The 144,179-nt window shown below is 36.5% G+C and overlaps 1 protein-coding gene across 2 annotated transcripts; it reads left to right on the top strand.

Moving 5' to 3' along the window:
* Positions 1 to 35,754: 35,754 nt before the first annotated feature.
* CEP120 (centrosomal protein 120) lies at positions 35,755 to 114,914 on the top strand. Of its 2 annotated transcripts, XM_079917146.1 has the most exons (21): positions 35,755 to 35,970; positions 36,220 to 36,297; positions 39,984 to 40,140; positions 42,024 to 42,138; positions 45,250 to 45,391; positions 55,297 to 55,445; positions 63,046 to 63,243; positions 64,926 to 65,153; positions 66,124 to 66,340; positions 67,789 to 67,966; positions 71,054 to 71,203; positions 71,996 to 72,178; positions 73,992 to 74,088; positions 74,193 to 74,345; positions 74,892 to 74,981; positions 78,874 to 78,966; positions 80,023 to 80,184; positions 83,709 to 83,831; positions 91,042 to 91,140; positions 108,807 to 108,952; positions 112,778 to 114,914. In XM_079917146.1, the coding sequence occupies exons 2-21, from the start codon at positions 36,249 to 36,251 to the stop codon at positions 113,010 to 113,012; spliced, it is 2,964 nt and encodes a 987-aa protein (XP_079773272.1). In that variant the 5' UTR covers positions 35,755 to 35,970; positions 36,220 to 36,248; the 3' UTR covers positions 113,013 to 114,914. The 2 variants fall into 2 exon arrangements, with proteins under 2 accessions (XP_079773272.1, XP_079773273.1); XM_079917147.1 differs by having other exon boundaries at positions 35,947 to 36,297.
* The last annotated feature ends 29,265 nt before the right edge of the window (positions 114,915 to 144,179 follow it).

The raw sequence follows: 144,179 nt of genomic DNA, 5'->3' as shown, positions 1-144,179 counted from the left end.
TGAAGGAAGTGACCTATACTATGAGACCTAAAGAACACATAAGAGGTAGACAGGCAAAGATAGAGGAGGAGTGAGATGGAGAACGTGATTCAAACAGAAGGCTTATCACGTGCAAATCTGAAAAGAGAGGGAGCACGGCAATCTGGAAAGCGGAAAGCAATTTCATCTATACTGAGTGTAGATTTTGAGGTTTTGTGGGGTTTTTTTTTGCGGTACGCGGGCCTCTCCGGACAGGCGACGGACGCGCAGGCCCAGCGGCCATGGCTCACGGGCCCAGCCGCTCCGCGGCACGTGGGATCCTCCTGGACCGGGGCACGAACCCACATCCCCTAGCATCGGCAGGCGGACTCCCAACCCCTGCGCCACCAGGGAAGCCCTTGAGGTATTTTAGAGGTATGAAGTGGTGATAGGTAAGCCTGGAGAGATAAACAGAGATCTAATTAATCATAGAGGTCTAAGGCCCATGGACAGGCAGGAGAGTTTAAGCAGGGGAATGGCATGATCAAGTCTGGAGCAATTGCAGTGATCCAGCACAGGGTGATGACGAGCTTGAGAAGTAGTTGTAGTTGTATCAGAGGATGTGTAAATGGAGTTGTTGAAGGGGATGGAAAGTTGGTGGAGGCAGAATTGACAATATTTAGCATTGATTTTTCTCAAATTACAAATTCCTAGAGGAATTTCTGATTATTGTTTGACCCCACATTAGGTAGCACAGAGTAAATACTCAATAAATATTTGCATAATAAATGAATGAATGAAACAAATTCAACCAAATTTATTTTCCTTTTCAACCTAACTTGGGAGAGGAGTTTTCACCTCTGTTTATTATATCGAATTTTTTTCTCCCACATATTTGTCTCTGCTTATTACATTTTATTTGACTCCTACAGGTCTGGAAAACAGGCTTTTCCCACCATTTTTAACGTTGGTGCTCCCTGGAGTGTTTGTTTTCATCAAACTGTCCTAACTGTGAAAGAGAAGTTATTTTCTCAAATTCTTATTATGACAATTTGCAAAAATATAGAAAAGTTGAAAGAATATTGCAATAAGTAACCAAATACCCACCACCTTGTTAATTATTTGCACTATTTCCCGTATTTATATATGTTTATATCATTTTGAAGTTACAGACATCACACCTCACCCTGAAGTATTTCAGCTGCAACTTCTAAGAATAAGGATAGTTTCATGTAAAACTGTGATAGCATTATTGCCCCTAAGAAAATTAATATTAATTCCCTAATATAGTCATTTTCAAATTTCTCCAATTATCCCCAAATGTCTTTTATATATATTTTTCAAATCAGGATCCAATCAAGTTTCACAGATGTCATTGATTGTTAGGTCACTGAAAATGAGAGCTTTTTCAGTGAAGAATAAAAGTGATAGAATTATTTAGCCTGGAACAAAAGTGCTGAGGATGACTTAATATTCAAAAGAAAGTACTAGGCAAACAGGTTTGTTTCCTAATTGGAAATGCTTTCTTTTTCTTTGGCCAGTGAGTTCAGTTGGCAGTGCATTGTATTTATGAGTCCTAGGTCAAGGGTTCACTCTCTATGTGGGTCTCCTCCCACTCCATGGGGAATAATCTCTGTCCATGTGATCATACATTGTACTCCATGCTCTAGGTAATCACATGGTAAAAGATTGGACTTTTGTCACCAGCAGGAACTGAATGAGTGTAAATAAATGGTTAGGTGAAAGTCTCTTATTCCTTTAGAGGGAAAAAAACCCTCAATAAATAATAAATTATTCATTTGGTGGGGCATCTTCATATACAAAATAGTCTGTTTGATTTAAGGTGATTACATCATAGCGTGATTTGCACAGTGCTTCCAGTTGAGCTTGTGTCTGGGGACAAATGATAAGCTGAAAGAAATGCCGAACAAAGTTGGGCATTTGTCTCTTCCACTGCACCTGCCAAATCATCAAAGCATTGATAATATTAACAGCAAGTAAGTGAGCCTACTTTTAAGGGCTAAGTTTTTGTCCTCCTTTAATTTCCCTTTCCCTCCCCTCCCACTTCTCTCTCTTTAATGGAAATACCAATAGGAATTTAACAGTGGTGGACAGCCTAGTGGCACCTTAACGAAGTTTGCAGGTCTGGTCCAGCATCTCTCTTCTAACTGCACAAGATTGAAAAATCATTATAATCTGCATCCTTTGCCTATATTCCGATGCAGTATGCTATTCTAGAGTGATGACTGTCTCTTCCAAAACTGTGAAACTTCCAGTTGTTTGTTAGCTCTGTCGTTCTGAAGAGGCTAAGTGAATGTTGGTTTATATGCTCTAGTTTGTAGCAATAAAAAGGCTACTTGAATCTTTCAGTACTCCCTGTGAGCTGGATTAGAAAGGATAGATGACCAAAAGAGGAACATTTGCATTCTCTGAACGACTGGGGTAGCTCCTTTATGAGCTTTATCCTTTCTTTTAAAATTTATAAATAATATATACTTTACTACATTATAAAATCTAGTTTTATGTTAAAACAAGCATCCTTATCTTTCTATGCAGATTACTTTTTAAACGTAAATGTTTGTAAGGTGATATCAGTGATAATGATGATAGCACAGTCATAGTGGTTTTGAAAAGTTTGTGCATGAACAATGGTCCTTTGCAGCTGTACATATCAATATTTCAGGCTTCCACTGCTACCTGTAGAGCCTGGTCTTCATGGCAAGCAGCTGTGTCTACTCTTAATATCTTTCCTTAGCCTTTGCTTCGTGGAAGCTGCCTAGTCTTCAATTGCTCCACGGCAGACTAACCCAACCTCTTGTCTTATAGTACAGTTGAATAGCACCAAAAGGCTGCTAGAATGCATATTTTAGACAATCTCTGTGTAAGGCATTCTTTCAACATTCCAAGGTCACTAGAGTCAAATAAAACTGTACATTCTTGAAATGCACAGGTAAATAGGGTTCCAGAACCAAGTTATTAGAAATGCTTCAAGAAATTGGCATTTTCTATTAAAGTTGATTCAGAGATAAAACTCACAAAACTGGAAACACCGCCAGATGGGAAATCACCTGGAGGTTAGATATACTTCAAGATACATTAGCAACTGCAATCACAAATTGTATGTCAGTATGTTCATAGTAGAAAGGATTAATGGTGGAACCAGGGATTCCTAATCACGAGTGTGTGGCAGATTAGTGGGAAATGAAGAGTGGGGCTTACAGGCAGCCTTTAGATTTTTGTGTACAACCTGTAGCCAACTGTACTTCTGCTAAGCTTATAGAAACAGTGGGTATATATACTTGTGCATATAAACATTATCCATCAGGAAAACCCTGCAGAAAAATATAGATTGCCACTCTCCACTACCATGAAAAACTTCATATTTTCCCCAGAGCTTTATGCCTATTAATTTCCTTCTCTATCTGCCACTCTGAATCTCAAAGAAAATGCCTTGTAGGTAACATTAAATCAGTTGATTGCTTCAACTGATATAACATTGAGCTGAGAACATTGTTAACAGTTGATATTATGGAGAAATTTAGTACTCCTGATGGAAAGTTGTTTAAGGAAGTAGACAGATAGTGGCACTATCCTACCAGCAGCAAATAGTTCAGGCTTTTATGGTACTCACATAGTGGCATGCTGAAAATCACAAAAGCATATGGAAAACTTTACTTTGCTTAGAAAATATATTTACTGGAAATAGTACAGGAATGTACAATTGCCCAAAAGCGAGCACTGAAAGGAGTCGCTCTCCACTGGTTGCTCAAAGAAGGTGTCAGGATTTCACTAGCATCTTTGCATAACCAAGTATGCAGAATCAGAGTCCTGGGTTGAAGCTGGGATAAGATTCGAGCCCACCCAAGCATGTCTGAGAAGCTGCTGGGCAGGACTTTCCTGAGCCAATTTTCAGGAGAATTACTCATGGAAGAGTAGAGAGGGAGTAACAAGGCCAAGGGGTTTTTGTCCTCAGATATCACTGTTCCCCAACCCAGGGCTTCAAGTGTGGAGCTTATGGGAAAATGGAAGGGAGAAGGGCATGAGAGACAGAAGTCAATTTCCTGAGGCACACAAAGGGTAAAACCTGACATCAGGAGATAAGAGGAGATATATTCCTTTCCCTTACAGGTGGAACAGACTTTGGCTTTGGTGCAGTGGGAATCTGAAAGCATCTAGAGATGGCACCTTTGGTGTGGTGGGACAGTAGCCTTGCTACAGGGCCAGAAGCAGGGGAGTCAAAAGATGCCCTTGGGTGGCTTAGGCCAAAGCAGAAGAATATGAGATTTTTGTGGACTCGCGAGAACCGTAATTGGAAAATCCTAGAAGTCAATTGGTGAAACTTTAAATAGAGGCTGAATTCCTGCAATAATAGGCAGAGGAATGAACCAGTGTTCGCCCACGAATATTAGCTCATGTGTAATAATGACCATAGATAGCATTTCTTTTCAGCAGCCTACATGTCCAAAATCATCAATCTATTATTACCGCCATTTTTTTAACATGAGAAAACTGAGGCACAAAGAAATAATTTGCCTAAGATCACACAGTGAATTAATGGTAGCACCCCAAATCAGACCCACCTAAGCAGTCTGACTCCAGAACCCACACTTTACCCCTGTATTACACTGTCTTGTCATAGGTCATCCCACGGGTTTAACAACAATCAGCTTACATATGTGATGTTCTATTTTATTTTAGGAACATCATCTATCCCTTGTAAATCTAAGTAAAAATTAGAGGCTGCTTATATTACTATAAATGAGTTAATATTGAAAGATTTCTAAGTATAGTTTGATTTGAAAGATAAATGGCTCTTTAACTTAGGGGTGGCTAATCAGTATATAAAAACACTGGAATTGTTTATTTCTTAATTTGAGCCCTCTAGCTAAATACTCATGAATAACTATCAAATAAGTGAAGCAAAATTAAAAATATAAAGAGGTCAGTTGAGGTAACTTGATGTATGGAATGGACATGAAGGGAGAAAAAACAAGTTCCATGTTGATTCCTTTGGCCACACTTTTTACCTTAATCACTTGAATTTCCTATGTGAGAGTTTCTGGTAGATGACAAGAAAGGAAAGAACTTCAAAAACCTCCAGAAATGTCAATTTATAGCACAGGAACTCAGTACTCTGTAATGGCCTATATGAGAAAAGAATCTAAAAAAGAGTGGATATATGTGTATGTATAACTGATTCACTTTGCTGTACACCTGAAACTAACACAACATTGTAAATCAACTATACTCCAATAAAATTTTTTTAAAAAATCAGAAACATGCAAACACTATTTCATAGTAGTAAGCTAGTTAAGGAATGATGGTGAGAAAGTAGAATAATACCAAACTCTGGGAAATAGGAAGGGCAGCCTTCCTCTCATTTAATTATTCTACCTTCGGAAAGTAGATGCGTTACAACTTGACGATGGTATCTGCATCTGATGAGAGAAATTTCTGCTTGATCATTAAAAGTGCTACAGATGTTTTTTGGATGTAGTATTTTATTTTCTTTAAGTTCTCATTTTGAGAATTTAGAATAGGGGTTTAAGGTTTTTTTTATTCAGTCTTATCTGGGCCACTTCTGTGTGTATGTGTGTGGTAAGAACACTTAACATGAGATCCATTCTCTTAACAAATTTTGAAGTGCACAATACCATATTGTTAACCATAAGGACTATGTTGTACAGCCGATCTCTAGAATTTATTTATCTAGTATAAATGAAACTTTATACCCATTGAATAATGGCTCATTTCCCCAACCCTCCAGCCTCTAGCAACCACTATTATAGTTTCTGCTTCCATGAGTTTGACTGCTTTAGATAACTCATGTAAGTGGAATCAGGCAGTATTTGTCCTTCTGTGACTGCCTTATATTTCACTTAATTTCCTCCAGGTTCGTCCACATTGTCACAAATGGCAGGATTCCCTCCTTTTTTCTAAAGGCCAAATCATATTCCATTGTACGTATAGATCACATTTTCTTTATCCATTTATCTGTCAAAAAAACGTATGCTACCGGCATAAATCAGACATATAGACCAACGGAACAGATAAGAGAGCCCAGAAATAAACCCACATATATATGGTCAACTGATCCTTGACAAGGGTGCCAAGAACACACAATGGGCTACATTCTGTTTAAGTTTTATTCTAGGCTTAAGAAACAGACGCAAAAGTGAATTTACTTTTCTTTCTGGCTTCCCATGATAGACAAAAAGGAAGGGATTCAGGGCCCCAAAACATTGCCCAGGTCTAAAAGCTGACTTAAGCTTGAGCACCAGCTCACAGGACCTTAGACAAGGGGGGAGATCAGAAGGGGGATAAATCCCAAAGACTCGAGTGTATTGATTGGTTACCATATGTGAGGTGCCAAACTTCTGAGTCTTGGTGTCTCACCTATAAAATGATAATAGCATTATATATTCTACTTACTATATTGTATTATTATTATATATTCTACTTACAGAGTTTTTTGATAATTAAATAAGATGACGTGTATGTGAATTCTTAGAAAACTATGAAGGTCTTGTTTTTAGTAAGCAGTTATTGAAATGTATGATTTTATATTTACTTGCTATCAGTTTTCACTAATAGTCTTGATTATCTTAATATAATAGGGTTCTATATTAGTAGCAAAATCAGGGATATTACAATGTATTTTAGAAAGTAAAGGTCTTACAACACAACACTCTGCACTCTTATTCAAGCCAAATGACTTTTTCTTCATATATTTTTATTCTTTCCTATTCTTTTCTTTTCATGACTTGAGTTCAGGGAGTATTGAATTTATCTTTATTCTGAAGTTCATGTCACTCAGTAAAATATGTGATGCAGATGAATGAAGATGCAACCAATCAGTGATTCATTAATAGTCACCAAGGTGAACATGTGAAGGAAATATGATAGAATTTTCATCAAGTGAAAAGTGTAGATTCTTAAATAAGTTTTGAGAAGATGAAGTTTTGGATTATTTGTTAAATTACTAAATTAAATGTCCTCGACTCTGGCTTAATGTATTTAGGGATACAAAAATTCTTTTAGGCTACCAGGGTGCCTTTTAGTTAAACTAAAACTCTCATTTGCTAATGGTACCCTAATGACCTTTAAGCATTAATGAAAACTGACCGATTTATGCCTGAGGCTAACTCATTCATCAAGTGAAGCCCTGCCCAGAGAACAGAGCATAAAGAGAAACAGGGTTAGGCGGCTGCAGGGGCAAGTGGGCACCTGCCCAGTGCCCCAGGAGGCAGGATATTGAAAAACACATCCGAGAGGGAAGAGATGTGGGCCCCAATCCTGACTCTGCCACCAGCTGGCTGTGTGAGCTTGGCAGATCAAGGCCTGTTCCTTCATCTTGAAATGAGCAGTGGCTCTCAACTGAGAAAAGCATACAGGTAGCATAGATGGCACACCTGAATCTTCTGAACATATTCTAAGATGTTATCATAATGGTAGAAAGTACAAAACTTTTCAGAGAAAATTTTGTATTTTGGGCTTTGGTTTTTGCTTTTGTTTTTCCTTTTATGATGGGACCCTACAGCTTGTAGATTTATACCACATAGAGTGTTGAGAACCAATGGAACCAGCTAATTCCAGATGCATCTTCCAAACCACAGGTCTGTGATTCTAGTCAGTTGCTGGATGAGTGTGTGGAAGGAGACAAAGCTGGCCAAGAGCCAGAGTTGGTTCTGTTATCAAGCCAAAGCCTGCCCTTCCAAATAATGAACTTTTGAAGAGGCCAAAACTGGTTTTGTTCTTTCAGTGAGCAGCCTGCTTATAATGAAAGGAAAGCAGACTCCAAGTTAAGAGTGTTCCACTGCCTACAAATCTAATATCCACATCAAATGAATCTGCCATAGACAATTATCATTGCAAAATTAGAAATGATTGTCCCTTAGAGTTTAACCATTTATGACAGGGAACATCTTCAAGGTTACCCACTGTATTATAAAGACAACCACTCTCTTATTCTGTGTAAAATGCTAAATGCTTTTTTTAAAAATCAAACGAGATAAAATGATCATTTTCTACATCTCATTGAGAAAAAGAGAAATAGACAGTATGTTCCAATTAGCATAAACAGACAATAGAGATTTTCTTTTCTACTGCAGTCTCAGATCTCTGATAGGAGACATTATGTCTGGCACAAATTATCAAGGAAGGATTAGAAGTATTTTGTAGCATGACATAAACAAAAGCTCTGAAAGCAGAAGGGAGAAGAAAACTGTAACCACCATAGTAATAATGAAATAACGTAACAGTTTGGTAACCTTTCAAAATACCCAAGATTCGGGAGTGACTCTAAACTAGTGAGTTGTTTTGCAGGATAAAATCAGAATCTGAACATTTTCTAACAATTCTAAAGGTGGAAAGAACAGAAACCATATAATCATTATGAAAACTTACAGTGATGGAAATAATTAGAAATATCAAGGGGGAAAAGAGTCAGTATTTGAAAGGATATGGCATTTTATGTATATATATATATAGCGCCATTTTTCATTCTTTATTATAACAAATTTGCCTTTATCTCAAAGTAGACTAGGCTGGCTAATAACTTTTATCTCTAATTTATATGAAGAGGATTCTGGAAGGACAGGATTTCTAGAAGTAAACCATTAGCCTATTCGTTAATGTTTTCAGAACTGAGAAGTTTTGCAATATATACTTGTTGGGAGACAACTCTTTGGAGTCTTTCATATTTCTGCACATATTGTAAGTGAGGCACCGATTGCTCTTTGTTCTGGACAATCTCAAGGATGTTTATAAAATGAACACACTTGCAAAATGGAGAAAGTGTTGCCCTTTGGAGCAAAGGGCAGGTTTACTTACAGCCTTGAAAGATAGGGACAGTATCAGCCTCCAGAGCAATGGACAGGCATGCTTAATATTTTGTATAGCAAAGATAACATTGCCCTCCAGAGCAAAGCACAGGCATAATCACTGCCCATTATAAAAGATTCTGGCTCCCTAGGCTCAGGGTTCCTTTACTTCAACACACCAACTGTGGGTTACTGCCGTCCCCTGGCCCTCTTCCTGTTGTCCTATGGAGACAGGGGTAAGGGAACCAGCACAAAAATGCTGACACTTTAGCTACTGCTACTGTACTTCATCTCTCATCTGGGGATCTTGTGTTTTCTGCCAGCATCCATGATACTGCTGGCAGGCTAACTTGTGAGCTAGCAGGTAGAGTAAAAAATCTCAGAACCTTCACAGTTCTTGACAATACTTATATTGGTAATTACTTTGGAAACATAGTGGTCTCTTCTCTGGAGTTTCGGTAAGTAGTGAAAAAACTTCATGTATTTCAAATTATTTTTCAGGATGTGTACTATAGAGATATGGATGTGTGTATAGAATCTGACTGACCAATTCATAAGCCCTTAAGGGTACTAGTACTTGCTGATCCAGAAATTCTATATTGTCTGGGTCCTTAGAGTTGATACAGCTCAGAGGACTAACAAAACTTATATGAGACTGAGATATAGTCCATAGTGGTGATTTATTTATATTTAAAAAAAGAACATTTCAAAGCAGATCAGAAGTTTGCCAGAAAAGAAAGGTAAATGCATCTCTCTCCCATATGCAAGTCAGTTGTAATAATCTAAGGGTTAATTAAGTGTTCTCAGTGGTTAGTGTCATCAAGTCTGATACATGCATGGCCACTTTAGGTTGTTGATTATTCATACCAGTTAGTCACATTGTTCTCTCTTCTGGATAGTACCAAATAACTACAAATTTTACCTTGAAGGATTTCCTTTTCCAGAGTCTATATAGACCACTCCTTCTCTGTGAATAGCTTTTTTCTTTCTACGGATTACAATTCAACCGATTAGATTTCACCTCTGTGTCACAATCACTTTTTAGTAATTTAATCTCATTGAAGGTATGACCTTTGTACCTTGGCCAGACTTCGTGGTTTCCACATCATCTCTGTCACACATTTACAGATAAAAAAAGGACTAGTTTTGTGAGCTGTATTTACATGGCAAAGATAAGATGTTCTGGTGGCACTTATATGAGGAAACGATGATGCTTACTAAGCAGCCTGTGTTATATTGAAATCTCTCTTACTTTTGCTCTTCATACCAGAGAGAGAGAGAAACACATGAGTTCTAAAGATACAATGTCTACTTGGGAACTACATGACAAACCATAAACAATTAAATTGATATTATTCAAAATTGAAAATGACATAGAATATGTGATTATATTAACAAAAAGAGTTTTGTGGCTATTAGAGTTTAATTCATAAAAGTAGATGTGTGAGCTTTATAGATTTTCATTGACATGATCATGCTTCTAAGGATAAAAATGACCATGCATTAGGGATTGGTCTTTGTATTAGTTCAGGTCCTCTCAGAAGAAGATGCCACAGTAGGATTAGACATGCAAAAAATTTACACGGGAAATGCTTATGGAGGATAAAGGAGAGGAAGTAGGAGTAGGCAGGGAGAGCCATCAGACCACAGTGTAGGTCTAACACCTGTGAAAGGTGAGGGGAAAGCAAAGAGGTTTGGAAAGAAGTCTCAGACTGTAGGGACCTAAGCAAGCTTTGCATTCCAAAGGGAGTCCTTGAACAAAATTTGCCTTGTAAATGTGCCCTTCTGCTGGCAGCAGTAGGCTTGCACTAGCAAGTTCTCTGTGCTGAGTCACTGGCTGGGAGCAGCCCAGGGGAAGTGTGTCCCCAAACCCTGAGGTGAATCCACAGGGCTGGGCTGTCCATCAACTATGCACCCTGTAGCAGGAGATCTGAGTGATGCACTTTCATAGGTATTGGGGTTTTCCAGTGATTTCAAAAACATAAAAGCATAATTATGAAAATACTATATACTCTGTTCAAACTACATAGTTATCAAGACATAGTGGTGTCATACTTCAGATCTTCCAAATCATCTTTCTCATACTTGGAAATTGTTGAAATGACTACAATAAATGGCAACTAAGATATTTTTAAAGGAATTTAGTACTAAGATTTTTGAAAATATGGTTTGAGACCAGAATGTTCTAATGTATCATGTGATGATTAATATAATAGCTTGTATGTATGCACCCAATGTAATTCTTTCATGATTGAAGAATTGAAGGACTTCTGGTTGCTTCCAAGTTTTGGTGATTACGAAAAAAGCTACTATAAATATTCATATGACAATTTTTAACTCATTTGGGCAAATACCATTCAGTTTAAGTTTTTAACTCATTTGGATAAATACCATGGAGTGTGGTTGCTGAGTCATACAGTAAGAGTATGTTTAGTTTTGTACGAAACTACCAAACTGTCTTTCAAAGTGGCTGTACCACATTAATGACTTTTTTATAAGAGAGATTATTGTGTGGTCTCTTTAAAAAGCAAAATAATACCTTTGTGAAATCTTACCAACTTCCCTATTAGCGATGCAAATCTGATTTTCTCTTCAGGTAGTAGAAGGCAACAATAAAGCAGGGAGGACAGGTAGAGGTGTTCTCTGCTCAAGACATCCCCAAACCTTTCTAGCACAAAACAAAGCTTTAATCATAAGTGGGAATTTCTGAAGGGAACTTAGTGTTTATGTCTGTTTTCATCTTAACCTCAGCTATTAATTAACATCCTACTGGCAAGTAAACTTTGAGACTGTGGCCTGAGGCAAATCTTGTATTTCCAAAACTTTGTGAACAGTATTGTTGGTAGTTTCTAAATACATATTCACAGAAAATAACAGCAGAGTGCTGTTATTGTAGGATGCTGCATTGTAGGAAAGGTATTAATTTTCTTCTCCTAGATTTTCAATGAGGGTGGATTTTAAATCCTTTTCCATCCTCTTAAAAAAAAATCTCTACAAAGAGAAACAGATGGAGGCAGGGTCAAAATGGTGGTGTGTAAAGATGCAGAGTTAGCGTCTCCCTGCAACTAGGGTGCCTGCTGGCCACTGGTGGGGGACTCTGACACCCAAGGAGATGGGAGGAACCCCAAAGTGAACTGGCAGCTTGCGGGATCTTGGTTCACGATCCTGGGCTCGGGCTGAAGCTCCTGTGGTGGGAGCTCTGAGTACAAACCACTGGACTAACAGAGAACCTCAGACCCCAGGGAATATCCATCAGAGTGAGGTCTCACGGAGTTCCTCATCTCAGCACAAAGACCCAGCTCTACCAATAGCCTACAAACCCCAGTGTTGGAAGCCTCAGGCCAAACAACCAGTAAGACAGGAACACAATCCCACTCGTTAAAAAAAAAAAAAAAGAGAGAGACGGCAAAAAATATGTCACAGATGAAGGAACAAGGTAAAAACTTACAAGACCAAATAAATGAAGAGGAAGTAGGCAATCTACCTGAACAAGAATTCAGAGTAATAATAGTAAAGATGATCCAGAATCTCAGAAATAGAATGGAGGCACAGACTGGGAAAATACAAGAAATGTTTAACAAAGATCTAGAAGAACAAACAAACAGAGATGAACAACACAATAACTGAAATGGAAAATACACTACAAGGAATCAATAACAGAATAACTGAGGCAGAAGAACGAATAAGCGAGCTAGAAGACAAAATGGTGGAAATAACTGCCAAGGAACAGAATAAAGAGAAAAGAATTGAAGACAATCTCAGAGACTTCTGGGACAATACTAAACGCACCAACATTCGAATCATAGGGGTCCCAGAAGAAGAAGAGAAAAAGAAAGGGTCTGAGAAAATATATGAAGAGATTATAGTTGAAAACATCCCTAACATGGGAAAGGAAATATTCACCCAAGTCCAGGAAGCACAGAGTCCCATACAGGGTAAACCCTAGGAAAAACACAACAAGACACATATTAATCAAACTAACAAAAATTAAATTTAAAGAAAAAGTATTAAAAGCAGCAAGGAAAAACAAAAAATAACATACAAAGGAATCCCCATGAGGTTATCAGCTGATTTTCAACAGAAACTCTGCAGGCCAGAAAGGAGTGGCAGGATATACTTAAAGTGATGAAAGAGAAAAACCTACAACCAAGATTACTCTACCCAGAAGGGATCTCATTCAGATTCAATGAAGTCAAAAGCTTTTCAGACAAGCAAAAGCTAACAGAATTCAGTGCCACTAAACCAGCTTTACAACAAATGCTAAAGAAACTTCTCTAAGTGGGAAACACAAGAGAAGAAAAAGACCCACAAAAACAAACCCAAAACAATTAAGAAAATGGTAATAGGAACATATATATCAATAATAACCTTGAATGTAAATGGGTTAAATGCCCCAACTGAAAGACACAGACTGACTGAATGGATACAAAAACAAGACCCATATATATGCTGTCTACAAGAGACCCACTTCAGACCTAGGGACACATACAGACTGAAAGTGAAGGGATGGAAAAAGATATTCCATGCAAATGGAAATGCAAAGAAAGCTGGAGTAGCAATACTTGTATCAGATAAAATACTTTAAAATAAAGACTGTTACAAGAGATAAGGAGGGACACTACACAACGATCAAAAGATCAATCCAAGAGGAAGATATAACAATTATAAATGTTTATGCACCCAGCATAGGAGCAACTCAATACATAAGGCAAATGCTAACAACTGTGAAAGGAGAAATCGACAGTAACACAATAAGAGTAGGGGACTTTGGCACCCCACTTACACCAATGGATAGATCATCCAAACAGAAAATAAATAAGGAAACACAAGCTTTAAATGACACCATAGATCAGATAGACCTAATTGATATTTATAGAACATTCCACCCAAAAGTGGCAGAATACACTTTCTTCTCAAGTGCACATGGAACATCCTCCAGGATAGATCACATCTTGGGTCACAAATCAAGCCTCGGAAAATTTAAGAAAATTGAAATTGTATCAAGCATCTTTTCCAACCACAACATTATGAGACTGGAAATAAATTACAGGAAAAAAAATGTAAAAAACACAAATACATGGAGGCTAAACAGTGTGCTACCAAATAACCAAGAGATCACTGATGAAATCAAAGAAGAAATCAAAAAATACATAGAAACAAATGACAATGAAAACATGACAACCCAAAACCTATGGGACGCAGCAAAAGCGGTTCTAAGAGTGAAGTTTATAGCAATACAATCCCACCTCAAGAAACAAGAAAAATCTCAAATAAACAATCTAACCCTATACTTAAAACAACTAGAGAAAGAAGAACAAGAAAACCCAAAGTCTGTAGAAGGAAAGAAATCATAAATAAATAAATGAGCAGAAATAAATGAAATAGAAACAAAGAAAACAATAGCAAAGATGAATAAAACTAAAAGCTGCTTCCTTGAGAAGATAAACAAAATGGATAAACCCTTAGCCAGACTCATTAAGAAAAAAAGGGAGAAGACTCAAATCTATAAAATTAGAAATGAAAAAAGGGAAATCACAACTGACACTGCAGAAATACAAAGGATTATAAGAGACTACTACAAGCAACTATATGCCAATAAAATGGACAACCATAAAGAAATGGACAAATTCTTGGAAAGGTACAATTTTCCAAGACTGAACCAGGAAGAATTAGAAAATATAAACAGTCCTATCACAAGTAATGAAATTGAAACCATAATTAAAAGTGTTCCAACAAACAAAAGTCCAGGACCAGATGGCTTCACAGGTGAATTCTATCAAACATTTAGAGAAGGGCTAACCCCAAATCTTGTCAAACTCTTCCAAAAAATTTCAGAGGGAGAAACACTCTCAAATTCATTCTATGAAGGCACCATCACCCTGATACAAAAACCAGAAAAAGATATCACAAAAAAAGAAAATTATAGACCAATATCACTGATGAACATAGATGCAAATATCCTCAACAAAATACTAGCAAACAGAATCCAACAGCACATGAAAAGGATCATACACCATGATCAAGTGGGATTTATCCCAGGGATGAAAGAATTCTTCAATATACGCAAATCAATCAATGTGATACACCATATTAACAAACTGAAGATAAAAACCATATGATCATCTCAATAGGTGCAGAAAATGTTTTTGACAAAATTCAACACCCATTTATGATAAAAACTCTCCAGAAAATGGGCATAGAGAGAACCTACCTCAACATAATAAAGGTCATATATGACAAACCCACAGCAAGCATCATACTCAATGGCAAAAAACTGAAAGCATATCTACTAAGATCAGGAACAAGACGAGGATGTCCACTCTCGCCACTCTTGTTCAACATAGTTTTGGAAGTCCTAGCCACAGCAGTCAGAGAAGAAAAAGAAAGAAAAGGAATATGAATTGGAAAGGAAGAAGTAAGGCTGTCACTATTTGCCGAAGACATGATACTATACATAGAAAATCCTAAAGATGCCACCAGAAAACTACTAGAGCTAATCAATGAATTTGTTAAGGTTGCAGGATACAAAATTAATGCACAGAAATCTCTGACATTCCTATACACCACAATGAAAAATCAAAAAGACAAATTAAGGAAACACTCCCATTTACCATTGCAACAAAAAGAATAAAATACCTAGGAATAAACCTGCCTAAGGAGGCGAAAGACTCAGAAAACTATAAAACACTGATGAAAGAAATCAAAGATGACATAAACAGATGGAGAAATATACCATGTTCTTGGATTGGAAGAATCAATATTGTGAAAATGACGATACTATCCAAAGCAATCTACAGATTCAGTGCAATCCCTATCAAACTACCATGAAGCTCAATATCAAAAAAACAAACAACCCAGTTAAAAAATGGGCAGAAGACCTAAATAGACATATTTCACCAAGGAAGACATACAGTTGGCCAAAAGGCACATGAAAGGATGCTCCACATCACTAATTATTAGAGAAATAAAAATCGAAACTACAATGAGGTATCACCTCACGCCGGTCAGAATGGTCATTATCAAAAAATCTAGAAACAATAAATGCTGGAAAGGGTGTGGTGAAAAGGGAACCCTCCCACACTGTTGGTGGAAATGTAAATTGATACAGCCACTATGGAGAACAGTATGGAGGTTCCTTAAAAAACTAAAAATAGAACTACCATGTGACCCAGCAATCCCACTACTGGGCATATACCCTGAGAAAACCATAATTCAAAAAGAGACACGTACCACAATGTTCATTGCAGCACTATTTACAATAGCCAGGACATAGAAGCAACCTAAGTGTCCATCGACAGATGAATGGATAAAGAAGATGTGGCACATATATACAATGGAATATTTCTCGGCCATAAAAAGAAATGAAATTGAGTTATTTGTAGTGAGGTGGATGGATCTAGAGTCTGTCACACAGAGTGAAGGAAGTCAGAAAGAGAAAAACAAATACCGTATTCTAACACATATCTATGGAATCTAAAAAAAAAAAAAACGTACCGATGAACTTAGTTGCGGAGCAGGAATAAAGATGTAGACATAGAGAACGGACTTGAGGACACGGGGTAGGAGGGGGAAGCTGGGGCGAAGTGAGAGTAGCATCGACATATATACACTACCGAATGTAAAATAGTTGGCTGGTGGGAAGCAGCAGCGTAGCACAGGGAGATGCTCGGTGCTTTGTGATGACCTAGAGTGGTGGGATATGAAGGCTGGGAGGGAGGCTCAAGAGGGAGGGGATATGGGGACATGTGTATGCATATGGCTGGTTCTGTTTGATGTGCAACAGAAACTAACACAGTATTGTGAAGCAATTATACTCCAATAAAGATCTATTGAAAAAAAAAAAGAGAGAGAAACAGATGGTCTACCCCACCCAGCACATCTGTTTTACTGATTACTCTTAGACAAAGCTTCCAACACAAAAAACTCATGCCGATTTACTAAAAATACTGCATAATTATAATATGCATGTTCCTCTACAAAGTGTAAAGGAACTGAGGTGTCTTCTAGTTTTATTTTAAAATACCATTGTCATCAATAAAAGATTTTACTTCAAAACTGAGGAGAGATCAACTGCTTTTTCTTCAAACTATAAAAGTAAAGCATGTTCAGTGTAATAATTTTAAGAATGTGGAAAAATATTAAGAATGTGATAAAAACCACCCCAGATTTCAACACCTAGAAATAATCACTATTAATATTTTGGGTAACATACTTCCAGGTGTCTTTCAACATATAGGCTTATAAAGTAAGGATAATATTATATAAGTTGTTCAGTAATCTGTTTTTTAAAATCTGTGTTATGTTCTATACTTCTTTCCATGGTAAATACAGACATAATTAATCATCATCATTTTATGGTTGCATAGTATTCCATTGCATGTTTATATTATAATTTATTTTATAAATCTCTTATTGATTAACAGTTAGCTTATTCTAATTTCTTAGTTTTATATGCAAATGTTATATACCTATGAAATATTTTTTAGGATTTATTTTATTATCTTCTTCAGATAAATTACTAGCAGTGTAATTATCACGTTAAACTTGTATAGTGTATTGAGGTTGCTATATTTTGCCAAACTGCCCTCCAAAAGATTTGTACCAGCCTAACTCTTACCAACATGAAAGAGTTGGCATTTTCTCAACAACTCACCAACCATGGGCATTTGATAGGTTAATAAAGTACTTATAGGTGAAAAATTATATTTCAGTGATATGCCTACTTACATTTATTTAAATTTGAGGTGAAGCATATTTTCATTTTCCTGTTGACCATTTGTTTTAATTTTGTCCTTTGCCCATATTTCTATTAGATAATGTTTTTCTAATTGAATGAATATCTCACTCTATATTAAACTAAGCAAAATGAGTTTATTGAATTTTTAAATGAGCTGCTTTTCTTACATTTCAGTTTGGAAGCCTCAAATTTTATATTTTATCTCTAACTGTACAGGCAAATTACTAAAATTCTGCTAAGAAAAAAAAAATGCATATTGCTAGGACAAAATGATTCAAAAGGCTTTCTTTTCTACTCTCAAAAGAGAGTTCAAATGACAGTTGTAAAAAAGTAATTTCTGATAGTCACTTTCTGACAAATTCAGTTATTCACTAGCAGTGAAAATCAAGGCAAACCAAAGAACACAAAACTAATTTATGTATGTATATACACCACTTTCAGTGTATGGTCCCTGTGAATTCTTTTTTGCACTCTAAAATGATAGCATGTAATGTCTACTCTCTGTATCACTTACAGAAAAGAACTGGAACTGAAGAAGTAAATTAGCACCAGAGCATGCTCCCTTTGTGAAAATCACAGAGCCACCTGTGTCCCCAGTTATGCTTAATTAGTTAGTCCACGTCACCCCCAGGAGAGCAATCCACCCTAAATTAATGCTTCTACATTGTTTCCTGAGGAACATGGTAAATTCAGACATCTACTCAACTAAGTCTCCAGGTTCCACATTATTCCAGGGGCCCTAAAGAATGTGATGTACAGGCAGATGAAAGCTTTTCTTATTCTCTCTGAGCCTAGAAAATAAGTAGGTGCCACCCTCTGAGGTCTCTAGAGAAGAGTCAAAAAACAGAGAGCAGAAGTACATCATATGTGGGTTTGTTGCCACTGGCTGGATTTTTTGGTTAGTTTTTCAACCTATCAAGGATGTACTACAATATATGCAGATTTCCTGTCTGTATAGAAGAATTGAGTAGAGATTTAGGCTTATATTCTGGGTCATCAAGAAACAGATCTACAACAAAATTTCTTAGCCTTTATGAACTGTAAAAGAACACACCTCATGGAGACAGGAAGCATCTTATTTAATCTGGCTCTGTTTTTCATCCCTTTCCAGTAGAAAACATGAGCTGTTTACTCAATGCATATGCATAGGATTATTCTGCTCTTGAAAAGCATAGGATCATTCATCCTGGTCAAGCCACAAGTAATACAAAATTAAAAATGAAACTGTGAATTTCTTCTTTCTCTAATTGTCTTTTAGAGAAAGGATGTGTGGAGGAGGTGTCAAACGTTTGTATAAAATCAGAAAAAAGAAGTGATTTTTGTGTTTGTGTAAAAGCCTGTCTTATTCATATGTTCACTCTTGGTTTTATGAGAATATCTTATTTCCCAGTTAGATTGCAAACTCCTTTTGGGCAGCGACTTTATCTCATAATTTTCTTGTATTCTCTCACAGCATATACAATGAGTATTTGCTTATAGATTGCTTTACAAGGCTTTGGGAAAATGAGCTAAACATTTCTACAGTTATGTGACAGAAATTATTCATAATAAAATAGTATCTTGAAGAAGATATTATAAACTCTATTAAAGAATTCTGCAAGACAGGTTGTATCTCAAAATAATTTAAAAAGACATATTTAATAGTTTCGTAGACTATAGTGAATCTCTACTGAAAATAGGCCATTATACATTCTTTGTGTATGTGTGTGTCTGCATGTATTCCCTACCATGGTGTAAAATCAATTTTAATCCCAGACGTGATAAATAATTAAGGATAGAAACATAGCATTTTATAAGTTTGATTCCTAGGTTAAAATACATGATTGAAAACCTTTATTTTTCCTGCAAAAATAGCAATCAAATCGAAAACTGACTATCAGCTATTTGTTCTTCTGTAAAAGGCTGCCATTAGATATATCTCTAAAGCCAAACTGGAATTTCAAGTTTCCTTAGCCTCTCTCTTTAACTACAACCCTTTATATTCAGAGGACCCAAGAGTTTATGTTCCTGAAATACACACCCACACACCTACACTCGCTTCTAGATAACAGGTGATTAAATGACATTTTACTGCATGCATTTTTCAAACAGAAGTGTTTCATTTAGATGCTTATATAAATCAGTCATAATGTGAAGTTTTCATAATTATTTGCATTAATGTCAGGATCCTATATGGACAATTAATAATGGGTAAAGATGTGGAATGCTCTGTTAAATACATAATAATTTTTAAAATAGTTTAATACATTTTTATGCTGTAATTATTTTCAATAAATGTCTTCATTAGCCTACATAATAAATTATGAGTTAATTTTGCATAAAATATGTCGACTAGATTTGAACACCAACATTCTAAAATAAAAATAATAGACTATGATTCTTATAACTAGTACAGTATAAAATGAGCATTTCCAAACATAAGTTTTGGTGGTCAGGATTTTTTTTTTTAATAGGAATCTACAAGGCACACAGAAAAAAAAAGAGGTAGTAATAATCAGTGATTTGTATGATCTGCTTTTGCCCAAACAGTCCTTTCTCTGTCAATTAAACAAACAGATTCCATGTTTCTGTTATCTTAGAATAATTATAATGATATTAGTTTTTACTAGGTACTTATGTACCAGGTGCTATGCTAGCTCATTGAATCCTTAAAATAACACTACAAAGTAGGTATTACTATAACTACCTTACAGGTGAAGAAACCGAGGCTTAGGAAGGTTAACTAACTTGGCCAAGGTCACAGAGCTGGTGAATGGGACACCTGAGATTCAAATCTAGTTGCTCTAGCTTCATAGCCTCTGCCCTTAGCTCTTATTTATTACTTCAGAAAATACTTCTTGGGCATATACTATGTGTCAGGCACTCTACCATATACTGAGGATAAAGTAGTCAACTAGAAAATTCTTGATCTCAATGGGGCTTAGCAGGAGAGACAAACAACAAAAAATTTAAAAGACGAATGACTAAAATAATTACATTTGTGTGAAGTGCTGTAGCACAGGTATATATCTCCTGGGAATGAGGCATTGCTGAGTTAGATGGTTCTCCCTAACATAACTGGGACATCTAGTTTATGCAGTAGCAACTCTTTGATATTCTGCTGTCCTGCACTGTCTCCATTCTCAAGGAGGTTGAAGTAACAATACAGAAGAGCCTTTAATGTGTATTACTCACAAGTCTATCAGTGGCACTATCTCTTCAACCATAAGGGAAATTAGAGGAATATATGCCTGGATGGATGATCCACATTTTATATCGGAAGTTTGCTGTCAGCCTCAGGAGTCACGCCACCCCTCAAAGTGGCCAGAGTGGGTCTCAGATCCACCTGGTAGACTGGGTCAGTCTTTTTAAATTGTACACCAGGACAGATGGCTATCGCTTGATGGAGACAACCCAATTACTATCCCATTTATGGCTTATTTTATGATTTTATGGAGGCCTCATTTTGGAATAAGTTCCAGTTGCATCTTGTGGCACTTCTAAGAACACTGTCAGACAGACTCATGTCTCCGTTTTTACCTGAGACTCTTTCCTCACTTGCAGTACACACCTCATGACATACCAATACACAGGATTGCTTTTAATCACTTGACTTGAACGGATCCCTTATATATGTATTACTGGAAGTCTTCTTATACACAAGTTTCATTAGTAGCCTTAAAAATACCCATTACTACCCAAGGAAGCTAATCCAAATGGTCTCCACAGGAGCTCTAGACCTTAGTACCTTTATGATATTTCAGGAAACAAGTCAAAGCAGTTGTACACAATTCATCTCTTGAATTTTGTACCACTAGGAAGGTGTATTAATTTGCTAGGGCAGTCCTAGCAAAGTAGCACAGTCTGGGTATGACAGAAGTTTGTTTCCTTACAGTTCTGGTGGCTAGAAATCTGAGATCAAGGTGTCAGTACAGTTTGTTTCTTCTGAGGCCTCTTTCCTGGCTTGTTGCTGGCTGTCATGCCTCTGGGTCTTCACGTGGTTTTCTGTGTGTGCGTGTGTATGTGTCCCAATTTTCTCTTCTTATAAAGACAACAGTTATGTTGGATTAGGGCCCACCCCTAATGACCTCGTGTTAACTTAATTACCTCTTTAAAGGCCCTATCTCCAAATATAGTCACATTCTGAGGTACTGGGAATTAGGACTTCAACATGTGAACCTGGAGGGGGAGTGGGGCACAATAGAGCCCATGACAGGAGAGTTTACAAGAAATGAGAGTGAACCCAGTCCAGTCTACCATTCACTTACAGAGTATAGGGGTTTATGGTAACTCCTCAACTCCTAATAGCTCCTAAGTATGGCCTAAGAGCAACACTGGGATCCTCTCCCTACCGCTTTACAGAGGGCAGCTTCCTCTAGCACAGTGCTTGCTAGAGAGGCGTGTACACTACTGGACAGGAAGCTAGGTGGTATAAATAACACTGAATCACTTTGTGAAAGTGATTTCATTCCCTTGCAGTTCTTCTGAAGGAGTCCATGGGCAGTCTGGGTTTGTTGGTCATGTTTTTAACACTTGCTAATTCCTCCCTACCCACTCCCCACCTTCCTTTCCCTACACAAACAGAAATCAGGCCTCAGGCTCAAGAGCCTTTGGCAAGCACCAGTATCTAGCCCTAACTAAATACTGTTTTTATTGCGCATTTGTTTTCAGTGAATTCGTGAGGTCACCCACCATTGCATTTGTGGCAAGTGATTCTGTTTTCCATTTAAAATCATGATAAATGTTTTACCTAACATAAAGTATTTAAGTTAAAAAAAAGTGAGTCAGTTCAAAGAAAAATATTAATGATAGCACAGGTGGTGGGCAGACATGAAAAAACCATGAAGGTGGTCTACAAGAAAACTAAAGTCTTAGAAATGTGACTCTAACATGTAAGATAAACAGAGATATTGGTCTTACTGACTCTTGAGTTGTTCACTAAGGGACATTCCTTAGAAAAATGGTACTTCCAACTCCACCCTGAGCCTCCACTGCCAGTCAACTCTTGCTGCCAGGGGCCTGGTCCACTTTCCAAAGTGACATGACTTCTCCACAAGAACCCAAGAGGAGACAGGGTAGGACAGAGCTACCTACCTCTTTTTGTCTCCTAGAAACTCCTCCATATCTAGCATCTAATCAGTCTCTACCCACAGGACCGAGGTTCACTCTCTGGATCCTTTCCCTTTTACTTCAGTTCCAAACTTGATGTAAAGCCCTCACCTCAATTAACGAGCAGCTAATGAAGAAGTTTAGTGCAGATACATGTAGACAAAGTATTTTTGACTTGGATCTGAAAACTTCCAGGAAATTCCAGAACATATCTGATTCATAATTCTTTCCTATGCTTGTTTCCTCTGTCACACTTTTGTTTTACAGTTTGGAGTTTCATTCCTAGCTTTCCATCTGGATTTCTGGTTTAATACTAACTTTAAGACTCAGGTAGTTCATATAGGAGGCTAGGCTTATGTTTGTGTTGGACATTCTAGCTTTGTAAACATTTGTAAAATGTTTTATTTGCAAGACTAAACTATCTGCCCACTAGAGACTGCTTAAATGATCTATCGTGTAACTATATGATGGTTTTAGAAGAATTATTAATACATGGGGGAAGTGTTCATGGTATAATAAACAAAGAAAACAGGTTACAAAAACAGCATTTCTGGTAAAGTACTACTTTTTAAAAGCATTATATATACATATTACAATTTATTCATCTATAATTGGAAGACTATGCCATAATGTTATCAATGGTTCTTTAGCTAGAGAGATTATGAGGATTTAAAATTTTGTTCTTTATATGCTTCTATATGTTCTTACTTTTTTTTTGGACTATACTTTTTTTTGCAATTTTTAAAATTGAGGAAGAGTTGATGTACAATATTATGCAAGTTTTAGGTGTATAACACAGTGATTCACAATTTTTAAAGGTTATACTCCATTTATAGTTATTATAAAATATCAGCTATGTTCCCCATGTTATACAATCTATCCCTGTAGCTTATTTATTTTGTACATAGTAGTTTGTACCTCTTAATACCCTACCCCTCTCTTGCCCCTCCCTTCTTCCCTCTCCCCACTGGTAACCACTAGTTTGTTCTCTGAATCTGTGAGTCTGTTTCTTTTTTTTTTATATTCACTGGTTTTATTTTTTGTATTCCACATCTAAGTAACATCATACAGTATTTGTCTTTCTCTGTCTGACTTATTTCACTTAGCTTAATACCCTCCAAGTCCATCCTTGTTGTAGCAACTAGCAAAATTTCATTCTATTTTATGGCTGAGTAGTATTCCATAGTGTGTGTGTGTATATCTATATCTATATTTATATAGAGATGTAGGTATATATCTCACATTCTTTATCCATTCATCTGTTGATGAACAGTTGGCAATTGTAAATGCTGCTATAAACATTGGGGTACAATTATCTTTTCAAATTAGTGTTTTCATTTTTTTCAGATATATACCCAGGAGTGGGATTGCTGGGTATTATGGTAGTTCTATTTTTAGTTTTTTGAGAAACTTCCATAATGTTTTCCACAGTGGCTGCACCAATTTCCATCCCTACCAACAGTCTTTGAAGTTTATATGTTCTCAATTTTCTGCATTGAATTTTTTTTTTTTTTTTTTTTTTGCGGTACGCAGGCCTCTCACTGTTGTGGCCTCTCCCGTTGCGGAGCACAGGCTCCGGACACGCAGGCTCAGCAGGCATGGCTCACGGGCCTACCCGCTCCACGGCATATGGGATCTTTCCAGACCGGGGCGTGAACCCATGTCCCCTGCATCGGCAGGCGGACTCTCAACCACTGTGCCACCAGGGAAGCCCTGCATTGAATTTTTATTTTGTTTAAAATTAGAAAGAGAAATCATTAAATTTTAAATTAGCTCACGTAAAAAGAAATTCTCCTATTCAAATGTTTCCAAGATGAAGTCTGTACAACGTAAAAAGGTGACCACTGCTGGTCAGGGCTTTTTGAGAAATTATTTTTGCCTTTTTTTTTGAGAAAGGGATGATAATGCTACAGTTACTCCTGAACCATCCTCTACCAAAGAGACACAGTCTTAGGTGAGATACAGGGTCAACAAAACAAAACAAGTGAGGCTGCTCTCCTTATCACTAGGTTAGGTGAAATCTGGTTTTTTGCCTTTTTTTTTTGAAGAGATATTTTTAAAAACCCAGTAATAACCTTTATCACAGGATTTCTGAAACCAAAACAGCAAGTGAAAAGAGGCTGACATCAGGATGAAATATGAATAACCAGCTACATAATTTTATTCCTTTACAACCATTTATTTTGGCCCTTCACATTAAAAAGTTTTTTCTACAGCCATAGTTCTCAATAATTTTAAAGTCTTCATCCATCAGGTCCAACAAGGCTCCCAACAGTAACTAATTTTCAGTGGGACAAGGAAGAGAGCCTCATACAGGTGCAAATCAGAATAGGGAGGGGAATTTAACTTCAATAAAAATGGTTTTAGATGCTTGTAATATCCCCCTACTTGGATGATTACTGCTTTATATTGTTTTGCTGCCTTTAACTGAATATTTAATTCAACATCACAGGCAATTATCTATTAAAAAAAAAGCTTTATTCTGCCAAACATTGTTAGTGCTCCTCCATTCTCCATTCTCCCTTCCTAACTGTATGCTATCTTGCTGTCCTGTCTCTGCAAACCATGTGCTTCAGAGAAAGGTGACTTCATCTCCAGCCTCCGGACTAGACCTGGCTGGTTTAAAGCTAATCTCAAACTCTTGCAACAATGTCTGGTTTAGGAATAGGGTATAGACAAGTCAACTGTGGCATTCCCCTGGCCATAGGATTGTTCAGAAATGAGCCCGAGGGACAGTGTGAGCCCATGAGATTCCAGCTGCTTAAAAAGGAATGTCCTTACTGTTAGGAGAAAGGCCCCCCAAAAAGATGCTGTTTCTCTGGAAATCATTCTGTGCTGTTACAGTCTCTCCCCAGTGAGGGATACTGACCTGAGGATGAAATAACTCAAAATGAAGAGCACAGGCGATGGACTTGTAGGGATTGCACGAACCCTGAAGCTCTCCCTACTTCTAAAGTACCAAGTACAAACATTTCCTTATGCTATAAATCAGTTGGGGTCAAGTTTTCCACTTCTTGAAGCTAAAAGCATACTGATACTTATACAACACATGGAATATTGAAGAATTCCTCAACATATTGTTTTATAATTTTAGTGTGAACTGTTTCACGTCATAGGCTGGAATAATAGGGAAAGAGAAGCTGCTTGAATCTCTGTAATTATCGATTTAAGTTAATCACTTTAAATAGCATCTGAAATATTAATTCTAAAAGTTTCCATTAAATACAATGTAATAATATGGCTGGTTATAAGAGACGAGGGCTTTTAGCAATCACAAAATGCCAAAGATCTTAAAGGAAATCTCAGTAATAGGATTTGTGCTTAAACTATGTTTTACCTACAATGTCCTTGAGATCTAATCTTAAAATATCAATGCTGATAAGAAGTGATTAAGATACATCTCTTCCTGAATAATTTATGTACCACATCATCAAGTTGAAGAATTACATTGAAGAGGGAGTTCAATAACTATTTATAGTATTACAAAAGTAATCCTTATGTTTTTAAAAAATGGTCTCTTTTCAGATAATTCATTCATTCCTTTAACTTTATTGAAATATTTTAAAATAACATCAAAAATACAAAAATAGAAGCAAGTGACCTTTAGAAATGAACTTAACTTTTTCCTTCTTTGGTGAAATTTCATGTTTTGTTCCATAGCTCGAATGTCTAGGAAATCAGTATCTTTAAGGGTATGAGGAGAGGGGGAGGTGATAAAAAACAGATGGAAGGTAATCCACATGATTGTTTTCTAGCAGAAATGTAACTGCATTGAAAATATATGCTTTTGAAGATTACTTAGGTGCCAAAATAATTGTGGAAAATTTGTGCTGTATTTTGATAGAAAATCTTCTGCCCTTCAAAGATGCTTATTTTGGGGTTTCTACGTTCTCTCCATTAAATTCAGCAGTATTTATTCTGCAGACTACAGATCCATAGGCTCTTTGGCATCCATCCTCCATTATTTACTTATACTTAATCTGTTGGATTCATAATTCCTACATATTATAATACCATGTGGCCACAGAGGAAATAAAATATTCAAGCTAGCTAAATACTGATCATCTAGATTTAAATTGATTTCTATTTTGCTGATATAAGAAAGTAGAAAAAAGATAGAGCTTCATCAAAAGAGAAAGTTCTCAAATTAAGGGAAATGTATTAAATTAACTCTCTTCTTCTTTTGTGTTTGGTGGTTCATATGTGAGATTTTAGAATGGAAAGCAGTATCTGATAAGGTACAAACAACTAATATAAGCAGATTTGTTGGTTCTGTTTCCAAAAACCTGTAACATTTTAATCCAATGAGATTTTGTTTTGGGGGGAGGACTTGTAAACAAAATGTCCCAATGAGTGAAATTTTGACCAAAGTAAATAACGTATCTGGATGTTATTATCTTTGAATATAATCATGGATGATTTGAGGGGAGGGAGAGAAAAAAAATGTATGGAATAATTGCCTCATTACCAGGTATCAGATTAAATTGTTTGATTTAAATGAATGTGAAGGTAATGAATACAAGGAACTGCTATGAAGTTCCACCTTTTCTTATCAAAATGATAATATTAGGCACCCATACTCATGAGAACCAGGCTGGGTAGGGAGAAAGCTAATTGATCTAGGCAGAAACCCTTCGGGGAAAGGACAAGAAGAAAAGAAACCTGGCCACCTGTGTAAGATGAGCACTCCCTAAGCTCTACTCTGAGAAGTGGTAAGTTAACCATTTGGATGGGCTGATAATTGGGTCCGTTGCAATGCATTTGTTATACCATTTAATACTTTTTAAATGGAAACAAATTCAAGCCCTGGAATCTCTGCTCCGTTTTCCTAAAACTTAGAAGCTTACTTTAATAAAAAAAAAAAATCACCAGTGAACTTGACTGAACATAGATATATGATAAATTTATTCAGTTCCTCTGATTAAGTTCAGAGGTAAATTTTCCAAGATAGACGGCAATGTGAGTTTGGGTATTTGAAATTTGAAGAAACTCCTGGGAATCTTATGGTTCTATTTTGGTCAAGGTAAGAAACAAGAGAAAGTCCTTGAAAACTTCTGATTGCTACATTAAAAAAATTGAAGTATAAAAGTTTGACAAAAGTAAGCTACTAGCTAAATATAACAAAATAATATTATAGCATTTTATTTGGAAGAAATGAATATTCCAAGAAAATGTTTAACATTTTGATAAATTTACTTTATAATAGAGGATATTAGTCAAATAGGTCACGTCACGTTAGGTTTAGAGTCCATCTACTGGCTAAAATCCTTGTAGTTTTGTCCATTCATTCAAAAAATATTTATTAAATGCCTACTGTGTGCCAAGCACTATTCTAGACCCTGGGGATAGAAAGTAGAACAAACAAGATCCTGTCTCATGGAACTTAATTAATAGATTGTACTTCATTGGCATGTGTTGTACTAATATAATGACTTGTTAATTTAAACAAGGATTTGGGATGTTGTTAATTTAAACAAGGATTTGGGATGTGCTGTATCAAAACAGTGTTAACATTCCCGACAAGAAAATAATAGCAAACAAGTAGTAAAATATCTTTTTAACTTCTCCCTGCTGAATAGACATCATTTTGGCATGTACATATTCCTTGATAGAGATGACAGAAGCCAGTTTGTTAATAAACACTGCTGGATGGTGGCCAAAACTATAATATTCCATATCTTGATACAATGCAAATGTTGTTTAACTAAGAATTATTAGAACTGGTTGATAAACACTTTTTAAAATGTATTTCGAAAATACGTCTCGTTGTGTCTATAACTATTGGTTTAAATTCTGCAGAAGTCTAGATTTTAAAATAGTTCGTTTTTCTTATTTTAAGTATCCTTCTCACTCCCTAATGGAGTAATCCTCTTTCCTTGTCAGGCTTCTTGAGAACACTAATGAAACATAGAATTTAATATTATATCTTTTTTTCCTTTTCTTCAAATTTTCCTTTCTCCTCTTAACACGTGTAGAATAATCACTTTTTCAAGGGTAGCTCACTCACTCTCATCCTTGACGTCCTTGACGTCATCTCTTTATTGTCATCTCAGCCTTTGAGCCTTTCCCAAAGCACCACTGTAGGTCTTTCTTCTCTCCTGTAGTCCAATAAATCATTTCTTTTCATATTGTTAAAAAGTTGCTGAAACTAAATGGATTACACAGTGTTTTTAATGTATCAGAGAATGGTTGGTGCAATCTGATCAAGAAAATTTCACAGCTACACTTCTTGAGCTGCACCGAATTATGTATTCACCTCTGTCCTCTGCACATGTACGAATTACATCTCTATTACTCTCTATAACTGATGCAGATATAATTCTATGATTGTTGTAAATTTGGCTTGTTTACTCAATAAGAGTCTATTGAGCCTCTACTACACATTTACTCAGCACTCTTCCAGGCAATAACAATAGGACAATGAACAAAATAGACATGTTTTCTAACTTACTGGAATTTACATTTACTGATATTTGGAAGATGGTATATTTCTGGTTAACGTTAGGATAAGCCACTCAACGTTAATGTTGCAGTTTTTAGCCAAAATTTTTTTTTAAATCACTGCTTTTTACTTTTTAGTCAGCTCTCATCTGGGACATTAATTATTTTTATGATAAAAAACCAATTCACAGTTGTGAAAATTAACAAAGTGCACTAATATTCCGTTATCACACTCAACTATCCTAAGAGTACCCCTCAGCTGAAAATGTCCAACCATTTAAATCTGGGGTAACTAGAATATCAAAGTCAACCTTCCTAAGAACTTCATTCACTGTATTGAAATAACAATGATTTCAACATATAATTAGGATGAATTTAATCTTCTCTAACCCCACGGAGTGTCATGTGGAAGTAGGATATTACTTCCCCTTGGACATTGTATTTCCTCCTTTCACTATTGCAAGCAGCTTTAAAGATGAATCTAGCTCAAGAGTGTAAGTGAGGGGCTTTTCAAAGGGTCCACTAAATTACCCACTAACTGGAGAGGAGGGTTAACATGGACGGAGTCTGGGTTAGTCGAAGGCTGACCGTGTAGTCCAAAGCAAACTTCTTTGAAGCGTTATGTTCTATCTTTAAAAATCATGCAAAATGTTTATTGTATCCATATAGTTTCATGCTTATTTTAATATAAAAAACATGTTTCCATTTCTCACCACTGATTAACATTGTTGCCCCACAATGTGTTATAGAAATTTCTACTCCAGAGCTCTGGCACAGTTCCATGTTCTCAGGTCATATGTGTACCCCAGTTTGAGAATCACTAGGGTACCTTAACAGAAGCACTCAGAGGACCTGACCTCTGATTGTTATCAAATTGTTCAAGTTTATCCAACTTCAGATTTTCGTATCTGTTGAAAAGTGGTAAAAACCCTGCTTTATTCTCCATAATGTTGCTGGAAAGATCAGAAGAGTGAATAGAATATTATTATTATCATCATCACCATCATCATCATCAAATGACTGGTTTGTTCAACAATCAGAACTTAGGTCAGGGCACAAATATGAAATGGTTCCATTTTTCTCCAGTTACTGCTTTCAACTATGCAGCATTGAGTTTCCTTCTCCCATCCCGTTATGACAGCTTAGTCAGACCCCACAGCTTTCTGATCACTTTCAGCTATTAAAATATCAGTTCAGTCCAATTTATTTCCTGTTGAAAATTTTACCTCACATCTGTTTGAAATCTCATCTCCTCCTGCCCTCCCTGTTTCAATGAAGTTTCCATTTAAGTAATTTATATTGGGAAAGGAATGGGATCAACTGTTCTATTCCCTTTCTTCTCTTTCTTCCTCTCTTTTCTTTCTCCAAAGAATTGGGATCAAAGATGCAAGTATCCCTAACTCAGCAGATACAGGTGTGGTCCTCCCTTCTCTGTTGCTCTTTTTTGGTTCAAGACCCATCTATCCCTAATGCCCTCTGAGTGGCTCCCGGCTCAATGCTGAATTTCTCCTGGGACACATGTGTGAGTTCTTGTTATGCTTACTAGAACCTGCTTGGAGAAGTACACATTTATGCAAATAAAAAGTATTATGTTGGCAGCAGGAACACATGTAAAAATTCGGGAAGTATAGTATTGTGATTTATGCAAAATCGCATGGGATAACAGTTTTGTTGTACCGCTCATGAAATGGTGTGATGCAGCTTGCTATAGCTGCTGATTAGCGGAGCCGCTTGTGCTACGGCTTAGGGATGTGGGTGAGAAGTTAAGGGAGGCTTCTGTCTTCTCTGAATCTAGGCCATATGTTTAGAGACTTTCTCTTAATTTAAGAGGTGGGGCTGTAATTATTTTTATGTAATTTGTTGTGGTTGGTTCAGTCTAACACAGTGAGGTAGGGAATAGGGTTATACGCTTCAGGTGTACTTGTAACATCAGCATTAAATAGAACTCTTGTGCCAGGGATATCTTTTAGCACAGAAGACTCTGTTACCATTTAGTGGGGTCAGACTTCTATGGGCCCAACACTCACCCAGAAGCCTGGGGAATTTCTCCACCAGACAGCTGAGTAGACTGGCACCAGCTCTTCCACCAGTATTGGTTTCAGTTTTTCAAAGGGGAGCATTTTAGAGGAAAAACAAACAAAAAAAACACATCAGACATTACATAATAGGTGAAGCAAAGTCCCACAATGTCACATAATGTTTCTCAATGTCAGTGTTACTGTGGCGGGTCTTTCATCCCAGCGTCTACCATCTGTTCTATCCTCTACCCCTAAAATGGACCCCTGAAAGTCTGCTGCCCCTAGTATGTGGCCACTCTACTGACGGCATAGTCTTTGTAAAGCAAAACTGAGCAGCATTTTCTATCGGCCTGCAGCCCTTTCCAGAGTTCCAGGAGTGTCTCCAGCTCTTCTGTCTTGAGTAGGGTGCATTCTCCCACTCTCTACTCTACACCTTGCCTCAGAGAGAGCCACGGTGACAACATACCATAACAGGGTGGCTCAAAGCTCACCTCAGCCTAAAGTAACCCCATGAAGCTTACTCCACATAGGAGAGAGTGCCAGAAATGTTGCTTTTCTTTAGACTCTTAACTTCAATCCGAAGCTCCTTTCAACAGCAGAAATTCCATTTCAGTCATCATTGGAGCTCCCCTCATCCACGCACAAAATGTTGTGCAAAGGTGCTAAGGTTCTTACACCGAGTAAATATTGAGGAGGCCTTGAAAATTTTTGTCCTTGCTGGTCACTGCTCAGCTGTCTCTCATCCAAGCCCTTGAAGTCTAGTGAATTTGCTGATTCTATGTGAAATTAGGGGCATAAGAACCCGTGCCAAGGATGATAAATTGGGGCCTAACTCCTCACTTCCCTCCCCATTTCCATCCCCTCCTGAGGGGTTTGCCAAGAAGTGGACTGTGGGTCCCCACCACGTTCCCCTTCACTCCTCTCCTTCCCAGCCGAAGGCAACCTCTTCTCCTTTCCTTACCACTCTCCGCAGCCGGTCAGGGACAGCTATTAAGACCACCTTCATGAATTTAGGTTGGGAGTGGGGGATGAGGTGTGGTGTTGGTAATTAACCTGTGGCTGGCAGAAGTTTTGGTTTGGTTCCTGCAGTGGGTTTTTTTTTTTTTTCTTTAAACTGAAATCAGTTACCAGCATTTAAAAATTGAATCGGTTCACGTAAATATCTATAATGCTAGCTTCTTATGGAAATTTGGAAAATCTGACTATTACTACATGACAATACCCAGCTGGGGCAGAGAAGGGCTGTCTCTGCTTCTGCTCAGGCCAGGCCCAGCCCGCTGCACTAGTTAACAGCACCTGCCTGACATGAGGAGTATCTGACTTTGGAAGGTTCTGCTGTGGTCTTTCACAAAAGGCAAGGAGAAGGGCTGTATGGGGGGATATTACCCCAGAACATAAATATAGGCATAGGTGGGGGGGATATAGAGGATCTGGTTATTTCTGAAGAACCAGAAAAGGAACAAATCACAAAATAATAGCAGAATAAATTATCCCTCCACATTCACAATAAAAATAGCTACCATATTCAGAGATTTCATCACATCCTAGGCCCTTAAAAGAGGCAATGCCATTTAATCCTCACAAAAACCATGTGAGGTGAGGACTACTAACTCTGTTTTACTGATGGGAAAACTGAGGTTCAGAGCAAAGTAATTTTGGCTAAGCCGCAAGGCTGATAGGTTGAGAAACTTGGAATGCAGGTGTGTATGACTCTTTACTATGAGGCTCCATTGTCTCCACTACCATAGATATTAGTGGTCCTTCTTTAAGGGATTAAAGGCACAGAAATTAATGACCAAGTTTAATGAGATCAGACCCTAGATAGGAAGTCACCTTGACACTAAGTGAGTACTAGTTATTAAGTCTATTCCTGCTCCCTCTTCTAGAAGGAGGCAATTTTCTAAGCATGCCTTGAAGGTCAGGGTGGCACCATGCTTTTACAAATAGCAGTTATTCAATAGATATGTTAGTTTTATTAGTCCTTGGAGCTTGCCTTAAATTTTACTAAGTATGAAAGTGTGAGTATGTGGGGAGGGGACAAAAAGAGGCAAGGGGCTGAGGAAGGGGAACACAGCTCATGATCCCTCCTGTGGTGGCCACAGACGTGTTGATAAGAAATATAGAGACATACTACTAGGAAAGAGGTTTGCGGGAATATAAAATAGCTACAGAAAAAGAAAGGCTTGAAATGAGTCAAAATGCTTTGTTTGGTTCTGGGAAATCCCTAGAAATAGAAAGCTACCTAATATGATAAGCTTTTAGGTTGACAAACATGATTTCAGAATCAAGGATTTAATCAAACTTGTTAGTTTGAATTTGCATGTTTACAGTGTAATGAATCTCACATTATGTAATAGACACAAATTTTATATCTTATTAGCACTTATGTATTTTGAAACAGTATTGATACTTTATAAACTTATAACAAAATTTCCTCTCATGAATTTAAGCTAAAATACAATGATTTATGCAAGAACTGAAGTTATTACTGCTAAATATCACATATGAGAGGAAATTAGATTGTAGAATAACAGATAAGGAGGCTCTAGATGCTGATAGAATTATAATTCCATTTCTAGGTGGGATAAATGAGAAATTTCATGTCATTAGTTTTACAGTTGTAAAAACAAAAAAACCATGCCAACTAAGTTGATGACTTTTCATTAGCTGTGATGAGGTGATTTTAGAAGTAATAGTGTTGTTTTGGGGGGAAAATCCAGAGAAAGAGAGCCATGTGAAAATTTTACCACGTGAAAAAGTTTCTTAGTTTATGTCGACGATTTGTCAGATTTTTTTCTCACCTGAGATTATTCTCTGGCATTCAGCGATGGTTTACAATCCAGGTTTTCAGCCCTGGTGGATATCCTAAAGCAAAACAATGAGGTATATTGATGGCAGTTCCTAGTTCTTTTACAGCTACTATTTAAGGTCTGAGATTGTTCATATAAAAAGGTAACAATTAAATGGCATTTACTACATTTAAGTTCTGAACTAAGGCATCATCTATGCTACCACTGTATAGCTGAAACTGAGGCTAAAACAGATAGTGACTTGCTTAAGGTAACCCAGCATGCAAATTGGCAGAAGTAGGTCCCAAACTCTGATCTCTTTCCACTGGAGACCCTTAGTCTCATGCTTTGACCTCCCTTTTTCTAGAGTTTAAGGCTAAGTAGTGTTTTACACCACTGATAACCTTGTATTTTGCTTGTTGTTGTTCATCTGTTTGCTAATATTCTTTGAGTATTATCAATGTGGACATATTTATTAGACTGCTCAACAGAGGATATGTTAAATAACAACATTGGTATTGCATCAACAAAATTTTGACAGGGGTAAACTCTATAAAATTACGCGGCCAGTTTCCTCAATGAAGAGTTTCAAGGAAAAAAAAAAGTGGAGGCGAGTACCTACAGATTAAAAGTGGCAAGAGATAGATCAACCAAATACATTGTGTTTTGGAACTTGTCTGGGTCCTGATTTGAGCAAACCAACTGAAAAAAAATTATGAGACAATCAGGGAAATTTGAACAGTGTATATTTAATTGTATTAAGGAATTATTGTTAACTTTTAAGGTGTAATAATGCAATTGTGGTTGAGTATCTAATATTTTAAGATATTTTTAAAAATCTTTATCTTTTAGAGCTACATGTTGAAAGAGATGCATTGATATGACCTTAGGGATTTCCTTCAAATCCCTGCTCCTCTGCAACAGATGAAGATGATTGGTCTTTAGTTGACAATTTCTGAAGCTGCGTTCTGAGTACCTGCTGGTTCATTATACTATTCTACCTACTTTTGAGTCTGTTTGACATTTTCTGCAAGGGAATGTATTGTTCAATGATGAACCCAAAGTAGATCACTACTTTGATATTATTTTGCATAATGCTTTCTATCAGGGAGGGCTCTGAAGGGGCCTGAAAGGGTCTTAGAAGTAGTGTGGTCTCCACATCCTCCTTTTCTTTGGGGCACAAAGCGGAGGTCGGGGTTGAGTGGGGGTGAAGGAGTGGAAATTATTCTCTCTTCCTCCTCCCTCCCACCTATCCCGCCCAAGATCGTTTCAAACTAGGTGCCCTCCGAAAGATTTCTAATGTTTTCTAAAATAAAGGCTGAAGCGTGTGGGGAAGAAGGGGTAGAAAGAGGAAAATGTCGGTTTACAGCTTTTAGATGCCTTCTTTATTCTGGTCTTGACTTTGCTCATTACTTTGTCGTCAGGGGGTAGAAGAACGTATACCTTTAATTCCCTGGCCCACGTGACAATGTTTTTGTTTTAGGGTAAATTTTACTGGACAGGAAATTCTCAGAGAGCTTACGTCACCGCCAACAGTTTACAGCAATTACCGTATTGACGCTACTTGTTTACAAAGCCTGGAAACTTGAGCAGCCGCGCGAGGACAATTTTAGTTGATTTTAGAGTTCAGACTTAAATCATTATTTTTATGTGACTTAAATCTTAAGCAGTGTTGACAATGAGGGCCTGAACAGAGCTAGTTTTTTTTTTTTTTGTAATCTCTATTGATATATTTCCCAGGCTGTGTCTAGGGCGTAAAGCAGAGAACAAATCCACTTTCGTTTCTGGGGAACTTCCGGAAGCGTTTACTGCAGTAGTGCGCCTGCGCAGTTGGTCTCCACCAAATTGCCCGCTTTCCTTCGTCCGGCTAGCAGGAGGCGCTGTGAGGTAATGGTTAGTCTTCTCCTCAGGCCTCTGGAACTTTGCGTAAAACGGTAGGAGGCGAAGCGGGCTGAGGGGCGTTCTATCCTCGACTGCCCTGGTCTCTATGACCCTTTGTCCTCCAGCCTCGCCCGGGCTGTGGGCCTGCGGGCCTGGTTGCTAGGTGGAAGCGGGGCGCGGCGGCGGCCGCGGCGGCTACCCGGGCGTTTAAAAAACTGCTACGCAGGCGGCAAAAGGTCCTCAGGCGGCGGACTCGCGTCTCCCTGGAAACAGGCCGGGCCGGGTGGCCGAGCGGCTTTTGAGTCGGGGCCGGGTTGCGGGTGGACTGGCGGCCCGGGGCCGGGGAGCCGGGCGCGCTGCAGGCGGACCGCAGAGCGGGGTCCGGGTGTCCCGGGCCGCAGGCGGGTGGCGGGAGCCTCGGCGGGAGTCCAGCCGGGGGTCGCGGGCTGCCAGCCACTCAGCCGGGCTCCTTTTCCTCGCAGCAGACCCCGCCTGCGGGCCGCCGACCGCGACCATGGTCTCCAAGTCCGACCAACTGCTCATCGTCGTGTCCATCCTAGAAGGTGAGTGGCCCGGGACTTGGCGTTTGCGACTGCTGCTTCCTGAATTTTAACAGAGTAGTATGGGACCGAGGCTTTATTAACCTGAAAAACTCTGTCATCTTTGCTTGTGCCGTCCCCAGAGACTTCTTCAAAGTTGTACACAGTGAGGTCTATTGGCCAGTTGATTTAAAAATCCCCCAAGGGAGTGTGAGAGCTCTTAGGGATAGGTGATATTTAGCGTGACTAGCCGTAGACCCAGAGAATGTTGGAAAAACGATTTCCATCAGAGGCAGCACGTCGATGACGTATATTATGAGCCGAAAGTGTGCCTGGAAAGCACGTTCTGTTCAGCAATCTCCTGGTAGTACCATTGGTGAGAACTTTACTTTGACTCGAGTACACGTTTCCTGCATTTTCAGAAGTGTTGCGGTGGCTGTTCCCTTTACAGCTCTTGACGGGGGACGTAAAGGACTACAGTTGTCGAGAGGGTCTATTACACATGCCTCGAAGTTTGGTTTGTTGAATGAGTTACATTTGTTTATTTGGAGACTCACTGAGTGTCGGGCACTGCGCTGGGAATGGAAGAGTAAAATAGTTCTGGTTCTAAAAGCTAAGGGAGTAGCATGGAGAACAATAAATAATTCAGATAATTCATCATGATGTGGAAGAGAGAATGACCACCTCTGTCTGGGGAAAAGCTGGGAAAGGTTTCCCAGAGGAAGTGACATTTATTTGGGTCCTACAGGATGATTAGAAATTTGTCAGGCGCAAAGAAAGGAAGGAAGGGCATTCCAGGCAAAGGGAAGAGCCAGTGGCGTGTTTAAGGTATAGAAAAACAAGGCATGTTCTTTGATTGCTTGAATTCAGTGTGGTTGGAGAGCAGGTTGCAGGAAAGTGGAGGGTATAGGAGTTGATAGGTAAATTGAGGATAGGTTTTGAATAACATGACGCGAAGACGTCATCTTGAGTGGTGAGAGGAATGGCTGGGGACCCCTGCCCTGCCGTGGGCGGTATCTTGTGGAGGCCTGGCACCATTTGGGTGGTGAGAGGAAAGAAAACATTACAAAGCCGAATTTTGAGTTTTGGAAGAGAAGACTGACCAGAAGCTTTAGTGTTGGGGCAGATTTAACTGTTAGGTTACTGACTGTTTAAAGACATAGGACTGAAATCCCATTGTAATTTGGTGAACATAAGCTTTTGGACTTGGAACTGTGCCCATGCTATGAGGTAACAAATGTCAAGTGCTCTCTCCCTTCAAGGTTGTAGGGTTCTGTCTCCTTGGGGAGATCAAATTAATGTGCAGGACATATGTTGGGATGTAATATAAATAAAATAAAAATAAATGATACAGGCTGTAAATGCAGGTTTTGGAGGTGGGAGAGGATGATGGCTGAAGTGCCTTGAGTGGTAGGTAAGCTTTAGATAAGCGAGGATAGAAGAAAGTCATTCCGGGAGATTGGACAACCCAGGCCACTGTGGGATTGAGCATGGTGGGTGGAACAGTGAAGAGGTCAGCAAGGTGACCAGACCCAAGGAAGGTGAATATTCAGGAATATTGTGGTAAGAAATAAGCTTGTACAGATAGAGTGAATAGGCCTTGGAGGATCTTGAAAGCCAAGGAATTTAGGTTTAATGTTCTAAAAAATAGGGAGCCAGTGTATATTCCTAAGTAAGAAAGAGTTTTTTTGCAAATGTACTTTAGTAGCAGCATGCAGGGAAGAGAACCTGAAGTCAGGAAGGTCAGTTAGGGGTTGCTACAAACATATCTAAAACTGGCCCACAGTCCTCCAAACTGTTCCTCCTCTTGCGTTTGTATTTTCATTCATTGTAACCATGCTGTTGCATCAAGCCGAGACCCTGGGAGTCATCATCTTCCTGCATTCCCTCTCCATCCCCAACTTATAAATGGTCACTGAGTGTTGATTTTATTTTTAAAATAATAGTACGTGTTTCATGTAAACTTTTAAATGAATGAGTTTCCATTCTGGGTGTCTTGCTTTGGGGCCGTCATTATCCACCTAATCTACTGTAGTAATCGTCTCAGTAGTCTGTTTCATGAATGTTTTCTTTTCAGAAAACACTTAGTGTCCACCTTACTGTTTGGGGATAACCTTTCTGAAGTGCCAATCTAATTTTCTTAAAATCCTTCGGTGTGCTGAGGGGTAAGGTCTGTACTTAAGAGTGGCGTACATGGCCCTTTATGGTAGACCTGTTGCCTATCTTTTTAGCCTCATCTCCCCTCCTGCCATATGTTCATGTGTTCCCAGTCCTTCAACTATATTGAGCTGCTTGCAATTTCTTGACCACATTTCTAGAAATGCCCTTTATTCAAAATAAAATGATTGGGTTTCTACTATGAGCAAACTTTGGGCTATTTACTGGATTCCAAGGACGAAAATGACAGCGTTTCTGTTCTCAAGGTATTCATTGTCTTTGGGACGAGGCAGGGACCTGTTTGTTCTATTGCTTATCCTCTATTTTCAAGCTTATTGGAGGTTGTAGTTAGGATAGTCTGAAAATACAGGGTTTTTTGACATATATGAAAATTCATTTGGGAAACTTAGTGATCTTTCAGAGCAGCTGAAAATGAGGTCCAGCGAGAGGCCTCCAATTAGGGCTAATTGGGAGAGCCATGCCATGTGTGGTAAGACTCTTAATAGGGAGTTTCAAATGAGAACATCAGGTTGAAACCCACAGGTTTGCAATCAAGCTCTTTCTGGCCAGCTTAATTCCTTACTAAGTGGCTTGTAGCAGGGTGAGTAGCAGCAGGGATGTATTTACTTAACAGTGGTTAAAACTCCCCTAACTGAAATCCCGCTCACCGAAATCCCCCTCACCAGACCTGGAAACATGTTGGCTGTAAGACTCTTAGTGCTTCTTTCTTAGTTTTTTAACTTTCTGTTTTCAGTGTTTTAAGTTTGTCTCTTTCCACTAGACCCTCAATTCCTCAAGAACAAGTACTCTGTTTTACTCTTTGCATCCCATTTTGTGGCATATACCCGACTTTGAATATGCCTTCAACAAACAGTAAAGGAATGAGGTCAGGCAGTACAAATGGACAGTAATGTGTAGATAGAATATTTTAATATTTCTTGATAATGTACAACATTGTCCTTGAAAATAACATGAATGAATAAATGTGTTTATTTTCCTTTGGCTAATTTGTAAGGTATTCTTAACTGTGTTAGCAGGAAAGTTAAGATGCAGGTGAATTTGTTTTTGCTAATTTATTTCTCAACTCTCCAGATGATTTAACTGTTCTATATTAAGTACTGGTATCCTAATATCTAAAATTGGTGTAATCACATTTTTAACTCTTTAATTCAAATGTTATTAAGATCATTGCTGCTTACAGTGTGAACCAAGGACAACACCATGGACATCTTCTGGGATCTTGTTAGAAATGCAGACTCTCTGGCCCACCCCAGACCTACTGAACCAGAATCTACATTTTAACAGGGTTCCTGGGTAATTCATTGCACATTGGTGTCAGAGAAGCACTAATTTATTAATTATAGCTTACAATTTGATAAATGTTTTTTATGAATCATGAATTTGAGTGTATCTGTGAGTATGTGCTAGTGAGGTAGTTTATGGACTATACAAGTCAACCACTGTTAACATATGTCAGTTTCTAAAACACATGCTAAATGATCGTATTTGATTTTTGTACACTTGTGGTTAACCTGTACAGTCTTTTTTTCTAGGTCGCCATTTCCCCAAACGTCCAAAACATATGCTTGTAGTAGAAGCAAAGTTTGATGGAGAACAGTTGGCTACTGATCCTGTGGACCATACTGGCCAGCCAGAATTTGCTACTGAGTTAGCCTGGGAAATTGACAGGAAAGCACTTCATCAGCACAGGTGACTGTTATTTTCAACTTGTTTGGCTCTTTTTCAGTCTGTTATAAATAAATACATATATATCTCTAAGTAGATAATAGTAATATTTGTTGAGTGGTTTTTTAATGTGTCAGGAAATTTGTAAGTACTTTGCAACAGTAATTCATTTAAACATCAGACTAACGCTATGAAGTAGGTATTATTTCCCCCGTATTACAGATGAGAAAACTGAGGCCTAAGAGGTTAAGTAACTTGCCTTAAGTCAGTCAGCTGGACCGTGGTAGAGCCCAGCAGCCAGTTCAACTCCAGAGCTAAGCTTTTAACCACTACACTTAGCTTAGCTTGCTTTTTTCTTTCTTTTTTTTGCTAATGTCTGAGAGAATAAATATTCTAGAAGTGCCATCATGATGCCTACCCACTATTAAATGTGGGTTGGAATTCACTGTTATTTTTTTTTTTTTTGTGGTGCGCGGGCCTCTCACTGTTGTGGCCTCTCCCATTGCGGAGCACAGGCTCCGGACGCGCAGGCTCAGCGGCCATGGCTCACAGGCCCAGCTGCTCTGCGGCATGTGGGATCCTCCCGGACCGGGGCACGAACCGGCGTCCCCTGCATCAGCAGGCGGACTCTCAACCAGTGCGCCACCGGGGAAGCCCCACTGTAATTTTTATTAATAAATTTATTGTATATTTTACCTGGCTTGCCAAGGAGATATATATATATACATATATATATATATATATATGTAGTAATTATATAAGGTATTCTTTCTAATTTTACACTTGATTTTAGACCTCTAAATACTTTATTGGTATATAAAACATATTTAAAGTTATAGCTTATTATTTCATGAACTATTACGACCAGAGCAGGCAAGAACATTAACACTTTTATTTTAAAAAGAATTGAAAATATGGTTCCTCTGGGGAACATAGAATCTCTTTAATATTTGTTCTTTCTTAGTACTAAATGAAATAAAAGTACCAAGTTTAAAAAATGAAAGCAAGGAGAAATTTAATTTCTTCTATTGTTAGATTAGTCCATGGATTTATTTGAAAGGGTATCAAATTCCTAGAGGATATTAGAATTTTGTATTTCATCTCAGTGACTTCTGTAATATCTGCTCAGACAGAGACTTGATATATTAGTGCCTGCCTTGGTGGTTGTGTATCTAATTGTGTTAGTGCAGAGTGGTACCACTCTGTATTTTGTAGACTGAGAAAATAACACAGATAAATTAAATATAGAAATGATGATCTTGTGCCAAGTGCAGGTTTCATAGTCATTCCATTAGATGACAGTGGTGGCAAAATCCAATCAGCTTACTATATGAGTGAGCCAGTATAGGGGTTCCAGACTCAAAAGAAGCCATGTTATACCAGTGAAGGTCATGCTTATATGACCTTACCATGTAGTAAATTGAATTGTTGTTAACTTAATTTTAATAATTTGTGATATGACATTTGATTCTTAAATTTATTTCGTTTTTTTAGCAACAAAAAGAGCTATAAGCATATACGCGTGTGTATTTGAAGCTTTATGTGTGTGTGACAGTCTAAGAAAGAAAATTTAAAATCAATCTTGAAAATTCATGGTAATTTTTGACTTTAAAAGAGTTTTGTATGTTACAGAAGCTTGAGAAACATTGATCTAGATGTTAGCTTCTTCGATGAGAGACTAAAATTTTTGACATGTTTTGTATATTACTTTAGTTGGTGTATAGATAAGTAGACATAATTAATAATTACGCCAGTTGAAGAGTTTTTCAGAAAATATAGAATAGATATAGGTTATCCAACAAAATTATAATTGTCTTGATAGTAGTAGGCTGCTTTTTCAAAGCTAATAGAAAGTTCAGTATTAAGCAAAAGTGATTTTATTTATCACATAAATTGTTATGTTGCAGGCTACAGCGTACTCCTATCAAACTCCATTGTTTTGCCTTGGATCCTTTATCTTCAGCCAGGGAAACTATAGGTTACATTGTTCTAGACCTAAGAACTGCTCAAGAAACAAAGCAGGTACTGACCTTTTGATGTTTTGTTACTGATTATGTAAACAGTTGGTTATATTCAATAGATAACAGATGGATGGAAAGAACATGGAATATTGGACCTAATAGATAATGGGCTTGAGCCACTATGGTAGTTCTTAGTTCTTATGATGAATTTGATTTAGAAAATCCTGACCTTTTGGTCATTCTTTTGGCCGAGAACCATCTCTCTCAAAGAAACTTCTCTCTGAGTTCAAATCTGTGTTCAAGTTGCCATTACCTTTAACACGTTCAGCTCCTGCACTTCACCTTCAAAGGTGTACCTCTTTTAGAGTTCCTTGCTTCAGTGGATGGTCACCACCCTCCTACCAGTTAGGTGAGCTAGAAGTATAGAAGTCTTCCTTGACACGTCCCTTTCCTGGCCTCCTTGGCCACCCTTTGCAGTTGGTTTTCCCTCCTGATCCATCTGCTATTCTGCATTTTCACACTGCCATCTCAACTTAAGCCACTATCTGTGCTTCTTACCTTGGCTGTCTTAATAGTAGCCTTCTAACTGGTTTCCCTGCTTCCCGCTCCTTGCATTCCTTATGTTGTGGTTAGAGGAAGGGAATTTCTTGAAAGACACTTGTTATGTAAATAGTACTCCCACCACAGGAAGGAAGAACAACTCAGGGTCTTGATTCCTGTGCTTTTTGTTATTGAAAATGCTTCTTATGTCTTTTAAAATATCTTAGAACCTTTTTTGTGTGTTATTGACTTTAGAAATTCTAACTTTCAGTTTTTCCTAATGACTTTTTTCTGGTCCAACTTTCTTAAGAAAATAAAGTAAAAAAAAAATTTCTTTTAATTTAAAGTCCTCAATTGACTTGAATCTTAAATTAGGATTCTGTGAAGAAAAATTTACCTGTTACTAACATTTTTGGTACTGATAGCAATGATAGAGGCATACCTTGTTTTATAGCAGTTCACTTTATTGTGCTTCACAGATACTTTTTTTTTTTATACCAGTTGAAGGTTTGTGGCAACCCTATGTCAAGCAAATCTGTTGGGGCTGTTTTCCAGCAGCATTTGCTCACATTTTGGTAATTCTTGTAATGTTTCAAACATTTTCATTATTATATTTGTTACAGTGATCTGTGATCAGTGATCTCTGATGTTACTATTGTAAAAAGATTATGACTCACTGAAGGCTCAGATGATGGTTAGCATTTTTAGCAATAAAGTACTTTTTAAATAAGGTATGTACATTGTTTTTTTAGGCATGATGCTACTGCACACTTAATAGACTACAGGATAGTGTAAACATAACTTTTGTATGCACCAGGAAACCAAAAAATTTGTGTGACTCACTTTATTGCAATAGTCACTTTATTGTGGTGGTCTGGAACTGAACTTACAATATCTCCAAGGGTATGTTTGTATTTGCAAATGAGCCAGTCAACCTGGCCCAAATTTGGAATTATTCAAAAGAAACTGAACTGCTTTAAAAGAGGACTTGTTTCTCCTCCATCCTTAGGTACTCATCACCTCTCTGCCCCCAAGTTCTGAAAAAGGTTTTCCTTCTTTAAGCTTAGACCCTGATTACTTCTGCAGTTGCTTTGGTTAAAGAGAAGATAAATCCTTTCAGGAGGAGGATATCTGAGCTGAGATCATGCCTCTAAATGCTTTTGGTGTTCCTTTTCCCCTTGTCTAGTCCTTTAGGGCAGTTTGTCATCGTATTGGTGAACAAAGTTAAGGAGAATTTTTTTTTTTTTTGCGGTACGCGGGCCTCTCACTGTTGTGGCCTCTCCCGTTGTGGAGCACAGGCTCCAGACGCGCAGGCTCAGCGGCCATGGCTCACGGGCCCAGCCGCTCCGCGGCCTGTGGGATCTTCCTGGACCGGGGCACGAACCTGTGTCCCCTGCATCAGCAGGCAGACTCTCCACCACTGTGCCACCAGGGAAGCCCCCGAGAAATTTTTTTAAATTATGTTAGTTTTGGGAAAACCAAATATTGTCTTGTTTAATGTCTTCTGTTTGCCAGCAGAAGAAATATTTGAAGTTGGATAGTAGAATATTTGAATTTCAAGATAAATTGATTCTTTATAAATAAACACAAACAGAAGAGCCTAGATTTATTTTTCTGAGTTAATAACAAAAATATATCATAAATCCTGTGAACAGCTAAAAATCTTTTTTTCCAGGCTTATACTTAAGATTAGAAAATATCTGTCATAAGAAATACAGCAACAAACTGAGTTTTTGCCTTTAAAAAAACTTGGTTGTGGAATTTTTTTAAATACCTGTGTGCTAGTTCACTCTGTTTTACTTACAAACATAATTTGAATATAAAGCTGCAGTTTTTGGTTTTGATTACTATAAGCACCAGTTCCTATGCCTTTATATTACAGTGGTCAGAGTAAGAATGCTGTTTACACGTATTGAAATGGTGCCCCTTCACTAATGATACACGTGGTCTTGGGCCATGAGATTTTGATTTCGGTATTAGAATTCTTGAGGTGACCTTGCGGTTTGGGGGAGGAGGTGGCTATTCAGGTAATTTAGGATACCTCATTCTGTGAGAAACCCTTTCTATTTCAGTTTCAGTCAAATACATGGTTCATAACCCAGAACTCTACCATTAGACCTTACTTAAGTATTTTGTTAGTATTTTTATTAACACTAAGCTTTTCGTTTTCTGATTTGGTATAAACAGAACAAAGCAGAAATGTGGCAGGCAGAAAACGTATAACAGAAAAAGTGAAAAATTAGGGGTTAGGAATGGAAAGTTGATAGTCTTTGTTGTTGTTGTTATAAGGGATGAAGTGAGATTAGGGATATGAGTGAAGATAGAAAGAAATACACATACTGGGTTTCCTCCTCTTTAATATATTATCACCTGTTGAAGCATAGGAGTAGAAACAAGGAAGGCAATCTAAACTTATACTTAATTTTTTCACGAGGAAATTCAGTTAGTTTCCTAAGCAGGATTAATTTCTTTTGAGGAAAATGGGGAAAGAAAATACTTTAAAAGAGGAGAAAGTACTGAGAAACTACAGGAAATATATTTAGAACCTTATAAAACATTTCCCACCTACTGTATATTTCCTATTAACAATTAAGGAGTTTTGCTTTTATTTTGTTTTGTTGTTACTCTCTAGGCACCAAAATGGTACCAGTTGCTGAGTAATAAATACACCAAGTTCAAGTCTGAGATACAGATAAGCATTGCTTTGGAAACGGATACAAAGGCACCAGTGGATAGTTTTAAAGCAAAGGGAGCCCCTCCTCGAGATGGAAGAGGTTTGTACATCATCTGTAAGGTTATTCTCTGAGAAGTTACATCTGTGCACTGGAACTTGAGGAAGGGAGGGGAGGAGGTATTATAGGAAGATAAATGCAGGAGTGTAAACTGATCTTACTCTAGAGCAGCAGACAAACGTTGGGACATTGTTACACATGAACGCTTGTTGCTCTTATCTCTTGTTTACAAAAATTAGAAATAGGGAAAGATTGTCTTTTCTTTATTTGATATGTATAACAGAACAAAACAGAATTTTATATTGTTTATAAAAATAGCTATTTAGGAAAATTTTCTTCCTAGGATGAGTGCAGGATAGCCAAAAATGCTTATGCTGGTCTCTGTTAACTCAGCTTTAGTTTAAGAAAACCTTCATTTTTTTTCCCCTTTATTTTTAAATTAATAAACCTTTTTTTTAAGAGCATTTTTAGGTTCACAGCAAAATTGAGTGGGAAGTACTAAGTGTTCCCAGATATCCACATACACACACAGTCCTCCCCACCACTATCAGCATCTCCCACCAGAGCGGTACATTTGTTGAAATCGATGAACCCACATTGACACATCATTATCACCCAGTATCCATAATTAATATTAGGGTTTGTCCTTGGTATTGTACATTGTATAGGTTTTGACAAATGTGTAAGGACACATATCCATGATTGGCGTCTCCTACAGAATAGTTTCACTGCCCTGAAGATCCTCTATGTTCTGCTTGTTCATCCCTCCCGCCCCTCTGACCCTTGGCAACTACTGATCTTTTTACTATCTCCGTAGTTCTGCTTTTTTCAGAATGTTGTATTGTTGGAATCATGTAGCATGGAGCCTTTTCAGATTGGATTTTTTCACTTAGTAATATGCATTTAAGTTTCTTCTGTGTCTTTTTGTGGCATGATAGGTCATTTCTTTTTAGAGCTGAATAATATTCCATTGTTTGGATGTACCACTGTTTATTTAAACACTCAGCTACTGAAGGGTATCTTGGTTGCTTCCAAGTTGGGGCAGTTAGGAATAAAGCTGTTACAGACATCTCTGCAGGCTTTTGAGCAGACCTGAGTTTTCAATTCATTTGGGTAAATACCAAGGAGCGTGATTACTGGATCTGGTAAAAGCATGCCTAGTTTTATAAGAAACTGCCAAACTGTAAGAGTATATGGTAAGAATATATTTAATTTTGTAAAAAAACCAACAAACTGTCTTCCAAAGTGACTACCATTTTGCATTCCCACCAGCAGTGAATAAGAGTTCTTGTTCCTCCATGTCCTTGTCAGCATTTGGTGTTGTCACTGTTTTTGATTTTGTTCATTCTAATAGATGTGTAGTGGTGTCTCATTGTTTTAATTTGCGATTCTCTAGTAATAAATGATGTTAACATCTTTTCATGTGCTTACTTGCCATCAGTATATCTTCTTAAGTGAGGTGTCTGTTCAGGTCTTTTGCCCATTTTTTAATTGGTTGTGTGTTTTGTTTTGTTGCATTTGAAGAGTTCTTTTTATATTTTGGATAACAGTCCTTTATCAAATGTTTCTTTTGCAAATACTTTTTCCAGTCTGTGACTTGTCTTCTCGTTCTTTTGACATTGTTTTTAGTAGAGCAGAAGTTTTTAAATTTTAATGAAATCCACCTCATCCGTTCTTTCATGCATTGTACCTACAGTGTCACATCTAAAAGGTCATTATCATACCCAAGGTCATCCAGGTTTTTCCTGTATTGTCTTTTTAGGATTTAATAAAGTTTTGTGCTTTACACTTTGGTCTATGATCTGGTGGGTTTTTTTTTGGTTTTTTTTTTTTTTGTGTGTGGTACGTGGGCCTCTCACTGTTGTGGCCTCTCCCGTTGCGGAGCACAGGCTCCGGACGCGCAGGCTCAGCGGCCGTGGCTCACGGGCCCAGCCGCTCCGCGGCATGTGGGATCTTCCCGGACTGGGGCACGAACCCGTGTCCCCTGCATCGGCAGGCAGACTCTCAACCACTGCGCCACCAGGGAAGCCCTATGATCCATTTTGAGTTCATTTTTGTGAAGGTTTTAAGGTCTGTTTCTGTATTCATTTTTTTTTACATGTGGATGTCCAGTTGTTCCAGCACCACTTTTTGAAAGAGTATGTTTGCGCCATTGTATTTCCTTTGCTACTTTGTCAAAGATCAGTTGACTGTATTTATGTTGGTCTATTTCTAGTCTCTTTATTCTATTTCACTGATCTTTGTGTCTGTTTCACCAGTACCACACTGTCTTGATTACTGTAACTTTATACTAAGTCTTGAGGTTGAGTATTATCAGTCTTCCGACTCTGTTGTTCTTCAATGTTGAGTTGCCTGTTCTGGGTCTTTTGCTTCTCCATGTAAACTTCGGAATCGTTTTGTCCATGTCCACAAAATAATTTTCTGGGATTTTGATTGGGATTGCATTGATTGTATAGATCAAGTTGGGAAGGACTGACATCCTGACAGTATTGAATTGTCCTATTAGCATAGAATATTTCTCCATTTATTTAGTTCTTCTTTGATTTTATTTATCACAGTTTTATAGTTTACCTCATATAGATCTTCTGCATGCTTTGTTAGATTTATTCCTAAGTATTTAATTGTTTTGGGTGCTAATATAAATGGTATTTTATTTTATTTTTTGATGGTACATTTTTAAGAAATTTTATTTTATATTGGAGTATATTTCATTTACAATGTTGTGTTACTTTCAGGTGTAGAGCAAAGTGATTCAGTTATACATATACGTACGTATATCTGTTCTTTTTCGAATTCTTTTCCCATTTAGGTTATTACAGAATATTGAGTAGAGTTCCCTGCGCTATACAGTAGGTCCTTGTTGGTTATCTATTTTAAATATAGTAGTGTGTATATGTCGGTCCCAAACTCCCAATTTATCCCTCCTCCCCACCTTTCCCCTTTGGTAACCATGAGTCTCTAAGTTTGTAAGTCTCTGGTTTGTAAATAAGTTTATTTGTATCATATTTTTTAAATTTCTACATATAAGTGGTATCATATTAGTCTTTCTCTGTCTGACTTCACTTAGTATGATAGTCTCCATCCATATTGCTGCAAATGGCATTATTTCATTCTTTTTAATGAGTAATATTCCATTGTATACATGTACCACATCTTTTTTATCCATTCATCTGTGGATGGACATTTAGGTTGCTTCCATGTCTTGGCTATTGTAAATAGTGCTGCAGTGAACATTGGGGTACATATGTCTTTTCAAGTTACGGTTTTCTCCAGATATATGCCCAGGAGTGGGATTGCTGGATCATATGGTTGCTCTATTTTTACTCCATTGGTTTGTTTTTGTTTTTGTTTTTATTTCCATTACTCTAGGAGATGGATTGAAAAAGATATTCCTGCGATTTATGTCAAAGAGTGTTTTTCCTATGATTTCCTCTAACAGATTTATAGTATCTGGTCTTACATTTAGGTCTTTACTCTATTTTGAGTTTATTTTTGTGTATGGTGTTAGAGAATGTTCTGATTTCATTCTTTTACATGTAGCTGTCCAGTTTTCCCAGCACCACTTATTGAAGAGGCTGTCTTTTCTCCATTATATATTCTTGCCTCTTTTGTCGAAGATTAATTGACCATAGGTGCGTAGGTTTATTTCTGGGCTTTCTATCCTGTTCCATTGATCTATCTTTCTGTTTTTGCGCCAGTACCATACTGTTTTGATTACTGTATCTTTGTAGTATAGTCTGAAGTTGGGGAGCCTGATTCCTCCAGCTCTGTTTTTCTTTCTTAGGATTGCTTTGGCTCTTCGGGATCTTTTGTGTCTCCATACAAATTTAAAAATTTTTTGTTGTAGATCTGCAAAAAATGCCATTGGTAATTTGATAGGTATTGCATTAAATCTGTAGATTGCCTTGGGTAGTATAGTCATTTTGACAATATTGATTCTTCCAGTTCAAGAATATGGTATATCTTTCCATCTGTTTGTGACATCTTTGATTTGTTTCATCACCATCTTATAGTTTTCAGAGTACAGATCTTTGTCTTCTTAGGTAGGTTTATTCCTAGGTATTTTATTCTTTTTGATGTGATGGTAAATGGGATTGTTTCCTTAATTTCTCTTTCCGATCTTTCATTGTTAGTGTATAGAAATGCAAGAGATTTCTCTCTATTAATCTTGTATCCTGCAACTTTACCTAATTCATCGTTGAGCTCTAGTAGTTTTCTGGTAGCATCTTTAGGATGTTCTATGTATAGTATCATGTCATCTGCAAACAGTGACAGTTTTACTTCTTCTCTTCCAATTTGGATTCCTTTTATTTCTTTTTCTTCTCTGATTGCCGTGGCTAGGACTTCCAAAACTATGTTCAATAAAAGTGGTGAGACGGAATGCTTTCAGCTGTTCCTGATTGTGAATGGTTAGCTGTGGGTTTGTCATATATGGCCCTTATTATGTTGAGGTAAGTTCCTTCTGTGCCCACTTTCTGGAGAGCTTTTAATCATAAATGGGTATTGAATTTTGTGAACAGCTTTTGCTGCATCTCTTGAGATGATCATATGGTTTTTATTCCTTAGTTTGTTAATGTGGTGTATCACACTGATTGATTTGCAGATATTGAAGAATCCTTGCATCCCTGGGGTAAATCCCACTTGATCGTGGTGTATGATCCTTTTAATATATTGTTGGATTTGGTTTGCCAGTTTTTTGTTGAGAATTTTTGCATCTATGTTCATCAGTGATATTGGCCTGTGTTCCTCCATGGGTTTATCCTGCCTGGGACTCTCTGCGCTTCGTGGATTTGAGTGTTTCCTTTCCCATGTTAGGGAAGTTTTCACCTATGATCTCTTCAGATGTTTCCTTGGGCCCTTTCTCTCTCTTCTCCTTCTGAGACCCCATGTAATGAGAATGTTGTTGCCTTTAATGTTGTTCCATGGGTCTCTTAGAATGTCTTCATATCTTTCCATTTTTTTTCGTTTATTCTGTTCTGCAGCAATATATCCACCATCTGTCTTCTAACTCACTTATCCATTTTTCTGCCTCATTTAGTTTGCTATTGATTCCTGCTAGTGGGCTTTTTGTTTCAGTTCTTGTATCGTTCATCTCTGTTTGCTTGTTCTTTAGATCTTCTAGCTCTTTATTAAACATTTCTTGTATCTTTTCAGTCTCTGCCTTCATTCTTTTTTGAGATCTTGGATCATCTTTACTATCATTACTCTGAATTCTTCTTCATGTATATTGCGTATCTCCACTTCACTTAGTAGTTCTTCTGGGGTTTTATCTTGTTCCTTCGTCTGGGACATACTCCTCTGGCATCTCATTTTGTCTAACTTTCTGTGATTGAGGTTTCTGTTCCACAGACTGCAGGGTTGTAGTTCTTGCTTTTGTTTTCTGCCCACTGGTGGATGAGGCCCAACTAAGAGGCTTGTGCAGGCTTCCTGGTGGGAGTTTCCTGCCCACTTGTGGGTGGCCTGGGTCTTGACCCTCTGGTGGGTAGGGCTGTGTCAAGGGATTTGTTTAGCGGGAAGCTGTGGGCTCAGAAAGACTCAGCCTGTCTCCTGATGGGTGGGGCTGTGTTCCTGCCCTGTTGGTTGTTTGGCCTCAGGTGTCCCAGCACTGGAGCCTACAGGCTGTTGGGTGGGGCCAGATCTTGGGGAGAAAATTGCAGTCTCCAGGACAGCTCACGCCAATGAGTACTCCCAGAAGTACTGCCACCAATGTCTCTGTCCCTGCAGTGAGCCACAGCTGCCCCCCGCCTTTCCCGGAGATCCTCCAGTACCAGCAGGTAGGTCTGGCCCGGGCTCCTATGAGATCACTGCTTTTTCACCTGGGTCCTGGTGTGCCTGAGACCTTGTGTGCACCCTCCAAGAGTGGAGTTTCTGTTTCCTCCGGTCCTGTGGATTTCCTGCGATCAAACCCCACAGGCCTTCAAAGCCAGTTTGCTCTGGGGGCTCCTCCTTCCCATGCCAGACCTCCAGGCCAGGGAGCCTGACATGGGGCTCAGAACTTTCACTCCTGTGGGAGAACCTCTGTGACATAATTATTTTCCAGTTCGTGGGTCGCCCACCCAGGGGGAATGGGATTTGATTTTACTGAGTTTGCGCCCCTTCCCTGTCTTTGTGGCTTCTCTATCTTTGGATGTAGGATATCTTTTTTGGTAGGTTCCAGCATTTTTTTTGTTGATGGTTGTGCGTCAGTTAGCTGTGATTTTGGTGTTTTTTGGGAAGAGGTGAGCTTACATCCCCTACTCTGCCATCTTGTCTCCATGGTGGTTAATTTTCTGCAAATGGTATTTTAAATTTCAAATGCCACTTGTTTATTATTGGTCTGTAGTGAAGCAGTTGACTTTTGCATATTAACCTTGTCTCCTGCAGCCTTGTTATAATTGCTTATTATTAGTTCCAGTAGTAGGTTTTTTTTGTTTTGTTTTTGGTCTTTCCATAGATGGTCATTCTACAGTTACTTGCAAACAAAGACAGTTTTGTGTCTTTCTTTCCAATATGCATGACTTTGTTTCTTTTCTTGTGTTCCTGCATTAGCGAGGACTTACAGTGTGCTATTGAAAAGCAGTAGTGAAAGGGGACATCCTTGCCGTACTCCTGATCTTAGTGGGAAAGCTTCTCACCATTAAGTATGATGTTAGCTGTAGATTTTTTGTAGATGTTCTTTATCAGGTGAGGAGGTTACTCTCTATTTCTAGTTTGCAGAGTGTTTTATCATGAATGAGTGTTGGATTTTGTCAAATGCTTTTTCTGCATGTATTCACACAATCATGTGGTTTTTCTTCTTTAGCCTGTTGACATGATGGATTACATTAATGGCTTTTTGAATGTTGAACCAGTCTTGTGTACCTTGAATAAATCCATTTGGTTGTGGTGTATAGTTCTTTTTACACATTGTGTTGATTTTATTGGCTAATACTTTGTTGAGGATTTTTACATCTATGTTTATGAGATATTGGTCTGTTGTTTTCTTCTCTTGTAATGTCTTTGCTTGGATTTCATATTAGGATAATGCTAGTCTCATATAATGAATTAGGAAGTATTCCCTCTGCTTCTGTCTTGTGGAAAAAAAAATTGTAGAGCCTTGGTATAATTTTTTCCTTGAATGTTAGGTAGAATTCACCAGTGAATCCATCTGGATCTGGTGTTTTCTGTTCTCTAAAGTTATTGATGCAATTTCATTAAGTGATATAGGCCTATTCAGATTGTTTCTTCTTGTGTGTGTTTTAGCAGATTGTGTTTTTGAAAGGAATTGTCCATTTCATCTAGGTTATCAAACTTGTGGGCATAGAGTTGTTCATAGCATTCCTTTATTAAACTTTTAATTTCCATGGGAATCTGTAGTGATGTCCCCTTTTTCATTTCTGTTAATAGTAATTTGTGTCTTCTTTATTTTCTTAGGCTGGCTAGATGCTTATTGATTTTATTGATCTTTTCAAAGAACCAGGTTTTGATTTTGTTAAATTTTTTCTCCATTGATTTCCTGTTTTCAATTTCATTGATTTTTGCTCTAGTTTTTATTGTTTCTCTTCTTCTGCTTACTTTGGATTTAATTTGCTCCTCTTTTTCTGTTTTCCTAAGATTGAAGTGTAGATTATGGATTTTTTTTTTTTTGCCTTTTAGTGTGCCTTGTAATTTTTTATTGAAAGATGGACATGATATACTGGGTAAAGGAAAATAGACTTTTAGTAATATAGCGGTAAGGGGGAGGGGAAGCATTCTATAGTCTTGTGATTAGGTTTCAGTCTTGGTGAGGCTGTGTCCCCTGTACTGTTTGGGCTTGTCTGGTACTAGATTTTGGTTATGCATCTTTGGCAGGCCTATTAAGATGCTCTGTTCTCATTGCATCTTATCAGGTGGCGCACTATTTTGATGTAGTCTCATTACTGATTATGTTCACTTGATTACTTGATTATGGTGGTGTGTGTCTGTGTTCTCAACTATAAACTCTTGTTTTCTTTTGTACTTAATAAATATTTTGTGGGGAAGATTTAGAAAATTAGAAAAATATTTATTCTTCATTATACCTTCAATTTGTTCACTTATTTGTATTGCCTAAGTATGGACTTGACAGTTTTCTCTTTATTTAGCGGGTTATAATCTTTAGCCATCATTATTTGTCCCAGATTTGGGCATTGAGAACCCCTTCAAACTGCTTCTGTTTCCTTTTTATGATCTCAATAATCCTTTGAGCTTTTTTTAAAAACTGTTTATTTATTTATTTGGCTGTGTTGTGTCTTAGTTGCAGCACATGGGATCTTCGTTGTGGCATGCAGGATTTTTTGTTGTGGCTCGTGGGCTTCTCTCCAGTCGTGGTGCGGGCTCTAGAGTGCGCCGGCTCAGTAGTTGCGGCACATGGGCTCTCTAGTTGTGGTGCACGAGCTCTAGAGTGCGTGGACTCAGTAGCTGTGGTGTGCAGGTTTAGTTGCCCCGCAGCATGTCGTATCTTAGTTCCCTGATCAGAGATCCAACCTGCATCCTCTGCATTGGAAGGCGGATTCTTTACCACTGGACCACCAGGGAAGTCTCTTTGAGCTTTTTTTTTTTTTCCTGGTATAAGAAGATGGTCCAGGTTCATCAAATAATTTTCCTATCTCAGCCCTGGATTCAGCCATTACTTTAAGGAGCCCTGCTTCTTTTTAGAAGAGAATGATGTTTACAAGTCAAGATCCAGCTGCTAGGTGTGCTGTTGGGGTGTTGTTCCCATGTATGTATACATACACACGCAGACACATGGATACATTTACACAGACACACGTATATATACATATATACTTTATATATCGATTTGCCCATATATATACTGAACAACATACATTCACATTGACACGTTCAATCCTTTTAATCCTACACCACAAGATTTATCCTAGTGTTCTCCCTTTCTGATAATGCGAGACCTGTCATAGTATTTTGACCTCTTAAGCTCTGCTGACCTTACTATTTAATGGCTACCTTTATTAAAGTACTTAATTGTCAGGTACTGTGCTAAGTGCTTTTGTTATCTAATTTGATCTTCTCAACAACACTGTAAAATCTTTGCAGAAGGAAAAATGGAGACTAAAGGAGATCATATAATTTTCCCATACAACTACTGAATGACAGAACTAGGGTTGGAACTTTGGTCTATGTGAATGTAGTGTCTATACTCTTAACCATTAAACTATTTTTAGCTAGTGCTACTGTAAGCACATTTCTTTTGGCTTAACTCCTGAAGGAGTCGAGGATTGCTGGTTTACAGGGTATGCATATATAAAATTTTGATAAGCCCTGATATATTACCCTCCAAAAGGTTGTACTAGTCTGTACCTACCAACGTGGAGAGTGCCAACCTGCTGGCAATCTCCCTGACACTGAATATTGTCTATTATTTTAGTTTTGTGTAGTTTTGTTTTTTTCATTAATCAGTTTTGAAAAATCCTTGTCCCTCTCCAGTCTCTTCATAACGAAACCTATTTGATTATAGCTCTTCTCTCCTCAAAATTGTTTTATTGTTTTCTCTTATTCTTAGAAAACTATCCAAATGTTTCAGCATGGTGTTCAAGGAAGCTCTTTATGATATGGCCTCTCCCCACTTTCTCTCACTCTATGATCCAGCATGCCATATCTATTTCAGTTCTCTAACCACATGCTTTCTCTTGCTTCAGTGTCTTTGTATATATTGTTTCTTCTGCCTAGAACACCATTTTCCACTCCCTCATTCTCTATCTAGTCACCTTGCTCTTTTTAGCCAAGTTTTACTTATTTTTCAGTTCGCAGTTTAGATTTACTTCCTTGGGGCAACCTGTGATACCTTTTCTACATGGTTTATTAAATTGAAATCAAAGGAAACCTTACTGAGATGTTAACTGTATCTGTGAAAACTGCCAAGTAAATTAAAAAGTATAACCAGCTTTCAAAATCTTATAATGGTTTATGGCAAACTACAATGTAGTTTAATTGTGTTTTTTTCCATAAAGTACCTGCCGGCCTGTCTGGACTTGACGCAAAGGACATTGTGGCGGTGCTGAATGAGGAGGGAGGCTATCATCAGATTGGACCAGCAGAGTATTGTACTGACTTCTTCATGATGTCCGTGACCATAGCATTCGCCACCCAGTTGGAGCAGGTGAGATGAGTGATTCATGAAGAACTTGAAAACATTTTATTTTTAAAATCTGTCTTTTAGGTATTAAAAAGACTTGCAAGTAGACTTACAAAAATAATTTAGAAAAATGTTTTCTTTCATATCAGAAAGCATTTTTGTTTTAGGAAAAGAATAAATTGGGATGATCTTGGTAGTAAGAGAATAAATTAAATCTCTTAGAATTTAGAAGAAAGACCATAAATAAGCATTGTTTCACATTGTATTGTGTGACATTGTAAAGACTGTTATGAAATGATTTTTTTCTAAGTGTTAAATACTTTACTTTTTGGAGAAATATACAATGTTGGGAACATTGTCTCAGTCAGACCTTAATAGCTGTCAGGTCTGGGATTAGATTTTACCTTATTTACACACTAACAAATTAGCCTACATACTGCCAGAAGACAGAAGATTCTTGGGTCAGAGAGAAAGGAGTGTACTACTCTTAGCACAGCAAGCAACATGAATATCAGCATATTTCTTGCAGTTCCCCCTATCCCAAGTCCCATGGAGGTGACATAGAGGGGCTCAGGTGGTTGCTCCACACTCATTGGGAGCGTGTCACAGCTGAGGAACACAGAACTTAGGGAATGTACGACTTTTACTGTAAGTAGTCTAGGTCTTTGTCTGGGAAGACACGTTGCTTTATGAAAGTTATGAGCTGCATAAACAACGCTGGGAGATGGCCTGGGTAAGAGTGGTCAGGGCCTTGCATTCTTGTTACACTCAGCAAGAATGTGCAGGGATGCTCAGGGCCTGTTGCCGATTGCTTCCTCCCAGCATTGGTACAACACAAAAGTAGCTGTTATTTCATTGTCCTTTTCAGGATCGAGTCCAGATTTTTTGACATTATGTTGATCTATAGCACCTGAAATAAATTAATACTTTAAAAAATAGAGAATATGGCTTATGACTTTAAATTTTTTATCAGACTATTCACTTTCTTAGTGGTATACATTTCCCAGATAATCCGCATTCATAAGTGAAATATGAGTTAGTGACCACACTAAATCTTAATAAGATCTATCAGGTAAAGATTTTTCTCAGGAAATGTGTTTAGCTCTGTTGCACTGAATTCATGCCCACTACAAAAAGTACTTTTTATATATACGTATTCTTTGAGCTTTTTCTCTCCCAATTTGGTACTGTCATTTTCTCATTGACACTATATATATGTGATTTTGTCTCTCTCCATCAATTTCCTTTTTTTCCTCTCTTCAAAAAGCTCTGCTTGTGGATTGCCCCGGCTTAATATGCCACCCTGGTTGGGGGGGAAGCTAGATGTCCACTGTTTGTTCATTAACCACATCAGAACACACATTAGATAGTGAGTCTACTGTGTTTTTACTGTGTTATTATTAAATACCTGCAAAGTATTTTAAATTGCTACTTTATTTTTTAAAATATTTTTTCAACTCCCTAGGAAGGCATAATTTTACTTGTGTTATGTTTTGTGAAATAGGTATGTATTCACTACTTTGCTAATGTTGTATTTAATCCTAGCACAACTTTAGGGGATTATTATTTTCATTTTTGAGATGAGGAAACCAAGTTTTGAGAAAGTTTTTTAGCTAGTAAATATTCTAGGAATTTCTGGCCATATGGTCACTCTCCACATTCTCTTGTTCCCATATTTTGCTCTCTTGTCTCTGAAGGGATTTTGGAGTAAGATCAATTTGAGTTGGAATCTAATTCTCACTACTTACTGGCTTCTTTAACTTAGGCAATTTACTTAACCTTTCTCAGACTTGAATTTTCTCAGTTGTATGGTGGCAGTAGTACCAGCCTTGTGGGTGTGCATGAGGAATGAGATAAAACTAATGTGCTTAACATGTAGTTTGTATGTGTGAACCTATATTTATATAGTGAAAGCTTGTGGGTAATTGACCTACTGAATCCACGACTAAAACTAATACAGTTCTTGGTAATACAAAGGACAAGTCACTCAGTTTAGTTAAAAATAAAAAAACAGATTGATGTCTGGCAAGCTATTTGCTATCTCTGATAAAAATTAAGCCAAGTAGGTTCCTCAAAAGATTAAACAGAATTACCATAGAACCCAGCAATTTCACTACTGGGTATATATCAAAAGAATTGAAAACAAGGTATTCAAATAAAAACTTGTACATAAATGTTCATAGCAGCACTATTTACAGTATCCCAGAATATCACAGAAATAACCCAGATGTCCATTTATGGATGAATAGATTAACAAAATAAATAAATACACACACACACACACACACACACACACACACACACTCTGGAGTATTATTTAACTATAAAAGAAATGAAGTACTGATACATGCTACAACAAGGATGAATGTTGTAAACATGTTGCGTGAAATAAGCCAGACACAAAAGGTCACATACTGTATGAGTCCATTTATATAAAATATCCAGATGGGCAGACCCATAAAGACAAAACGCAGATTTGTGGTCACCAGGGGAGGGAGAAGTTATGGGGGAGTGGAATAGGAGTGGCTGCTCAGTGGTTCTGGTGTTTCTGTTTGGGGTGATGGAAAAGTTCTGGAACTAGGTAGCGGTGATGGTTGCACAACATTGTGAATGTACTTAATGTTCCTGAACTGTACAGTTTTTAATGGTTAAAATGATAAATTTTCTGTTATGTGTATTTTACAATAATTTTTTAAAACACAAAAAATTAAGCCCAATAATTTATTCATCCCTTGATACTGCTTAGTATTACTTGTTTGCTTTTTTCACTCTTTATGGACAAGCCAAGGATTTTAAAAAATAGTTTAGTTTTTTTCTTCTCAAGCTAGTCAAAGGTAGTGTGAGAAAGCATCTAGCAATAAACAAACATACCTTTCAGATGCAAACAAGTGACTTATAACATTGATACTATAAAGTAGTAGAACGCAGGAATGAAATTAGAGTAAGAATACTGGATTGTGATAATCTTGCTTCCTTTTTAAATATTGAAATTAGGGCAAAAAACCTGTTTCTAAATCCAAGGATGATAAAGGATTTTTAAAAGCATCTCTTCTCTTAGTGGGAATTACTTAGAATTAAATGTGCTATGAAATATAAAAGGGCTATCTTCATTTCTTAAAATTTTTATTGCTTTCTGACTATGGAAGAAAGTAAAAGAAAATGAAAGTCTCTTTTAATTAAACTGCTCAGAAATAATCACCCATAAGAGCAGTATATTCTTTTCCTCAGATATTTTCCCATTCACATAATAGCTGACTGTGTGCTAGGCCGACTTGTAGACGTGAACATGTATTATCTCTTTTAATCCTTCCAAGAACCCTAAGAGAAATGGAGGTACAGAGTGATTAAGTACTTGTCTAAAGTCTCATAGCAAGCCATTGGTGGAACCAAAGTTGAGGGTCGGGGCTTACTCCAGAATATGCACTCTCAACAACTAAAAGTGTATAGGCGCTGGCTCTCAATAAACATAAATCTACATGATTAAAATCCACATGATTAAAATCTAATCAAACAAATACATTTTAAAGTATAGGATTAAAGTAATAACTTGCTTTGTATATAAAATGTTTAATATAAAATAAATAACTTTATTGACTATTTACTATGTGCTCAGTACTGGGTTGTTTTAATCTAAGTGGTTAGTACTTTTATTTTCACAAACTTACAGACTTACAAACTGTCCTGTAAGTTTTTTTGACCTAAAAATATTTTAGGTAACTTTCATGTCACTATATCATTATTTAGGAGCCATATTGTTTGATAACTATAATATTTTTAAGCCATCTCCTGTTGCAGAACATGTCAGTTACTTATAGTCTGTTACTTTTAACAATGTGCTAGCAAACATTAAAGGTCTGTTAAAAGGTATTTTGCATTTTATGGGACAAGCATCCCATGTCTTCATGTCACATAGCCAGGAAACTACCAGCTTTGAGAAGTAACACTCCTAGTATGGAAGATATCCTTTCTTTTTTTTTTTTAATTTTGTATTAGACTGTAGTTGCTTTACAATGTTGTGTTAGGTGTACAGCAAAATGATTCAGTTATACATACATACATATATATATATTCTACTTAAGTTACTACAGAATACTGAGCAGAGTCCCCTGTGCTATACAGCAGGTCCTTGTTGGTTATCTGTTTTAAATATAGTGCTGCGTATATGTCAATCCCAAACTCCCAATTTATCCCTTCCCCCCCACCTTTCCCCTTTGCCAACCATAAGTTTATTTTCCATGTCTGCAGATCTGTTTCTGTTTTGTAAATAAGTTCATTTGTATCATTTTTTTCCCACATATAAGTGGTATATGATATTTGTATTTCTCTGTCTGACTTACTTCACTTAGTACAATAATCTTTAGGTCCATCCATGTTGCTGCAAATGGCATTGTTTCATTTTTTTTAATGGCTGAGTAGTATTCCATTGTATATGTGTACCACATCTTCTTTATCCATTCATCTGTCAATGGACATTTAGGTTGTTTCTGTGCCTTGGCTATTGTAAACAGCACTGCAGTGAACATTGGGGTGCATGTATCCTTTCAAACCATGGTTTTCTCTGGATATATGCCCAGGAGTGGGATTGCTGGATCGTATGGTTGCTCTATTTTTAGTTTTTTAAGGAAACTCCCTACTGTTCCCCTCTGAGCATATTTGTGTGTGGATGATTTACTACCTTTACTTTATGTTTGCCTTTACTGGTGAGCCTTCCCATTTGTAATTTTCTTTTTTGTAGTTGTGTCCTTTTCTTTTCTACCTAGAGAAGTTCCTTTAGGATTTGTTGTAAAGCTGGTTTGGTGGTGCTGAATTCTCTTAGCTTCTGCATGTCTGTAAAGCTTTTGATTTCTCTATCAAATCTGAACAAGAGCCTTGCTGGGTAGAGTATTATTGGTTGTAGGTTTTGCCCTTTCATCACTTGAAATATATTGTGCCACTCCCTTCTGGCCTGCAGAGTTTCTGCTGAAAAATCAGCTGATAACCTTATGGGGATTCCCTTGTATGTTATTTGTTGCTTTTCCCTTGTTCCTTTTAATATTATCTCTTTGTCTTTAATTATTGTCAGTTTGATTAACATGTTCTCTGCATGTTCCTCCTTGGGTTTGTCTTGCCTGGGACTCTGCACATCCTGGACTTGGGTGACTATTTCTTTTCCCATGTTAGGGAAGTTTTCAGTTATCTCTTCAGATATTTTCTCAGGTCCTTTCTCTCTTTTTCTGGGACCCCTATACCTACATACGAATGAGTTCTGTTCTGAGAGTGCATTTGTAAGTACTATTTGTTCGTAAGTCCAATGAAGTTAGCCTAGGTAACCAACTAACACAATCAGCTGTATAGTACTGTACTGTAATAGGTTTATAATACTTTTCACACAAATAATACATAAGAAGAAAACATTTTTAATCTTACAGTATAGTACCTTGAAATGTATGGTAGTACAGTACAACAGCTGGCATACAGGGGCTGGCATCAAGTGAACAGGCAAGAAGAGTTACTGACTAGAGGAGGGAGAGGAGGTGGGAGATGGTAAATCTGAAGGATTATCAGCAATAGATGGAGGGTAAGCCGCAGTTTCACTCATGCCTGACATTGATGGCACAGGTTCTGGTTCCTTGCTGGAACCAGATGCATGTTTGCATCTTTGAAATTTCGCAACTTGAAAGTTCGTATGTAAGGGACTTACCGCATTGCGAATGTTGGTGCTCTTAATGTTGTCCTAGAGGCCTCTGAGAGTGTCCTTGCTTCTTTTCATTCTTTTTTCTTTATTCTGCTCTGTGGTTGTGATTTTCACCATTCTTTCTTCCAGGTCACTTATCTGTTCTTCTTCCTTGTTTATTCTGCTATTGATTTCTACTAGTGTATTTTTCTTTTCAGTTATTTTATTGTTCATCTCTGTTAGTTTGTTCTTCAGATCTTCTAGCTCTTTGTTAAACATTTTTTGTATCTTCTCAATCTGTGGCTCCATTCTTTTTCCAAGACCTTGGATCATCTTTCCTATCATTACTCTGAATTCTTTTTCGTGTAGATTGCCTGTCTCCACTTCACTTACTTGTTCTTTTGGGGTTTTATCTTGTTCCTTTGTCTGGGACATATTCCTCTGTCTTGTCATTTTGTCTGTCTTTCTGTGATTGTGGTTTCCATTCTGCAGACTGCAGGGCTGTAATTCTTACGACTTCTGCTCTCTGCCCCCTGGTGGATGAGGCTGGTCTTAGTGGCTTGTGCGGACTTCCTGATGGGAAGGACTTGTTCCTACCCACCGGTGGGTGGACTTGGGTCTTGTCCCTCTGGTGGGCAGGGCCATGTCAGGGGGTGTGTTTATTGGGAAGTTGTGGGCTCAGGAAGTCTTTAAGCAGCCTGTCTGCTGATGGGTGGGGCTGTGTTGGTTGCTTGGCCTGAAGCATCCCAGTACTGGAGCCTAGAGGCTGTTGGATGGGGCCAGGTCTTGGTGAGAAAATGGTGGCTTCTAGGAGGGCTCATGCCAATGGGTACTCCCCAGAAATACAACCACCAGTGTCTTTATCTCAGTAGTGAGCTACAGCCAACCCCTGCCTCTACAGGAGACCCTCCAATACCAGCAATTAGGTCTGGCCCAGGTTCTTATGAGGTCACTGCTCTTTCCCCTGGTTCCTGGTGCACACAAGACCTTGCGTGCACTCTCCAAGAGAGGAGTTTCTGTTTCCCCTGGTCCTGTGGATTTCCTGCGATCAAATCCCTCTGGCCTTCAATGCCAGATGCCTTGCAGGCTCTGCCTCCCGATTCCAGACCCCCAGGCTGGGGATTGTGATATGGGGCTCAAAACTTTCATTCCAGTGGGAGAACCTCTGAGATATAATTATTTTGCAGTTTGTGGGTTGCCCACCCAGCAGGTATGGGATTTGATTTTATTGTGATTGTGCCCCTCCTACCATCTCCTTGTGGCTTCTTGTTTGTCTTTGGATGTAGGATATCTTTTTTGGTAGGTTCCACCTTTTTTTTTGTCGATGGTTGTTCAGCAGTTAGTTGTGATTTTGGGTGTTATTCTTGAGAAGAGGTGAGCTCATGTCCTCCTCCGCCATCTTGTTCCACCCCCAGTAAACATTTCATTTGTGAAGGGCTCCATTTTCCCCCTGCAGCAGCTCCTTACAGTGGGCGGAAGACAGCCTTTTGTAACTTAATTTATAGGTCTCCAAGTTTTGTAAGAGTAGCTACAAAGCTTTTTTTTTTCCCATCAAAAGAAGTTATAGTAAATAGCTTGGATTAAGATTTTTAAAAAACCTTCTCTCATTTACAGAGAGGATGGTGGAGTAAGGATATGTGGAAATAAGGAAAGCTCAGTGTAAAATATTTGACCACTTTCTTCTAAAAGAACTTTTATGGAGTTTTCATCGACTAGTTGAATGAAACATAAGCTTTAAAACAACATTAATGTATAAAAATATTTTAGTCTCTGTGCTTGTGTAAGATAAACCTTTAAAAATTAAACTAGTGATTTGGTAGTAATTTGGCAGAGATTTAGAAATTTTGAGTTATTAATTTAAGGCTTGAAATAAAAAATCATTTTAGCAAATATTTTTGGAGGTTGTCAGACATCTTTAAGGATGTTTAGTGGTTTATAATATAATAATCCTTTTTTTTCTTAAATATTTAGTTAATTCCATGTACCATGAAACTTCCAGAAAGACGGCCTGAGTTTTTCTTTTACTATTCTTTACTGGGGAATGATGTTACAAATGAACCCTTCAATGATTTGATCAACCCAGACTTTGAGCCAGAGAGAGCATCTGTTCGAATACGTAGCAGTATAGAAATTCTTCGTGTTTACCTGGCTCTTCAGTCTAAACTACAGGTAGGTATGGCAGAGAATTGTTTCCTATGAGATGATTTTTTTTAAGCATTAAAGAGGTACCCAAACTCTGTCTTATTTCTGAAGTGGATATCATCTTTCTGCCACATCTTTTAATTTTTAAGGAATTATCCTGACTTGTACAGTCACAGCATGACAGTTACTTCAGAATTTTAGGAGATATACCGCCTTACTTTGTTACTGTGGAAAGAGGTAGATCAGTTATCGGTCATTTATAATAAAAAGTTGTACCTGGAGCTTAAAGCTGCGGGCACCAGGCAGGTTTTATTATTGTTAGTGGAGATTAGCTGTCACCACACAGATCACACTCTAGATTTCAGAATTTATACACCTTATTGCTATTAAAATCAAAGAGATAAAACAACTTTCTAAAACCTGTTCTTGAACTTGGTAGTTTTGTAAACCAGTTTTAAATTGGACTTTATTTAAAAGTGAACCTTATCTAGTCCAAAATTACTTTTCTGTTTGTTATGATTAATTTTAATCAGACTGAAATGGGTGGTGAAGTAGGGTGGGGTAGTCATTTTTTTTTATAGTAAAGTGATCATTCATTAGACTTTGCGTTTTGAGTGGATAGTGAAAAGAGGCATTAAGAAATTTTAGTGGAACTAAATTTTAGAGGTGGTTCTGCTAAATCCAAGGTATTTATTTAGAAAGTTGAAGATGATATAAAATGAAATGCAGGAAAAAAGCACTTTGAATTTTATCTTATAAAATTCCTTACCAAAACTATTTATTAGTTTGATTCTCATGGACATTTAAGTCATAAAAATCCTTTCTCTCCAGCCCATTAAAAATATCACACCTAATAACATTAGGACTGTTATAGGTCATTGCTGATAGTAGAATTAAAAGTTTTGTTTTGTTTTGTTTTGTGGTAAGCGGGCCTCAGTGAATACCTAGTATCCATTGTTCATATGAATACTAGGTTTGCTGTGGCTTCAATGTAGTAAGGGAAAAGAATAGTTATGTGACACATATCTGGAGCAGCCTTTCTTTTTTTTTTTGGTCGTTGCAAAAGGTGGTAATGTTTAAGTTTTGATTAGCTAGCAGTGATTAACAGTACATTCCACCACCCCAGAGGTATTCTCTTTTACCTTTCACTGTTAAGCACTCTGTTTTATATATAAAGTTTGAAAAGCAAAAAAAGAGAGAAAGAAACATTCATGGTGTTTTATGGGTGAATAAAACAGAATTATTTGAGGTTCTTTATTTTCCAAATAGGGCTGGACCCACTCACTTATTTTTTAAGAACTGTGTTTAGTGTTATAATGGAAATAGAAAAGATGCTTGATGTATTTGTTTTCCGTTTAAATTCATATATTCATGATATAATTTGCATATGTAAGATAGCATAGTAAAATATTAAAGTAACCATAGCTCACCAAAGAGACAGAAAAGAGAACGTGATAACATAGGAGGGTACAGTACTGAAAGGAAAAATGAAAAGAATTAATAACTTTACTATTGAGTTCTGGGTAAATTTTGTGCTTTAGCAACAGTTTTAACAATCATGTGTGAGTACCTTAGTCACTGCAGGTCAATAAGATAATCTGCATTCTGTTTTCCTTCTATGGATCATTTTATAACTTTTTGTTAAGTTTGTGTGTTTAGAATAAAGGAGAAAATATAAAGCCTGATTTTGATTTTCCCTGTCATATTAGATCCACCTCTGCTGTGGAGACCAGTCACTGGGAAGTACAGAAATACCCTTAACCGGACTACTGAAAAAGGGTAGTACAGAAATCAACCATCGCCCAGTCACAGTTGAAGGTGCTTTTATTCTGGACCCTCCAAACCGAGCCAAACAAAAGCTTGCACCTGTTCCTGTGGATCTAGCCCCCACTGTGGGAGTGTCTGTGGCTCTGCAGAGAGAAGGCTTAGATGCCCAGGCAAGTAGTGACCCTCCTTCCCCTCCTCCAGCTTCTTCGATGTAGTTCATGATTAGTCACAAAAGTTGAGCTTCAGAAGCATTACCCCGCATAAGAAAGTATTTATTATTCTTAGGTAGTGGCCTCCATTATATGATAACCTCCTCTCCAAAAAGACCCTTGTGAAAAGTGCTGTGGCTTCTGCCGCATTTCATAGGTGACACTGTCCAGAGCCCTTCAGTCCAGTCTTTTCATGTAGTGAAAACCATTCCCCACACCCCCAGCTCGTAGTCAGTGACTGTGGCAGAAGAGGGACTACGGTAGAAGAGAATATTTTTAGACCCAGTTTCTGGTAATCTGCGTTAATGGATCCTTTTTGGTTGACTCAGCCTTAGCTAAGATAAGGTTTTTGGCTCAGTATTTTATAGTCCTCATACTGTCTCTAGGCAATAGAGACATTTATTTGAACATATATGTTTTTTGATTATATATAGCCCCAGAATCAACTTTAGTGTCATGGTTCTTTTAAAGAACTGATTTTTATGTAGGCTGAACTGAAGTGAGAGTTTAAAAAGACATATATGCATGTATTTTTGGAGGATAGTGGAGCAAAGGAAGAAAATCATACTAGACTTCTGGGTTTTTGGTTTTTTGTTTGTTTTCTAGTAATATAGACCTCCTTTGTATTGCTTTGGTAGGAATAACCATTCCCAAGGACACCTATGCCTGACTTCTTTTACTGAATATCCCTTCTTATGCATTAGGATGCATTTTGATACGGAGCTCTGGATATCATATTTCCTTCCTGTTCATCTTCCTTTTTATGGTCCTAGATGCTATAAGAAAATTTGCAAATTATGAAGAGAAATAGACTAGGAATGTCCAAACTGGGAAAGGAAGCTAATATTTTTTAAAAACAACATCACGATTTTTGCTTAATTATGAAGGAGAGTTCTTTGCAAATTATACTTTATTTAAAAATTGTTTTTAGTCTTTAATTGAATTAAAGACCCAGAATGAACATGAGCCACACCATTCAAAGAAGACAGTTTTCACCCCCACAAAGGAGAAGACACACACTGGGGCCAAGTCTCCACGCATGTCCCCTGTTCCACCTCACAGTCAGTCACCTCCAACAAGAGACGACGCAACAGAAAGTGAAGTGGAAAGCTTACAGTATGATAAGGACACAAAACCGAATCCAAAGGGTAAGGTATTCTTTTCACAGATCTTTTAGGTATAGATTTTTCAGCCATCTAATAAATGACTGTGCAAGTTTTCATGGGTGCTAAGTAAAAATTGAGTTTTTTAAAAAGCCAATGTAAAAAAAAGAATCAGATTAAAGTAATTGCAATTTACTTAACTTCATAACAGAATTTGCTAAAAGGTAAGAGAATTTTTCATTTATTTTCATACTAGAAATAGTAGCTTATTCAAAAGAAATTAAAGAATATAGTTCTTTCTAATAGATCGTTAGCAAACTCTTCAGTATCTCAATTTCACTGGAATTTTAGAGAAAAGAGATACTAACTGCCTCTTATAGTAAACTTAAAATAATCATTTTTGATCCTAAAGTTGAGACAGTCTGAGAATGCATATTTATCTGGTCTTATAAAATTTTTCCATCTGTTACGTAAGAATCTACAGTTAAATTTAGTAGTATAAATTGTAAGAGCAGTGGTGGATTAGGAGTTAGAAGTTCGGGTGCAAGTTATAGGTCTGTCACTGAGTAGCTATAGGACTTGGGCCATTCATTAAACATCTCTGGTGTATAATAGGATTGGACTAGATACCTCTGTCTTTTCAAGTTTTAGTGTTTTTGTTTGTTTTTAATTTTTGTTGGAGTATAGTTGATTTACAAACGTGTGTTAGTTTCAGGTGTACAGCAAAGTGAATCAGTTATTCATATACATATATCCACTCTTTTTTAGATTCTTTTCCCATACAGGCCATTACAGAGTATTGAGTAGAGTTCCCTGTGCTATACAGTAGGTCCTTATTAGTTATCTATTTTATATATAGTAGTGTGTCTATGTCAATCCCAATCTCCCAGTTTATCCCTTCCCCTCCCCTTTCCCCCTTGGTGACCATAAGTTTGTTTTCTACATCTGTGACTCTATTTCTGTTTTGTAAATAAGTTCATTTGTACCATTTTTTGATTCCACATACAAGCAATATCATGATATTTGTCTCTCTGTCAAGTTTTAGTTTTTTGTTAGACATAGTCTAACAAACTGCTTTTTAAACCCTAACCAAACTACTTTTTAAAAAGTGATGTAATTATGTCTGCAATAAGTCTCAAATACAACCCTTCAAATACTAAGCTATATTCACCTGTCTCTTAGAAATATTAGTGCCTGCCAGGCTGCTATCATACATTACCGCATTGGTACTGTATGCTTTTATGTTTTGCAATATATGTTGAGAGTGAGAGTAAGCTCTTTTTTTTACACAGTTCTATAATGGGAATTAAAGCCTACATAATATTGGACAAGTCACTTTAAGAAGTTTATGCCTCAATTCATATGTTTATAAAATCAGATAGTCAAGTCTTTGCTTGAAGGTAAATGAGATGATATCTTTAAATTATCTGAATAAACTTAAGAGAAATTGTTAGCAAACAGAATTTTTTTTTTAATTTTTATGTTCATTTTAGCTGTCAGTTCTTCTGAACCTGCTTTACTGGCCCAGCCAGTGACTACATCCATTGCTTCAGGAACAGCTTCAGGACAGAAAATTGCTGTTCCTGCAACATCACATCATTTTTGCTTTTCAATAGACTTAAGGAGTATCCGTGATTTGGAAGTTGGTTTTCCAGTCAACTGTATATTAAGGTATGATTTGATTTTGTTTCAGAATATTTTCTGAGGAGAAATGCCTTTCCTCTGTTTGGGGTTTGCAGAGGAGAAATGTCACCAAAGAAGTTATGACATTTGTTAAATCAGTGGACTAAAAGGGTGTAAGGCTATTATGTCCTAATGACTTTGAACTTAATCAAAGGTGGCATTGGTAGTATGAGAGGTAACAGTCTTGCCAGTAATTGTAGGTATTGATAATAATTTGTTAATGTTCCTTTTTAAAATATAGTGACTCTTGAACTTAAAGTGTATTGTTTCCAGAAAAGGTGCCATAGGTCAAAATAATGGGAGTATAGTGTCTGATTTTTCTATAAAACTGTGTTATAATGGGAGGTTATAGTCTTAATATCTACCTTTTATACCTATGAATCTAAAAACCATACCTAATGAACTGGAAGTGTCCACACTGTTCAGTTTAGAGAATTGAAATATATATATTTCAGTCAGTTAAATGGCTTTTACATAATGGCTTGTTTTTTTTGTTTTTTTAAATTTATTTATTTTGGGCTGCGTTGGGTCTTCGTTGCTGAGCTTGGGCTTTGTCTAGTTGTGGTGAGCAGGGGCTACTCTTTGCGGTGCATGGGCTTCTCATTGTGGTGGCTTCTCTTGTGGAGCACAGGCTGTAGGTGTGCGGGCTTCAGTAGTTGTGGCATGTGGGGTCCAGTAGTTGTGGCTCGTGGGCTCTAGCACAGGCTCAGTAGTTGTGGCACACGGGCTTAGTTGCTCCGCGGCATGTGGCATCTTCCCGGACCATGGATCAAACCCATGTCCCATGCAGGGAAGTCCTAGGACCAGGGAAGTCCCCATAATGGCTTGTTTTTAATAATATTACATTTCCATAGACTTTGTGGCTAATATATATATTAAATGTAATATAATTATGTGTTTTAGTTTGGAGTCTTTAGGTCCTCATAAATTACTTTGGAATAAGCATTAGCATTTGTAATAAAATTTTTGGTCTTTATTTGATTAAAATGAGAAAATCAGAAAATCTTTCCATCATCTTGGATTGCCATTCCCAGGAATGTCAGCAACTTCGCATTGCTTCCTGCTGTTATTTGAGGCATGTCTGTCTTTCAAATGCATAAATCAACTCCTACTTGTATCTAATTTTTCAGTTGTTTGATTCCTTATCAAGTTGTTTCCAAAGTCCTCTGAGCTTTGGTGTGAATAATGGACAGAATCAAAGGGACCCAGCACTGAGTTCACACGGTGAAGTCATAGAATGGAAGTCTGTCCTCACAGCCTAAGTTCTGCATTTTACCTCATGTTAGAGGCTGAGAATCATGACTAAAATGTTTTTTTAAAAATTGAAAGCCAGGAAAAAGTTTTCTGCCATAGACATAGCTTTTCTCACAGGGTTTATATAACATAGAACTGTTCCTTTTTCTCTCCTGCTACTACTACTGGAGAAACTGATCTTAGGACACTTAGAGATGATGTTGGCCAGAAGCACAGGGATGATCTGAGATTGGATGCTGTGAGGGAGGAGCCTTGAACAAGCCCAGTTAGAAAGCACATATTAGGTTTGTGTTTCTTGCTTGCCATAGGGCCATTTGTTTAATCATTAAGTGCCTACATTATGCCAGCAGTTTGTCCGGTATTAGGGCATGGGGCATATAAACAAAGAGCTCAATCTAGTGAAGACGACAGAGTCAGAAATATGTCAGTACATGAGGGAGGCTACTAGTTCACTTGACAAAGAAAAGGGAAAGAATATACTACCCCGAGGAAATAGGTATGATCCACTTAATACTCTATAGAAATCACTTGAGGACTACTGCTTCTGTCTTTGATTCATTTTAAGGCTTTTTTTTTAAATGTTGGGCATTTTATGTTTGATAGATTTTATGTTATCATGCTCTGTGTTGATATGAAATTGTAGTGTACAATTGTCCAATGGAATTTGTGAAATAACTGATATTAGAAAAAATTTAATGTGTTTGCTTTTTTTTTCCTTTTAAATCACTACATCTGTAGTAGGGGGTTAAATTTCTAGGGGATGAGCTCTCTGAGATGACCTAAATTCAGTTTATGTAATTGTGTAGGAATTGAGTTTATGAGCAGGATTCTTCTTGTAGGAAAAGCAATTTCTACTAGTAGAGTTTAAAGTCTAGTTTTATTAATGAATAACAAATTATAAAATGAAATTTAAGTGAGCATTACAATATCTCTATTTGGCTTTACGTACAAAATAAGTTCAGCAGTAGTCAGACATTCTTCTATTTAATCTGATGTGACTTTTATGATGAAAGAAAGTAATAGTGTTATGCCACTCTTTGATTCATCTGTAGTATATTTGAGTTGCTTTCATGCTTGCTTCTCAATTCAGAGACAAAATACTATGAATGCATCCTTTTGGAGTTGACTAAGGGTTTTTTTAGCTCATACAAAATCAGGACATTATTATATAAAGAAAAATCGGTTTAGAAATTAAATTTAGCAAGCATTTCTTGACAGTTTACTATATGACAGAAACTGTTCTGGGAGCACAAAGATGAAAAAGGTAAGACCCATGCCCTCAGGAACTCTTTTTTTTCCCCCCCCACATTTTAGTATTTATTTTTTTATAAAAATATTTTTGACATATTACATTGTATGAATGTAATGTGTACAATATGTTAATTTGCTACATTTGTATACCTCAGGGAGCTCTTAACAGATGGCAGCTCTGTCTTTGTTTAGTGGAGTCATTTTCACTTCTGAATCTTTGTCTTATTTGAAGTGTATCAAAGTGACTGTCTCTTTCTTATTTGGTGTATTGCCTTCAAAATACCAGTGTATACTCCTCCTTCCCCAGAGGATCTTGTAAAGGAACTTTGGAAACCAGTGCTGTGCAAATAATGCATTTTCTCTATAATTTTCTCTATAATTCTCTATAATTTCTGTGATTTTTATATCAACACTGAAAATATTTGTATAATTTTAAAGTTGGTGATAGGATTAAAACCATAATGTATTTGTACCATTTATCTATGAAAAAATTTTTATTTAATATTCATATTATACTTTTTAACAGACTAAATTTGTAAACTATAGGATTTTGTTTTTCTTAAATTCTAGGTACTCATATCCTTTCTTCGGAAGTGCAGCTCCTATTATGACTAATCCTCCTATAGAAGTTCGGAAAAACATGGAAGTTTTTCTTCCCCAATCTTACTGTGCATTTGATTTTGCAACTATGCCTCATCAGCTGCAGGATACCTTCCTAAGGTAATGTATACATGGTGTGTATGATATTATATTATGATATTATTTTCTCAAATCAACTCTTGAAAATTTGTATCATATTAACAAGAGGAATTCCTATATTTTTACATCCATAGCTGCTTATGCATTTGCGAATCTAGAAACAAATTTTAATCTGTGACACTTGTGGTTCCACTATAAAGTTTTATGTGGTTACGAGGGCTCTTTTTAGATTTTCATATCTTGTTTGCCTGAGTTGGGATATTAGAACTTTCTTAAAACAATATATGAATAATGAAGGAACCTTGAAAAGTAATCTTGCTTTTTCCTAATATAATATGTGATGATAAATAAACTGTTTAGTTTTTATTATTGATTTACTTAATGACTGTAATGCATTATTTGCTTTTTCTGTTTTTTCATCTATATAAAATGGAAATGTTGATCCAGCCATCTGAAATGGATTTGTGACGAAAAATGAGATCTGTGAAGTGTCTTTTTACTTTCTCAGAGTATTACAATTTGAAAAGAATTTTAAAAGAAAGAATGAAGAGTAACTAAACGTTATGTAACCATTTGTGGGAATAGTAGTGTTCGGAAGGGTTTTCTTTATTGCACAGGAAGAGGTGTAAAAAAATCTAATAGTATTTTCTGTTTGTTACCTGTGAGCCTTTACATTCCAGGTAGCAAAAACATCTTTGGCTACATTGAAGGAATTCAAAAATTTTAGTCCAGAAAAGCCTTAGTTCAGAGTTGATAGAAAAGCCTTAGTTCAGAGTTGATAGGTATGAACATATGTTTCTCTTTTCCTTTTAGGATTCCATTGCTGGTTGAATTATGGCACAAGGATAAAATGAGTAAAGATTTACTTCTGGGAATTGCCAGAATCCAACTTTCTAACATCTTGTCTTCAGAAAAAACTCGCTTTTTAGGTTCTAATGGTGAACAGTGTTGGCGACAAACTTTCAGTGAAAGCGTGCCTATTATAGCAGCACAAGGGTAATGCATTTCCTAGAGCTGGTCTTAGCTTTGCTTTTTATTCTGTTTAGCCAGCTACAACCTTATCCTTTCATGTCTTTTTTTTTTTCTGATCTTTTTTCTTTGACCTATGGGGGTTATATCCCAGTTTGCTCTTTAGCTTTCTGATACCTACTATATCCTCACAGAGTGAATCTGTGCTACCATAATACTGTTATACTTAGAGTGTTGAGTAAGTATTTCTCTCTCCTCTCTTTAGACTGATAATTTTAAGTTCAGGATCAGTTTGGTTTTTTTTAGCTTAGTAACTCAGGGTCAAATTTATAATGTATTTTTACATTATTTTGAATTTTTCTACTTGAAAAATATTTAAACTTTTGCCTCAAATATACTTGGAGAACGTTGCAAACGTTCGACACTTTTAAAAAATGAATATTCTTTTTTTGCCCTGAAATTCACTGCCACAGTGAAAAACTTGAGTTCACATATTTTACACAAAATCATTCAACAAATATGTTATCTTTTTATATTTAACAATAGAAATTTAAATTGACTTTAACCTTACATATCACATGCCTTTATTTTTAAAGCATAGTAAGACTGTAGAAGAAAATCAGGCCCAGTAAAAAGCTGAGATGTAGAAGTATTATTGGAATTTCTTCCCTTACTTTTCCTCATCCATGCCACTTTCAGAGAGTGAAGGGTTTAGTAGACCTTTATTCACTTGGAGATCTGGGAACAGGTTTTTAGAGAATCAGTTATTCTGGTTAACTGAAAATTCTTTTAAAAATCAGCATTCTTTTCTCTTATTGTAAGTAGAATATAATGAAAATAATCATTACTTGTTGGAAGTTATTTTAATGCTGATTGCTTTGAATAACTTTTATCGCCCTGCTCTGTAGACAGACGTTTTAAGAGATTTACCTAAGTGAAAACTTCAGAGATGATAGCACTTCATTTTATTTTATTCATTTCTTCTGAAATCTGACATTAGAAGAAGAAAATGTAAAAGTTATTAAGAGTTCTAATCATGTGGGATCCATTCATTAAAGCTTTGTTTGATTTAAACAAAGCCACATTTTTTTGTTGGTAGAATTTTATTTTCCTCTAACATTGTCCTTTTATTTAATGGTAAATGCTGCATTCAGGTTCTGTGATACAGAAAGGTATTCGTTATAATACAAGTAACATAATTATCCCACTTCTAGGATTTAATCCTGAAGCAGTGCTCATATCCAGTAAAAGATTTATGAACAAGGCTGTTCATTCCAGGCAAAGTAGAAAAAGAGTCTAGAATAATCTATATATAATTGAGTAGGGGAATTGTTAAGTTTTTAAAATTTTACTACATAAATTCATTAGTGTGTTTTACAGGCATTAAAAATTATATTTTTTAATTAATGTTTGTCATTACACAGGAGGAAAATGCAGGAGGATAAATGGGGAAAAAAGGACAAAACTGTATGATTTTATGTGCATGAGTACATGTGTATCTACAGATCTAAAAAAGAGGAAGGAAATGAAATTTTAGCAGTGATTATCTGTGGGCAGTGAGATATAAAATTTCTTTTTTATACTGTTCAGTTTTTTCAAATCTGTAACTGTTGTAGGTCATTTTGTAGTGAATGTAAGTATGTACTTCATACTGTGTTTGTGATCATATAATATCACATATATAGAAGGTCTTGAAGTCTGCAGAAGCTGTTGCACTTTGAGCAGCAAGTGTCAGGTGCAAGACATGCTGTCTACTCAGTGCTCTAGCATTGGGGAAGTAAAAGGAAATAATATAAAAGTGTTTCTATGAGTTTTAAAATATTTCTGATTTCATTTGTAGGTCAAATAACAGGATAGTAGATCTTTCTTACACAGTGACTTTAGAAGATTACGGACTAGTGAAAATGCGTGAGATTTTTGTGTCTGATTCATCTCAGGTATATGTCATTGAATCTTATGAAATTATTCTTTAAAACAGACCTAACGTGTATATATGCGTGAGTGTGTTTGTTTTAGTATGCTTCTTTCATTCATATCTTAGGGTGTATCTGCTGTACAACAAAAGCCATCTTCTGTTCCTCCAGCACCTTGTCCTTCAGAAATCCAGACAGAGCCTCGTGAAACCTTAGAGTACAAAGCAGCACTTGAGCTAGAAATGTGGAAAGAGATGCAGGAAGACATTTTTGAAAATCAGGTTACTTTTTAAATGTTACGTAAAAGATTTTTTGTCTATTTAGTATATTTTCCCTTCTCCATAGTAGGCTTTTCTCCCTTTTCCATTGGTACTCTGTCTAGTCTCTTTGAATTCAAGAATGCCTTACTCTTTAAAAAAATGAAGAATTAAAAATTACTCAAAATGTGACAGCTTCACAGAAGCCACTCAGAAAGGATTCTCCATGATTTGTGGGCAAAATTAGCACTGAAGGTTAGAATTCAGAGGTTAAGGACTTGAAGGTTTCTTTTAATTTCAAGATCTCATTTATCATACCCTCCTGTAAGCTGGAATCATTAGTTGTTAAACAAGAGAGGTAGAAAACAGCTATTAACTTTACACTGTCCTGAATTATACTCATATGGGTATTACTCACCTCAGGCATCCTCTGTTTTGTTTTAAATAAAATGGAATGTCTGAAAGAAATATATCATGATCAATATTAATTATTTAACTGAAAACAGCTGGTTTATTTATTTGAAATATTTAGGGTTTCTCTTTTTTACTTTATTTTTCTTCCTTTGACAGCTAAAGCAGAAAGAACTGGCTCATATGCAAGCTCTTGCAGAGGAATGGAAGAAAAGGGACCGAGAGAGGGAATCACTAGTAAAGAAAAAGGTAATGACTTTTATAAAAATTGAAGGAGGAAAGAAAGAATATTAATGATAGTATCTTCTATATACATTAAAGAAAATCTCTGGAAGGAATAACTAATTATAGTGGTTATATATTGGCTTGGATAAAGTGAATGAATGGGTCAGGGATAGGAAGAAGGGTTTTCACTGTAAGTTGTTTTGTACTCCTTAGATTTTGAACCCTGCAAATGTGTTATTACCTGTTCAAAAAGTGAATAAATATAGAAAGTGAATACTTTAGAGAAGAAGCCTATCTCTGTATTTAAAAAGAAAATAGAACATTTAAGTATATATATTACATTATAATCTATTAGTTAATAAAAAGGACCAAAAACTCTTAAGCTGTTTTAAAAGATTGAATCATGAAATGTTATAAGTCACATCTTTTAGAATGATAACGTGAGACCATCTGATCTTATTCCAGAAAGCCAAAATTTAATATTTATCTATTTATACTCAAGGTATTGAGTAAAACAACCCTGAAAATTAGACTTGTCTAAAATATTCCAAATTCAAGTCTGTAAAAATACTCTCATATTAGTGGTTAATGAAATGTCTATAAATGGGAGAAGACCATGGCAGAGTAGTTGCTACACTAGATCAAGAGACAGGACAGGGTATGGACTAGAAAATTCTTTAAAGTATTTTTCGGCCATTTATATTTAATTATTGACGTGCTTGGGTTTAAATCTATCTTGCTCTTGGTTTTCAATTTGTCCCATACATTCTTTGTTTTCTCTCTTTTCCTGCTTTCTTTTGCATTCATTGAATTTTTCTTTTTTTTTTTATGATTCCATTTTATTTCTACAGTTGCCTTATTAGCAATATCTATTTCTTTTTTTAGTGATTGCTGTAGGGCTTACGGTATGCATCTTATCACAGTAAGCCTTCAGATGATACAGCACATTTAGCTTTTAAGACAAGTTAATCTTTGAGCCATTTTTTAATGTGACTGATGTGTTTTTCAATGTTGATGCTTATATGTAAAAGCAAAATATATGATGAAAATAACTCAAAGTATGGAAGTGAGGAAATGGACAAACACTGTTGTAACGTTCTCATACTATTTTACTAGTTTAAGCAATCACAATCGCTTTCCTAGATAACTACGTTTACCTCTTTATTTATTTTTATTTTTATTATTATTATTATTTTCAGCCGCACCGTGCGGCATGTGGGATCTTCCCCGCTCGGGATCAAACCTGTGCCCCCTGCATTGGCACTGCGGAGTCTCTGCATTTACTTCTTAACTTGGTATCCTGTCCTCCATTACTGACCCCTGTAGCTTGAGATATCAGCCAAGAGTAGAGGAAGTCAGATTATGTACTCCTCCTCCTTAAAACACATCATACTCCTCATCACATTTAGAATAAAACTCGAAGTTCTTACCAGGACCTACAAGGCCTTTTGTAATCTGTCCCCTCGCTTTCTCTGTGACCTCATCTTCTGTCAGCCTTCTGTTCACACAGTCTATTCTAACCATCTTGGCCTCTGTGTATTTCCTCAAACATGCTAAGCCACCTCTCTCCTCAGGATCTGTAGACTGCTTTTCTTTCAGAGATACTTTCTGGTTTCTGCTCAGAGTAATGTGAGCGAGGCCTTCTCTGACCACTGTATCCAAAATACTGCTCTCTTCCCCTGCCCCCAGGCACTAACTGTTCCCTCATTCTGCTTTACTTTCTTCGTAGCATTTACCTACTATTATATTAAATACTCACTTCTTTGTTTATAGTTTGTCTTCTCTGAGAGTATAGATTCCACATGACTTTGTTTTGCCCAGCATCTGCTACGTATACAATAAATATTTGTTTAAATTAAAAGGATAGGGCTTCCCTGGTGGCGCAGTGGTTGAGAGTCCGCCTGCCGATGCAGGGGACACGGATTCGTGCCCCAGTCTGGGAAGATCCCACATGCCGCAGAGCGGCTGGGCCCGTGAGCCATGGCCGCTCAGCCTGCGTGTCCGGAGCCTGTGCTCCGCAACGGGAGAGGCCACAACAGTGAGAGGCCTGCCCGTGTACGGCAAAAAAAAAAAAAAATTAAAAGGATAATGAATGATTTCAGGTTTTATAGTTTTGAGTTTGAGATTTATGGGGACTCTTGGCATGTTCAGCAGGTATTTGGATTTACAGGTCTGCAACTCTGGAGGGGGGGTTGAGTTTGCAAAATAAATTTGGGAGTACTTCGCATCTGTGATGGTACATGGATAAGATGTTTGGGTTGCCAGAGGACGAACATATGGTTTGAATACTTCCTCCCCATCCTGTTTACCTGTCTTTCTATAAGGCTTTTTTACATGTGGCACTCAGAATTTGACACACTTATATTAGTGATTTGGTTAAGAATTTAAAGATGAACCAAAAATCAGTGGTAGAGTTAACAGAATTAATAAATGATCTTGCTTGGTTGGTATGTTGAGCTAAATCATCAAAATAAAGTTTAATAAAGAAAAATGTCATTCTGTAGTCAGAGTAAAACATTCACTTGGACAATGGGTGTAGTTATTCCAAGTTTAAAAACAAAGACCTTGGGGATTTTCTTTGACATAATGAACAGTGTGACTAGGATCCTCAGATAGCAAATGCAATTTTAGATGGAGTTAAAATTAGGAGACATTTGTTGACCTGTCTTTAGCAGTGCACATTCTTTAGTCTCTGAACTAGTGAGATCACATCTGGGTACCTTTTTTTTTTTTTTTGCGGTAGGCAGACCTCTCACTGTTGTGGCCTCTCCCCTTGCGGAGCACAGGCTCCAGACGCGCAGGCTCAGCGGCCATGGCTCACGGGCCCAGCTGCTCTGCGGCATGTGGGATCTTCCCGGACCAGGGCACGAACCCGTGTCCCCTGCATCGGCAGGCGGACTCTCAACCACTACGCTACCAGGGAAGCCCCCTGGGTACCATATTTTTGAAAGGACTTAGTTTAGAATGTAGACTCCAGATTAAATACAAGTATTAGAGGATGTGGAAATAATAACATGTGAATAATAGTTGACGCTTGTGCTTATCTTGGAGAAAAAAAGACTAGGAGGATGTATGATGGCTATCACTGGAGTCAAATATGTGAAGATACTTTTTTTCTTCCCAAGGGATAGAAACAGGATTAAAGGCTTAAAAACAGGGCTTCTAACGAGCATCAAACCCAGGCTTGTAAAGAGAAAATCAGGTTGGGGCCTGGGACCTGGAGACTTGTTGGTGAGGAGGACAGAAAATTTGGTTCAGAAAGTCCTAGTAAATATGATCAGTCTGAACTAAAAGGTAGAAAACCATGAGAGAGGATCCTATACAGGCCAAGCAGGTAGACCTGTATCCTTAATGGGACTCACATCCTTAAAGACAGAGCAGAGCAGGACTTTAGGCTTGTACAAATTGGGGTACTAGGCTAAGGTCCCAAGCAGGAACTGTAGCTTCAGAAGCAATTAAGAACTCAGTTGTTTAAACTGTAATAAAGGACTAGATCTCAATAATAGGAGAACTGACTTGAAACTGATTGGTGATAGCTGGCCTATCACCAGTCTTAGTTCCAGAGAAAGAGCATAAGTGACTAAGAGGGCTTCAGAAAAATACTGGAATATTGAGCAAGGCAGATTTTTAAGGAGCTAAGTTTTTACTAAAACACAAGATTTTACTGGCAGTCTAACTTACCACCCAGTGGGAGAAGGGCTTCCTCAGGAGACTGAATATTACTAGAGATACCCAAGCAGAAGCTAGATTGGCTTCCTTCCTTAGAGTATAGTGGAAAGAATTTCTGCTTTGAATTGGTATATGTAATTCATGATTTTCCTAGTCTCAGATCCTCTGTTTCAGTAAAATCATAATATATGCATTTTTGAATTTGTGTTTTGAATTTGGGGAAAAGATAACTTTTATTATATTTTAGGTTGCTGAATATACTGTTCTCGAAGGAAAACTTCAAAAAACCCTAGTTGACTTGGAGAAGCGAGAGCAGCAGCTGGCCCTTGCAGAATCAGAGGTACTCTATTCATCTATCATGCCTTTATTTCACAGAATCCATATGTTAAATTCATACCATTCATTTGTTTTTCCTTTGTACTGTATAAAGTATATTTCATGGAAATAGTCTTTCAGACATTATGGAGAAAACTGCTATTCAACTAGGTGAAGCATGTTTTATATGTTAGAAGGTGAGGAATTAGGTAGAAAACTGTTATTTGAAATTCTTAACTATTATTCATTCAGCTTTGGCTGACTTTTGCAATAGTGGAGATTTTTGGTTACCTTTGCAATTATGTGGAAGGAATGGATAGTTGCACTACCTAGAGAAAAGAGAAAATGTAGTGTAGGCTCAGGGACCTAGAATCATGATTTCGTATTTCACTAAGAAGGGAATATACCTCCTTCTTGCCTATTGAAGATTAGATCCCAAGAAAGGATAAACTTACGTTAGTACCATGCCTAGTTAGCATTTTTGTTAGGTCTTATTAAATTGTACCCTAACTACTTTTTTAAATTACTATAAAGTTCACCTCAAATTATTAGAATTTCTTCCTTGTGAAATATTATATGCCCCTTCCTTACCCAAATGTTTCTTAAAATTTTCTCAGCATATCACCCTAGCCTTATCTCTGCACATTTTCGGCAATTTCTAAATTGATTTAGATTGTTAAACCTAAACATAATGTGTATTTGTTCCTAATACTAAGGCTTTGTTATCTTCTATGTGATTAGGTAAAAAATAAGTTTCTAAAGACATGAAGAAACTTGGGCATATTTGCTTACATAATAAAATGGGTTTATTCAAATAGGGGTTTTAAGCATTTAGGGCCTTTTCAATTGAATTTATGCATCATATATGGATTTTGGGATAATACTTTGTATTTTAGGAGTAAATGATTGAAAATTTATAATTTAGTACACTTAAACATTAACTCTCTAATACCTGAAAATGATATAAAAATCACTTCATAAAATATTCTGAACATTTGACCATATATAAGGGTAATAGAATATTGACTAGTATAATGCAGGTAGTAATAGGTCAGCCTCTTAAAGATGTACCTGTTTTAAGCTTCAGAGAGAAAGAAGGGAACTGAAATCAGAACGTGAACGGAACCTGCAAGAACTCCAGGACTCTATCCGTAGGGCCAAAGAAGATTGTGTTCACCAAGTAGAACTAGAAAGGTTGAAGATGAAGCAACTAGAAGAGGATAAACACCGACTTCAGCAACAGGTTGGATGAAAATACCTGTCATCTCTTTAAACTTAGAGTTTATTTGCATTCTAGAAATAATAGAAATCATTCACTAAGGAGTTATAAAAATTCCCAGTAATTTGGATTATTAATCACATTTACTACACTGAGAGTCAAATGTAAGTTGGATCTTCTTTTCTTGAAAGCTGAGGACTATATTGGAATAATCTTACTTCCCTTATAATTATTTGTATGAGATTGTGCTATATTTTAGTTAACTCTCATCTTAAAATTTTTTGCTCCTTTGAGCAAATGTAGATATTCTTCATATATCACTGGACCAAGTTCAGTTAAGAACCAAATTTCATGAGAGAATTGTCTGTGCTCCTTTCCATTTTCTCACCTCTCAACCCATCCACCTCAGCTTTCCATCCCCATTGTCCCAGCCAGCCAGTTGTCAGAGAAGCCACCAGTGGGTGTTTTTCATTTCTCATCTTACTCAAACTTACTGACAAACTTATTGACAACATCAACACTGTTGTTCTTATATATTCTCTTCTCTCAATTCTATAACATCACTCTTCTTGTTTTTCTCTACTTTTCTGGCCATGCCTCAGGTCTGTTGCAGGTTTATTTTCCTTTATCTAGCCATTAAATATTGGACTTCCTCCAAGCTCCAGACTTACACTGTGCTAAACAATCTTATTCGTGCCTGTGGTTTCAGAGACAATCTGTATCTCTGAGACTTGTGCATTTATATCCCAAACCTTTCCTTTGCACTCTCAACCCATTTATCTCATTGCCTTTTAGACATCTCTACTTGGGTGTCTTAAAGGCATTTAAAACCCACCATGATCCTCCTGTCCATACTTGACCTTGCTGTAAGTATTCTTTGTGTCAGTAATGGACCCCTGTAACCTGTTCTTCCTGTCGCAGCCTGAGTGATACTTTTGAAATTTGGAATCATGACACCCTCCTCTAAATTCAGGGTTGTCTTAATGCTCATAAAGATCAGAATTACTACCTAGCCCTACCAGTCTTTGCATAGTTTGGACCCAGCCTACCTCTCTCACCTCGTCTCCCACTCTTTCACCTTTTCTGTGTGCTCTCCAGCCACACTCGTCTTCTTCAGGTCCTCAGGCATACCATGCATGCTTCACCCTTAGGATCTTTGTGTGTGCTGCTTTTTCTTGGCCTAGTGAACTGTACTAACCCCTCAGTTTCCAGCTGAGGCATCACTTTCCCAGAGAAATCTTCCCTGACCCCTGCTGTCCAAGTCTAGGTCAAGTTTTTGTCACATGTTTTCTTGGGGTATTATTCTCTTATTCTATTTCTTTATGATATGTTATAGCAGTTTGTTTTTATTTTCATTAGTGTGATAATTTGATCAGTGTCAGATTATTAGTTCCATAAAACTGTTTTGGTTTCTGTTTGTATGCCTGGAGCCCAGCCAGTCTTCAGCACATAATAGGGGCTTAATAAATATCTGCTGGAAAAAGGAAGGCTCAGGCTTTTAAAAATGAAGCTTATCTATCTGTCTTGAAACATTTCAGTGTAGATTAGATATGTATGATGAATGCCTCTGAAGTCTTTAGTAAATCCTGGCATGAAGAATAGTTTCCATAGCAGTTCAGGGTCAGTTAAGATCATATTATTTAGGTGGTTATAAATATAAATTTGATTGTTATTGTGGTGGTCACATGTAAATTTATGAAAGATAAAGTTGTAAAAGTGGGCAATTGTGATGGGATTCGCCGGTAATGCTTCTCTTCTACCACTTATCAGGGAGATTCAGCCATCTAGAACAAAGGCTTCTAACATGTATTAGAATTACCGGGGGAGCTCATGAAAAAATCCATGTGTCCACCCTGTCCCAGACTGGTATAATTAGCTTACAACGTTGTGGGAAGAACCCTGGCAACGTTGTGGGAAGAACCTTGGCGGGAAGAACTGGTATTGTGGAAAAATTCCCCGGGGCACTTCTAAAACATAAGCTAAGACCTGGGGAAAAAACTGTGGTGGGCAGCAGAAGTTTCTGGGATGCCCAAATTGCAAAGTCCATGACTGTAAACATTTCCCCTTTTATATATAAGAAAACTTTTTAGGCCCTTACTCTGAACCAGGTTACATGTACTATACACACAATTCTAACTGGACAGGTAGAAGGGACAGATAGATACACTGTCAGTGCAAGGTGATGAAGATAAAGTATATATATTCAAATATGTAAAGGCAGTTATCAGAACTGAAAAAAATCAATGTAGTTTATAGGCCACTTAGCAAAGGAAAAAGAACCCAGTATGCCTAGTAGCTTGATTAGTAATTCTTAATAGTAGATTGATAATGTCCTGAATGGTCAAAAAAATGCCGAATATTAAGTTTATTAGTTTTTGTTTAAAACAAAAATGTGACAGATTCTTTAGAGAGGTTTCTATTCAACTTTAAACAAAATTTACATGTTCAAAGAGGTAAACTTCAGTTATATGGAAAATTTCCATGTGTGGGATATTCATTACCTAAAGATGCTAGATAAATCCTAATTAGAATTATTGATAATTATTAGCATAAAACAAGAATTTATTATTGGTAATTTAAGTTCCATTTTTGCCACCAGTTTTCTCAGTATTTCGCATTTAGTTAAGTCTTAGTCTTAAAGAGATAATTGGGTTATCTAAAGATGGCTAGTCATATTGGTGTATGTTTTCAGAAAGCATCTTTAAACAGTGCTTCTTTGCATTTGGTTAGAAAAATCCCACATTAAAAAAAAATACCTTTATATCTTTTTTTCTTTTTCTTGGTAGTTTTGAAACCATTCTAAGGGAAATTACAGTGTTTAGTCAAGGCAGTCTCTCTCTCTTTTTTTTTTTTAATTTAAGGAACTATTCATTAGAGCATCATTCCAGGGGATGAAAAGATCTGAATTCTCTTCATTCGTCTCCTAGTGACTAGCTCACTAGCTCTTTGGCACTGCCTCAGTAATTTAGCTCTTTGATCCTCAATTTTCCTACCTATAAATATGAAGGGACTGGGCCAAATAATCTGTAAGTTGTAATAGCATTGGAATTATGAAATTCATACAGTATCAAATTATAGGAACAATAAATAATACTGCATTAAAATTACTTTCATCGATAATCAGGTATAATGCTTTCATCGATAATCAGGTATAATGCTCAATCTTACATGTTGCATTTTTAAAAATTATTTTCAGTATTTTTATAAACCGACTTTTCCATTTGCCATCCAAAATTTAACAAAAATGTTCTCAAGATACTGGTTTTATAAGAAATTTCGTACTCCTAAAAAGGTTTTGTATATTGTTAATCGATTGCATTGTATTGTTAATCAATACAATTGTACAATTGTATTGTAATCAATTGTATATTGTTGATTTACTGAATTTTTAAGATTACTGGAGATCTTAATTTTCGTTATACTTTATTTTCTAAATTTTCTAATATAAACATGCCTTAAAGTAAAAAATGACACTATTGAATTGAATTCTGTAATACTAAACTTTGCGTACTGCTGTTTTAAAGTGGCTATAATTTTTTTTAATACAGCTCAATGATGCTGAAAATAAGTATAAGATTTTGGAAAAAGAGTTCCATCAGTTCAAGGATCAGCAAAGCAGCAAACCAGAAATTCGGCTACAGTCTGAAATAAATCTTCTCACTTTGGAAAAGGTACCCATGTCAATTTATGGCAATTTAACTAGCCTTACTGGTAAATTTATAAAATAAAAAATGATACTTGAATATACAATGTAATAACATTTAACTGTAGTATTCTGATACCAAATAACATATCAGAGAATTTGAGGCACATGACATTGTCAATACTTGAATTTCATAGCTTTTATCAGTTATAGCTTATACTACAGTCCTTGGTTACAGACAACAGAACTGAGTAACTCTTGGACTAGAGGAATTCACAAACCTGTCAAGAAAGCTAAAAAACCTGGGGGAAGCAAGTCATGGGCCCATCCTGTCATAAAACAGTCTACTCAGGATGCTACTGTTGGTGCCATGACTGCCATGTCCCTGGATTCTGTCTCCCCTGATTCTAGTGTTAGGCTGTTGAACTCTCAGTTTTGCAGTAGCCATTGTGAATACCCTCTCTCCGTATTAGTGCCCTTTAGATTCACTGTCTCAGGTAGGAGCACGCATTTAAATCACAGGTCTGTACTCTACTCTTAGTTTGGAAGAAGCGATAGCCATCCTATTTTGCTTTCTGCAGTTGGAAGCCAGGTCCTGACTCTCATTTATATTGGGATTCCCCACAGACAGAATGTTCAAGTTCTAGGCATTAAAAAATGTGTAATATCCAACAGACAATCTAAGTTTGACAATATGAGCTCTTGCATTTTAGAGTTTGATAAATTTTAGGCATTATTAAAAAGATATAGCATACTTAAGAAAATAACAGAGTTAATAGTAAACAGGAAAATAAGCTTTAGAAGCTTAAGGATTTAATTGTCGTGGCAGCCATTGCCTGTCTGTTCCCACTCAGCATTGTAGTGAAGGCTTCCTTGCCCTTTCTCTTCTGTAGATTCAGCCACTAGGGGACACTAACAGAAGATTGGTAGATAGGAGTTGGGAAGATGCCAGAGTAGTTCTTTCTTCTCTTTCTGCCTCTCTACCTCCCTTATTTTCTCTGGCAGTAGTTACATCTTTTTATGGTTCCATCTCCCACCAGGCATCACTTCTCCAGCTTCCTTTAGTCAGTCTCCACTGTGGTTCTAGCCCACTGGACATCCCCAGTTTGTGGGTTGCTTGTATTAAGAACTACTATCTCCTGGTACCTTTTTGTAGTCCCTCCTACCTAGGAGAGGTGGGGGCTTCTTGCTGCTGCTGATTACTGGGTTGCCTCACCATATCCTCTTTGGCCTTTCTGCTCTTCCTTTATCTGTTGAACCGGTTTCCTGTATTAAATTGCTTCTGATTTCTAGATTCCTGGCAGGATGCTGATTGATAGAGTTGGTTTTTCATTATCCAGCAAAGTTGTATGCTATTTATGATACCATGCTAAATGCCATTATGAATGATTCAGAAATGTTCAGGATACCGTCAAGTAAATAACAAGTTACAGAAGGAGACGAGGAACATACCCAAATAATTAAAGCAAAAGGCAAACGAGCAGATATCGTCTAACTTTCTCTTGCTAAATGCCATGAGTCCAAAGGGAAAACAAAGTCAACTTCTGAAATCAACACACTAAGTATAAAGAAGGAATGACATTGTATATGGAGCCTAAGAATAGGTGAAACTTTAAATAGGTAAATATGTGGGTGAGGTTATTCCAAAAAGAAGTACTGAACAAAAGTATAAAAAAGATTAAAATATCTATTGCATATTTGGATAGCTGCTTGACTAGAACCTAGAGTCTAATCATTATAGTAGTATGGTTTACCCTTGAACAACATGAGTTTGAACTGTGAGGGTCCACTTATACACAGATTTTTTTCAGAAAATACAGTACCACATGACCCGTGGTTGGTTGATTCCTCAGATGCGGTACCACATATTCAGAGGGCCAACTGTAAAGTTATAGGCATTTTTTTGACAGCATGGAGGATTAGCATTCATACCCCTGCATTGTGCAAATGTCAGCTGTAATTTTAAAATAAGTGTAGGCCTGATAAGAGAATGCTGGAAATAAAGGTAATTTTCAGCCATATGAGGGAAGAGCTTAGATGTTTGCTTAAAGAATTCATATTTCATCTGGTAAGAAAAGTCAAAGATTACTCTTTGTAAGCCAATTTATAAGATTGGCTTAATGGATGTTAATATTAAGAGAAATGAAGATTTTCGATGAACTTTTTTGGAGGGATGGAAGTTGTAGAGAATTCAGATTTTAGACATACTACATTTGAGATGCTAATGCAGTAATCTAAGTGAAGGAGTTAACTAAATGGCTAAAAAATGAGAAAATACAGTACGGAGAGAATAGGGCTAGACAAACAGATTTGAGAGGCATTTGAATAAAGTAACAGCTTACAGGTATATGCAATTGCTTAAGGAGTGTTTAGGAAGGCTAATTGATGATAAAACTTAGGGGGACGTTCAGCTTTGAGAACAATCAAGAGTTGAGGAAGGAGGCTAATGAGATTTAGAGAAGTAATAAAAACAGTCTAGTGCTGTGCCCAAAAGGAAAGGGGGAGTTTAAAGAATGAGGAAGTGAAAGTAATCTCTCATGATGGGCAAGTCAAGAGTGGTTGAGGAAAGACCCCCCCATGTGTTTGGCAGTTAAGAGGTCACTGATTTTTTAAGAAGCCAAATTGCAGAAGGTTATAGAAAGTTTGGCTTTGAAAAGAAAACAAGAAAAGGGCTTCCCTGGTGGTGCAGTTGTTAAGAATCCACCTGCCAATGCAGGGGACATGGGTTCGAGCCCTGGTCCGGGAAGATCCCACATGCTGAGGAGCAGCTAAGCCCGTGAACCACAACTACTGAGCCTGTGTGCTGCAACTACTGAAGCCTGTGCACCTAGAGCCCGTGCTCCGCAAGAGAAGCCACCGCAGTGAGAAGACCATACACCGCAACGAAGAGTAACCCCCGCTCACCACAGCTAGAGAAAGCCCACGCACAGCAACGACGACCCAACACAGCCAAAAATTTAAAAAATAATAAAAAAATAAATTTCAAAAAACCTCAGAAGACAAGAAAAAAATGTAGCCCAAGGGCCTAAAGCTCTTGAGAAAAGCTTATTTAGAGGTAGGAAAATCAGAGAATATTTTTAGATTAAGGAGAAGAAATTAACAGCAAGGAGAAATTGAAGCTTTAAGAGAGATGGGGATGGTTGGAGCATAGATATAAAATTCAGCCCTTGATATGACTATTCAAGAGGCAGAAGGGTGCATATAGAAAATTTGGAGACAAGAATAAGAGTGGTTAAAAAAAATTGAGTTGAAAAGGGTATTAACTGCTTTCCTCTAGCGTTTCTGAATTCATTAAATGGTTCTGCAGCTTGTCAGATGCCATGCTATTTTTGGTTCCTCTTCTTACCCCAAAATCTATTTAATTGCAAAGTCTTGTTGATTCTGCTTCGTTCTTTTCTGGACAACCTCTTCATTCTCCATTTTTGGCCTTCTCATTTCTCTACCAGTAACCTTGAATTTGAATCAAACTGGACATTTCCCACCCCTTTTGATTAAACCAAATATTAAAGTATTTCTGTTTATATATTATGAATTATGTGGCCTGCCAGAGATATTTGAAGCATTCAGACAATATCTCATCAATTCTCACAAGTTCTCTTAAGTAGGTGTCAAGAGTATTTCCATTTTATCTTGGGGAAATTCAGGGCCAAATATCTCAAAATTGGAACAGAGGGCTTATGATATTCATCTTTTCTGAATATATACTAGATAATATCACCATAGAAGTAATTGTAAATGATTTTTAAAAATTTCTTCTTCCAATTACACTTCTACCAAAAGGATAAAAATCACCAAACATATTACAAATATAAACAGCACCATGAACTTGTTGAGGGGGGAAAAAAAGTGTAATGGAAGCACCTTTATATCAGACCTAATGAATTCATCCACTGTTTTTAAGTGCCTAGCAAAACAAGGCTTCTCAGCTCTTTTGAACATTCTTTGTAAGTTTTTTTGGAGCCAGAAGAGGGCAGAATCTTGTTTCTTAAGTAACAAAGAGATAAAAGCATAAAAAGGAAGACTTAAGTGAAAAAGTACCTGATTTAGTCTACAACTTCTGGTTATGTCTGATTGAGAGCTTTTTTCTTTTCTGTTTACTGGTCTCTTCAGTATAACACAAATATTTCCATTTTCACTGAAATAGTCTAAAAATAAGTTAACATTAAGATACAGTTTTACCAAATGTAATTCTTGATTCCCTTAAGAAGTGAATAGTTTGATGTGCTTTTAGCTAGGAAATGACTTTTAGATGGCTTAAAAACAATTGGAACTTTTAACAAATAAAATAGGGAAAGCATTATAATTTAGTAATGCATACAGAAGATTAAGACAGAAACTAAATTTGTGTATTTAAGAACATTTGGTGAGTATCTAATGTGTCTTAGGACAAAGGGAAAAATGAGAGAAAAGAAAAGAGTAAAAAGTATGTTATCCTTTTGGGACCTCACTTTTTTTTTTTTGATGACCATTTTTAAAGTCTTTATTGAATTTGTTACAGTATTGCTTTTGTTTTATGTTTTGGTTTTTGGGCTGCGAGGCATGTGGGATCTTAGCTCCCTGACCAGGAATTGACCCACACCCCCTGCATTGGAAGGCGAAGTCTTAACCACTAGACCGCCAGGGAAGTCCCTGGGACCTCACTTGTAGAAGAGTTTGTAATATAATTGGGGAGATGACTCAGAGAACCTTAAATGACCATATATAATTGAATACCAGGGAATGTGATAGGAACGCTTTGCAATTCAGAAGTCATTTGGTGTTCAGAATATAGTAGTTTTAAGACAGCTCCATGGAGAGGTAGAATTTGAGCTGAATCTGAAGTTTTAAATAAACGATGAAGAAAAAGAATCGACAGGCTCAGGAAGTAACTTGGACAAGGTGAATGTAGGGGAGACAAACCCGGTGGTTGGAGTAGAGGGTTTCCTGTTGAGGAATACCAAGAAAGTAGTAGAACAAGTAGGATGGAAATTATATCTTGGAGTGCTTTAACACCTAGGCAGAGGAGTTTAGGCTCAGTCCTGTAGGCAAGTAGTAGCTGTTGTAGATCTTTTAGTAGAGAGTAAATTGATACAATAGTTATTTCCAGGATTTGTAGATAGAATACGTTTGAGGCTGAGCAGACAAGAGATGAGATAAGCCTGAGCTTAGGAAATGGTAGAAAGAACATAAAAGAATAAAACTGGAAAATATTTCAAGGGAGAAATCTATAGTTTTTTGTGACACATTGGAACTGGGGAATAGGAAATTAGAGGCAAAGACAATGCCATGCCTCCAGTAGAGAATTAGAGTTGTGGGTATATCAGGGATAGAAACAGGGACATTGAGAATCAGTGAAAGTCTGTGCTTGGTCTTCACTAGCCTCTGAATTGACTCTAGGTCCTGAGCCAAGTTTTAATTTGAGTCTGTAACTTGGCTTATGATTTAAGTCAAAAAAGCCTTCCCAAAGTCTCATGTCTACCCACAAAAAAGGGCTCTTAACTCGAGGTCTTTGAATGCCCTGAAATTGTGTCAAAATTTTGGTTGTGTACCTTTTTTTGGGAGTTGGGTCCATATAATTCTTTAGAATCACAGAGGCATCTGTATCCTTAAAAAAAGTTAGGCATCACTGATTTGGTAGTTTGGGATGAATTAGAAAAATGATGTGTAACGTCTCAGATTTGTTAGCTGCAGTTTTTTTTGGTTTGTTAAGAATAAAGACATTATATGTTTTGATTATATATGCATTTTAAATTAGTGTGAACTACTGTGTGAATATCAATGCAAATGTGAGTTATTTTGATAATCATGGCAAAACTGACAAAACCTCCCCAGCTTTTTCTGATGGAGTCAGTTCAGTGGGTATAAGTGATCTCTCTAGGTTGTCCTAACCCTCATTCTGAGGCTCGTCCAGGATACTGTACCTTCTCCAAGACCCAGGGACATGGTCACTTTTCTAATTGAATACTATTCTTTTATCACACAGTCATAAAACAGATTTTTGCTTTTCCTCTGACATATGTCCTCTTGTTAAAATTACCAGCTAATAAGTATAAGTCTTTAGGGCATAAGTGGAAGAGATCATCTTTGATAATCTCAGAGTATTAGTCAACTTAAGATGTATGAGTATAGTTGTGAAATGTCAACACATTTAAATCCAAGCACTAGGGATTTGTAAAGCAGAAAAGACCTTGACTCCATGAAGTCATATATTACTGCAGAGAACATTCTGGTCTTTTGTGAAGGGATTTTGGCAATCTGCTTTTCCTTTCATTTTATTTTCCTTCTGAGCTTTCTGAAGCTTGAATTTTTGGATAGTGTCTTCGATTTTATTTTTCTGCAAAACATTAGGAGTTGTGTGTATGGGAAAAACTAGACTTGATATAAAAAAATTAGACCAGTTTAGATTAACAGTATTTTACTGTAATTCATCCATATAATTACCTTATCACTTAAATAGTAAAACTGTCTGTTGGCTACATGAATTTGTTTGGTACTTGGTTTGAAACTTTGAGAGAGTACATTCCAAAACGTAGCCAAGTTGGCTTCAGTTCATACACAACAGATTGCCTGCTGCAAGTATAAATAACCGTATTTTAAAAATCAAATCTATTTCGTGTTTTTCTTTATATATTTGAGGAAAAATAGAAAATAAAAGTTAGATGAGTGTTTTTAGGAGCATTATTTTTCTTACTCTTGGGTTTAACATTCTTAAAATATTTTTGACTTTGTACTCTCAGTAAACTGCCTTCTGATAAAACAGTTCACTGTTCTCAGCATTATGATTTTTGCCAAAATAGAGTTATAAAAGTATCTCTACAAGCTCTCTTCAATGTAAGACAAAATTCCACATAATGATAGGTCTCCAAAAGGAATAATTTGGTTTCAAGGTTGAGAGTGTCAGTGAAATGGAATGCTAACAACTGCTTTTTGTTATATTAAAAAAAAAATGTATTTTTCACTCTGTGATCTTTATGTAATATATATGTTTTAAATACATTTATAGTAACTGCCTGGAGGTTAAGACTGATTCAGTTCCTTTTAGTATAGGCTGTTAGGCAGTAAAAATACAACTATATTTTAAACAAGAAAATGTTCATGTGCCATAATATTTACAGTAAATTATATAACAGTTTTAGATGATGTCGTATGTTACACTATATAAACTCTTTTCTTAAGCCAGAGTCTTTGTATATATTATCTTTCAGTGATTGTACACAGTGGTATAGTGTTTCACTTGATATGATTTTAATCACTGTTAGGTTGAACTTGAAAGAAAGTTGGAATCCACAACTAAGTCTAAGCTGCATTATAAGCAGCAGTGGGGACGAGCTTTGAAAGAACTTGCCAGACTTAAACAGGTATGTAGTTTATAGCTAATGATGGATTATTCTTTTTATGTCTTTCTCCCTTGATTTTTTTTTTTTTACAAGTTTACACATTTGGCAATATCTGTTAGGTTCATATGTCTGTATTTAAATGTCCAGTTCTGTATTTGAGATTAGGCCCCACCCCCCCTTTTTTTAATGTGTTACATATAAGATCCTCCTTTATAAAAACTAAAACTTCTAGTTCCTTTTTCTTTTCTTTTTTTTTTTTTTTTTTTTTTAAGCCAACTATCCTCTTCTCCACAGCAAGTTGGGAATAATTTCTACTTTCACTTTAAAAATAATCATTCTTTTTCTCCTTTTACTTTCACTTATAAAACTACCATCCTTTTTTCCTTAGTATTAATTTCCTTCTATTGGGAGTGCCTTTGGGGGGAGAATTTTAAGAACGTATTTTAAAAGTCATTCCTAGGAAGACACAGTAATTTATTCATTAAAAAAAAGGATCACGGGATTTTTGCATAATTTTACAAGGATTTAAAAGTGAGAGTAGTTTCCTAAATTCTTTACATTACTTTTTTTTTTCCTTCCTGGTATCAGGTAACAAATGCCATTAGCTTCCTGAGGAATTAACCTTAATTTTGGCTATAATTTCTTCAAATTATTAAGATCAAATAAAATATGAGCAAGATTTTTATTTTGAATCTCATCTATGTGACCTAAACTTTTAAGGATCATTAGTGGTTAGTTTATTGTAAGTTTTGCTTTTCTGAAATGTGTCCGTTATATGCCGAATGCAATTTTGGTACGTAGGGTCTCTCAGATTTGTATTTTTTTTTAATGTGTCTCCCAAACCATCAAATGTCATTAAACATCTTTGTGGTATTGTACTAAATGCTTACCACCTTCATAGAAGAGTATGTACTAGACTGCCTGAGAATAAATAGTGCAGTTTGCCTTAACATAGCTTTTAGATGAATTGAGATTGTAAGCATAAGTATAAAATAATATTACACACACTGAATATGTTTTATAGGTGCTCACAAGACTAAGGATAGATGAATGAATGAATAATCATATATAGTGCTGAGGGCCTCCTGTGTTCAAGGCACTGTCCTAGATTTATAGTTATAAGTAAAACATAGGTCTTTGCCTCAGGGAGCTTGCAGTTTAGTAATAGGGAAGAAAACTATAAATATAACATTTACTGCCAAATAGTAAGAGCCCTGAAAAGACCTGTACAGAGTACTCAGGAGGGGAAGTACATCTATTTAATAGAACTTAGGAAAGGTGTCATAGAAGATGAGATATTTGAGATGGATCTCTGGAGAATTGGTTGTGATTTAGGAAAGCTGTGGGGAAAATGTATATACAATGAATAGAATGATTATAGCAAGGAGGCACAAAGTCAGAAAGCATCGACTCTCCATGGAGAACAGAGGAGGTCCCATTTTAGAGGTCATTTCAGGAAATAAGGACTAGGTAGCAGTGGGAACATGACAAGGAGATTATTGTAAAAGACATGGTTTTGGTAGATTCTATACAGTACGCTATACCTAATCAGAATGCAGAGTGGAAAGTCAAAGATGATGTCAAGGGTTCAAGCCTTAGTGTCTGGAAAGAGAGTTTTCCAGGATTGTAATGATGGTTACTAAGACAAGAAGCTGATTGAGGCATGGGGAGGAGACAGGACTTGCAGATTTGAACATTTTAATTTTTACAGAAAGAAATTCAGCAAGCATTTAGAAATATGGACTGATGTTGGGAGAATGATTGAGCTTAATAACATGAAGGAATCCTTTTGCAGAGGTGATAATTGAAGATGTGGCAGATAGAACTTAGAATTCTTATGTTTAAGGAGGAAGGAAAGCTGATAAGTGCTTGGTATTATGCTAAGCCCTTCATACGTTTTCATTTGATCCTAACCAAGATCCCTATATAGCAGGTAATATTTCCATTTTATCGATGAAAGAAACAGACTTAGAGACATTAAGTAAGTTGTGCACGATCACACAGGTACTAAGTGATAGAGCAAGGATTAGACTCATTTGACTAGAGTGCGGTCTCAGGCTCTTCCTGCTTTATAATGTTATGGTTTAATTCCATAGAAGCCACATAGTGAAAGAATTTCAAATAGAACAAAGTGAGCTGTGGAAGACATTAGGGATTTCTGACAGAGTGAGTATTGAAGCAGAAGAAGTCATGATTTGGCATATCATAAGCAAGGAAAATGACATCACTGACAGATAGACTAGCTCAGGTAATGAGAATTAAAGTGACTTTGAAAGAGAATAAGCTAATATAAAGTCATGATGGCAAGATAGTTAAGTTACATTTAGTACCACAGGGAGGAGTCCCTGTGGAATTGGGAGCAAGGAAATAATGTGGTGAGAGTGGCTATTAAAAATAACAGGATACAAATTCTACCACAGGCAGCATACATAGCAGTTTAGAACATGGCCTTGGAGTCAAGAGAGCTGTATTGAATCTTGGCTGTACTTCTTAACTACCTCTGGGACTTGGGGAATATAATTTCTCTGATTAGTCTCCTCATTTGGAAAATGAAAAATCTTTCCTCACAGGTTGTTCTGAGAATTAAATGAGTGGTCTGTAAAGCATTTAACACAGTGTTTCGTACGTAGTGTGTGCTCAATAAATGGTAACTGTTGTTAAAAGGATATGAGCCATAAAGCTATTGTGTAGTATTCTTGGTTTCAGTCATTGGGGACCTAATCAGATGGTAGCTTTGGAATATTGATGAATAGAACAAATATTAGAAGGATTTACGACTGAGTAGCTGAAAAATGACAGACACCAACCAAAAATAGAAAATGTTTAAGTCTACAAGATAGGAGAATGTTGTTATATAATAGTAGCAGTGGGGAAGTGAGGTTCAGTATAGTTTGACTAGTAACAGTACTTTGCATTTGGATGGTAGATTTAATATAGATGTTCTGTAGAAACTGACAAAAGGGGGAAAACCTATGTTAGGGCTAATTGTGCAGATATGCAATACTGTCAGTCAGTAGGTGAACTTCCTAAAGTTAGGTGTAAAGAGATGAGAGTGCATTGAGTCTGAAGAAACATCTATAGTTGTTTTATTTGTTCATTTTTCATTCATCAAGTACTTATTGAGAGCCTATTATGCACCTTGCACACTGGTAGATGCTCTAGATACAGCAATTCTCTCCCCACAGTAAACGTAAAGTTCAGCTGGGAGGGCTGATATTTAACAAGAACATGGCAGAGTGGTAAGAAATGCAAGTGAAGTTAGCATAAATAATAGAAAATAAGTATTAGAAAAACACGAGGACAGTGGGTTATCATTGTATTTTGTCATTCAAAGCTGAGGGAGAAATGGTTCAAAAACGGTGTTTCAAATATCAGTATTAGAAAAAGGAATCCAAACTGGAAAAGAAGTAAAACTGTCACTGTTTGCAGATGACATGATACTATACATAGAAAATCCTAAATATGCTACCAGAAAACTGCTAGGGCTCATCAATGAATTCGGTAACACTGCAGGATACAAAATTAGTGCACAGAAATCTCTTGGATTTCTATACACCAACACCAAAAGATCAGAAAGAGAAATTAAGGAAACAGTCCCGTTTACCATCACATTAAGTAACTAGGAATAAACCTACCTAAAGACCTGTACTCTGAAAAGTATAAGACATTGATGAAAGAAATTGAAGATGACACAAACAGTTGGAAAGATATACCATGTTCTTGAATTGAAAGAATCAATATTGTGAAAATGACTTTACTTCCTGAGGCAATCTACGGATTCAGTGCAATCCCTATCAAATTAGTAATGGCATTTTTCACAGAACTAGAACAAAACTTTAAAATTTCTGTGGAAACACAAAAGACCCCAAATAGCCAAAGCAATCTTGAGAAAAAAAAAAACGGAGCTGGAGAAATCATGCTCCGTGACTTCAGACTATATTACAAAGTTACAATCATCAAAACAGTATGGCATGGGCTTCCCTGGTGGCGCGGTGGTTAAGAGTCCGCCTGCCAATGCAGGGGACACAGGTTTGAGCCCTGGTCCGGGAAGATCCCACATGCCATGGAGCAACTGAGCCCGTGCACCAGAACTACTGAGCCTGCGCTCTAGAGCCCGTGAGCCTAGAGCCCATGCTCTACAACAAGAGGAGCCACTGCAATAAAAAGCCCACACACTGAAACGAAGACCCAGTGCAGCCAAAAATAAATTAATTAAAAAAAAAAAACACAGTATGGTATTGGCACAAAGACAGAAATATAGATCAAAGGAACAGGATAGAAAGCCCAGAGATAAACCCACACACCCATGGTCACCTAATCTATGACAAAGGAGGCAAGAATATACAGTGGAGAAAAGACAGTCTCTTCAATAAGTGGTGCTGGGAAAACTGGACCAGCTACATGGAAAAGAATGAAATTAGAACACTCCCTAACACCATACACAAAAATAAACTCAAAATGGATTAGAGACCTAAATGTAAGATCGGACACTATAAGACTCTTAGAGGAAAACATAGGCAGAACACTCTTTGACATAAATCACAGCACTATCTTTTTGGATCCACCTCCTAGAGTAATAAAAATGAAAACAAAAATAAACAAATGAGACCTAATCAAACTTAAAAGCTTTTGCACAGCAAAGGAAGCCATAAACAAAATGAAAAGACAACCCACAGAATGAGAGAAAATATTTGCAAACAAAGCAACCGACAAGGGATTAATCTCCAGAATTTACAAACAGCTCATGCAGCTCAATATGAAAAAAACAAACAACCCAATCAAAAAATGGGCAGAAGATCTAAATAGTTCTCCAGTGAAGACATACAGATAGCCAAAAAGTGCATGAAAAGAGGCTCAGCATCACTAGTTATTAGAGAAATGCAAATCAAATCTACAGTGAGATATCACCTCATACCGGTCAGAATGGCCATCATCAAAAAGTCTACAAATAGTAAATGCTGGAGAGGGTGTGGAGAAAAGGGAACCCTACACTGTTGGGAACGTAAATTGGCACAGCCATTATGGAAAACAGTATGGAGATTCCTTAAAAAATTAAAAATGGAGCTACCATATGATTCAGCAATCCCACTCCTGGGCATATATCTGGAGAAAACCATAATTCGAAAAGATACATGCACCGAGTGTTCATTGCAGCACTATTTACAATAGCCAGGACATGGAAGCAACCTAAATGTCCATTGACAGAGGAAAGGATAAAGAAGATGTGGTACATATGTACAATGGAATATTACTCAGCCATAAAAAAGAATGAAATAATGCCATTTGTAGCAACATGGATGGACCTAAAGATTATCATACTATGTGAAGTAAGTCAGAGAAAGACAAATACCATGATACCACTTATATGTGGAATCTTAAAAAAAAAAAAAAGATACAAATGAACTTATTTACAAAACAGAAACAGATGCACAGACATAGAAAACAAACTTATGATTACCAAAAGGGAAATGTTGGGGGGAGGGATAAATTAGGAGTTTGTGATTGACTTATACACACTACTATATATAGAATAGATGATCAACAAGAATATAAGCACAGGATTGTATAGCACAGGGAACTCTACTGAATATTATGTAACAACCTAAATGGGAAAAGAATTTGAAAAAGAATGGACATATGTATATGTATAACTGAATCACTCAGTTGTACACCTGAAACTAACACAACATTGTAAATCAACTATACTCCAATATAAAATAAACATTAAAAAATAATACTAAATATCAGTATTAGATATGAAATCATTTCAAGCATTTTGTTTTTTGCGGTATGCGGGCCTCTCACTGTTGTGGCCTCTCCCGTTGCGGAGCACAGGCTCCGGACACGCAGGCTCAGCGGCAGTGGCTCACGGGCCCAGCCGCTCCATGGCATGTGGGATCTTCCTGGACCGGGGCACGAACCCGTGTCCCCTGCATCGGCAGGTGGACTCTCAACCACTGCGCCACCAGGGAAGCCCCTCATTTCAAGTTTTAAAATGGAGAGTAGATTGGGAGGAAGTGGCAGACTGCCTACCACTGAAGAAATTTATGCGACTTATGAAGGATAAGAGCTAATGCAATCGTAATTAATTACAAGGCATTGCCAAAGTTAGTAATGAAAAGATGGAAGCCTGTGAGCTGTTGATAGGGCATTTCTTCTGGAGAAATGAGTGATTAATTATCAGAGCATAATTTCATTATAATTGTTATGTTTCTTAAGAAATATCCATGCAAAAATTTATTACTTTGAGTAAATTGATTTTTAAGTTATGTTAATATGTGTATGTTGACAGACAACATTGTTTTCACTGTTTGAGGTGGTTTTTCAAATGTAAGAAAATAATCTGAACAAAAACCCCCCAGTTCATGGACTGAGACTCTTAAAAAAACGTTCAGTTTAAAAGGCTCCCACCCAAGCACCCCTCCTTCCTAACATATGCATTCTCATACACTTTTGCTATCTTCTGGATTTTTCCTTTAATTCATTGTTTTCTGTTTACCCTTTTTTCCTAAGTGTTTTCTATCTTCTTGCCTAAAAAGCATTGGCAAAGTAATTTTAACTATTTGTGCCTAATAACAGAGGATATCACAAAAGTTCAGATGCCTCTTTTCTCTTAAGTTACTGTAAGTGAATTAAGAAGAAAAGAAAACATGGTGTTAAATTCCTGGTTCAACTCCAGACTTCTACTTCATGAAAGAAAATAGTTTCATTCTTTCAGTACAGTAACCTTCATTGCAGACCACTTCTATTCCTTATCCCACAGACTTTCTGCTTTAGAAACAACACTGTAAACATATTTCAAGGTCACTAGGAATCACTGATGTTCTACAGACCACATTTGAGATGCAACACTTTAAGAAGAAATTTAATAGACCTTGCGATTACCATAGTGAATTGTGTTCTGCCACTGTTTTTGGAAGATTAAAATTAATACCTTCATCAAATAGGCACAATTTATATGTGTGAAAGTTACTTCAATTTTTTTCTAAAGCTTTTTATTAAAAACACATTGTATTTGAATATAAAATTGGAATCCTCTATCTGCTTTTGTTCAGAGGATTGTTTGTGCAACTTCTTGTTTAAATTGGATTAGTACCATGTTAATTTTACATTGCCTCTGGTGAATAGCCACGGGGCTATAATCTCTGCCAGTAATTTGTCACAGCAAAATCCTCTGGAGGGCCATACAAAACATTTGTGTAGTACGGATTAGACGGCGAAAGCCATATCTTAGATTGTTAATAAATGTTAATGACAAAACCCAGCTGGTAAAGCTTGGAAATAAGACCTAATGCTCCGTGCCTGTTGCCAAAAGAATGTTTAAACAGAGATTTCCATTACTCAAAGGTGACCCAGTATAGTCAATTTGTGAATTTAAAAAATCATAATCTTCCAATTATTTGGAAAAAAATCTTTTCTTCTGATTCAAAAGCATAAAACCCTGTTTCCATGTTGTAAACTTTTTTGTTCTTGGGTAACTGGGTAGGCGACAGCTGTAAAATATAAATAAGTGTAACGTAAAATGGGTCCTAACTTAGAAGACAAGGAAACGATATCCATACAGTCTGGATTTGCTATCTTTGGTATGATGTATAACACTGACTTTAAAGAGTTCTGGTTGTTAGACATTTAAGGGGTAATTTAGATTCTTTTTTTCCCATCTCCAACTTAAGATTGTTACTTTACTGTGTTCTAAGTAGCATATTTATTTTAAAACATTTCTTGACACATTAGAATATAGTTATGGAGGAAGAATAACAGCCACTACTTTTTAAAAATAAATGAATCATTGTTAAAAGGTATGAATTTGTTGTTCTGAGAAATTTAACATTTTTATCATGTCTGATACATTAAAACTAGGTATGTTTGTTCACAGGACAGGAAACAGAACTAAGATTTTGGGTAGGATGTGAGTCCCTTACCATATTTGTGCACAGTAGATCTGTTTAAAACTAAGCTGATATATTTAGTTAAAACAACACAGACTTCATTGGCTGACATCAGCACTATCTTGTCCAGCCTCCTGCTTATCCACTCAGAGTAATTAATTTGATTAATTTACAAGTAATTTAGCCAAGGATGGGATGTAAATCTTTGTTTAAGAAAACAGTTGGAGGTCCAAGTCTTGGTTAAAAACTGTGTCTTGAAACCATCCAGGCCCTCCTACTGACTTGTCAGCTCTGGGTTATTTTCAGAAAACTTGACTTGAGCTCCTTAGTTTAGCTGTAAGTTTTTTCCCACAGACTTACATGGTATGTGTGAGTGGGAGAGTAAGTAGTGGCCACGTTTTAGCCGCTGTTTAGTCTAGTGTATGCATGTTTACATCTCCTCTCTGGATTTATAGGCAGCCAAGGCAAAATAAAGATTATACTCACTTGATTGAGGAGCCTTTAACCCAGAGCACCTGGCAGCAGAGAGGATTTCTTCCTCTAACCTCTAATTTTTGTGTGTGCATGTGTGATTATTATTAATGATATATACTTGACTAAAAATTCAAGGCATTTAAAGGCTTTTCTTATGTTTAAGGATTAAAATGTTTCAAGTTTCATACAGTTTTACAAAATAACCTAAAATTAAATAATTGACCATTTTTTTCCTGTTTGCAATTATATTTGCTTAGTGTAAAAGAAATCCAAATTTTGCAGCATCATGACATAGAAAAATAATAGTCACTGGTAACCTTATCACCTCCTCAGCCAGAGATAACAACTTGGTGTATCCTTGTCTGGATTTCTTTTCCTTTCTTTATTTTTTAATAATTACTCTTTAAATGAAATATATCATACATTCCAAAGAGGGGGAAGAAAGAAGATTCTTCTGCACTTCAACCCCCACCTTCTAGTGTAAGAAACAGCATTATCAGTGCTCCTTGTGCCTTTTCTAACCTGCATCCTCTCCACAGGTAACTACTTAGCTGAATTTGGTATTTATTATTCCTTTGCTTTTCTTTATAAGTGTATAAGGTATTAAAAATATCAGTAAACAACAGTTTACTTTTGTATGTTTTTAAACTTTATATACATGGAAATATTCTGTTTGAATCATTCTTCTGTGACTACCTTGTGCGATTCAAAATTTAGCTATTTTGATGCAGTAGCTAAAGTTTATTTTATTGCTTTATAAAAGTTAAACATATGAATATTTTAAGTTTTCTCATAATAAGACAACAGTGAAATATTTTATACATTAAAATTTTTCTCTAGTGTTTAAATCTAAAAGTAGAACTTCTGGTCATAGGGTTCACTCATTTCTTCTGCTTCACTAAATGTTGTGAAATTACTTTCCAAAGTGGTTGTACAAATCTGCAGTTCCGAAGAATGGTGTATAATTGTTATTCTTCACACCATGTCTAACACTTGGCTGTTATCAGATGTATTAATTTTTTCCAGTTTGGTGGGTCTGAAATCATACCATTCTGTGGCTTAAATTTTCATTTCCCTGATTACTGACTTTGAGCATCTTTTCATTTGTTTATTAGACTTGCATGTGGAATGTCTTATTGTCTTTTGCTCAACAGAAATAAATCAACAGATTTTGGAATCACCAGACACAAAGTTAGAGATAACTACTAGAAAATAGGTGATATGATGGAGAAATGTATTAGAGAAGTGGAACCTTTTCAATCATATAGACATTCTGGAACTGAAAAGTATCACAAATGAATTGTAAGATTCAATAGCTGAATTAACAGCAGAACCAAGGATATGTGAACTGAAGATAAACCAATAAAAAGTGTCCAAACTGGAACAGAAGAAAGGATGGAAAATACAACAAAGAACATAAGTGACATACAGGATAGGGTATGTGAGACTGACTACTTTTTGTGTAGCCACAGACCCCTGTGTTAGTCTGTTTGGGCTGCTGTAACCAAATAGCACAGACTAGATGGCTTATAAACAACAGAAATTTGTTTCTCACATTTCTGAAGGCTGGAAGTCTGAGATCAAAGTGTACACATGGTCAAGTCCTGTGTCGAGAGGGCCCACTTCCCCATTCATAAATGGCCATCTTTCCACTGTCTTCACATAATAGAAGAGCTAGAGAACTCTGCTGGGTCTCTTTTGTAAATAATTTAAAATAGTCAAACTACTAGAGCTCGTTAATGCATTTGGTAAAGTTGCAGGATACAAAATTAATACACAGAAATCTCTTGCATTCCTATACACTAACAATGAAAGATCAGAAGGGAAATTAAGGAAACAATCCCATTTACCATCACATCAAAAAGAATAAAATAGCCAGGAATAAACCTACCTAAGGAGGCAAAAGACCTGTACTCAGAAAACTATAAGATACGGATGAAAGAAATCAAAGATGACACAAAGAGATGGAAAGATATACCACGTTCTTGGTTTAGAAGAATCAGTATTGTCCAAATGACTACCCAAGGCAATCTACAGATTCAGTGCAACCCCTATCAAATTACCAATAGCATTTTTCACCGAATTAGAACAAAAAAATTAACAATTTCTGTGGAAACACAAAAGACCCCAAATAGCCCAAGCAATCTTGAGAGAGAAAAATGGAGCTGGGGGAATCAGATTCCCTGACTTCAGGCTATACTACAAAGCTACAGTCATCAAAACGGTATGGTACTGGCACAAAGACAGAAATATAGATCAATGGAACAGGATAGAAAGTCCAGAGATAAACCCATGCACCCATGGTCACCTAATCTATGACAAAGGAGGCAAGAATATGCAGTGGAGAAAAGACAGCCACTTCAATAAGTGGTGCTGGGAAAACTGGGCAGCTGCATGTAAAAGAATGAAATTAGAACATTCTCTAACACCATACACAAAAATAAACTCAAAATGGATTAAACACCTAAATGTAAGACCAGACACTATAAAACTCTTAGAGGAAAACATAGGCAGAAACTCTGACATAACTCACAGCAATATCTTTTCAGATCCACCACCTAGAGTAATGAAAATGAAAACAAAAATAAACAAAGGGGACCTAATCAAGCTTAAAAGCTTTTGCACAGCAAAGGAAACCATAAAGGAAAAGACAACCCACAGAATGGGAGAAAATATTTGCAAATGAAGCTACTGACAAGGGATTAATCTCCAAGATATACAAACAGCTCATGCAGCTCAATATGAAAAAACCAAACAACCCAATCAAAAAATGGGCAGAAGATCTGAATAGACAGTTCTCCAAGGAAGACATACACATGGCCAAAAAGTACATGAAAAGAGGCTCAACATCACTAGTTATTAGAGAAATGCAAGTCAAAACTACAATGAGGTATCACCTCACACTGGTCAGAATGGCCATCATAAAAAGGTCTACAAACAATAAATGCTGGAGAGGGTGTAGAGAAAAGGGAACCCTCCTACACTGTTGGTTGCAATGTAAATTGGTATAACCACTATGGAAAACAGTATGGAGGTTACTTAAAAAACAGCTACCATGTGATCCAGCAATTCCACTCTTGGGCATGTATCTGGAGAAAAACATAATTCGAAAAGATACGTGCACCGAGTGCTCATTGCAGCACTATTTACAATAGCCAAGGCATGGAAGCAACCTAAATGTCCATTGACAGAGGAAAGGATAAAGAAGAAGATGTGGTACGTATGTACAATGGAGTATTACTCAGCCATAAAGAAAGAATGAAATAATGCCATTTGCAGCAACATGAATGGACCTAGAGATTGTCATACTGAGTGAAGTAAGAGAAAGAAAAAGATCATATGATATCACTTATATGTGGAATCTAAAAAAATGGTACAAATGAACTTATTTACAAAACAGAAATAGAGTCACAGTTATAGAAAACAAACATATGGTTACCAGGGGGAAAGGGGGAAGGAGGGGTAAGTTAGAAGTTTGGGATTGACATATACACACTACTATATATAAAATAGTTAACAAATAAGAACCTACTGTATAGAACAGGGAAGTCTACTCAATACTCTGTAATGACCTATATGGAAAAAGAATCTAAAAAAGAGTGGATATATTTATATGTATAACTGATTCACTTTGCTGTAGAGCAGAAACTAACACAACATTGTAAATCAACTGTAGTCCAATAAAAATTAATTTAAAAAAATAGCCCCAAAGCAAAGAAAATATTTAAAGCCATGGATGAAGAGGGAAACATTTCCTTCACAGGAGCAACAATGAGATTGACAGATGAACTTTCAACGGTAGTAAAGGAATTCATAGTGGAATAACATCCTTAAAGTACTGAAAAGAAGTAATGGCCCACCTAAATTGAGTAGCCAGTGAAAATGTACTTCATTATTGAAAGCGACGTAAGACTTTCAGACTAACAAAAATTGGGAGAAAACAATAATCACAGTATTTGTTGGATTTAAAATATAGAGAATTAAAATTCATGGCAAATAATACAAAAGATATGAAGGGATAAATAGAGTTAAAATGTTTAAAGTATGTTGCATTTTCTGTGAAGTTGTAAAGGTCCTAATTTCTATGTAAAAGAAGAGTAAAAATAAGCTGATAGAAGGGAAAAATAGAATGACATAAAATATTAGGTAAATCTAAAAAAAGACAAGGAGAGAAGCAGAACATAAAATAGATGGAAGAAGTAGAAAATAGTAATATGTAAAGATTTAAACCCATATATATCACCCATTTCTTTAAATATAAATGGACTGAATACCATTATTAAAGACATATTCAACTAAAACCTGAATTAAAAAAACAACAGTATGTGACTTAAATATAAGGACGCTTTAACTATAAGTACAAAATGGTTGAATTTAAAAAGAGGGGAAATTGTATGTTACATTAATATTAACCCACAGAGCTTAGACTCTAGGGCAAGAGGCATTACTGTAGATTAAGAGAGTTTTCATAATCATAAAAGGGTCAGTCACCTAGAAGTTGACAACAGTTCTACATTGAGTGTTCCTGGTAACAGCCACAAATTTATATAAAGCAAAAATTAATAGAACTAAAAGGAGAAATGGACAAACGCATAATAATGGTAGATTTTACCGTAACTCTCCTGGGAACTGATAGAGCAAACCAACAATGGATAATAAGATTTAGAAGATTTAGATGACCTAACCATTGTTATATGTAGAATATTTCATCAAAAAAGTCCCAGGGGGCTTCCCTGGTGGTGCATTGGTTGAGAATCTGCCTGCTAATGCAGGGGACACGGGTTCGAGCCCTGGTCTGGGAGGATCCCACATACTGCAGAGCAACTAGGCCCGTGAGCCACAACTACTGAGCTTGCGCTCTGCAACAACAGAGGCCACGATAGTGAGAGGCCCGTGCACCACGATGAAGAGTGGCCCCCACTTGCCACAACTAGAGAAAGCCCTCACACAGAAATGAAGACCCAACACAGCCATAAATAAATAGATAGCCAAGCATTTAAAGCCCTTTAAAAAATAAATAAATAAATAAACAAGTCCCAGGATACACATCATTTTCTAGTGCACTGGAACATTTAGCTAAATTGCTCATATGCTGAATCGAACAGCAATTCTAAACAAATTTCAGAGGATTGTAATTCAGAATATGTTCTCTGAGCACAGTGAGATTAAGCTAGAAATTAGTAATAAAAAGATAATAAGTATCCCCCATGATTGAAATAGTACACTTCTTATAACCCATGGCTAAATTGGAGACCACAAATGAAATTAGAAAATGTCTTGAACCAAATATTTAAAACATGTAAAGACATGAGCTTTAATGACGATTGTGCTTAAGGAGATTTATAGCCTCAGGTTCACTTGAAAAATATCAATAAGAAAAGCATGAAATCTATTCTCTAAATATCTCTTTCAAACAGTCAGTAAGCAAATAGGAAATTAGGAGGAAGGAAATAATCAAAATGAGTAAAAATTGATGAAATATGGGGAAAATGTACAGCAAAATCAACAAAGTTGGCAAAGAATGTTCAAGGACCAAAACAATAGGCAGTAACTCCCAATATCAACGTTTAAAAAAAATGGGACAGGGCTACAGATCCAGACATTTAAGGAGATAAGAGAATGGTATGAAACTTTTATGTGAATATGAGAGACAGAACTCACAAAACCAATACAAAAAGAAACAGATAATAGAATTAGTCATGTAGCTATTAGAGAAATTTAATATGTAATGAAAAACCTTCACCAAAAGAAGGCTCCAGACCTAAGTGGCTTCACGTTTCAATTTTAGTAAACATTTTAGAAAGAACTAACACTAATCTTACACAAACTGTTTCAGAAACTATGAAGAGAGAATACTTCTCACTTTTTAAAAAAATGAGACCAGCATTATCTTGATCCTAAAATCTGAGAAGGACATTATAAGAAAATTAATTGGCCAATCTCATGAACATAGATATAAAACTTGTAAGCATCACAACTAAATTTATTTATTAAACAAAGGGGAAGTTTACTATTTACCCCCTTAAAAAATAAAGGAGGACTTCCCTGGTGGCGCAGTGGTTAAGAATCCGCCTGCCAATGCAGGGAACATGGGTTCAAGCCCTGGTCCGGGAAGATCCCACATGCCACAGAGCAACTAAGCCCATGTGCCACAACTACTGAGCCTGCACTCTAGAGCCCGTGAGCCACAACTACTGAGCCCACGTGCCGCAACTACCGAAGCCCGTGCGCCTAGAGCCCGAGCTACGAAACTCGGAGAAGCTACTGCAATGAGAAGCCCACTCACCACAACTAGAGGAAGCCCACACGCAGCAACGAAGACCCAACAACAAAGACCCAATGCGGCCAAAAATAAATAAATTTATAAAAGAAAAAAAAATAAAGGAGAAGAAATCAAATGCTCCTATCAAAAATGCAGAAAAAGTTAGTACCCATTCATAGTAACAATTCTTAGCAAACTAAGAATGTAGGGGAAATTTCTTAATCTAATAAAACCTACCAAAAAATATTTCTTAAAGGTTTTCCTCTGAGATCAGGAATGAGAGAAAAATGCCCTCTATTATCATTTCTTAATATTGTACTAGAGGTTCTATCCAGTGTAACAGGCCGAAAGGGTCTATCATCTGGAAAGGAAAAAGTAAAACTGTTGTCATTTGCAGATGACAGTTGTTATGTACATAGTAAACCAGAAAGTATCTACAGATGAACTATTAGAATTAATAAGTGAGTTTAGCAAGCTTGCTGGAAGCAAAATGAGTATGTAAATATCAATTTTAATTCTCTATACCAGAGACAGAGAACAGAAATTTTTAAACTCTGCCATTTGCAGTAGCATTTAAAAACTTGAAACTCCTAGGCGCACATTCCAAGAAAGATGCTACTCAGTATATAGAGAAGTATAAAATATTGTTAGACAAAATTAAAGAAGACCTGAATAATTGGAGAGGTAAACTATGTTCACTGTTTGAAGAATTAATATTGTAAAGATAATGGTTTTGGCCAAATTGATTTGTAGATTCAGCATAATCATAAGCAGTTCCAGCAGGCCTTTTTTTTCAACCCTAGAAATTGATATTTATATGAAAATACACAAGTCAAGAATAACTAAGAATTTTGAAGACAGAAGACATACTATCAAATATCCAGAGTTATTGTTACCAAAGTTACAGTAATTAAGACAGTGAAGTTTACTGGAAGGATAGAGAGTCCAGAAACAACTCATATATAAAAGGACAGAGGTGATGTATAACAGGTGACAGTGCCAAGCACTGGGGGAAAAAGTTGTTTTCCAGTAAATGTTGCTAAGTCAATTGGAGCTCTATATGCGGAGAAGAAGAAACTTGATCTCACCATACACAAAACCAATTGCATATGAGTTTTTGATAAGTGAAGCTTCAAGAGGGTAATGTAAAGTAATGTCTTCAAAACAGGCACATAGGGACTTCCCTGGTGGCACAGTGGATAAGACCCCACGCTACCAATGCAGGGAGCCTGGGTTTGATCCCTGGTCAGGAAACTAGATCCCACATGCATGCCGCAACTAAGACCCCATACAACCAAGTAAATAAATAAAAATTTAAAAACTGAGGCAGACAAAAAGACAGATAAATTTAGACCATATTAGAATTAAATAAACAACACCATTAAAGTAAAAGGCAAGACAAAGACTAGTGGAAAATATTTACAATTTAAATAATTGACAAAGGATTTATCCAGTATATGTAAAGAACCACACACATATCAATAAGGAAGGATGGACGGCCAAGTAGAGCAAAAGGCCAAATGGTTGAACAGGAATTTTACAGAATAAGAATGCCATTAAAAATATTAAAACACATTCAACCTCATTAGTATTTGAAAAAATGCAAAATAAAATCATGAGATACCACTGCATAAGTTATCAGAATGGTTTAAATGAGAAAAAAATAAAAAGAAAAAACTGACATTACCCAGTTTTGGCAAGAGTATAGAGCACTGGAATGCTTACATGGGAGTGTAAATTAGTACTACTACTTTAAAAACAGACGATATTTACTAATATTGAAATTCTTAAACCCAATGACCCAGCACTTTGAATCGCACGTATATACACAGTAGAAATGCATACAAAAGTCCATGAATGTACGATAATGTTCACATCAGCTTTAAAATACAAAACTGGAAACTTAATGCAAATATCCCTCGGCAGTGGAATGAAAAGACTGTATATTCATCCAATAGAATGCTAAGTAGTACTGTGAATCATCAACTACACATAATACGAACGGATCTGAAAAAATGTTTAGCGAAAGAAGCCAGACATAAACTTACATTGTACAGTTCCACGTACACAAAGTTCAAAGCAGTGAAAACTTACTCATGGTGTTAGAAATTAGTCCTATCTTTGGTGAAGGATGAGTGGTCAGTGACTTGGGCGGGAGCACAGAGGGGCTTCTGGGGTTATGATAATCTCCTGTTTCTTGTTCTGGATGGTGGTTATGTGAGTAGTTCACTTTGTAAAATTTGACCAAAGTGCACCTTTATGATTTGGTAGTTTTGTTATTATTCAGTAAACGCTTCTTTTTTAAAAAAGATGATATTACCTATTGATCTAAGCTTTCCCATTTAGGGGTTCTGTCCTAAAGAAAGAAAAGCACTTCTGATCCCTAAGGAAATATATAGAAAGATTCATGAGCTAACTTTGTTAGATGACAGGATGTCTTACTGCAGCATTCCAAAATGTCTGTTATTGAGAGAGTGGTTGACTAAATCATGGAATATACATTGTGTGGAATGTCACACATTTATATAAAAGAAATTTTATCATGTGCATAGATTTCTATGTAAGCCTTGAGAAAAGAGTGGAAAGGCATATTATTTCTTGACGTAGGAGTGGAGTTACTAGTACAGGGACAGTTATTGAACCTTAGTACCTCTTTGTATAATTTGTATTTTGTATAATTAATTTGTATAATTTACCATTCCTTTATATAATTGTAATTTCTTAGATGATTTTGTATAATTAACCATTTCTTAAATACTTCTCTTACCATTGGTCCTGTGGCAACTCATTGTGTTGATAGCAGACTCTTTCTTGCCTCTAACTACTATTAGATCTTACGATATTTAGCTAACCTCAATCACTGATTGGGCCGTGAGTGGTTATGGCTTATAACAAGAAGGGAGATCACAGAAAAGTTTGTAAAGAGAACCTGGGCTTTCTAGATAATAGAATCTGCAGTGTGTGGCTCTATCATGGGTGCTGTCAAGGAGGATTATAATCATAAGTCAAAGTCAAAAATATATTTATTCCTAACATTAGAGATCTGCCTTGTTTCTTTCAAGCGGGAGCAAGAAAGTCAAATGGCTCGTCTTAAAAAACAGCAAGAAGAGTTGGAACAGATGAGACTACGTTACTTGGCTGCTGAGGAAAAAGATACAGTAAACACCGAGAGACAAGAATTGTTGGATATAAGAAATGAACTGAACAGGTATAATAACTAAGAAATTACTTTTTTTCATACAAAAACTAAAGTTCAAATAGGACAACTTTTTATTTAGTCATTGGTCTAGGGAAAGTACAACATCAGGTCTTTCAAGAATAAGGTACATCATATATAAAATGTAGCTGAATTATACAATAGAAAATCTTCGCCAAAGACCATTACTCTTAACATTTTTTTGCCATGAACGTAGCCGTATTTAGCTTTTTTGTTTCCACTCATAGCATTAGTACTTTAAATTTTATTCCTGTGTGACTATTTTAGGATTATTGCTACTATTTCAAGGTAATTGATTATACTGAATTTTTAATTACATAAAGTAAAATAAATTTCAAATATTGTTATATTCTTAATGTAAGTAATACAGAATATAGCTCTTAATTATTGCCGTGTGTGTCAGCAGCTATTTTAAATGCCTTATATGCCTATCTCCACTTTTTTTAATCCTCGAAGCAACTTTCTGAGGAAGATATTATCCCCATTTCGAGATGAAGAAACCAAGGATTAAAGAGATTTAAGTACCCTTTCCAAGGTCACACAGCTAGTAAATCGGGGAGCCAGAGTTCATATCTGATTCCAGAGGTTATATTTTTAACTACTCTGCAACAGTGGGCTTCTCTATAGTGTCGTGTTCATCTTAGTTACAATTTCAAGTATTTGATGTTAGAAAAGTAATCATTAGGAAGCAGTATTAGAACAAATTACTGTCTTTTTAAGGGGAGTGTACAGGAAGACTTTCTAACTTAGTTTAGCAAGAGACTAGTATTTTTGTTGCAGCGAAGCATACTGTCTTAGCTCAGGCTGGCATAACAAAATACCATAGATTGGGTGACTTAAACAACAGAAATTTATTTTCTCACAGTCCTGGAGGCTAAAAGTTCAAGATCAAAGTGCCAGCATGGTTAGTTTCTGGTGAGGACTCTCTTCCTGACTTGTTAGACAGCTGCCTTACCTCTGTGTCCTCACAAGCTCTACTGTGTCTCTTCTAATAAGTGCATAAATCTCATCATGACACCCCTGCTCATGATCTCATCTAAACCTAATCATCTCCCAAAGGTTCCATCTCCAAATACCATCACATTTTGGGCTGGGGCTTTAAACATATGAATTTTGGGAGGACACAATGTGTACATAGGACATACATTTGACAGAATATCCCATGATATATCCCTATATAAATGGGGAAAATTCAGTCACTATATTAGGTGGGTTTGGAGCTGAATTACACCACTGCATTTAGAATATTAATGTATAAATATCAGTTGGAAAAGGTCAAGGTCTATAATGCATGCTACAGGGCTCAATTCACACTATTATTCTCTTTTTGTTCAGCAAATATTTATTTGGTATCTACTATGTCATAGGTTTGTAAGATGTTACAAATTAATTTTAACATGTCCTTTGCCTTGCAAAATTTTGTATTATATATAGCAATTTGTTTTAGTTTAGCAAATACATATTAAGCACCTACTGTTTGCTGAGCACTGTTTTGGTGGTTTAAACAAAGATAGCTATTTGCCGATAAGTCATATAAAATTAAAACTTATTATTAATGTCTTAATCAGTTAAGATTTAGGGAGAACTGAAACCAACAAGATTAAATACATTAGAAACAAAAGCAGAGTTCTCTGTATAAATTATAAGAAAAATCTCTCAAGTGATGGGCAAGACATAATAAAACAGTTGATGTGAGGAAGCCTAGGAGGGTTTAAGTGACTACTACTAACAATGTGACTTGGCTGCCAAAGAGCCAGTGCAGTTAGGGACATTCATAGAAGGAGTGTTCAATACACACTGTGGTAAAACCACCTCTGGGTTGTTCTTACCAGTGTGCAACAGACTTTAAGGGAAATCAGCTACCTAGAGAGCTGCCAAAGGAATGTGACCAAAAAGTGGTTAGGAGAGTGAAGGATATTAATTTGTAGAGAAGTCTTGGGCAAAGTATTAGAAAGTTCTCTTCAGATATCTGGAGGGCTACCATGTTAAAAATAATTCAGTAGGATTTCCTCTTGAACAGAATCATAGCCAGTTATTGGAGAGTATAAAGGCGCATACTGAGTTCAATATAAGAAGGAACTTTCTAACAGCAGTTCTAAAAGCAGTAAGTTCCTAGTGACACGAAGCTGGGTGAGTGGAGTCCATACATAGTGTTCGTCAGGGAAGTAAAGTTTCCTTTGATAACTTTATGGACTTCTTCAGCCACGGGTTCTAAAATCCTGTTGTGATCATGAATGTTGATTGCATTTTAGTAAAGACTTGATAGGGATAATCTCTCAGTTGTGTAAAAATTTCATTTGTCCTTCATGCATAAACAAATGAACAGGGAAATGGTTGAACTTCCTGGTACATAGTCTGGCACTGTGTGTCATTAATCTCCCAAGAGGACCTCTTCCTCCAAGAGAGCTGTTGTAAGAGTTAGAGTAGGGGAAACAGCTATTCAGAAATCTTCTCTTACTCATCCCCATGTGTTGCTCAGTTTTACTAGTGTCCCATTAATCACTTGATTTCCACCCCAGTCTCAAAGCACAGGGCCCTCACTATTTAGGGTTTTTTTCTTAGAACAGAGAGAGGTATTTGGTGTCCTTTTTGGACTGTATACCTCAGTTTCTTGTTCTTTTGTGAGGGATCTTAGGAGTCAGTTCAGGTTTCAGAGAGGTATATGAACAAACAAGACTGTACACTCCCAGTACTCCTTGTCTGTCGGGGCAGGACACTCTCCTCCCAGGCTCTTCCTCCCTCTCCCCCCAAACGCCATGTGTAATTTGAGAAGTGGATTTGGTTCTCATTGGCTTACTTACCATGAAGACCATCTAGAAGCAGGGCCTTAGACTCAATTGCTTTTTTATCTTATTTATAAAGACAAAGGTTAGGAGTAGTTGCAAATTAAATATTTTCGTAGCCAGTTACATAGAGTATAAAGTTATGTCTTAGTTGTAGATTCCAAATTAAATTAAAACCTACTCTGTGTCCAAACTTAGTATACTTACTAAGTGATAGTAATGCCAAGTATACTTCCCATTTTCAAGGTAAAGTGATTGATGATATTCCATTGTAAAGACCCAAATCCCAGGCTGGCACCTGCTCCCCTTTCTTCATCTCTTAGATAAGATCATCATGCATATAACTTGAAGCTATCCATACAGTCTCTTAAAATGTACATGCCCTTTGAACCAGGCATTCACATCTATAGAATATCACTTTCTATGAATACTTAGTAATATAAGCTCCATAATAACGGGAACTTTTCTTCTTGATTCAACTGCAGTATCCCCCAAACCTAGCACTTTTTAGTAAGAGTAAATATTTGTGGGGTGAATTTAGAAGAAAATTTTATGTTCAAAAAACATAACAAAAGTTTAATAACAACCTAAAGATCAATAATAATGATACAGGAAGATATTCATTATAGTAATAAGTGATACATATAATGTACAGAATTGCCTATATAGTTTTCTAAAAAGTTAGCAATACTGTGTTTAAAATACATGCATTTTTAAATTGAGAATACAGAAAATTATTACTCAGATTGGTTATCTCTGGTTAATAAGATTGTGATGATTTTCTTTTCTACACATTCCCCAAATTTCTACAGTTTTCATGTATTATATAATTAGAAAAACAAGTATTGTTTTTAAAACTGTCTTTTATAAGTGCCCTAACTCTGCCCAACCAAGTGGTTTTTGTTTTCTTCCTGAAAATATTACTAAAAAATGTATTTTACCACTAAATCATTTTGTTTTTAAGTGGTGTTGTTAACCGAAAACCAAGAGTGTTTGTTGCTTGCTAGAGTGGCATGCGTTTTTGACTTCTCAGGTTAAGGCAACAAGAACAAAAACAGTACCAGGATTCCAGAGAGATTGCGAGTGGAAAAATGGATGGCCCACATGGCAGTGCATTGGAAGAAGGTTTGGATGATTATTTGACTCGCCTCATAGAAGAAAGGGATACTTTGATGAGGACGGGTGTGTATAATCATGAGGATCGAATAATAAGTGAACTTGACCGACAGATCGGAGAGATTTTGGCAAAAAACAATGCCAGTAATTAATAACATTTGGAAAATCTTCACAGAGACTCCAGGTCTAAATTTTAATTTAATAGTAAAGCCCTCAAAAGAAGGGAAAATGGATGTTTTACAATGCAATTTTCAGTTTTTTATAAGCAAAATTTTGTATGTTATTGTATAGTATTTATTCGATTTTATTTACTTTATGCTACCTCTCCCACTCTGGTTTATTTGTAATTGCGTTTTATATTCTCATTTTTAATGACTTTTCAGTGTTTCTCATAATTTATAATTTCATGGCTAACTTTCAAAACAGCTTTTCACTAAATTTGTTCTCAGAGAAATGACTGTAGTAATTTCCAGTTACATAATTTTTTATGTTGAGCCAAAAGAGTACATGTTGCACTTTAAAAACGCTGTCCTGTTCATTTGAATAGAGGTATCTTAAAAGTTGAGACCACTTGTAAATGCAACTAGTTTTATTTAATTCATTTCAGATGAGCTGTCTTTTTTAACTTGTAACATTTGCAGGTGACACGTTCGAAAACAGAAAGCAGGATCAGTGCAGAGAAGCCATTTGTGATCTATTGAGTGACAAATTAGTCATTTATTTAAATAAAGTTAATACAGATTAAACTTGTTTCAACAGCTATTGAATTTTCAATTTTTTTAGTATACTCTTAACTTTTAAGAATATGAAGTAATAGCTTAGTAAGTTTTCTCTGTCAGTCTCCTGCTCAAGATTGCATTGTTTTCTTTTGTTAAAAATAGAGAATTCATTTTGCAGTAATAGTAATACTAGTTGTTAATGTAAACCCTCTGTAATAAAACATGGAAACAGACGCATAAACGCTTTAGCTAAGAAAGTAGAGTGAAAACCTACTATTTTTGACTCCCCCTGAATTTAATCAGTCTTTTACAAAAGAACATGAGATTAAGCCATTGGATTTATGTAGTGCCATGTCAGTATAAATTTTTAAGAATTCCTTTACATCGTATTCTTCAGAGCCAACATTTGCCCTCAAAGCAACACTTTCCACTTCCTTTTACAGGGTACTGAAAAGGTTTGATTAGCAAATTCACAGATTAGGTGAGCTTTGAAATATTTGTAGTTTAAAATTTCTTACTTCCAAATATAATAAATTTTAAGTATATACTTTAAGAAATATTTACTGATAACTTCCACAAATACAGAATAGGCTATTTGGTGACACTAAATTTTCTGTTGTTTTCAAGGTGGTGTATTTCTTGTTTGGGAAATTAAAGTCCCTACATGCTTTATATGTTTTTTTCCTCCCCCCTTGTTAACAAGTATTAATCTGAAAACAACCCAAGAGTAAATAGAGAAATTACTGAGAGAATAATGAATATGTGAATTATAGCAAGAATGTGAAGTATTAATTATGGCTATATATTTTCTCTCATTGATTTTTGTGCCACATGAATGGAACAGAAGTATTCTTTTTATTTGGGAAGGTCTTGGGGAAATATTGTGACTGTGCCTTCAGTTGCACTGTGTGCTGCATGTGACTTTTCAAACACTAGAGGGGGCCTCAGATTTAAAGAAACAAAAAGGACGTTTCTAAAATGGATGTGCGGTTTGCCTTCTCTAATCTTTTGGCTATGTATTTCATCAAATAAAAATGACACTTGTATGCATCTTTGAGTTTCTGAGCAGTCTGTTACTTTTTTGTTAAACGGATTGGGCAAGTGCTTGGCACTTCCTGTATCAAGTTACTTTGTATTTTTGGTTTTTAAGTGCTTACATTGCAGATAGATAATTTTATATGTTCTAAAATTGATTGGGAGAGTCTGAAATTTTAACACCTTTTTGTGGTCCTGTAGCAACAGACATTTCATTTGTAAGTGGCATTTACTGTATTTATACTGATTGCTCTTACTAAATTATCATCGGTGCCTGGGAGTTGAGTTATGACCATAGTAGAGAGATGAGTGAATGACCAAGTGAGTAGGTGAGTGAATAAGAAGTTTCCTCAGTACTATATGTAACAGCAGACCTTTCATCAGGTATTTTCATGTGAAACAAAGTTTACCTTTAAAATGTTTGTGATTCCTTTTCACGGAGAAAGCCTAGTTCCACGTGTAAGGCTAGCACACACTGCGCGGAAGGTGTATTACTACGTCTTCCCGGTATGTGTGGTGCCGTGTCTGTATAAATTGCAAGAGTTCCTTTACAGGTATATCCCAGTGATTTCTATATAGACTTGGGATCCTGTTGCTTCCAGCAGGTGTGGAAGTTTTGAGTATGATTTAAGGATGTATTAAGGCACTGCATGAACAATTTAAGATTACAACAGGCAAGTCTGATCAGATGACTTTCTCATCCACTTACTGCTCTGTCCAGATACGTCCCAGCCCGAATCTGAGTCCTCAGATTGCCCCAGTACATATTGCTTGTCCTCAGCCACCTCAGAATGGACTGACTGACCTGGTTCTTACAGTCTATAAAAAGGGTCCCCTGGTAGCTATGGATGGACTTTGAAAATTTGGCCTCTCACTACCATTGTGTCTGGCTTGACTGAATACCTGACTTGACTTTTTTATTGATATAATTCACATACCATAGGATTCACCATTTTAAAGTATGCACTTCCGTGATTTTTAGTATATTCACACGGTTGTGCAGCCATCATTGCTATCTAATACTGAAACGTTTTCACCATCCCCTAAAGAAGCACCACACTCATTAGCAATCATTCCCCCTTTACCCCTCTCCCCAGCCCTTGACAGCCACTTAGCTACTTTCTGTCTCTGTGGATTTGCCTATTCTGGACATTTCATATAAATGAAATTCCAAATTTGATCCTAAAATTGGAAACCTTAAGTATTTTTGTATGCCCAGCTTCTATGGTATATAGCATTTTATCAGATGTTAAATTAAATGAAACAGATGCAGAAGGCCCAAATAAGGGTATAACATTTTTCAATCAGTTAGTATAGCTCAGCTGTTCTTATCCATTACCTAGTAAAGCAGTGACCTAAAATAGAGAACGGTAGATAATGTTCTGCCGTAACACCTCTGAGCAGTCCTCTTACGCTGGAAATGGATTATCGATACAGGGCATGTGTCGTGCCACTGGTATCCTGTCAAAATTGCACACTTTCCCACGTGATTTCTAGAGTGGGGATAAGGAGAAGCATGGTTAACTAGAATAGAAGGTCCATGAGGACAGAGGTTAGGTCTGTCTCACTTTCTGCCATCTGCCAGGACTAAAATAGTGGCTTCCCCAGGTAGGTACTCAATAGTTGCTGCATTCATGAAGAAAAAATAGTGTATGGTCTGCCAGTCAAAATAGACATAAAAATTAATGACTGAGGCACTGGGAGAATGCGCTTTCCTGGCCTCACTGACCCGGCTCTGTTGAAACTGAGGGATTTGTTTGTTGGATTGTTTGGCTTTTATTTATTTATTTTTGTTTTTGCGGTATACGGGCCTCTCACTGTTGCGGCCTCTCCGGTTGCGGAGCACAGGCTCCGGACGCGCAGGCTCAGCGGCCATGGCTCACGGGCCCAGCCTCTCCACGGCATGTGGGATCTTCCCACACCGGGGCACGAACCCGTGTACCCTGCATCGGCAGGCGGACTCTCAACCACTGCGCCACCAGGGAAGCCCTGTTTGGCTTTTTAAAAGTATGCTTCAATTGCATTGCGACAGAAGGTACAATAGAGGTTACCTGGGAGAGGGGGTGCAGGAATTGGGGAGTTACTGCTGAATAGGTACAGAGTTTCTGTTGAGGATGATGATAGTGGAAATGGTTGCATTGTGGATATATGTAACGCCACTGAATTGTATGCTTAAAATTGTTAAAATTTTGTGTTATATACATTTTACTACAATTTAAAAAAAAGTTTGCTTCAGATCTGCCTACCCAGTGTTTAAATACTAAAAGGGTTTTTGCACATGAGCCTCCTGGCAAGCCATTTTTAAAGATACTATCCTTTCATTCCTTGATTGTAGGAGTGGATCAGATACTTCATTATACGTTTGTAGTGCCTTTGTTGGTAAATTCTGAAATTAGTGAAAATTAATGGCTACTTTTTCATCCCAACCTCTAAAGGTAAAATTGGAGCATCCTTGAAACTTGGAATTGTAATGCCTTCATGTATTATAAAATTAAGGTCTTATTATCCTTTTAAAAAAGAATAATGACAAAATCAACACAAAACAGTACTGGTTATTTAATTTAGCAGGTAGTCCAGAACATGGACATAAATTTGAGTGAGAATTTTTCACAGTGGATTACTAGTTCCCTAAATTAGGCTTAATATCTTTTCGATTGAGGTAGTCTGTTAGTTTGGTAGTCTGGTAGTTTGTTGCTGCTGTGAGGTAGTCTTATTGTTGGTTGGTGGTCTTATTAATTGATGAAATGGTTTGTGTGGGAGTGCTGAATAAAGTCTGGGTGGATAATTTTTAACATGGTATGACTTGAAAATTCAAATCCGTCTTTGATATTTGTGTTTTGGCAACTGGGACAAAGGCCTCAGAACCCAGACTTTCCAGCATGCACTTCTTCTGCCACCTGCCTTAGAACACAATCTATGTATCTTCCTATCCGATGGGCCCTCGGCTTCTGTGACTTGGCAGACAAAGACATAACTCCTCCATCTTGGTGTAAATGTGGAAGTACAGACGGAAATGTTTAAGCACCTAAATTTTTCACTGAAACCAAAAGCACTAGAGTGCTCACTGATTTTGTTATATAACCTCTATTTGGCATCAAATTAGAACCCACTATTGTTAGGAATGTAACAGTAGAAGGGCTGCTATATACTTAAATCTCATTTTATTTGCTTCTCTGGGGGTTGTCTTCATGTTTTCTTTAGAAATGTTTTTACAGATGTAGGCTCTTCAGATAATAAAGTTGCTGAAATAGAGCCTCAGAAGTTTAGCTTTCAAATTGAAGGGGGGTGGAAATCTGTTTAGAAAGATTAATTTATAGATAAATAATTTACTGACTCTGATACGTTAATGTACAATAATCCCTAGAGGCTTTTAAAGATGTAGTCATTATATTCTTAGGGTTTCTAAGAATGTTAAACCTGTCATTCATAATAGGAGAGAACTAAAATAGGGTCCATTTATAATTTCTTCTTGGAAACATTTCATCCACAAATTCACAGACAAATATTTTTTCTTTTCCAAATAGCTTATCTAATAGTTGGACAGCACAACCCTTTTCTTGATTAACATGTTAACTAGTCAAAAGCATGCAGATTCGTTGGATGAGTGCTGAATTTTCCTCAATATTTTAGATTAGAACTTGGCCAGGGCAAACGAAATATTATTGCAAAATCCTACTTTGACATTATTGTAAATTTTAGTGAATGCCAACCCAATAGTGAGAGAGTATGCCTAGTAGATTTGCTCACTTTTTAAGCAAATGCCAACCCAATAGTGAGAGAGTATGCCTAGTAGATTTGCTCATTTTTTAAGCAAATTCTCATATTAATGAATAGATGGAGCAAGGTGAAAAGCATTAAAGAACTCATTTCATTTCTATGACTTCTTTCTGTAATCTGAAAAATTGAGAAAGATTTGGTTACTAAAATTTCCGTCTGTTTTCTTGAGAGAAATTCTGAATTTCAAGCAAGGCTGTTATTACATTACTTGAATTCAGTTCAGATTGTGTGCCAAGATGCCCTGAAAATGGGATGTCAAATCAAGAACTTGAGATATTAATATTCAGCACATATCTTGAGTCATCCTGTTTAGATTGGATGAGATAGTATAGCAGACTGGTGTAGTGCCCGGTTGTTGCCTCAAGGAAGGAACTTTCAATTCCTGATTTAGCTTCATTGTTGGCAGATGAGATTAATGGTATTCTCTTGAAGGTTTCTGGCAGAAGTTTATTTAGGTAACCAACTGAAATTTGTAAAATTTGCACAAAGAGAATAAAGGTACCAAATAGGAAAGTTTTATAAATAGTCTTCAGAAGTGATTTAGCCCACAGACTTTTTTTTCACCAATAAAAACTGTAATAGCCAGCCCACATTTGGCCTACCACCTCTCTCCCTGTTATCAATCCACACTTCTTTCTCTCTTATCTCCCTATGAATGTGTAAGTGTTTACTGGGAACAAATGACACCCAAAATTTGTCTGTAAAAGATTCTTTATAAACCCCCCAAAAACGAAAAGGAAGAAAGAAAGGAGAAAGAAAAACGGGGGAAAGAAAGAGTGGAAAGAAGAGCTCACACCTCAATTTTCCTGTGGTATACCTTTTCTTTTTCTTCCTAAGGTCTATAAAATTGTCAGGTGGGTTCACTGGTTCGATTACTCTTTACCCCTTATATTATCACTTGAACCTTAGTGTCACTGTCCAGATCTATCTGAATATGTCTATGAATCTAGCAGTATACGTACACATGAGAAGTAATTGTCAATCTAGTATATTCTGGCATGAATCTAAGCTTAAAATGTGGAGCACATGTGCAGTATTCATTTCAATGCTTCCTTCAGTGTGTGTACATAGTTAGCCATTGCTAGTGGCATGCTGTTCTACCAAGTGAAAGAGAATAATCTGCCTGTTCCACAGAGATCAAATTATAGATTTATATACATTTATTATATATAATATATATATACACATACACACTATATGTAAGTGCTTTATGTAGTATACAGTTCTACATACAGTTGATTATTGAACAATGCATGTGTTAGCAGTGCCAACCCTGGCAGTCAAAAATCCACCTGTAACTTTAGGACGACCCTCCTACCTGCGGTTCTGCATCTGAAGATTCAACCACAGATCACATAGTTCTATAGTATATATTTGTATAAGTGGACCCATACAGTTCAAACCCATGTTGTTCAAGGGTTAACTGTAGTTATAATATAAAGTATTACTATTGTTCTTCCTAGTATGTAATCTTGGGAAGAGATTATACCCTTCATGGTTATCAGGAAAAACTACAGGTGACAGTACACCTCCAATCCCTTCATGTAATCAACAGCAAAGAATGACCAAAATAGCATTTCTGCATTTTCCTTCTCCTCATCCTTTATCTACACTCACTGTTCTGTTTCTGATAGATTCTGTTACTATAAAGTAGAGTAAGCAACAAAGTTTCCAATCACAGCTTTATTAGTAGAAGCTTTGCTCATGCATGTTATTTTATATCAAGAGTTTTTCTCAGATTTTGTAAGAGTATTTGGATACTAAATTTGATATTAAAAGTAGCATCAAACTTGTTTGAACCAGAGGAACAATTTATGTCATAAGCTACATCAGAGTAGTTGCTAGTCACACTAAAACTTCAGAGGTAGGTATAGGGGGAGAATGAGAAAAACAACAACAAACCAGTATGTTTATAAGCCTGTGCTCCCAAAGCTTAGCTAGCAAAGCGGGATGTGTATGTAGGCAAACTCAGCTGGAATCTAAGATGGCCTTAAAATCCATAGCGTCCAAAGCATTTCCATAGAATGTGTCATAGCCAATTCTGGGTACGAGTGACAATAGCAGTCAAGTGAGAAAAAGCATTTGTCAAAATCCAACATCCATTCCGGATAAACACTCCCAGCAAACTAAGAATATAAGGGAACTTCTTCATTCTGATAAAGGACATCTACAGGAGCCTATAGCTAACATACTTAATAGTAAAAGAGTGAGTGCTTTCCCAAAAGCTCAAGAACAAAACAGTATCTGCTCTCATTATCTCTGTTCAAGACTGTATGAAAGGTTCATAGCCAGTGAAATAAGGCAGAAAAGAACCAGATAATGGAGTAGGAGATACCAGCCTTCATTCCTCAAGAAAATATAACAAGTATGCAGCTATTCATGAATGAAAACAGCCCTGGGAGGACTCAAGAGTCCAATTAAGAGCCTATAGCAACACAGTGGAACCAAACGAGAATAACTGCACGACAAAGATCTCCGAGGAGATCAGCATAGCTGAGGTGTCCAGAGACAGCTAGGAACCAAAAAATAAAAAAGGTGAAGGCTATCGGTGTCAGCCACATGGCAAAGGCCACCACATTCCCCATGGCATGCTCTGTGGAGAATCCCAACAGACTTTGCCACTGAGGAGCTCAACAGCCCCCATGACAGTATGGACTACTCCATTGTGTTTGTGCATATGAATCCCAATGGCCTGCTCCACAGAGAATACAAGCAGATTTCACTGAGGTGAGCAACAACCATTGCCATCATGGACCCCTCAGAGAGGAGATACTACAACCCCCCAAGAAAGAGTCTGGTGTCCTGGAACCAAGGATGCCACCCCTCCCACCAAGCCCCATACTTACCCCAGACCCCAGAGCCACAGCTGTTCTGCATGTCCCAAAACTTCAGACCCTGACTGTGCATGTGCTCTTTGTGTGCCTGTTCTGTGTGTACCCACATCTTGGGCACTGGAGTCAACACCACTGAGGGCTAGGCAGTGCCCCAGATTCTGGAGTTACTGTCTCTACAAATGCACCCACTCTCCAGCTCCCAGCTCCTTGGCTGCTCAGCTTGCACCAACATCTCAGATACCAGAGCAACCACCACTGTGGGCAGCCAGTGCCCCAATCCCTGGAGCCGCTGTTGCTCTGTGGACATCCACTCCAGAGCCCAACTTCATAGCTGTTCCATGGTGCCTATGCATCAGACACCAATGCCAACTCTACCACAACGGCTCTCATGAGCTGGACATGGATCCAAAAGGGATACCCTTTGCCATGACAACCCCAGCAGGAGAAGAAAGATCAGGAGTTCCCTAGAAGACTTTACCGCCAAAGACCCCATCAGACCCCACCACTGCTTCAGACAGTCACGGCCCTGGCCAATGAAGACCCCAGCAATCTTTGTGAACAGTGACCTCAGCTGATGGAGCTGCAGGGAGCAGCAGCACCAGGACTTACCTGGAGCCAGAACTACCACACCCCACTCAGCCACTGCCCTTGTACCACATGCTGATGATCTTTTCCCACCAAAACCTGTCCATAAATTCTGGAAGAGGTTACTGTTCCATCAAATGCAGACATCAACACAAGCCTACAATAAAGGTGAAAAATCAAGGAAGCATGACACAACCAAAGAAACACAATAATTTTCCAGTAATCAACTCCAAAGAAATAAAAACTATGAATTGACAGAGAATTCAAGATAATTGGTTTAAGGAAGACTAGTGAGCTATAAGAGAATACAAATAGACAAATTAGGAAAACAATACATAAACCAAATGAGAAGCTCAACAGAGAGAGAGAGAGAGAAATCATAAAAACAAAACAAAACAAAACAAAATCCAAAAAAAAAACATTCTGGAGCTCAAGATTATAATGGAATGAAAAAAAAAATGCAAGAAGAACATCAACAGCCGGCTTTAATGATACAGAAGAAAGAATCTGTGAACTTGAGAACAGGTCATTTGTTATTATCCAGTCAGAGGAGAATAAAGAAAAAAGAATGAAAAACAGTGAAGAAATCCTATGTGAATTATGGGATACCATTAAGTGAAACAATATATGTACTATGAGAGTACCAAAAGAGAGAAAGGGGGCAGAAAGCTTATGTAAAGAAATAATGACTAGAGAGATCAAGATGGTGGAGTAGGAGGACGCTAAGCTTGTCTCCCCTCCATGAACACATCAAAAAAAAAAATATATATATATATATACATGTGGAGCAATTCTCACTGAAAACAAACTGTAGACTGGCAGAAAGACTATAAAGGCGATAAAGAAACCAAGGCTATAAAGAAAGAGCCACACAAAGTCAGGTAGGAAGGAAAGAGAAGTGATCATCTCAGGACCTGCACCCCTGGGAGGGGACACAGAAGGGGGGTATTACACAGGCCTGGAGATACTTCCTGGGAAGTGAGTGGTTCAAACCACATATGGGACGTGCCAGACCTTGAGTCCAATACCAGGAAGATGAGTCCCCTTGGCTTGTTTGAGGACCAGTAAGACTAGTAGGGGGGCTGTGAGAAACTTGGACTGCACTTGTGAAGTGCAAGCACATGCTTCCTTGTTCCCCAAACAAGGCTGAGTAAGCAGTTTGAGACTGCCTGGGACCCTGGCCAGTTTCCCATGACACCCCACCATGCACCCTGGCCCACACTCAGTGCCCACTCTGGCCCCTCTTGCTCTGTGGGGCAGCATCCCACTAGGATGAAGGTTGCTGCTGCCAGGGGGAATGTGCAGTTGTGGAGGACGGAGCTGGCTTATACCTGGCACTACATCTGAATGGGTTTGGAGTGGCCCTTCCTGGCACTCTTGGAGGCAGCAGATCAGGAGTGGTCTGGAACTCTGGATGGTATATGGGACCACTCCAGTACAGGCCCTGGCCTGCACTGGGTGCCTGATCTGGCCCCTCTTGCTCCAACTCTGCTTCCATCTGGAGCTAAGGTATTAATGCTGGGCGGAGTGAGGAGCATACACTTAGAACAGAACCAGCTTGGATCCAAACCTCAGGGCCTCTTCTTTAGCACCTTGAGACCTGAAGCCACCCTCAATACAGTGGTGTCAGGCACTGAACATAGGAGAAGCCCCAGCTCACACCTGGCTCTGGCTCTAGCTCTGCCATCTCTGTGGCCCACCTCAGTGATAGCTGTCAGCATACCCTGGGGGAAGACATGACTCATGTTCTCCCATCAAAAGCCACTAGACACACACAAACTGTAGATGGACACACCCACATAAGGACACCCCTTCAAGACCAGGATGGGTAACTCTTACATCTAATTTCATAGAAATAGAGAAACTTATGGAAAATGAAAAGACAGGAATTTGTTTCAAATGCAAGAATAAGAAAAAAACCTCTGCACACATCCTGAGCTGACATGTCAGTGCATCCATTTCTCACCAGGATCTCTACCTGAATCACCAGGTAAAAGGCCTCTGCCCACAACACATTATAAACAAGTCAAACTAGACAGAGCACAAAGGAAAACAAAAGCTTTGTAGAGTCTGAGGACAAGAAGGCAGAGTAGAAGGACCTGAGCTCACCTGCTCTCATGAAAACACCCAAATCACAACTAACTGCTGAACAACCATCAACAAAAGAGACTCGAACCTACTGAAAATGATATTCTACTTCCAAAGACAAAGAAGAAGCAACAACAAGATGGGGGCAGACACCAGAAGCAGCAGCAACTAAATTCCTGCAGCCTGTGGGACTGCAAACACAGAAAGTTAGACGAAATGAGATGGCAGAGGAATATGCTCCAGATGAAGGAACAAGATAAAACCCCAGAAGAACAAGTGAAACAGAGATAGGCAATCTACCTAAAAAAATAATTCAGAGAAATGATAGTAAAGATGATCCAAGATCTCAGAAAAAGAATGGAGGCACAGACCAAGAAGACATAAGAAATGCTTAACAAAGAGCTAGATGATATAAAAAACAAACAGAGTTGAACAATACAATAACTGAAATGAAAAATACACCAGAAGGAATCAATAGGAAAATAAATGAGGCAGAAGAACAGATAAGTGATCTGGAAGAAAGAATTGTGGAAAGCATTACCGTGGAACAGAATAAAGAAAAAAGAATGAAAAGAAATTAGGACACTTTAAGAGACAACTGGGACAACATCAAATTCACCAACATTCACATTATAGGGGTCCCAGAAGGCGAAGAGAGAGAGAAAAGGCCTGAGAAAATACGTGAAGAGATAATAGCTGAAAACTTCCCTAACATCAGAAAGGAAACAGTCACCCAAGTTTAGGAAGCACAGAGAGTCCCAGGCAGGATAAACCCAAGGAGGAACACACTGAGGAACATATTAATCAAATTGACAAGAATTAAAGACAAAGAGACAATATTAAAGCAACAAGGGAAAAGCAACAAACAACATACAAGGAAATTCCCATAAAGTAATCAGCTGATTTCTCAGCAGAAACTCTGTGGGTCAGAAGGGAGTGGCATGATATATTTCAAGTGATAAAAGGGAAAAGCCTACAGCCAAGAATACTCTACCCATCAAGGCTCTCATTCAGATTTGACAAAGATATCAAAAGCTTTACAGACAAGCAAAAGCTAAGAGAATTCAGCACCACTAGACCAGCTTTGTAACAAATGCTAAAGGAACTTCTCTAGAAGGAAAGGAAAGGTCACAACTAGAAACAAGAAAATTACAAATGGGAAGGCTCACCAGTAAAGGCAAACGTAAATGTAGTAGATCATCCACACACAAATATGATATCAAAACCAGCAATTATGAGAAGAGGAGAGTACAAATGCAGGATATTGGATGTGCGTTTGAAATTAAGAGACCAGCAACTTAAAACAGTTGTGTATATATATAGACTGCTACATCAAAAACTCATGGTAACCACAAACCAAAAGTCTACAATAGATGTACACACAAAAAAGAAAATGCAATACAAACACAACACTTAAGATAGTCATCAAATCACAATAGAACAAAAGAGGAAGGGAAGAAAAAAGACCTACGAAAACAAGTCCAAAACAATGAATAAAATGGCAATAAGAACATACATATCAATAATTACCTGAAATGTAAACAGATTAAAACATAGACTGGCTGAATGCATACAAAAACAACACCCATATATGTGCTGTCTAAAAGAGACACACTTCAGATCTAGGGACACATACAGAATGAAAGTGAGGGAATGGAAAAAGGTATTTCATGCAAATGAAAATCAAAAGAAAGCTGGAGTAGCAATACTAATATCAGACAAAACAGACCTTAACAAAAAAGACAAGAGACAAAGAAGGACACTACATAATGATCAAGCAATCCATCCAAGAAGAAGATACAGCAATTGTAAATATATATGCACCCAACATGGGAGCACCTCAATATATAAGGCAAATGCTAACAGCCATAAAAGGAGAAATTGACAGTAACACAATAATAGTGAAGGGCTTTAATACCCCATTTACATCAAGGGACAGATCATCCAGACAGAAAATCAATAAGGAAACACAGGCCTTAAATGACACATTAGACCAGATGGACTTAATTGATATTTATAGCGCATTCCATCCAAAAGCAGCACAATACACCTTCTCAAGTGCACATAGAACATTCTCCAGGATAGATCACATGCTGGGCCACAAAGCAAGCCTCAGTAAATTTAAGAAAATTGAAATCATATCTAGCACCTTGCCTGACCACACTATGAGATTAGAAATCAACTACAAGAAAACAATTGTGAACACAAATATGTGGAGGCTAAACAATATATTACTAAACAACCACTGGATCACTGAACAAATCAAACAGGAAATAAAAAATACCTAGAGACAAATGAAAACGAAAACAGGATGATCCAAAACATATGAAATGTGGCAAAAGCGGTTCTAAGAGGGAACTTTATAGCAATACAATCTTACCTCAGGAAATAAGAAAAATCAAAAATAAGCAACCCAACCTTATACCTAAGCAACTAGAGAAAGAACAAATAAAACCTAGAGTTAGCTGAAAGAAAGAAATAATAAAAATCAGAGCAGAAATAAAAGAAATAGAGATGAAGAAAACAATAGAAAACATCAATGAAACTAAAGGCTGGTTCTTTGAAAAAATAAGCAAAATAGATAAACCTTGAGCCAGACTCATCAAGATAAAAAGAGAGAGGGCTCAAATCAATAAAGTTAGAAATGAAAAAGGAGAAGTTACAACTAACACCATAGAATTACAAAGGATTATAAGACACCACTACAAGAAACTATATGCCAATAAAATGGACAATCTAGAAGAAATGGAAAAATTTCTAGAAAGGTACAATCTCCCAAATCTGAACCAGGAAGAAATAGAAAGTATAAACAGACCAATCACAAGTACTGAAATTGAAACTCCCAATGAACAAAAGTACAGGACCAGATGGCTTCACAGGTGAATTCTATCAAACATTTAGAGAAGAGTTAACACTGATCCTTCTGAAACTGTATCAAAAAACTGCAGAGGAAGAAACACTCCTTAACTCATTCTATGAGGCCATCATTCTGATACCAGTACCAGAAAAAGATACTGCAAAAAAAAAAAAAAAAAAGAGAATTAAAGACCAATATCACTGATGAACATAGACGTAGAAGTCCTCAACAAAATACTTGCAAACCGAATCCAACAGTGCATTAAAAGGATTATGCACCATGTAAAGTGGAATTTATCGAAGGGATGCAAGGATTTTTCAGTAACTGCAAATCAGTGTGATACTCCATGTTTACAAATTGAAAAATAAAACCATATGTTCATGCTCACTTTGGCAGCATATATGCTAAAATTAGAATGATACAGAGAACATTAGCATGGCCCCTGTGCAAGGATGAAATGGAAATTCATAAAGCATTTCATATTTTTAACAGACAAAAAGGGAGAAATTGATAGGAATATAATAATACTAGGAGAATTTAACACCCTACTCACATCAATAGACAGATCTTCCAGACAGAGAATCAATAAGGCAACAGAGATACTAAATGATACACTAGAACAGTTAGATTTAATTGAGATTTTTAGGAAATTACATCCAAAAAAACCAGAATACACATTCTTTTTGGTACACGTAGAACATTCTCTAGGATTGAACACATACTAGGGCACAAAACAATGCTCAGCAAATTTAAGAGTATAGAAATTATCTCAAGCATCTTTTCCGACCACAACAGCGTGAAACTAGAAATTAATGACAGAAAAAGAAATGAGGAAAAACAATTACACAGAGACTAAAAAACATGCTACTAAAAAACCAATGGATCAATGATGAAATCAAAGAGGAAATTTAAAAATACTCAGAGACAAATGACAATGAACACACAAAATCTGTGGGATACAGAAAAGCAGTTCTTAGAGGGAAGTTCATAATAATACAGGCCGTCTTCAAAAATATAAGAAAAATCTCAAATAAACAACCTAACCTACCACTTAAAAGAATTAGCAAAAGAAGAAGAAACAAAACCTAAAGTCAGCAGAAGGAAGGAAATAATAAAGATCAGAGAGGAAATAAATAAAATAGAAATTTAAAAAAATAGAAAAATTCAATAAAACCAAGATTTGACTCTTTGAAAGGATAAACAAGATTGACAAATCTCTGGCTTGGCTCCCCAAGAAGAAAAAAGAGAGAGAACCCAAATAAACAAAATGAGAAATGGAAAAGGAGACATAACAACACATACTGCAGAAATATAAAAAACCTTAAGGGAATACTATGAACAATTATATTAAAAGAAATTCAACAATCTATAAAAAAGGACAAGTTTCTAGAAACATACAGTGCACCAAAATTGAATGACAAAGGAATTAGATAATTTGAACAGACTGATCACTAGAAGTGAAATAGAATCTGTAATTTAAAAAATCCCTACAAACAAAAGTCCAGGACCAGATGGCTTCACAGGCAAATGCTGCCAAACATACAAGGAAGAAGTCATACCAATCCTTCTCAAACTTGTCCAAAAAACTGAAGAGGAGGGAACACTCCCAAAGACATTCTATGAAGCCACCATCTCCCTGATACGAAAACCAGACAAAGACACCACCAAAAAAGAAAATTGCAGGCCAATATCTTTGATGAACATAGATGCAGAAGTTCTCAACAAAATATTAGCAAACCGTATCCAACAACCCATAAAAAAGATCATACACCACAACCAAGTGGAATTCTTCCTAAGTTCACAAGGATGGTTCAACATACACAAATCAATCAACATGATACACCACATCAAAAAAAGAAAAGACAAAAAACACACGATCATCTCAATAGATGCAAAAAAAGCATTTGACTAAATTCAACATCCAATCATGATAAAAACTCTTATCAAAGTCGGTATAGAGGGAACATATCTCAAAATAGTAAAAGCTATTTATGACAAACCCACAGCCAATATAATACTCAATGGTGAAACATTGAAAGCCTTCCTGCTAAAATCTGGAACAAGACAAGAATGCTCACTCTCATCTCTTCTATTCAACATAGTATTAGAATTCCTGGCCACAGCAATGACACAAGAAAAAGAAATAAAACATATCCAAATTGGAAGGAAAGAGGTAAAACTGTTATTATATGCAGATGATATGATACTATGTATAGAAAACCCTAAAGACTTCACACAAAGAGTACTAGAACTGATAAACAAATTCAGCAAGGTAGCAGGATACAATATTAACATACAGAAATTAGTTACATTTCTTTACACCAACAATGAAACATCAGAAAGGGAATGCTAAAAAAAATAATAACTTTTAAAATCAAAACCCCAAAAATAAAATAAATAGGAATAAACCTCACCAAGGAGGTGAAAGACATATGTTGAGAACTATAAAACATTAATAAAGAAAATTGAAGATGATTCAAAGAAATGGAAAGATACCCCATGCTCTTGGATTGGAAGAATTAATATTGTTAAAATGGCCATACTACCCAAAGCAATCTACAGATTTAACGTGATCCCTATCAAATTACCCATGACATTTTTCATAGAACTAGACCAAATTATCGTATAATTCATGTGGAACCATAAAAGACCCAGAATTACCAAATCAATCCTGAAGAAAAAGAACAAACCAGGAGCATAACCATCCCAAACTTCAGACAATACTACAAAGCTACAGTAATCAAAGCAGCATGGTACTGGCACAAAAACAGACATATGGAGCAACAGAACAGAATAGAGAGCCCAGAAATAAACCCACACATCTACAGTAAATTAATCTTTGGAAAAGAGGCAAGAATATACAATGGGAAAAAAGACAGTATTTTCAGCAAGTGGCGCTGGGAAAGTTGGATAGCCACATGTAACTCAATGAAGTTAGAACACACCTTCTTACCATACACAGAAATAAACTCAAAATGGCTTAAAAACTTAAATATAAGACATAACACCATAAAAATCCTAGACGAGAACATGGGCAAAACATTCTCTGACATAAATCGTACCAATGTTTTCTTAGGTCAGTCTCCCAAGGTAAAAGAAATAAAAACAAAAATAAACAAATGGGATATAATCAGACTTACAAGCTTTTGTGAAGGGAAGGAAACCATAAACAAAATGAAAAGACAACCCACAGAATAAAAGAAAATATTTTTAAATGATGTGACTGACAAAGGATTAATCTCCAAAATATACAAACAGCTCATGCAGCTCTATATAAAAAAAAACAACCCAATCAAAAAAGAGGCAGATCTAAATAGACATTTCTCCAAAGAAAACACACAGATGGCCAAGAAGCACATGAAAAGATGCTTAACGTAGCTAATTATTAGAGAAAAGCAAATCAGAACTACAATGAGGTATCATCTCACACTAGTCAGATGGCCATCATTAAAACCTTGACAAACAATAAATTCTGGAGAGGGTATGGAGAAAAGGGAACCCTCCTACACTCTTGGTGGGAATGTAAATTGGTGCAGCCACTATGGAAAACAGTATGAAGGTTCCTCAGAAAACTAAAAATAGAGCTGTCATATGATCCAGCAATCCCACTCCTAGGCATATATCTGGAGAAAACCATGGTTTGAAAGGATACATGTACCCCAGTGTTCCCTGCAGCCCTATTTACAAGAGCCAAGACATGAAAGCACCTTAATGTCCATCAACAGAGGAATGGATAAAGAAGATGTGGCACATATATACAATGGAATATTACTCAGCCATAAAAAAGAGTGAAACAGTGCCATTTGCAGCAATGTGGATGGACCTAGAGATTATCATACTATGTAAAGTAAGTCAGAAAGAGAAAGACAAGTACCATATGGTATCAATTATATGTGGAATCTAAAATATGACCAAAATGAACCTATCTGTTAAACAGAAACAGAATGACAGACTAAGAGAATGGACTGGTGGTTGCCAAGGGGGAGGAGAGTGGGATAAGGATGGATTGGGATTTGGGGATTAGCAGATGCAAACTGGCATATTTAGAATGGATAAAAAACAAGGTCCCACTGTCTCACAGAGGGAATTATATCCAATCTCCTGTGGTAAACTATAATGGAAAAGAATATGAAAAAGAATGTGTGTGTATGTATATGTATGTATGTATATATATATATATATATATATATATATAAAATGAAGTCACTTTGCTGTACAGCAGAAATTAACACAACATTGTAAATCAACTACATTTCAATTAAACAAAAAGAAAAAACCCCATATTATCATCTCAATAGATGCAGAGAAAGCTTTTGACAAAATTCAACATCCATTTATGATAAAAACTCTCCAGAAAATGGGCATAGAGGGAACATACCTCAACATGATAAAGGCAATATATGATAAACCCAGAGCTAACATCATACTCAATGGTGAAAAGCTGAAAGCATCTCCTCTAAGATCAGGAACAAGATAAGTATGTCCATTCTCACCACTTTTATTCAACATAGTTCTGGAAGTCCTAGCCATAGCAGTCCAAGAAGAAAAAGAAATAAAACAAGTCGAAATTGGAAAAGAAGTAAAACTGTCACTGTTTGCAGATGACATGATACTATACATAGAAAATCCTAAAGATGCTACCAGAAAACTACTAGAGCTCATTAATGAATTTGGTAAAGTTGCAGGATATAAAATTAATACACAGAAATCTGTTGCATTTCTATACATTAACAATGAAACATCAGAAAGAGAAATTCAAGAAACAGCCCCATTTACTATCACATCAAAAAGAATAAAATACCTACCTAAGGAGGCAAAAGACCTGTACTCTGAAAACTGTAAGATGCTGATGAAAGAAATCAAAGATGGCACAAACAGATGGAAAGATATACCATATTCTTGGAATGCAATAATCAATATTGTCAAAATGACTGTATCACTCAAGGCAATCTACAGATTGAATGCAATCCCTATCAAATTACCAATGGCAATTATCTTTCTTGCAGCTCTAGAACAAAAATCTTAAAATTTGTATGGAAACACAAAAGATGCCAAATAGCCAAAACAATCTTTAGTAAGAAAAATGGAACTGAAGGAATCAGGCTACCTCACTTCAGACTATACTACAAAGCTACAGTAAGCAAAACAGTATGATATTGGCACAAAGACAGACTTATAGATCAGTGGAACAGGATAGAAAGCCCAGAAATAAACCCACACGCCTATGCTCAATTAATCTACAGCAAAAGAGGCAAGAATATACAATGGAGAAAAGACAGTCTCTTCAGTAAGTGGTGCTGGGAAAACTGGACAGCTACATGTAAAAGAATGAAATTACAACATTCTCTAATACCATACACAAAAATAAACTCAAAAAGGATTAAAGACCTAAATGTAAGACCAGATACTATAAAACTCTTAGAGGAAAACACAGGCAGAACACTCTTTGACATAAATCGCAGCAATATCTTTTTGGATCCACCTCCTAGAGTAATGAAAATAAAACCAAAAATAAACAAATGGGACCTAACTAAACTTAAAAGGTTTTGTACAGCAAAAGAAGCCATAAATAAAACAAAAAGAAACCAAAACAAAACAAAAAACCCACAGAATGAGAGAAAATATTTGTAAATGATGCGACCGACAAATGAGGCGACAAGGGATTAATCTCTGAAATATACAAACAGTTCATGCAGCTCTATATGAAAAAAAACCCAATCAAAAAAGGGGCAGAAGATATAAATAGACATTTCTCCAAAGAAAACACACAGATGGTCAAGAAGCACATGAAAAGATGCTTAACATAGCTATTAGAGAAATGTAAATCAGAACTACACTGAGGTATGACCGCACACTGGTCAGAATGGACAACATCAAAACGTCTACAAACAATAAATTCTGGAGAGGGTATGGAGAAAAGGGAACCCTCCTACACTGTTGGTGGGAATGTAAATTGGTGCAGCCACTAGAGAGAACAGTATGGAGATTCCTTAAAAAAATAAAAATAGAGCTACCATATGATCCAGCAATCCCACTCCTGAGCATATATCCAGAGAAAACCATACTTTGAAAATATACATGCACCCTAATGTTTATTGCAGCACTATTTACAACAGCCAAGACATGGAATCAACCTAAATGTCCATCGACAGAGGAATGGATAAAGAAGACGTGGTACATATATACAATAGAATATTACTCAGCCATAGAAAAGAATGAAATAATGCTATTTGCAACAACATGGATGAAACTAGAGATTATCATACTAAGTAAAGTAAGTCAGAAAGAGAAAGACAAATACTGTATGATATCACTTATATGTGAAATCTAAAAAAACGATACAAATGAAGTTATTTACAAAAGATCAACAGACTCACACACTTCAAAAACAAACTTATTATTGCCAAAGCAGAAATGTGAGGCAGGGGTATAAATTAGGAGTTTTGGATTAACATATACATACTACTATATATAAAATAGATAATCAAGAAGGACCTACTGTATAGAACAGGGGACTGTACTCAATACTCTGTAATAACCTATTTTGGAAAAGAATCTTAAAAAGAATACATATATGTATATGTATAACTAAATCACTTAGCTGTACACCTGAAACTAACACAACATTGTTAATCAACTATACTCCAATGTAAAATAAAAATTTTAAAAACAAAGCACACCTCTTGGAGGTAATGTAAACTGGTAAAACATCATGAGAAGGCAATTGGCCATTAATATATATCTATGATATATTTAAAGGGAAATCAGCTTACAGAGCAATATGATACTATAATGTATAAACCATATACATGTGTATATATGTCTAATATATATAAATATAAAGGCACACAAACACATATTTTGGTAAATGCATAGAAATGGTTTGGGAAGGATGTGGTATACAAAATCATTAACAGTGTTTATCTCTGGATGAGGAAAGGGGTATTATGGAAAAGGAATACAAAAAGAGCAAATGTCACTCTTCTCCTTTATATACGTGTATGTTTTTGCATTTTTATAATGAACATGTTTTCATTTAGGGAAAAAATTACATTATTATGATAAATACACTACTCAAAAAAAGAAAGAAAGAAAAAAAAAACCTCTGAAATAAACAACTAATGAAACAGATAAATAATTTACCAGATACACAGTTCAAAGCATTAGCAATAAGAATGCTAACTAGGGAAAATAATAGATGAACATAGAATTTTAACAAGGAGCTAGAAAATTTTAAAGAGAACCAATCAGAGCTGAAGAATACAATAACTGAAATGAAAACCACACTAGATGATACAGAAGAACATATAAGTGATCTGGAAGATAATAGAATACTGGAAATCATTCAATCAGAAGAGCAAAGAGTATATAAATTTTTTAAAAAATTAGAACAGTTTAAGGGACCTGTGGAAAAACATTGAGCATACTAACATTTGTATTATAGGGGTCCCAAAAAGAGAAGAAAGAAAGGGGTCAAAAACATATTTGATGAAATTATGTCTGAAGACCTCCCAAACCTGAAGAAGGAAGCAGATATTCAGGTGCAGGAAGCAGACAGTGTCCCAAACAAGATAAACCCCAAAAGACCCACACCAAAATATATCATAATTAAAATGGCAAAGTAAAAGATAAAGAGAGAAATCTAAAGGGAGCAAGAGAAAAACAGAATCACATACAAGGGAACCCTCATAAGTTTATTAGCTGATTTTTCTGCAGAAACTTTGTAGGCCAGAATGGAGTGACATGATATATTTAAAGTGCTGAAAGGGAAAAACCTACAACCTAGGATACTCTACCCAGCAAGATTCTCCTTCAGACTTGAAGGAGACATGAAGAACTTGGATAAGCAAAAACAGTTCACCAATACTAAACTGACCCTAAAAGGAATGTTGAAGGATCTTCTCTAAGTGGGGGGGAAAAAAGGGTTACAATAAGAAGTAAAAATTTATAGGAAAAGAAAAATCCCACTAGTAAAGGTAAATAAATAGTAAAGGTTGTGGATCAACCACTTAAATAAGCTAGTATAAATATTAAAAGGTAAAAAACTGTACAATCAACTATAACTACAATAAACAGTTAAGGGATAAACATGAAGTATAATACATCAAAAACAGAAAATGTAGGGGAGGGGAGTAAAAAATGCAGATCTTTTAAAATGTGTTTGAACTTAAATGATTACCCGTTTAAAACAAGTAGATATAGGTCAACATATATGAACCCCATGGTAACCACAAATCAAAAACATGCAAAGGCACACAAAAACTAGACAGAAAGAAACATAAACACACAACTAAAGAAAATAATCAAACCAGAAGGGAAGAAACTGAAAGAAGAAAATAAGAGAGAAGAACTACAAAAACAACCAGAAAACAAGTAACAAAATTGCAATAAGTACATACCTATCAATAATCACTTTAAATGTTAATAGACTAAATGCTACAATCAAAAGACATAAGGGGCTGATTGGATTTGAAAAAAAACCAAGATGCATCCATATGGTGCTTATAAGAAACTCACTTCAGAGCTAAAGACACACACAGAATGAAAGTGAGAGCCAAGAGAAAGATATTTCATGAAAATAAAAATGACAAGAAAGCTGGTGTGGCAAATTCACACCAGACAAAATAGACTTTAAAATAGTCTATAAAAAAAGACAAAGAAGGACATTATATAATGATAAAGAGATCAGTACAAGAGGAGGATATAAAACTTGTTAATATATATGCAACTTATATAGCAGCACCTAAATATACAAAGCAAATATTAACAGACACAAAGGAAGAAACTGACAGTAATACAATAATAGTAGGGGACTTTGATGTCAGTGGGATGTTAAAGGACAGGTCATCCACACAGATAATCAGTAAGGCAACAGAGGTCCTAAATGACACAATAGACCAGTTGGACTTAACAGATGTCCATTGAACATTACAACCTAAAACAGCAGAATACACATTCTTTTCAAGTGCACATGGAATGTTCTCCAGGATAGATCACATGCTAGACCACAAAACATGTCTCATTACATTTAAGAGGATATAAATTATATCAAGCACTTTTTCTGCCCACAAGGGTGGTTGGAAAATGGTAAAGAAGAAAGCAGGGGGAAACACAAGGAAGAAAAATTGGAAAAACTCAAACACATGCAAACCAAACAATATGCTACTAAAAATGGGTCAGTGAAGAAATTGATGAGGAGATTGGAAAATACCTCAAGAAAAATGAAAACAATAACACAACTTTCCAAAATCTATGGGATGCAGCAAAAGCTGTTCTAAGAGAAAAGTATAGTGATACAGGCCTACCTCAAGAAATGAGAAAAATATCAAATAAACAACATAACCCACCCTCTAAAGGAATTAGAAAAGGAAGAACATACAAAGCCCAAAGTCAGAAGAAGGAAGGAAATAATAAAGATCAGAGAGGAAATAAATAAAATAGAACCCCCTCCCCCAAAAAAGAAAGAAAAAAGAAAATATCAGACAAAAAGCTGTTTTTTTTTAAAGATAAAGAAAATTGATAAACCTTTAGCCAGGCTCATCAAGAAAAAAAGGGGACTGAAATAAACAAAATAAGAAATGGAAGAGGAGAAACTACAAGTGCAATCACAGAGATACAAAAAATCATGAGACTACTACAAATAGTTATATACCAACAAAATGGGTAATGTAGAAGAAATGGATGTTTCTAGGGACATACAATCTTCTAAGACTGAATCAGGAAGAAACAGACAATCTGAACAGAGCAATCAGCAGTAGTGAACTTGAATTTGTAAGTTAAAAACTCCCAGCAAAGGAAAGTCCAGGACCAGATGGGTTCACAGTGGAATTCTACCAAACACAGAAAGAAAAGCTGATATCTATCCTTCGCAAAGTATTCCAAAAAATTGAAGAGGAGAGAACACTCTCAAACTCATTCTATGAGGCCACCATTACCCTGATACCAAACTCAGACAAAGATGCAACCAAAAAAACAAAATTACAGGCCAATATATGATAAATAGATGCAAAAGTCCTCAGTAGAATATTAGCAAACTGAATTCAACAATATATAAAAAGTGTCATACACCATGATCAAATGAGATTTATTCCAGGGATGCAAAGATGTTCAATGTCCACAAATCAATCAAGATGGTACACCACATTAACAAAAGAAGGATAAAAACCATATGGTCATCTCAATAGATGCAGAAAAAGCATTTGACAAAATTCAACATCATTCACAATGAAAACTCTCATCAGATCAGGAATATGATAGGCCACTTATAACAAAACCACACCTAACATCATACTCAATGGTGAAAGCCTGAAAGCTTTTCCTCTAATATAAGGAACAAGACAAGGATGCCTACTCTCACCATTCATATTTAGCATAGTATTGGAAGTCCTAGGCATAACAATCATACAAGAAACAGAAAAGGCATCCAAATTGGAAGAGAAAAATTTAAACTGTCACTATTTGCCAATGACATGATACTATATAGAGAAAACCCAATAGTATCTTTCTGAAAACTATTAGAATTCAGTAACTAATAAATGAATTCAGTAAAGTTTTAGGATACAAGATGAATATACAGAAATTTGTTGCTTTTCTATACACTAATAATGAACTATCAGAAACAGAATGTTAAAAAAAAATCCCATCAAGAATCAAATATTTAGGAATAAACTTTACCAAGGAGGTGAAAGAGCTATACTCTGAAATGTATAAAACAATGATGAAGGAAATTGAAGATGATACAAAGAAATGAAAATATAAACTGTGTTCATGAATTGGCAGATATAGTATTGTTAAAATGGTAATACTACCCAAAGCAATTTACAGGTTTAATGAAATCCCTACCAAAATATCCATGACATTTTCCTCAGAGCTAGAACAGATAATCCTAAAATTTACATGGAACCACAGAAAACCCTGAATTGCCAAAGCAATCTTGAGGGGGGAAAAAAACCCAAAAAAACCAAAGTTGGATGTATCATGCTCCCTGACTTCAGACTAAGCTACAAAGCTACAGTCATCAAAACAGTATGGTACTAGACTTCCCTGGTGGTGCAGTGGTTAAGAATCCACCTGCCAATGCAGGGAACACGGGTTTGAGTCCTGGTCCAGGAGGATCCCACATGCTGCAGAGCAACTAAGCCCATGCACCACAACTACTGAGCCTCTGCTCTAGAGCCTGTGAGCCACAACTACTGAAGCCCATGCTCCACAACAAGAGAAGCCACTGCAATGAAAAGCCTGTTCATCACAACAAAGAGTAGCCCCTGCTCGCTGCAGCTAGAGAAAGCCCACTCTCAGCAATGAAGACCCAATGCAGCCCAAAATAAATAAATGGATAAATAAATTTATGAAACAAGCAAACAGTATGGTACTGGCACAAAAAGAGACATATAGATCAATGAAACAGAACAGAGAGCCCAGAAATAAACCCACATTTATATGGTCAATTAATATATGACAAAGGAGGCAAGAATATACATTCTCTTCAATGAATGATGCTGGGGAAACCGGATAGCTATATGTAAAAGAATGAAATTAGAATATTTTTTACACCATATGCAAAAATAAACTCAAAATGAATTAATGACCTAAATGTGAGACCTGAAACCATAAAACCCCTAAAAGAGAACATAGGCAAAACACTCTGACATAAATTGTAGCAATATTTTTTTAATCTGAGTCATAAGGCAAAGGAAACAAAAGCAAAAATAAGGGGATCTAATTAAATTTAAAAGCTTTTGCACAGCAAAGGAAACCATCAATAAAACAAAAAGACAACCTATAGCCTGGGAGAAAATATTTGCAAATGATGCAACTGACAAGGGGTTAATATCCAAAATATTAAAGTTTGTCATAAATGGCCTTTATTAGGTTGAGATATAAATTTACACTGAAATACCAAGGACCTAGAATAGCCAAAGGAACGTACCAAAATGAAAAACAAATTTGGACAATGAACACTACCCAATTTCAAGTTTTATAAAGATATAGTAATAAAGACCACATATATACACAGAACTGATTTTTTACCAAAATGGAAAGTCAATTCAGTGAAGAAAGAATTGTCTTTGACAAATTGTTCTGGAAAATTTGGATGTCCTTAAGTAAAAAAACTGAACTTTTCATATTTTACACCATATACAAAAGTTAACTCAAAATATTTCATAAAACTATAAGACTTCTGGCAGGAAACCTTGTAGTTTGGGGTTAGAAAAAAATGCCCTACATATAATACCAAAAGCACAATCCATAAAGGAATAAATTGATAAATAGAACTTCATCCAAATTAAAAACTCACGCTTCAAAGACACTGATCAGAAAATGAATAAACAAGCTACAACTAGGGAGGAAAAAATCTGCAAATCACATATCTGATACAGGACTTGTATTCAGAATATATAAACAGCTCTTGCAAGAAAATAATAAGAAACCACTCAAATTTTAGGAAGGTAAAGCTTTGAACAAATGCCTCACTAAAGAAAGATATATGAATATCCAATAAGTACATGAAAAAATATTCAACATCAATAGTCATTTAAAAATGCAAATTAAATCCACAATATTACTATACAACAATTAGAATGGCTAAAATTAAATACACTAAACAGACTAAATACATTAAATAGTCCATTCTTTTCCTAGGTGTTTACCAAAAAATAAATAAATAAATAAAAATAAAGCATATGTCCATACAAAGACTTGTAAATAACTGTTCATAGAAGCTTTATTTGTAGCCACATTGGAAACAGTCCAAATGTTCATCAGTATGAGAATGGATAAATTATGGCATATCCATACAATGGAATATTAGTCCCCAATAAAAAGGAATGAGTTATTGATGCAACAAGGATAAATCTCAAAATAATTTCAGAGTGTATTCGTAGGCTGAATAAAGTCCAACTAAAAGAGAGCATTTAATGAATGATTATACTTATAGAGATTCTTAAAAGCTAAAATTAATGCATAATAACCAAAAGCGCATCAACATTTCATTTGTATTAGGGTGTAAGGTGAGGAAAGGAACAGTGTGGAGGAATTATAAAGTGATACAAGGAAACTTCTAGGGGTGATGGATATGTTCATTATCTTGACTTAGGTGGTGATTTCACAGGTTTATACATATTTCAAAACTTTTTGAATTGTATAGTTTGAATATTTGCTATTTACTTTATGTCACTAATGCCTTAATAAAGGCATTCTTGGTTGTTTTTCAATTGTATTCAGTTTTTAATATACTATTTACTATATTGATAATGAATCTGTTTCCCATATTAGGGCATAGAGAGTTGACCTTGAATAACATGGATTAGAACTGTGCAGATCCACTTATATGTGGGTTTTCTTCAATAAATACTTACTACAGTACTACACAATGAACAGCTGGTTGATTCCATAGATGCAGAATATCAGATACAGAGTGCCAACTGTAAAGTTCAATTCTGAGGAAGGTCAGTGCCTCTCATTCCTGCATGTTCAAGGATCAACTGTACATTTCCATGTAAGTGGATTTTCCAGATAACTGAGAAATACTGCATTGAAAATTGCTTATTCTAACCATTTTAAAGATAAATATTTAAAGTGTCAAAGTCATCTTTGCTTTTTGAAACAGAGAATACAGAAACCAAGTAATCTTTATGTCACAGACTAACATTATGACAGCTGCAGCAGAGGTGGAAAAGTACTCTATTTGAAGTTACTTGATATTATGTACAGGTTTATATTTGCTGCCCTTAACAAGGAATTTCAGATGATTTACAAAATTAAATTTAATTCAAAAGGAAATAACAAATAACTGAAGAATCGGTATGAGAGAAAAACATAAACTGGCAAATACTAATGCCAGAGAAAATATTAGTGATATCATCATACTTAAGTCTCTTTCTCCAAGTGACAGAAAATCCAGCTTGAAATTGCCTGGGCACTAAAGAGGATAAAATTGCCAAAAAAAAAATACAGCAGTAATGAAATGGGAATGGCCTTGAGATTAACATCATTAGGATTCTGAGTGTTGTTATCTTTGCTTCTCTGTACTTAAAGGCTCCTTCCTTCACTACATTAAGGGGCAAAAAAAAGGATGTAGAAGACCTTCAATATTATTAATTAGATAGATATAATTTTTATACATGCATTTTGTACCCAGAAAACCGTATATAAACCTTTACAAGTTCACATGAAATATGCAAAAATTGAGTATGTTAGGCCATAGAATATTTTATGACCTAAAAATGTAGAAAGCACAGTCTTGATAAAACTAAAAATTAAACCCAGCAATCCCACTACTGGGCATATACCCAGAGAAAACCATAATTCAAAAAGACAAATGCACCCCAATGTTCATTGCATCTATTTACAATAGCCAGGTCATGGAAGCAACCTAAATGCCCATCGACAGACAAATGGATACAGAAGATGTAGTACATATATACAATGGAATATTACTCAGCCATAAAAAGGAATGAAACTGGTTCATTTGTAGAGATGTGGATGGACCTAGAGACTGTCATACAGAGTGAAGTAAGGCAGAAAGAGAAAAATATCATATATTCATGCATATATATGGAATCTAGAAAAATGGTACAGATGAACGTGTTTGTAAGGCAGAAATAGAGACACAGACATAGAGAACAAATGTATGGACACCAAGGGGGGAAGTGGGGGAGGAATGAATTGGGACATTGGGATTAACAATATATACACTAATAGGTATAAAATAGATAACTAATGAGAACCTGCTGTATAGCACAGGGAACTCTACTTCACTTCGTTGTTTGTTAGAAACTAACACAATATTGTAAAACAACTATACCCCAGTTAAAAAGAAAAAACTAAAAATTAATACAAAAACTAGATTATAAAGAGGCTCTTCTACTTAAAAATTACTTAAACACTCTCTTTACACTTGCATCAAAGAGAAAAATACAAATCAATACAAATTACAAGACCTTTAGAATATAAAAGTGATGAAAAGTACACTTATTAAAATTAATGTTATAGTGACACAAGTAAGATGGTGGACCAGGAAGCTCCAGGCCCTCATTCCCCCATGGAAACATCAAGCAAACAACGGACTGACTAGAATAATTTTGGTGAGCTCTAGAAATCGAAGTTATGCAGCAACCAAGTGAATAACAATTTAAAAAAAGGCACACAAAAAAATCACACAAAATGATAGGAAATTTTGTGGCATATTCTGCTCACATTTACCCCTCCCCATCCCTGATGTGGAATAGTACAGAGTAAGGCAGTCAGGAGAAAGCTGCCAAATCCCTGGTCCTCTCCTCAGGACAGAAGGGAAAGAGTAGAAGTTGCTTGAAACATTTTGGCTTATCTGAAAAACCCTGAGGAACTAGTTTCTGTTTCTCCTGACTTGAATCTCAGACAGGAACAGTGGCATAATTTTGATTATCAGGTTGGAGGCTGCTGAGAGCAGTGACAGGCAAAATAACACATAAAAACTACAGGGGACTGCAGACCCATGGGTCCCTGGGGGCAAGATACTATAGGCTGAAGAATACAATAAAGCTTTGAAGACCTGAGAAAAAGCAGGGGTAAAACTCAGGGAAATTAACAGTTTTAAAAGCAGGCATGTATACTGGGGAGTTAGGGGAAAACGCACACACACAGGCTCAGGGAAGACACAAGCCCTGAAAAGGTCTGAAAAGAATTAAATCTTCAGGCCAGTTGAACTAGTGAAATTCTTCCTTTGCTCAGAGCCTGTCTGCAAAGACTTGGAGAGGTGGCTCATTCCTCCTGTGCCCAATTTTCAACAAAAGATCTCAAGTCATACAAAGAAAAAAGGAAACATGGCCTATTCAAAGTAACAAAATAAATCTCTAGAAACCAACCCTACAAAAACACAGGTTTCAGTTTTACCAGACAAAAATTTTTAAATAATTATATTTAGGTGATCAACTATATTGAGCACCTAAATACATAAAGCAAAAACTAACAGAGCTAAAAGGAGAAATAAACAGCAATAGAATAGCTGGAAACTTTAATACCCCACTCTCAACAATAGATATATCATCCAAAAAGAGAATCAATAAAGAAACAGTGGATTTGAACAACACTACAGACCAAATGAACCTAACATATATAGAACATTCAATCTGACAACCAGCGAAATACACATTCTTCTTAAGCACATATGGAACACTATCTAGGATAGACCAAATGTTAGACCACAAAAGAAGTCTTAGAAAGCTCGAGAGCATACCATATACATATCTTCTCTGACCACAATGATATGAAACTAGAAATTAATAACAGGAGGAAAACTGGAAAGCTCATGAATTCTTAGAATTTAAACAATACCCACCTGAACAACCAAAGGATCAAAGAAAAAATTTAAAGACATTAAAAAGTTTCTTGAGAAAAATGAAAATGGAAATACAACATATCCAAACTTATGGGATACAGCAAAAGCAATTCTAAGAGGAAAGCTCATAATAATAAATGTGTACATTAAGAAATAGGAATATCATGGGGACTTCCCTGGTGGTCCAGTGGTAAAGAATCCTCCTTGCAATTCAGAGGACACTGGTTTGATCCCTGGTCAGGGAACTAAGATCCCATATGCTGCAGGGCAACTAGGCCCATGTGCCACAACTAGAGAGAGAAAACCTGCATGCCACAACTAGAGAGAAGCCCACACACTGCAACAAAGAGCCCACATGCCACAAGGAAAAGATCCCACATGCTGCAACTAAGACCTGATGCAGCCAAACAAAAAAGAAAAAAAAAAACGATATTAAAAAGATAAAAAAAAAAAAAGATAAAAAAAAGAAATAGGAATATCATATGACATCACTTATTTGTGGAATCTAAAAAAAATGATACAAATGAACTTATTTACAAAACAGAAATAGACTCATCAGACAGAAAGCAAACGTATGGTTACCAAAGGGGATAGTAGGGGGTGCTAAATTAGGAGGTTGGGATTAACATATACATACTACTATATATAAAATAGGTAAACAACAAGGACCTACTGTATGGCACAGGGAACTATACTCAATATCTTATAATAACCTATAATGGAAAAGAATCTGGAAAAGAACATATATAATATATATTATTAAAATATAAATATTACATATTATATTCTTTTTCAGATTATATATATAACTGATTTTATATATATATATAAACTGAATCACTTTACTGTACACCTGAAACAACATTGTAAATCAACTATACTTCAATAAAAAAATAAAGAAAAACAATTCTTTTTTTGCGGTACGCAGGCCTCTCACTGCTGTGGCCTCTCCCATTGTGAAGCACAGGCTCCGGACACGCAGGTTCAGTGGCCATGGCTCACGGGCCCAGCCGCTCCGTGGCATGTGGGACCTTCCTGGACCGGGGCACGAACCCGTGTCCCCTGCATCAGCAGGTGAACTCTAAACCACTGTGCCACCAGGGAAG

The sequence above is a fragment of the Stenella coeruleoalba genome, assembly GCF_951394435.1.
Source record: "Stenella coeruleoalba genome assembly, chromosome: 3".
In the NCBI taxonomy this organism is placed as follows: Eukaryota; Metazoa; Chordata; class Mammalia; order Artiodactyla; family Delphinidae; genus Stenella; species Stenella coeruleoalba.
The sequence above is the reverse complement of the archived record's forward strand: the minus strand, read 5'-3'. Positions and strand labels throughout refer to the sequence as shown.

Excerpts from the sequence above, each read along its gene's own strand:
- CEP120 (XM_079917146.1), top strand. The coding sequence starts at position 36,249 with ATGGTCTCCAAGTCCGACCAACTGCTCATCGTCGTGTCCATCCTAGAA. Across the intron at positions 40,141-42,023 it reads AAAGCACTTCATCAGCACAG|GCTACAGCGTACTCCTATCA; the intron begins GTGACTGTTATT and ends GTTATGTTGCAG. Across the intron at positions 65,154-66,123 it reads GAGAAGGCTTAGATGCCCAG|TCTTTAATTGAATTAAAGAC; the intron begins GCAAGTAGTGAC and ends AATTGTTTTTAG.